Below are 144,179 nucleotides of genomic sequence, written 5' to 3'. Positions count from 1 at the left end.
GGCCCAGGGACCCCCCGGTCTCGAAACGCCGACAATGTCCATTGGGGATGTGTGTCCTAAGGAATCCGAAGAGCCTCCACATGCACAAGATCAACCATCTTCCTCCATACAAGCATCTCCACTAACTCAAGATGAGGGTGAGGCTCAAGATGATGAAGGAGACGATCAAGAAGATGAGCCACCTCAAGAGGAGGACAATGATCAAGGGGGAGATGCAAATGATCAAGACAAGGAAGATGATGAGGGTCCAAGACCGCCACACCCAAGAGTCCACCAAGCAATACAACGAGATCACCTCGTGAACTCCATCCTCAGCGATATTCATAAGGGGGTAACCACTCGATCTCGTGTTGCTCATTTCTGTGAACATTACTCTTTTGTGTCTTCTATTGAGACATACAGAGTGGAAGACGCATTAAGGGATTCGGATTGGGTGTTGGCAATGCAAGAGGAACTCAACAACTTCACGAGGAATGAGGTATGGCATCTTGTTCCACGTCCTAATCAAAATGTTGTAGGAACCAAATAGGTCTTCCGCAACAAGCAAGATGAGCATGGTGTGGTGACAAGGAACAAAGCTCGACTTGTGGCCAAGGGATACTCCCAAGTCGAAGGTTTGGACTTCGGTGAAACCTATGCACCCGTAGCTAGGCTTGAGTCAATTCGTATATTACTTGCCTATGCTACTTACCATGGCTTTAAGCTTTATCAAATGGACGTGAAAAATGCCTTCCTCAATGGACCAATCAAGGAGGAGGTCTATGTTGAGCAACCTCCTAGCTTTGAAGATAGTGAGTACCCTAACCATGTTTACAAACTCTCTAAGGCGCTTTATGGGCTCAAGCAAGCCCCAAGAGCATGGTATGAATGCCTAAGAGATTTTCTTATCACTAATGGCTTCAAAGTCGGCAAAGCCGATCCTACTCTATTCACTAAAACTATTACAAATGATTTGTTTGTATGCCAAATTTATGTTGATGATATCATATTTGGGTCTACTAACAAATCTACTTGTGAAGAATTTAGTAGGATCATGATTCAAAAATTCGAGATGTCTATGATGGGGGAGTTGAAATATTTCTTAGGATTTCAAGTCAAGCAACTCCAAGAGGGCACCTTTGAAAGGGAATTAGGCTTACACCTATTTCCTAATTGATTTTGGTGGTTCAATTGCCCAACACAAATAATTGGACTAACTAGTTTGCTCTAGTCTATAAGTTCTACAGGTGCCAAAGGTTCACAAAAAACCAATAAAAAGACCAAGAAAAGGGTTCAACAAAAAGAGCAAGGGATAACCGAAGTGTGCCCTGGTCTGGCGCACCGGACTGTCCGGTGCACCACCGGACAGTGTCCGGTGCACCATGGAACTCCAAGCTGAACTCAACACCTTCGGGAATTCTCAGAGGCGCTCCGCTATAATTCACCGGACAGTGTCCGGTGCCCCAAGGAAGAGCGACTCTGAACTCGCCAGCTTTGGGAATCCGCTCCGCTATAATTCACCGGACTGTCCGGTGCACACCGGACTATCTGGTGTGACAGCGGAGCAACGACTACTTCGCGTGCAACGGTCGACTGCAACACATTAAATGTGCGCCTGTGCGTGCAGAGGAGCAGAGCACGCGCGGGTGGCACACCGGACAGCCTACAGGGCCTGTCTGGTGCACCACCGGACAGCCAGGCGGGCCCACAAGTCAGAGCTCCAACGGTCGGAACCCAACGACCGGGTGACGTGGATGGCGCACCGGACTGTCCGGTGCGCCATGCGACAGCAGTCTCCACCAAACAGCTAGTTTGGTGGTTGGGGCTATAAATACCCCCACCCACCCACCATTCATGGCATCCAAGTTTTCCCACTTCTACACCTTACAAGAGCTATAGCATTCAATACAAGACACACCAAAGTGATCAAATCCTCTCCCAATTCCACACAAAGCTTTAGTGATTAATGAGAGATATTTGTTGTGTTCATTTGAGCTCTTGCGCTTGGATTGCTTCTTTTTCTCATTCTTTCTTGCGATCATCTCAATTGTAATCAAGACAAGAGACACTAATTGTGTGGTGGTCCTTGCGGGAAGTTTGGTTCCCATTTGATTGAGAAGAGAAGCTCACTCGGTCCGAGGGACCGTTTGAGAGAGGGAAAGGGTTGAAAGAGACCCGGTCTTTGTGACCACCTCAACGGGAGTAGGTTTGCGAGAACCGAACCTCGGTAAAACAAATCCTTGTGTCTCACTCTTTATTCGCTTGTGATTTGTTTTCACGCCCTCTCTCGGACTCGTTCTTATTTCTAACGCTAACCCGGCTTGTAGTTGTGATTAAGTTTGTAAATTTCAGATTCGCCCTATTCACCCCCCTCTAGGCGACTTTCAATTGGTATCAGAGCCCGGTGCTTCATTAGAGCTTAACCGCTTGAAGTGATGTCGGGAGATCACGTCAAGAAAGAGATGGTGACCGGCGAGAAGCTCGCTACAAGCCACGGGAAGGCTCCATCGGGAGAGTCCTACAACAAAGGGAAGGGGAAGGAAAAGGAATCCCCTTCACACAAGACGCGTCGGAGCGGTGATAAGAAGAAGAAGATGATGAAGGTGGTCTACTACGAGATCGACTCCTCGTCGCCATCCACCTCCAGCTCCGACATGCCATCCATAACTTCTAAGCGCCATGAGCGCAAGAAGTTTAGTAAGATCCCCCTACGTTATCCTCGCATTCCTAAACATACGCCTTTACTTTCCGTCCCATTAGGCAAACCACCAACGTTTGATGGTGAAGATTATGCTAGGTGGAGTGATTTGATGCGATATCACCTAACCTCACTCCACAAAAGTATATGGGATGTTATTGAGTTTGGTGTACAGGTACCATCCGTAGGGGATGAAGATTATGATGAGGACGAAGTGGCCCAAATCCAACACTTCAACTCCCAAGCCACAACTATACTCCTCGCCTCTCTAAGTCGAGAGGAGTATAATAAGGTGCAAGGGTTGAAAAGTGCTAAGGAGATTTGGGACACGCTAAAGACCGCGCACGAAGGAGACGAGGTGACCAAAATCACCAAGCGGGAAACGATCGAGGGGGAGCTCGGTCGCTTCCGTCTTCGCCAAGGGGAGGAGCCACAAGACATGTACAACCGGCTCAAAACCTTGGTGAACCAAGTGCGCAACCTCGGGAGCAAAAAATGGGATGACCACGAAATGGTTAAGGTTATTCTTAGATCACTTGTTTTCCTTAACCCTACTCAAGTTCAATTAATTCGTGGCAATCCTAGATATACACTAATGACTCCCGAGGAAGTAATTGGGAATTTTGTGAGCTTTGAATTAATGATCAAAGGCTCAAAGAAGATCAACGAGCTTGATGGCCCCTCCACGTCCGAAGCGCAACCGGTCGCATTCAAAGCGACGGAGGAGAAGAAGGAGGAGTCTACATCAAGTAGACAACCAATCGACGTCTCAAAGCTCGATAATGAGGAGATGACGCTCATCATCAAGAGCTTCCGTCAAATCCTCAAGCAAAGGAGGGGGAAGGATTACAAACCCCGCTCCAAGAAAGTTTGCTACAAGTGTGGTAAGCCCGATCATTTTATTGCAGAATGTCCTATTTCTAGTGACAGTGACAGGGGCGACGACAAGAAGGGGAGAATAAAGGAGAAGAAGAAGTATTACAAGAAGAAGGGCGGCGATGCCCATGTTTGCTGGGAGTGGGACTCCGATGAGAGCTCCACCGACTCCTCCTCCGACGAGAACGCCGCAAACATCGCCGTCACCAAGGGTCTTCTCTTCCCCAACGTCGGCCACAAGTGCCTCATGGCAAAGGACGGCAAAAAGAAGAAGGTTAAATCCAAATCCTCCACTAAATATGAGTCCTCTAGTGATGATAATGCTAGTGATGAGGAGGATAATTTACACACTCTTTTTGCCAACCTAAACATGCAACAAAAAGAAAAGTTAAATGAATTGATTAGTGCTATTCATGAGAAGGATGATCTCTTGGACACCCAAGAGGACTTCCTTATTAAAGAAAACAAGAAACATGTTAAGGTTAAAAATGCTTACGCTCTAGAAGTAGAAAAGTGTGAAAAACTATCTAGTGAGCTAAGCACTTGCCATGATGTTATTGCCAACCTTAGAAATGAGAATGCAAATTTAATTGCTAAGGTTGATTCAAATGCTTGTGATGTTTCAATTCCCAATCTTAGAAATGATAATGTTGATTTGCTTGCTAAGATTGAATAATTGAATATCTCTCTTGCTAGCCTTAGGAATGAAAATGAAAAATTGCTTGCTAAGGCTAAAGAATTAGATGTTTGCAATGCTTCCATTTCCGATCTTAGAGATAAAAATGACATTTTGCGTGCTAAGATTGTTGAACTTAATTCTTGCAAACCCTCTACATCTACCACTGAGCATGTCACTATTTGCACTAGATGTAGAGATATTAACATTGATGCTATTCATGATCACATGGCTTTAATTAAACAACAAAATGATCATATAGCAAAATTAGATGCTAAAATTGCCGAGCATGACTTAGAAAACGAAAAATTTAAATTTGCTAGAAGCATGCTCTATAGTGGGAGACGCCCTGGCATAAAGGATGGCATTGGCTTCCAAAAGGGGGACAATGTCAAACTTAATGCCCCTCCTAAAAGATTGTCTAATTTTGTTAAGGGCAAGGCTCCCATGCCTCAGGATAACGAGGGTTACATTTTATACCCTGTCGGTTATCCCGAGAGCAAAATTAGGAGAATTCACTCTAGGAAGTCTCACTCTGGCCCTAATCATGCTTTTATGTATAAGGGTGAGACATCTAGCTCTAGGCAATCAACCCGTGCTAAACTGCCTAAGAAGAAAACTCCTAAGGCATCAAATGATTCTAACATTTCATTTAAGACCTTTGATGCCTCTTATGTTTTAACTAACAAATCCGGCAAGGTAGTTGCCAAATATGTTGGGGGCAAACACAAGGGGTCAAAGACTTATGTTTGGGTACCCAAAGTTCTTATATCTAATGTCAAAGGACCCAAAACCATTTGGGTACCTAAAGTTAAGAACTAAAATTGTTTTGTAGGTTTATGCATCCGGGGGCTCAAGTTGGATCATCGATAGCGGGTGCACAAACCACATGACAGGGGAGAAGAAGATGTTCTCCTCCTACGAGAAAAACCAAGATTCCCAACGAGCTATCACATTCGGGGATGGAAATCAAGGTTTGGTCAAAGGATTGGGTAAAATTGCTATACCTCCTGACCATTCCATTTCCAATGTTTTTCTTGTAGATTCTTTAGATTACAATTTGCTTTCCGTTTCTCAATTATGCAAAATGGGCTACAACTGTCTATTTACTGATGTAGGTGTCACTGTCTTTAGAAGAAGTGATGATTCAGTAGCATTTAAGGGAGTGTTAGAGGGTCAGCTATACTTGGTAGATTTTGATAGAGCTGAACTCGACACTTGCTTAATTGCTAAGACTAACATGGGTTGGCTCTGGCACCGCTGACTAGCCCATGTTGGGATGAAGAATCTTCATAAGCTTCTAAAGGGAGAACACATTTTAGGATTAATAAATGTTCATTTTGAGAAACAGGATTTGTAGCGCATGCCAAGCAGGGAAGCAAGTTGGTGTTCATCATCCACACAAGAACATCATGACGACTGACAGGCCACTGGAGCTCCTACACATGGACCTATTCGGCCCGATAGCTTACATAAGCATCGGCGGGAGTAAGTACTGTCTAGTTATTGTGGATGACTATTCTCGCTTCACTTGGGTGTTCTTTTTGCAGGAAAAATCTCATACCCAAGAAATCTTAAAGGGATTCTTGAGACGGGCTCAAAACGAGTTCGGCTTAAGGATCAAGAAAATTAGAAGCGACAACGGGACAGAGTTCAAGAACTCACAAATCGAAGGCTTCCTTGAGGAGGAGGGCATCAAGCATGAGTTCTCTTCTCCCTACACCCCACAACAAAATGGTGTAGTGGAGAGGAAGAATAGAACTCTATTGGACATGGCAAGAACCATGCTTGATGAGTACAAGACTTCAGATCGGTTTTGGGCCGAGGTGGTCAACACCGCCTGCTACGCCATCAACCGGTTGTATCTACACCGAATCCTCAAGAAGACATCATACGAACTCCTAACCGGTAAAAAGCCCAATATTTCATATTTTAGAGTCTTTGGTAGCAAATGCTTTATTCTTGTTAAAAGAGGTAGAAAATCTAAATTTGCTCCTAAGACTGTAGAGGGCTTTTTACTAGGATATGATTCAAACACAAGGGCATATAAAGTCTTTAACAAGTCCTTTGGACAAGTTGAAGTTTCTTGTGACGTTGTGTTTGATGAGACTAACGGCTCTCAAGTAGAGCAAGTTGATCTTGATGAGATAGGTGATGAAGAGGCTCCGTGCATCGCGCTAAGGAACATGTCCATTGGGGATGTGTGTCCTAAGGAATCCGAAGAACCTCTAAATGCACAAGATCAACCATTCTCCTCCACGCAAGTATCTCCACCAACTCATAATGAGGATGAGGCTCAAGTTGATGAAGGAGAAGATCAAGAGGATGAGCCACCTCAAGATGACGTCAATGATCAAGGGGGAGATGCAAATGATCAAGACAAGGGGGATGAAGAACCAAGGCCGCCACACCCAAGAGTCCACCAAGCAATCCAATGAGATCACCCCGTCGACACCATCCTCGGCGACATTCATAAGGGGGTAACCACTAGATCTCGTGTTGCACATTTTTGTGAACATTACTCTTTTGTTTCCTCTATTGAGCCACACAGGGTAGAGGAAGCACTTCAAGATTTGTATTGGGTGGTGGCAATGCAAGAGGAGCTCAACAACTTCACTAGGAATGAGGTATGGCATTTGGTTCCACGTCCTAATCAAAATGTTGTAGGAACCAAGTGGGTGTTCCGCAACAAGCAAGACGAGCATGGTGTGGTGACAAGGAACAAAGCTCGACTTGTGGCCAAGGGATATTCACAAGTCGAAGGTTTGGATTTCGGTGAAACCTATGCACCCGTAGCTAGGCTTGAGTCAATTCGTATATTACTTGCCTATGCTACTTACCATGGCTTTAAGCTTTACCAAATGGACGTGAAAAGTGCTTTCCTCAATGGACCAATCAAGGAAGAGGTCTATGTTGAGCAACCTCCCGGCTTTGAAGATAGTGAGTACTGAAAGGGAATTAGGCTTACACCTAGTCCCTAATTAATTTTGGTGGTTGAATTGCTCAACACAAATATTTGGACTAACTAGTTTGATCTAGTGTATAAGTTATACAGGTGCCAAAGGTTCACACTTAGCCAATCAAAAGACCAAGTATTGGGTTCAAACAAAGGAGCAAGAGCCAACCGAAGGCACCTCTGGTCTGGCGCACCGGACTGTCCGGTGTGCCACCGGACATGTCCGGTGCACCAGAGGACTCCGACTTCAAACTCTTCGCCTTCGGGAATTCTCGGAAGCCGGCGCGCTATAATTCACCGGACTGTCCGGTGTACACCGGACATGTCCGGTGCTCCAAGGAAGAGCGGCCTCCGGAACTCGCCAGCCTCAGGATTTCGTTGAAGCAGCTCCGCTATAATTCATCGGACTGTCCGGTGTACACCGGACTGTCCGGTGTAACAGCGGGGTAACGGCTATTTCGGCGCCAACGGCTACCTGCGACGCATTAAATGCGCGCGCTGCGCGCGCAGAGGTCAGGCACGCCCATGCTGGCGCACCGGACAATCTACAGTGCATGTCCGGTGCGCCACCGGACATCCAGGCGGGCCCAGAAGTCAGAGCTCCAACGGTCGGAACCCAACGGCTTTGGTGACGTGGCTGTCGCACCGGACTGTCCGGTGCACCATCGAACAGACAGCCTCCACCAAACGGCTAGTTTGGTGGTTGGGGCTATAAATACCCCCAACCACCCCACATTCAAGTTATCCAAGTTTTCCACTTCCCAACTACTTACAAGAGCTCTAGCATTCAATTCTAGACACACCAAAGAGATCAAATCCTCTCCAAATTCCACACAAAGCTTTAGTGACTAGTGAGAGAGATTTGCTTGTGTTCTTTCGAGCTCTTGCGCTTGGATTGCTTTCTTCTTTCTCATTTGTTCTTGTGATCATAAACTCATTTGTAACCAAGGCAAGAGACACCAATTGTGTGGTGGTCCTTGCGGGGAAGTTTTATTCCTGGGTTGATTTGAGAAGAGAAGCTCACTCGGTCGAGGGACCGTTTGAGAGAGGGAAAGGGTTGAAAAAGACCGGCCTTTTGTGGCCTCCTCAACGGGGAGTAGGTTTGAGAGAACCGAACCTCGGTAAAACAAATCCGCGTGTCTCACTTCATTATTCGCTTGCGATTTGTTTTGCGCCCTCTCTCGCGGACTCGATTATATTTCTAACGCTAACCCGGCTTGTAGTTGTGATTATTTTTGAGAATTTCAGTTTCGCCCTATTCACCCCCCCTCTAGGCGACTTTCAATTGGTATCAAAGCCCGGTGCTTCATTAGAGCCTAACCGCTCGAAGTGATGTCGGGAGATCACACCAAGAGGGAGATGGAGACCGGCGACAAGCCCGCTACGAGCCAAGGGAGCACTTCATCGGAAGAGTCCCGCACCAAGAGGAAGGAGAAGAAGAAGGACTCCTCCAAACGGAAGGAGAAAAGATCTTCTTCCTCACACCACAAAGAGAAGAAGGAAAAATCTTCTTCCCACAAGTCGCATCGGAAAGGCGACAAGCATAAGTGAGAGCACCTAGAGGGGGGTGAATAGGTGATCCTGTGAAACTTAAACTTATAGCCACAAAAACTTGTTAAGTGTTAGCACAATAATCGCCAAGTGGCTAGAGAGGAGTCTCAACAAAACACAATACCACAAGAGATCAAACACAGAGATGACACAGTGGTTTATCCCGTGGTTCGGCCAAGACCAACGCTTGCCTACTCCACGTTGTGGCGTCCCAACGGACGAGGGTTGCAATCAACCCCTTTCAAGCGGTCCAAAGACCAACTTGAATACCACAGTGTTTTGCTTTGCCTTTCAATATCCCGTTTGCGAGGAATCTCCACAACTTGGAGCCTCTCGCCCTTACACTTGAGATTCACAAAGAAATACGGAGTAAGGGAGGGACTAGCAACGCACACAAGACTCAAAATCAGAGCAACAGCACGCACACAAGTCGCAACAAGAGCTCGCAACACAACTCAATGAGTTCACAACTCAACAAGAGCTCTAGATGCTATCACAATGAACCAAATGCGCGGAATCGATGTCTTGGTGCTTAGGAATGTTGTAGGAATGCTTGGTGTGTCCTCCATGCGCCTAGGGGTCCCTTTTATAGCCCCAAGGCAGCTAGGAGCCGTTGAGCGCAAATCTGGAAGGCCATCCTTGCCTTCTGTCGTCGGGTGCACCGGACAGTCCGGTGCCCGATTTCCTTCCTAAAATGGTGCAGCCGACCGTTGCAGATCTAGGAGCCGTTGGCGCACCGGACATGTCCGGTGCACACCGGACAGTCCGGTGCCCCCTTCCGACCGTTGGCCCGGCCACGTGTCGCGCGCAGATTCCGCGGCCGACCGTTGGCTCACCGGACAGTCCGGTGCACACCGGACAGTCCGGTGAATTTTAGCCATACGCCGTCGGCGAATTCCCGAGAGCGGCCACTTCACGCCGAGTCAGCCTGGCGCACCGGACACTGTCCGGTGCACCACCGGACAGTCCGGTGACCCACCGGACAGTCCGGTGCTCCCAGACTCAGCAGATTCTTGGCTGCTCGAGCCAAGACATTTCCAATTGGATTTTTCCTGTTTCCAGCACTTAGACACAATACATTAGTCCATAAAACAATGTACTAAGTCTGAGAAACATACCTTAATTCTTGATTTGTACTTTGTCCACCTTTTTACACTTAGGCACTTGTGTTGGACACTAAATCACCAAAACACTTAGAAATGGCCCAAAGGCACATTTCCCTTTCAATCTCCCCCTTTTTGGTGATTTATGCCAACACAACATAAAGCAAGTAGAACAAGTACAAAATCAAATCAAATAAGAACTCAAAATTGTTTTGATTCAATTTTGACATATATGGATCACTCTATGCCACCACTTGGTTTGTTTTTGCAAATCCAACTCAAATTTCTATCTCTAAGTCAAACACACATGTTAAGACATAAAGAGAGTCATTCCAAGAGAAATTGATTCAAGATTTCAAAAACTTCCCCTTTTTCCCATAATCAACACTTCTCCCCACAAGAAGCCAACTTTTGACAAGAGAGACAACAAAAGAGTTTTGACAAACCAAAAGCTCTATTCTACTGTTTTCAAAATCTCTCAAGTGGTAGCTGATCCATTTATCGCTTTGGCCTTTATTTTCTCCCCCTTTGGCATCAAGCACCAAAACGGGATCAATCTTGGCCCTTTAACCCCATTGCCTCACCAAAATCTTCAACTAAGAGCAAATAGGCAATAAGAGTATAAAGATGAACTTGGAAGAGTTACTCTTTTCATCGGAGTGCAGTGGAAGTCTTGCATGATCCAAGTCCACCTTTTTCCCTTTCAATTATCCTTGGAGACTAAAACAACCAAACTCAAGTACATGGTTAGTCTCAAAGGGTCAAGTTGTAGCACAGCTCCCCCTAAATATGTGCATCACTTGCAAACAGGACTTGTGAGGTCCAGGGAGTGTTTGTACAACTTGAGCACCATAAGTAAGCAACGAAATGCATAAGGAACATGATCAAGGGCATAAACACATGTATGCTATAAATCAATCCAAGTTCCGCGAATCTAAGACATTTAGCTCACTACGCAACCTGCAAAAGGTCTTCTCATCTAGAGGCTTGGTAAAGATATCGGCTAGCTGGTTCTCGGTGCTAACATGAAACACTTCGATATCTCCCTTTTGCTGGTGGTCTCTCAAAAAGTGATGCCGGATGTCTATGTGCTTTGTGCGGCTGTGTTCAACTGGATTTTCCGCCATGCGGATAGCACTCTCATTGTCACATAGGAGTGGGACTTTGCTCAGATTGTAGCCAAAGTCCCGAAGGGTTTGCCTCATCCAAAGTAGTTGCGCGCAACACTGTCCTGCGGCAACATACTCGGCCTCAGCGGTGGATAGGGCAACAGAGGTTTGTTTCTTAGAGTTCCACGACACTAGGGACCTTCCTAAGAATTGGCACGTCCCTGATGTACTCTTCCTATCGACCTTACATCCAGCATAGTCGGAATCTGAGTATCCAACCAAGTCAAAGGTAGACCCCTTTGGATACCAGAGCCCGAAGCAAGGCGTAGCAACCAAATATCTAAGAATTCGCTTCACCGCCACTAAGTGACACTCCTTAGGATCAGATTGAAATCTAGCACACATGCATACGCTAAGCATATCCGGTCTACTAGCACATAAATAAAGTAAAGACCCTATCATTGACCGGTATGCTTTTTGATCAACGGACTTACCTCCTTTGTTGAGGTCGGTGTGTCCGTCGGTTCCCATCGGAGTCTTTGCGGGCTTGGCGTCCTTCATCCCAAACCGCTTCAGCAAGTCTTGCGTGTACTTTGTTTGGGAGATGAAGGTGCCGTCCTTCAGTTGCTTCACTTGGAACCCAAGGAAGTAGTTCAACTCGCCCATCATCGACATCTCAAATTTCTGCGTCATCACCCTGCTAAACTCTTCACAAGACTTTTGATTAGTAGAACCAAATATTATGTCATCGACATAAATTTGGCACACAAAAAGATCACCATTGCAAGTCTTAGTAAAAAGAGTTGGATCGGCTTTCCCAACCTTGAAAGCATTGGCAATTAAAAAGTCTCTAAGGCATTCATACCATGCTCTTGGGGCTTGCTTAAGTCCATAGAGCGCCTTAGAGAGCTTACACACATGGTCGGGGTACCGTTCATCCTCGAAGCCAGGGGGTTGCTCTACGTACACCTCCTCCTTGATCGGCCCGTTGAGGAACGCGCTCTTCACATCCATTTGGTACAACCTGAAAGAATGGTGAGCGGCATATGCTAGCAAGATACGAATTGATTCTAGCCTAGCCACAGGAGCAAAAGTCTCCTCAAAGTCCAAACCTGCGACTTGGGCATAACCTTTTGCCACAAGTCGAGCCTTGTTCCTCGTTACCACCCCGTGCTCGTCCTGTTTGTTGCGGAACACCCACTTGGTTCCCACAACGTTTTGCTTGGGACGAGGCACCAGTGTCCAAACTTCATTGCGCTTGAAGTTGTTGAGTTCCTCCTGCATGGCCAATACCCAATCTGGATCTAGCAAGGCCTCCTCTACCCTGAAAGGCTCAATAGAAGAGACAAAGGAGTAATGCTCACAAAAATTAACTAATCGAGATCGAGTAGTTACTCCCTTACTAATGTCACCCAAAATTTGGTCGACGGGATGATCCCTTTGAATCACCGCTCGAACTTGGGTTGGAGGTGCCGGTCGCGCTTCTTCCTCCATCACGTGATCATCTTGTGCTCCCCCTTGATCACACGCCTCCTTTTGATGAACCTGTTCATCGTCTTGAGTTGGGGGATGCATCGTTGTTGAGGAAGAAGGTTGATCTCGTTCATCTTGTTCCTGTGGCCGCACTTCTCCAATCGCCATGGTTCGTATAGCGGCCGTCGGAACATCTTCTTCATCTACATCATCATAATCAACAACTTGCTCTCTTGGAAAGCCATTAGTCTCATCAAATACAACGTCGCTAGAGACTTCAACCAAACCCGATGATTTGTTGAAAACTCTATACGCCTTTGTATTTGAGTCATAACCTAACAAAAACCCTTCTACAGCTTTGGGAGCAAATTTTGAATTTCTACCCTTCTTTACTAGAATGTAGCACCTGCTCCCAAATACACGAAAGTAAGATACATTGGGTTTGTTACCGGTTAGTAGCTCATACGAAGTCTTCTTGAGGAGGCGATGAAGGTAGACCCTGTTGATGGCGTGGCAAGCCGTGTTCACGGCTTCCGACCAAAAACGCTCGGGGGTCTTGAATTCTCCAAGCATCGTCCTCGCCATATCGATTAGCGTCCTGTTCTTCCTCTCTACCACACCATTTTGCTGTGGTGTGTAGGGAGCGGAGAACTCGTGCTTGATCCCTTCCTCCTCAAGGAACTCCTCCACTTGAAGGTTCTTGAACTCGGACCCGTTGTCGCTCCTTATCTTCTTCACCTTGAGCTCAAACTCATTTTGAGCTCTCCTGAGGAAGCGTTTCAGGGTCCCTTGGGTTTCAGACTTATCCTGCAAAAAGAACACCCAAGTGAAGCGGGAAAAGTCATCAACAACAACTAAACCATACTTACTTCCTCCTATGCTTAGATAGGCGACGGGTCCGAAGAGGTCCATATGTAGCAGTTCCAGGGGTCTTGATGTGGTCATCACATTCTTGCTGTGATGCGCTCCTCCCACCTGTTTACCTGCCTGACAAGCTGCACAGAGTCTATCTTTTTCGAATTGTACGTTAGTCAAACCTATCACGTGTTCTCCCTTTAGAAGCTTGTGAAGGTTCTTCATCCCCACATGTGCTAAGCGGCGATGCCACAGCCAGCCCATGCTAGTCTTAGCAATTAAGCATGCATCTAGACCGGCCTCTTCTTTTGCAAAATCAACTAAGTAAAGCTTGCCGTCTAATACACCCTTAAAGGCTAGTGAACCATCACTCCTTCTAAAGATAGATACATCTACATTTGTAAAAAGACAATTATATCCCATATTGCATAGTTGACTAACAGATAGCAAATTGTAACCAAGAGACTCAACTAAAAACACATTGGAGATAGAGTGCTCATTAGAAATTGCAATTTTACCTAACCCTTTTACCTTGCCTTGATTCCCATCACCGAATATAATTGAATCTTGGGAATCCTTATTCTTGACGTAGGAGGTGAACATCTTCTTCTCCCCCGTCATATGGTTTGTGCATCCGCTGTCGATAATCCAGCTTGATCCCCCGGATGCATAAACCTGCAAGGCAAATTTAGGCTTGGGTCTTAGGTACCCAACTCATGTTGGGTCCTACAAGGTTAGTGCAAATATCCTTAGGGACCCAAATGCAAGTTTTGTCTCCCTTGCATCTTGCCCCTAATTTTCTAGCAACTGTCTTCCTATCCTTTCTACAAATAGCAAACGAAGCATTTAAAGCATGATATATTGTAGAAGGTTCATTAACTTTCCTAGGAGCATTAACAACATTTCTCCTAGGCATATTATGAACATCATTTCTCCTACCAACATTTCTATCATGCACATAAGAAGAACTTGAAGCAAACATGGCATGAGAATCAAAGGCATTATATGCATTACAACTCCTATAACCATTTCTAGATTGTCTCCTATCATAGTACATAAAGGCATGGTTCTTTTGCACACTACTAGCCATAGGGGCCTTCCCTTTCTCCTTGGCGGAGATGGGAGCCTTATGGCTTGTCAAGTTCTTGGCTTCCCTCTTGTAGCCAAGTCCATCCTTAATTGAGGGATGTCTTCCAATTGTGTAGGCATCCCTTGCAAATTTTAACTTATCAAATTCACTTTTGCTAGTCTTAAGTTGGGCATTAAGACTAGCCAATTCATCATTTAGTTTGGAAATTGAGACTAGGTGTTCACTACAAGCATCAATGTCAAAATCTTTACACCTAGTGCAAATCTCAACATGTTCTACACAAGATGTTAATTTACTAGATTTTTTTTGCTTAGCATTTAAATCATCATTAAAACTTTTTAACGTAGCAATAGTTTCATGACAAGAAGATAATTCACTAGAGAGCATTTCATTCCTCTAAATTTCTAGAGCAAGAGATTTTTGTGCTTCTACAAATTTATCATGTTCTCCATACAACAAATCCTCTTGTTTTTCTAAAAGCATATTCTTGTCATTCAAGGCATTAATTAATTCATTAATTTTGTCTACCTTGGTTCTATCTAATCCCTTGAATAAGCATGAGTAATCTATCTCATCATCATCACTAGACTCATCCTCACTTGAAGAAGCATAAGTACTAGTATGAGTGCTTACTTTCTTCTCTCTTGCCATGAGGCAAGTGTGACGCTCGTTGGGGAAGAGGGATGACTTGTTGAAGGCGGTGGCGGCGAGTCCTTCATTGTCAGAGTCGGAGGAGGAATAATCCGAATCCCACTCCTTTCCGATATGTGCCTCGCCCTTGGCCTTCTTGTAATGCTTCTTCTTCTCCCTCTTGTTCCCTTGGTCCTGATCACTATCATTGTCGGGACAGTTAGCGATAAAATGACCAAGCTTACCGCATTTGAAGCATGAGCGCTTCCCCTTGGCTTTGGTCTTGCTTGGCTGCCCCTTGCGACCTTTAAGCGCCGTCTTGAAGCGCTTAATGATGAGGGCCATCTCCTCATCATTGAGCCCAGCCGCCTCAACTTGCGCCACCTTGCTTGGTAGTGCCTCCTTGCTCCTTGTTGCCTTGAGAGCAATGGGTTGAGGCTCATGAATAGGACCGTTCAACGCGTCGTCCACGAATCTTGCCTCCTTGATCATCATTCGCCCGCTTACGAACTTCCCAAGAACTTCTTCGGGCGACATCTTGGTGTACCTGGGATTTTCACGTATATTGTTCACCAAATGAGGATCAAGAACGGTAAATGACCTTAGCATTAGGCGGACGACGTCGTGGTCCGTCCATCGCGTGCTCCCGTAGCTCCTTATTTTGTTGATAAGGGTCTTGAGCCGGTTGTATGTTTGGGTTGGCTCCTCGCCCCTTATCATCGCGAACCGTCCAAGCTCGCCCTCTACCAACTCCATTTTGGTGAGCAAGGTAACGTCATTTCCCTCATGAGAAATCTTGAGGGTGTCCCAGATCTGCTTGGCGTTATCCAAGCCGCTCACTTTGTTATATTCATCCCTGCACAATGAAGCTAGAAGAACAGTAGTAGCTTGTGCATTCTTATGGATTTGCTCATTAATGAATATAGGACTATCCGAACTATCAAAGTGCATTCCACTATCTACAATCTCCCATATACTAGGATGGAGAGAGAATAGGTGACTACGCATTTTGTGGCTCCAAAATCCGTAGTCCTCTCCATCAAAGTGTGGGGGCTTGCCGAGTGGAATGGAGAGCAAATGTGAATTTGAACTTTGCGGAATACGAGAGTAGTCAAAGCAAAAGTTCGAATTAACCGGTTTCCTTCTCTCGTAGTCGTTGTGGTCGTCGTCCTTTTGGGAAGAAGTAGACTCATCGCTGTCGTCGTAGTAGACAATCTCCTTGATGCGCCTTGTCTTCTTCTTCTTCCCTTCCTTTTGTCTATGACCAGAGCCGGAGTCGATAGGCTTGTCATCTTTGGGCTCGTTGACGAAGGACTCCTTCTCCTTATCGTTGATCACTATCCCCTTGCCCTTAGGATCCATCTCTTCGGGCGGTTAGTCCCTCTTCTTGAAGAGAATGGCTCTGATACCAATTGAGAGCACCTAGAGGGGGGGTGAATAGGTGATCCTGTGAAACTTAAACTTATAGCCACAAAAACTTGTTAAGTGTTAGCACAATAATCGCCAAGTGGCTAGAGAGGAGTCTCAACAAAACACAATACCACAAGAGATCAAACACAGAGATGACACAGTGGTTTATCCCGTGGTTCGGCCAAGACCAACGCTTGCCTACTCCACGTTGTGGCGTCCCAACGGACGAGGGTTGCAATCAACCCCTCTCAAGCGGTCCAAAGACCAACTTGAATACCACAGTGTTTTGCTTTGCCTTTCAATATCCTGTTTGCGAGGAATCTCCACAACTTGGAGCTTCTCGCCCTTACACTTGAGATTCACAAAGAAATACGGAGTAAGGGAGGGACTAGCAACGCACACAAGACTCAAAATCAGAGCAACAGCACGCACACAAGTCGCAACAAGAGCTCGCAACACAACTCAATGAGTTCACAACTCAACAAGAGCTCTAGATGCTATCACAATGAACCAAATGCGCGGAATCGATGTCTTGGTGCTTAGGAATGTTGTAGGAATGCTTGGTGTGTCCTCCATGCGCCTAGGGGTCCCTTTTATAGCCCCAAGGCAGCTAGGAGCCGTTGAGCGCAAATCTGGAAGGCCATCCTTGCCTTCTGTCGTCGGGTGCACCGGACAGTCCGGTGCACACCGGACACTGTCCGGTGCCCGATTTCCTTCCTAAAATGGTGCAGCCGACCGTTGCAGATCTGGGAGCCATTGGCGCACCGGACATGTCCGGTGCACACAGGACAGTCCGGTGCCCCCTTCCGACCGTTGGCCCGGCCACGTGTCGCGCGCAGATTCCGCGGCCGACCGTTGGCCCGGCCGACCGTTGGCTCACCGGACAGTCCGGTGCACACCGGACAGTCCGGTGAATTTTAGCCGTATGCCGTCGGCGAATTCCCGAGAGCGGCCACTTCACGCCGAGTCAGCCTGGTGCACAGGACACTATCCGGTGCACCACCGGACAGTCCGGTGACCCACCGGACAGTCCGGTGCTCCCAGACTCAGCAGATTCTTGGTTGCTCGAGCCAAGACATTTCCAATTGGATTTTTCCTGTTTCCAGCACTTAGACACAATACATTAGTCCATAAAACAATGTACTAAGTCTGAGAAACATACCTTAATTCTTGATTTGTACTTTGTCCACCTTTTTACACTTAGGCACTTGTGTTGGACACTAAATCACCAAAACACTTAGAAATGGCCCAAAGGCACATTTCCCTTTCAATAAGAGGATGAGGAAGGTGGTCTACTACGAGACCGACACTTCATCAACATCAACCTCCGACTCCGATGCGCCGTCCGTAACTTCTAAGCGCCAAGAGCGCAAGAAGTTTAGTAAGATCCCCTTACACTATTCTCGTACATCTAGACATACTCCATTACTTTCCGTTCCATTAGGCAAACCGCCAACTTTTGATGGCGAAGATTATGCTAGATGGAGTGATTTAATGAAATTTCATCTAACCTCACTCCACAAAAGTATATGGAATGTTGTTGAGTTTGGAGCACAGGTACCATCCGTAGGGGATGAAGACTACGATACGGACGAAGTGGCCCAAATCGAGCACTTCAACTCTCAAGCTACAACCATACTCCTCGCCTCTCTAAGCAAGGAGGAATACAACAAGGTGCAAGGGTTGAAGAATGCAAAGGAGATTTGGGACCTACTCAAGACCGCGCACGAGGGTGATGAACTCACCAAGATCACCAAGCGGGAAACGATCGAGGGGGAGCTCGGTCGGTTCCGGCTTCGCAAAGGGGAAGAGCCACAAAACATGTACAACCGGCTCAAGACCTTGGTGAATCAAGTGCGCAACCTCGGGAGCAAGAAATGGGATGACCACGAAATGGTTAAGGTTATTCTAAGATCTCTTATTTTTCTTAACCCCACTCAAGTACAATTAATTCGTGGCAACCCAAGATATACACTAATGACCCCCGAGGAAGTAATCGGGAATTTTGTAAGTTTTGAGTGCATGATCGAAGGCTCGAGGAAGATCAACGAGCTTGATGATCCCTCCACATCCGAAGTTCAACCCGTCGCATTCAAGGCGACGGAGGAAAAGAAGGAGGAATCTACACCAAGTCGACAACCAATCGACGCCTCCAAGCTCGACAATGAGGAAATGGCGCTCGTCATCAAGAGCTTCCGCCAAATCCTCAAACAAAGGAGGGGGAAAGTGTAATACTCAAAATTGTATAAAAGCATTATATGGAGATTTCCTTATTTTATGTGCCACATTGCATCATAAAAAGAGCATCCAAGTAATTAAGAGTGATTAAATTACAAAATAAATGATACCAAAATAAAATAAAATGCATCATGTTGGAGTTTTATTGTTTGTGCATTTAATAAAATGATAATGTTGATAATAATAATAAAATAATAATTCTAAAGGTTGAATTGGATCCCTAAATTAAAATCTAGGGTTTTTGAAAGTAAGAAGAGAAATGATATGAAAATATAAATAATATAAATATATTCCTAAAATTTGTATTTTACATTCCACAATATGATTTGATAACAAATTTACACAAGGTTTGAAACTAAATTCAAATTCAAATTTAAACCTAGAAGAGAAGAAGAAAGAAAACAGAAAAATAAAAAGAAAAAGAATAAAAAGCTTACCTGGGCCGGACTGCACCATTTCGACCCACTATTGCATTCAGCGCGCGCGCGACCCAACTTGCCCTCCTTCTGCGCGCGGCCGACTTACATACGGGACCCGCCCTGTCAGCCACGGATGCCGCGCGTATACCCTTGACCGCGGACACTGCCGTGTGGGACCCGGGGTCAGTCAGGGGTGCGCATTTCGCTTGAAGTCGGCTCCCTGCCCTCGCATGCTCGGCGTCTTCCTCGCGATATCTTCGCGCGCCGTGGCACTGGTGATCCACTAATCTAGGGATTCAGGTTACAATCTTCACACCCCCGCGACTATAAACGCCGCGCCGCGTCCTTGCTTCGGCCTTGCGCACGAATCGGAACCTAAGCCAGTAAGGAGGGAGATAGCCACGACCTCGCCTTGACTCCACTCCGCGCCGCCGCGGAATCCACCCCCTCGCCGTCGCCGGAACCCTGGGCTTGACTGGAGCCTTGCGCGGACCCTTGGGGAAACTGTCTGTGGCGCTGGCGTGCGGAAACGCTGACTGAGCGCCTGCCAATCGCTCACCGGAGTCTCGGGTCCGCCGTATGCCGCGGCCAGGGGATTCTTCACCGCGATTAGAGGTATGGCGGGTACCATTCAATCTACCGTGTGCTAGTCTCTGTTTTGCGCGGTTAGACTTTGGGATTGGCGGCCTGCGGTGCAGACGGGGGAAGTACGCCGGCGAAGTCGCCGCCTCGGCCGTGCCGCCGTAGCACTTGGGCTAGCCGGGGGTTGAGGACGGCGGTCAACCGTTCGATCTTCTTTGGGCGGTGGAGATTAGATCTAAACCATACCCGTTCGGTCGGATCATCCGGGCCGTCCGCCTGACTTGGGAACGGCTGCGATCGACGCTCGGATATTTAAATCTAGACCGCAGGATCGGGATCGGAGGGTTCCGGCTTCATACCGATTCATAATCGCGCTGCTCTAATCTTGGCCACTGATACTTGATCGTGTGGCCCGCGGTGGACGATACCCCTTCACCTTGGTAAATATACAAAAGAGACCTCCTATTTCTGCTGAAACAACCCGCCATCCAGTTTGACTGTTCTCCGAGTCTAAGAAATTTTGCGTAGAACCCCCTGCACTTCTCTGTAATAGTGCGCCCAGTCCAAGGAGTTAAGAAATCAGATAAATAGATTTAGAAAGTGATTTTTAGTGTTAAAATAATTCCAGAAACTTATTTAGTTCATAGAAAATCCATCCTAGCTCCAAATTAAATCATTCCAGTTCCTATAATTTTGTAAGATTATGGTTTATCATCTAGTACCACTGATTTGACATGAAAGCCACTTTAAAATTTATTTCTTAAGTAATCTTATATCAAATACATAAAATCTTCGGAAATTCATAACTCCTCCATTTTAATTCCGATTTGACTCGTTTCAGTTGCATTAGTTCCGTATAAATATGTTCTACGCAGTAAAAAAACATTTATTATACCATGTCTCATTATTTTATAATTAGATTTCTATTTAACCTATGTTGATTACTCTTGTTAATCTGTTTATCATTATAATCTACTAGAAGATGATCTATGGTCAATTCTTAACTTAGATTAAAATTGAGATAATGATTTAGATAATAACTGCTCATATGATTTATAACCAATTTATAATATAGTTTAACATTTTAATCACATAAATCCTCTATAAAATCATAACTCCTTACTAGTAACTCCGATCGTAGTAGTTCTCGAGCCCGCGATTCCGTAGCTTCGCGTAGGTCATTATTATTCAGTTTGTACTTATATTTGGTGTGATGTTAATTTTATCTATACCATGTCTGCTTGTATTGCTACGACTAGCAGTGAGGTTACGAGGATCTGAAGAATCACCCTGGTAACTGGAATCTCAAGTGCCAGGCAAGTTGTGCCCTTGATCACTTCTTTTTACCCAGCCATGTTCTGATTAATCATAATGATCTGCATAGGTTAATTTTGATGGGACCCAATAGGTTACCCTAGTTTGATTATCTTTGTACCTTGTTACCACTGAACTTTTTGGGTAGTACTTGCTAGTGCTTTATGTGGTTTTGGGTATGAAGATACATTACTCATGATTATACTTTTGTTATCCGTTGTTATTTATCGTTCATGATAAGATCATTATGTTAATTGGAACATGGAGCGACCACCCGAGAAAACAGTGCTACCACAAAGGTATAATGGGACGCCCTTGGCTGATTAATTAGGAAAGCTAGTGGAGGACTACCTTACCCGAAAGGGGCAAGGGCAGTAGGGGAGTGGTCAGTGTAGGGAGGCCCTCGGGAGGATTTTGCTGCGATGGCGGTCCTGCAAGGGATTCCTGCATTGGAGCTTCCTATAAACTGTAGCGGGTTTTCTGAAGCTAGTGGAACTTTGTAAAGGCCTCGTAGTGTTACCCTGCCTCGCCTCCTCGGTAGAGGTGTATGGGAAGTCGCGATCCCTTGGCAGATGGGTAACATGACTTGTGGGTAAAGATGTGCCACCTCTGCAGAGTGTAAAACTGGTATACTAGCCGTGCTCACGGTCATGAGCAGCTCGGACCCTCACATGATTAATTTATGGAACTAAATTCAATTTGTCATATGCATTGCATCGCAGGTGATGATGTTACTTTTGTTCTACTATTTAATTGGGTTGGTATTTACTTATACTTAGTAACTGCTAATAAAATTTTGACCAACTTTAAAAGCAATGCTCAGCTCTAACCATTCTCTTTGGTAAGCCTTACACTTCACATGAGCTCCCATCTTTGGCGAGTTCATGCACATTATTCCCCACAACTTGTTGAGCAATGAACGTATGTGAGCTCACTCTTGCTGTCTCACACCCCCCCACAGGTCAAGAACAGGTACCACAGGATGAGGCGCGTGGAGGATGCTGTGATGAGTTTGTGAGTGGTCTAGGCCGTCGTCTCCCAGTCAACTTTGGGTTGCTGGATCGTTTCCTCATATGATGTAATTATTTAATTATTTTGTATAGAACTCCTGTTATATAGTAAAGATGTGTCATTCGATCCTGTGCCACTATGCATCATATGTGTGAGACTTGGTCCCAGCACACCTGGTGTTTATGTTCGCGCCCGGGCTTTGGACCCCTAAAACCCGGGTGTGACAGAAGTGGTATCAGAGGAATGTTGACTGTAGGACGAAACCTAGATAGAACTGGACAACCAATACTTACTTACCTTTGCTACTCTGATCTTTTCTAAACTTTTCTTAACCTTTTCTCATCTATTTCCGCTTTACTCTGATTAATCTTACCTTTTCATTCTAAAGACAAATGTGGATTTCACACTTTGAAATCCTGTGCCTAAATTGACCTTTAGGACTAGGAGACCTAATCTTAGGAACAAAAACAAAACTACTTTTATCTATGCACTTGAATGCTTGTTCTTATGATATTGGTTTGATTTGGATCTTTGATTGAGTGTGATGAGTTGTGGAGTAATGTCCACAATTACATCTGCATGTACATATAAAAAAATGCTTATAAAAATAACTAGACAAACTAGATTATCCCTCATTAAAGTATCTAGCCTAACAAAATCCATCTCATCTTTTAAAAAAAAAAATCTATCCTACTCTCATAGATCCATCTTATCTTAAAAGATACTCATCTTACCTTGAAAAGATCTTATGTCACCCTAATAGATCTAACTGACCTTGAAAGATTCTACCTTATCCTTATGGATCCATCTTGCCCTAATCAGCATATTTATCCCGCTCTAGAATAAACAACCATAAGCTAATCCAAAATTTATTTAGATCTTAACTAGTCTAATCCAGTCATATCCAACCTAATCTAGATCTTATCTAATCTATTAAGATCTAATCTAGAATAAGTTACTTAATGCTGGTACAAAAGATAAGGCCATACCCCCATGCACTTAAAACTAAACTAGTGCCTTAAACCAACTCAGCCACATGTATGAGATCTCATCCAACCAATAGAACCATGATAGAGTGTATAATCTATCTGTCCCCACTTAACATCAAACAAGATCTTGATGTACCTCATGTAGTCTATCTCATCCATGTCTGTTTTACCCATATTCCCTGACCCCGATGATATACACTAACCTCGAATCAATAAGACCAAGACCGGAGAAGAAAAGATCAACATCGACAAGAAAGGATATAACAGTCAAAGCGAATCTCGAGATGATCAAGACTTAAACATTTCGAATGAATTCTTTCCTGGCCATAATCCTTCTTACCCCAACCTATCCATCCCTTATCCCTCATATTGCGTGGTTATATACCCATGCTCTCATAATCACTCACTAATGAAAATATATATGAGGCTCTCGATTTTTGAACTAATTATAAGACCAAAAGATGAATGACAAACCAATCCTTTTGTATCTCTTTTCTTACAAATCTCGAGGACGAGATTATTTTTTTAGGGGGTAGGATTTGTAATACTCAAAATTGTATAAAAGCATTATATGGAGATTTCCTTATTTTATGTGCCACATTGCATCATAAAAAGAGCATCCAAGTAATTAAGAGTGATTAAATTACAAAATAAATGATACCAAAATAAAATAAAATGCATCATGTTGGAGTTTTATTGTTTGTGCATTTAATAAAATGATAATGTTGATAATAATAATAAAATAATAATTCTAAAGGTTGAATTGGATCCCTAAATTAAAATCTAGGGTTTTTGAAAGTAAGAAGAGAAATGATATGAAAATATAAATAATATAAATATATTCCTAAAATTTGTATTTTACATTCCACAATATGATTTGATAACAAATTTACACAAGGTTTGAAACTAAATTCAAATTCAAATTTAAACCTAGAAGAGAAGAAGAAAGAAAACAGAAAAATAAAAAGAAAAAGAATAAAAAGCTTACTTGGGCCGGACTGCACCATTTCGGCCCACTATTGCATTCAGCGCGCGCGCGACCCAACTTGCCCTCCTTCTGCGCGCGGCCGACTTACATACGGGACCCGCCCTGTCAGCCACGGATGCCGCGCGTATACCCTTGACCGCGGACACTGCCGTGTGGGACCCGGGGTCAGTCAGGGGTGCACATTTCGCTTGAAGTCGGCTCCCTGCCCTCGCATGCTCGGCGTCTTCCTCGCGATATCTTCGCGCGCCGTGGCACTGGTGATCCACTAATCTAGGGATTCAGGTTACAATCTTCACACCCCCGCGACTATAAACGCCGCGCCGCGTCCTTGCTTCGGCCTTGCGCACGAATCGGAACCTAAGCCAGTAAGGAGGGAGATAGCCACGACCTCGCCTTGACTCCACTCCGCGCTGCCGCGGAATCCACCCCCTCGCCGTCGCCGGAACCCTGGGCTTGACTGGAGCCTTGCGCGGACCCTTGGGGAAACTGTCTGTGGCGCTGGCGTGCGGAAACGCTGACTGAGCGCCTGCCAATCGCTCACCGGAGTCTCGGGTCCGCCGTACGCCGCGGCCAGGGGATTCTTCACCGCGATTAGAGGTATGGCGGGTACCATTCAATCTACCGTGTGCTAGTCTCTGTTTTGCGCGGTTAGACTTTGGGATTGGCGGCCTGCGGTGCAGACGGGGGAAGTACGCCGGCGAAGTCGCCGCCTCGGCCATGCCGCCGTAGCGCTTGGGCTAGCCGGGGGTTGAGGACGGCGGTCAACCGTTCGATCTTCTTTGGGCGGTGGAGATTAGATCTAAACCATACCCGTTCGGTCGGATCATCCGGGTCGTCCGCCTGACTTGGGAACGGCTGCGATCGACGCTCGGATATTTAAATCTAGACCGCAGGATCGGGATCGGAGGGTTCCGGCTTCATACCGATTCATAATCGCGCTGCTCTAATCTTGGCCACTGATACTTGATCGTGTGGCCCGCGGTGGACGATACCCCTTCACCTTGGTAAATTTACAAAAGAGACCTCCTATTTCTGCTGAAACAACCCGCCATCCAGTTTGACTGTTCTCCAAGTCTAAGAAATTTTGCGCAGAACCCCCTGCACTTCTGTAATAGTGCGCCCAGTCCAAGGAGTTAAGAAATCAGATAAATAGATTTAGAAAGTGATTTTTAGTGTTAAAATAATTCCAGAAACTTATTTAGTTCATAGAAAATCCATCCTAGCTCCAAATTAAATCATTCCAGTTCCTATAATTTTGTAAGATTATGGTTTATCATCTAGTACCACTGATTTGACATGAAAGCCACTTTAAAATTTATTTCTTAAGTAATCTTATATCAAATACATAAAATCTTCGGAAATTCATAACTCCTCCATTTTAATTCCGATTTGACTCGTTTCAGTTGCATTAGTTCCGTATAAATATGTTCTACGCAGTAAAAAAACATTTATTATACCATGTCTCATTATTTTATAATTAGATTTCTATTTAACCTATGTTGATTACTCTTGTTAATCTGTTTATCATTATAATCTACTAGAAGATGATCTATGGTCAATTCTTAACTTAGATTAAAATTGAGATAATGATTTAGATAATAACTGCTCATATGATTTATATTAACCAATTTATAATATAGTTTAACATTTTAATCACATAAATCCTCTATAAAATCATAACTCCTTACTAGTAACTCCGATCGTAGTAGTTCTCGAGCCCGCGATTCCGTAGCTTCGCGTAGGTCATTATTATTCAGTTTGTACTTATATTTGGTGTGATGTTAATTTTATCTATACCATGTCTGCTTGTATTGCTACGACTAGCAGTGAGGTTACGAGGATCTGAAGAATCACCCTGGTAACTGGAATCTCAAGTGCCAGGCAAGTTGTGCCCTTGATCACTTCTTTTTACCCAGCCATGTTCTGATTAATCATAATGATCTGCATAGGTTAATTTTGATGGGACCCAATAGGTTACCCTAGTTTGATTATCTTTATACCTTGTTACCACTGAACTTTTTGGGTAGTACTTGCTAGTGCTTTATGTGGTTTTGGGTATGAAGATACATTACTCATGATTATACTTTTGTTATCCGTTGTTATTTATCGTTCATGATAAGATCATTATGTTAATTGGAACATGGAGCGACCACCCGGGAAAACAGTGCTACCACAAGGGTATAATGGGACGCCCTTGGCTGATTAATTAGGAAAGCTAGTGGAGGACTACCTTACCCGAAAGGGGCAAGGGCAGTAGGGGAGTGGTCAGTGTAGGGAGGCCCTCGGGAGGATTTTGCTGCGATGGCGGTCCTGCAAGGGATTCCTGCATTGGAGCTTCCTATAAACTGTAGCGGGTTTTCTGAAGCTAGTGGAACTTTGTAAAGGCCTCGTAGTGTTACCCTGCCTCGCCTCCTCGGTAGAGGTGTATGGGAAGTCGCGATCCCTTGGCAGATGGGTAACATGACTTGTGGGTAAAGATGTGCCACCTCTGCAGAGTGTAAAACTGGTATACTAGCCGTGCTCATGGTCATGAGCAGCTCGGACCCTCACATGATTAATTTATGGAACTAAATTCAATTTGTCATATGCATTGCATCGCAGGTGATGATGTTACTTTTGTTCTACTATTTAATTGGGTTGGTATTTACTTATACTTAGTAACTGCTAATAAAATTTTGACCAACTTTAAAAGCAATGCTCAGCTCTAACCATTCTCTTTGGTAAGCCTTACACTTCACATGAGCTCCCATCTTTGGCGAGTTCATGCACATTATTCCCCACGACTTGTTGAGCAATGAACGTATGTGAGCTCACTCTTGCTGTCTCACACCCCCCCCACACAGGTCAAGAACAGGTACCACAGGATGAGGCGCGTGGAGGATGCTATGATGAGTTCGTGAGTGGTCTAGGCCGTCGTCTCCCAGTCAACTTTGGGTTGCTGGATCGTTTCCTCATATGATGTAATTATTTAATTATTTTGTATAGAACTCCTGTTATATAGTAAAGATGTGACATTCGATCCTGTGCCACTATGCATCATATGTGTGAGACTTGGTCCCAGCACACCTGGTGTTTATGTTCGCGCCCGGGCTTTGGACCCCTAAAACCCGGGTGTGACAGAAAGACTACAAGTCCCGCACCAAGAAGGTTTGCTACAAGTGTGGTAAGCCCGGTCACTTTATAGCTAAATGTCCATTATCAAGTGATAGTGACAGGGGCGACGACAAGAAGGGGAGAAGAAAGGAGAAGAAGAGGTACTACAAGAAGAAGGGCGGCGATGCCCATGTTTGTCGGGAGTGGGACTCCGACGAAAGCTCTAGCGACTCCTCCGACGACGAGGACGCCGCCAACATCGCCGTCACCAAGGGACTTCTCTTCCCCAACGTCGGCCACAAGTGCCTCATGGCAAAGGACGGCAAAAAGAAGAAGGTTAAATCTAAATCCTCCACTAGATATGAATCCTCTAGTGATGAAAATGTTAGTGATGAGGAAGATAACTTGCGATCTCTTTTTGCCAACCTCAACATGCAACAAAAAGAGAAACTTAATGAATTGATTAGTGCCATTCATGAAAAGGATGATCTCTTGGACACCCAAGAGGACTTCCTTATTAAAGAAAATAAGAAGCATGTTAAGGTTAAAAATGCCTATGCTCTACAAGTTGAAAAATGTGAAAAATTGTCTAGTGAGCTAAGCACTTGCCATGAGACCATTGACAACCTTAGAAATGAAAATGATAAATTAATTGCTAAGGTTGATTCCCATGTTTGTATTGATTCAATTTCCAATCCTAGAGATGATAATGTTGATTTGCTTGCTAGGATTGATGAATTGAATATTTCTCTTGATAGCCTTAGAATTGAAAATGAAAAGTTAATTGCTAAGGTTAAAGATTTTGATGTTTGCAATACTACTATTTCCGACCTTAGAACTAAGAATGATATGTTGCATGCTAAGGTTGTAGAATTAAAATCTTGCAAAACCTCTACATCTATCGTTGAGCACACTTCTATTTGTACTAGATGTAGAGATGTTGATATCAATGCTATTCATGATCACATGGCTTTAATTAAACAACAAAATGATCATATAGCATTATTAGATGCTAAAATTGCCGAGCATAACTTAGAAAATGAAAAGTTTAAATTTGCTAGAAGTATGCTCTATAATGGGAGACGGCCTGGCATTAAGGATGGCATTGGCTTCCAAAGGGGAGACAATGTCAAACTTAATGCTCTCCCTAAGAACTTGTCTAACTTTGTTAAGGGCAAGGCTCCCATGCCTCAGGATAACGAGGGTTACATTTTGTACCCTGCCGGTTATCCCGAGAGCAAAATTAAGAAAATTCATTCTAGGAAGTCTCACTCTGGCCCTAATCATGCTTTTATGTATAAGGGTGAGACATCTAGCTCTAGGCAACCAACCCGTGCCAAGTTGCCTAAGAAGAAAACTTCTATTGCATCAAATGATCATAGTATTTCATTTAAAACTTTTGATGCATCTTATGTGCTTACTAACAAATCCGGCAAGGTAGTTGCCAAGTTTGTTGGGGGCAAACACAAGGGTTCCAAGACTTGTGTTTGGGTACCCAAAGTTCTTGTTTCTAATGCCAAATGACCAAAAACTGTTTGGGTACCTAAAATCAAGAACTAAAATTGTTTTGTAGGTTTATGCATCCGGGGGCTCAAGTTGGATACTCGACAGCGGGTGCACAAACCACATGACAGGGGAGAAGAAGATGTTCTCCTCTTATGAGAAAAACCAAGATCCCCAACGAGCTATCACATTCGGGGATGGAAATCAAGGTTTGGTCAAAGGATTGGGTAAAATTGCTATATCACCTGACCATACTATTTCAAATGTTTTTCTTGTAGATTCTTTAGATTACAATTTGCTTTCCGTATCCCAATTATGTCAAATGGGCTACAATTGTCTATTTACTGATGTAGGTGTCACTGTCTTTAGGAGAAGTGATGATTCAATAGCATTTAAGGGAGTGTTAGAGGGTCAGCTAAACTTGGTAGATTTTGATAGAGCTGAACTCGACACTTGCTTAATTGCTAAGACTAACTTGGGTTGGCTCTGGCACCGCCGACTAGCCCATGTTGGAATGAAGAATCTTCATAAGCTTCTAAAGGGAGAACACATTTTAGGACTAACAAATGTTCATTTTGAGAAAGACAGGATTTGTAGCGCATGCCAAGCTGGGAAGCAAGTTGGCACCCATCATCCACACAAGAACATCATGACAAGTGACAGGCCACTGGAGCTCCTACACATGGACCTATTCGGCCCGATCGCTTACATAAGCATCGGCGGGAGTAAGTACTGTCTAGTTATTGTGGATGACTATTCTCGCTTCACTTGGGTGTTCTTTTTGCAGGAAAAATCTCATACCCAAGAAACCTTAAAGGGATTCTTGAGACGGGCTCAAAATGAGTTCGGCTTAAGGATCAAGAAAATTAGAAGCGACAACGGGACGGAGTTCAAGAACTCACAAATAGAAGGCTTCCTTGAGGAGGAGGGCATCAAGCATGAGTTCTCTGCTCCCTACACTCCACAACAAAATTGTGTAGTGGAGAGGAAGAATCGAACTCTATTGGACATGGCAAGAACCATGCTTGATGAGTACAAGACACCGGATCAGTTTTGGGCCGAGGCAGTCAACACCGCCTGCTACGCCATCAACCGGTTATATCTACACCGAATCCTCAAGAAGACATCCTATGAACTCCTAACCGGTAAAAAGCCCAATATTTCATATTTTAGAGTTTTTGGTAGCAAATGTTTTATTCTTGTCAAAAGAGGTAGAAAATCTAAATTTGCTCCTAAAACTGTAGAAGGCTTTTTACTAGGATATGACTCAAACACAAGGGCATATAGGGTCTTTAACAAGTCCTCAGGACTTGTTGAAGTTTCTTGTGACGTTGTGTTTGATGAGACTAACGGCTCTCAAGTAGAGCAAGTTGATCTTGATGAGATAGGTGAAGAACAGGCTCCGTGCATCGCGCTAAGGAACATGTCCATTGGGGATGTGTGTCCTAAGGAATCCGAAGAGCCTCCACATGCACAAGATCAACCATCCTCCTCCACGCAAGCATCTCCACCAACCCAAAATGAGGACGAGGCTCAAGTTGATGAAGGAGAAGATCAAAGAGATGAGCCTTCTCAAGATGTCGGCAACGATCAAGGGGGAGATGCAAACGACAAAGACAAGGAGGATGAAGAACCAAAGCCGCCACACCCAAGAGTCCACCAAGCAATCCAATGAGATCACCCCGTCGACACCATCCTCGGCGACATTCATAAGGGGGTAACCACTCGATCTCGTGTTGCACATTTTTGTGAGCATTACTCTTTTGTTTCCTCTATTGAGCCACATAGGGTAGAGGAAGCACTCCAAGATGCGGATTGGGTGATGGCGATGCAAGAGGAGCTCAACAACTTCACGAGGAACGAGGTATGGCATTTAGTTCCACGTCCTAATCAAAATGTTGTAGGAACCAAGTGGGTCTTCCGCAACAAGCAAGACGAGCATGGTGTGGTGACTAGGAACAAAGCTCGACTTGTGGCCAAGGGATACTCCCAAGTCGAAGGTTTGGATTTCGGTGAAACCTATGCACCCGTAGCTAGGCTTGAGTCAATTCGCATATTATTAGCCTATGCTACTTGCCATGGCTTCAAGCTTTACCAAATGGACGTGAAGAGTGCCTTCCTCAACGGACCGATCAAGGAGGAGGTCTATGTTGAGCAACCTCCCGGCTTTGAAGATAGTGAGTACCCTAACCATGCTTATAGGCTCTCTAAGGCGCTTTATGGGCTCAAGCAAGCCCCAAGAGCGTGGTATGAATGCCTTAGAGATTTCCTTATTGCAAATGGCTTCAAAGTCGGCAAGGCCGATCCTACTTTATTCACTAAAACTCTTGACAATGATTTATTTGTATGCCAAATTTATGTTGATGATATCATATTTGGGTCTACTAACGAATCTACATGTGAAGAATTTAGTAGGATCATGACAAAGAAATTCGAGATGTCGATGATGGGGGAGTTGAAGTATTTTCTAGGATTCCAAGTCAAGCAACTCCAAGAGGGCACCTTCATTTGCCAAACGAAGTACACTCAAGACATTCTAACCAAGTTTGGAATGAAGGATGCCAAGCCCATCAAGACACCCATGGGAACAAATGGGCATCTCGACCTCGACACGGGAGGTAAGTCCGTGGATCAAAAGGTATACCGGCCGATGATAGGTTCATTACTCTATTTATGTGCATCTCGACCGGACATTATGCTTTCCGTTTGCATGTGTGCAAGATTCCAAGCCGACCCTAAGGAATCACACCTTACGGCCGTAAAACGAATCCTGAGATATTTGGCTTATACTCCTAAGTTTGGGCTTTGGTACCCTCGGGGATCCACTTTTGATTTGATTGGTTATTCGGATGCCGATTGGGCGGGGTGCAAAATCAATAGGAAGAGCACATCGGGGACTTGCCAGTTCTTGGGAAGATCCTTGGTGTCTTGGGCTTCAAAGAAGCAAAATTCGGTCGCTCTTTCTACCGCCGAAGCCGAGTACATTGCCGCAGGCCATTGTTGCGCGCAATTACTTTGGATGAGGCAAACCCTGCGGGACTATGGTTACAAATTAACCAAAGTTCCTCTTCTATGTGATAATGAGAGTGCAATCCGCATGGCGGATAATCCCGTTGAGCATAGCCGCACTAAACACATAGCCATTCGGTATCATTTTCTTAGGGATCACCAACAAAAGGGGGATATCGAGATTTCATATATTAATACTAAAGATCAATTAGCCGATATCTTTACCAAGCCACTTGACGAACAATCTTTTACCAAACTTAGGCATGAGCTCAATATTCTTGATTCTAGGAATTTCTTTTGCTAATTTGCACACATAGCACACAAGTATACCTTTGATCATGTCTCTTTTATATATGCTATGACTAATGTGTTTTCAAGTATATTTCAAACCAAGTCATAGGTATATTGAAAGGGAATTGGAGTCTTCGGTGAAGACAAAGGCTTCCACTCCACTCTACTACTCATCCTTCGCCGTCGCTCAACATCACTCTCCATCTTTGGTATAATCTTCACTCATTTATTTTATGACCAAAGGAGGAGAAAGTACTTCGACGGGCTCTAATGATTCCGTTTTTGGCGATTCATGCCAAAGGGGGAGAAAGTATGAGCCCAAAGCAAAAGGACCGCACCACCACCAATTTCAAAAACTTAGTTTTTCAAAGAGTATTTTCAATTGATATCTTATTGTGTTCAAAAGGGGGAGAAAGTAGTATTTTAAAATTGATATATCAAAACCCTCTTGAACACTAAGAGGAGGATCTCATTTAAGGGGAGTTTTGTTTAGTCAAAGGAAAAGCATTTGAAACAGGGGGAGAAAATTTCAAATCTTGAAAATGCTTTGCAAAATCTTATTCATTAACCTTTGACTATTTGCAAAAAGAACTTTGAAAAGGATTTACAAAAGAGTTTGCAAAAACAAAACATGTGGTGCAAGCGTGGTCCAAAATGTTAAAAACAAAGAAACAATCCATGCACATCATGTAAGTATTTAAATTGGCTCAATTCCAAGCAACCTTTGCACTTACATTATGCAAACTAGTTCAATCATGCACTTTTATATTTGCTTTGGTTTGTGTTGGCATCAATCACCAAAAAGGGGGAGATTGAAAGGGAATTAGGCTTACACCTAGTCCCTAATTAATTTTGGTGGTTGAATTGCTCAACACAAATATTTGGACTAACTAGTTTGATCTAGTGTATAAGTTATACAGGTGCCAAAGGTTCACACTTAGCCAATCAAAAGACCAAGTATTGGGTTCAAACAAAGGAGCAAGAGCCAACCGAAGGCACCTCTGGTCTGGCGCACCGGACTGTCCGGTGTGCCACCGGACATGTCCGGTGCACCAGAGGACTCCGACTTCAAACTCTTCGCCTTCGGGAATTCTCGGAAGCCGGCGCGCTATAATTCACCGGACTGTCCGGTGTACATCGGACATGTCCGGTGCTCCAAGGAAGAGCGGCCTCCGGAACTCGCCAGCCTCAGGATTTCGTTGAAGCAGCTCCGCTATAATTCATCGGACTGTCCGGTGTACACCGGACTGTCCGGTGTAACAGCGGGGTAACGGTATTTCGGCGCCAACGGCTACCTGCGACGCATTAAATGCGCGCGCTGCGCGCGCAGAGGTCAGGCACGCCCATGCTGGCGCACCGGACAATCTACAGTGCATGTCCGGTGCGCCACCGGACATCCAGGCGGGCCCAGAAGTCAGAGCTCCAACGGTCGGAACCCAACGGCTTTGGTGACGTGGCTGTCGCACCGGACTGTCCGGTGCACCATCGAACAGACAGCCTCCACCAAACGGCTAGTTTGGTGGTTGGGGCTATAAATACCCCCAACCACCCCACATTCAAGTTATCCAAGTTTTCCACTTCCTAACTACTTACAAGAGCTCTAGCATTCAATTCTAGACACACCAAAGAGATTAAATCCTCTCCAAATTCCACACAAAGCTTTAGTGACTAGTGAGAGAGATTTGCTTGTGTTCTTTCGAGCTCTTGCGCTTGGATTGCTTTCTTCTTTCTCATTTGTTCTTGTGATCATAAACTCATTTGTAACCAAGGCAAGAGACACCAACTGTGTGGTGGTCCTTGCGGGGAAGTTTTATTCCCGGGTTGATTTGAGAAGAGAAGCTCACTCGGTCGAGGGACCGTTTGAGAGAGGGAAAGGGTTGAAAAAGACCCGACCTTTTGTGGCCTCCTCAACGGGGAGTAGGTTTGAGAGAACCGAACCTCGGTAAAACAAATCCGCGTGTCTCACTTCATTATTCGCTTGCGATTTGTTTTGCGCCCTCTCTCGCGGACTCGATTATATTTCTAACGCTAACCCGGCTTGTAGTTGTGATTATTTTTGAGAATTTCAGTTTCGCCCTATTCACCCCCCCCTCTAGGCGACTTTCAAGTACCCTAATCACGTATATAAACTCTCTAAGGCGCTTTATGGGCTCAAGCAAGCCCCAAGAGCATGGTATGAATGCCTTAGAGATTTCCTTATCACTAATGGTTTCAAAGTCGGAAAGGCCGATCCTACTCTATTCACTAAAACTCTTGACAATGATTTGTTTGTATGCCAAATTTATGTTGATGATATTATATTTGGGTCTACTAACGAATCTACTTGTGAGGAATTTAGTAGGATCATGACACAAAAATTCGAGATGTCGATGATGGGGGAGTTGGAGTACTTCTTAGGATTTCAAGTGAAACAACTCCAAGAGGGCACCTTCATTAGCCAAACGAAGTATATTCAAGACATACTAAACAAGTTTGGAATGAAGGATGCCAAGCCCATCAAGACACCCATGGGAACCAATGGGCATCTCGACCTCGACACGGGAGGTAAATCCGTCGATCAAAAGGTATACCGGTCGATGATAGGCTCTCTACTCTATTTATGTGCATCTCGACCGAATATTATGCTTTCCGTATGCATGTGTGCAAGATTCCAAGCCGACCCTAAGGAAGATCACCTTACGGCCATAAAACGAATCTTGAGATGTTTAGTTTATACTCCTAAGTTTGGGCTTTGGTACCCTAGGGGATCCACTTTTGATTTAATTGGTTATTCGGATGCCGATTGGGCGGGGTGTAAGATTAATAGAAAGAGCACATCGGGGACTTGCCAGTTCTTGGGAAGATCCTTGGTGTCTTGGGCTTCAAAGAAGCAAAATTCCGTAGCTCTTTCTACCGCCGAAGCCGAGTATATTGCCGCAGGTCATTGTTGCGCGCAACTACTTTGGATGAGGCAAACCCTTAGGGACTATGGTTACAAATTAACCAAAGTTCCTCTTCTATGTGATAATGAGAGTGCAATCCGCATGGCGGATAATCCCGTTGAGCATAGCCGCACTAAACACATAGCCATTCGGTATCATTTTCTAAGGGATCACCAACAAAAGGGAGATATCAAGATTGCATATATTAACACTAAAGATCAATTAGCCGATATCTTTACCAAGCCACTAGATGAACAAACCTTTAACAAACTTAGGCATGAGCTAAATATTCTTGATTCTAGGAATTTCTTTTGATGTTTTGCACACATAGCTCATTATTATACCTTTGATCTTATCTCTTTTATATATGCTATGACTAATGTGTTGTCAAGTGGATTTCAAACCAAGTCATAGGTGTATTGAAAGGGAATTGGAGTCTTCGGCGAAGACAAAGGCTTCCACTCCAACTCCATAACTCATCCTTCGCCGTCGCTCCGAGCAACTCTCTAACTTTGGTATAATCTTCACTCATATGTATTTTACCAAAGGGGGAGAAAGTAGTTACAAGGGCTTCTATTTCACTCAAAGTATCCGTTTTTGGCGATTCATGCCAAAGGGGGAGAAAGTATTAGCCCAAAGCAAAAGGACCGCACCACCACCCTTATTTTAAAAAGAGTTTTTCAAATTGGTATCTTATTGTGTTCAAAAGGGGGAGATAGTAGCACCTTCAAAACTGATATCTTAAAACTCTCTTGAAGGAGGAATTTATTGAGGGGGAGTTTTGTTTAGTCAAAGGAAAAGCATTTGAAATAGGGAGAGAAAATTTCAAATCTTGAAAATGCTTCGCAAAATCTTATTCATTTACCTTTGACTATTTGCAAAAAAAACTTTGAAATGAATTTACAAAAGAATTTGCAAAAACAAAACATGTGGTGCAAGCGTGGTCCAAAATGTTAAAGTAAAGAAACAATCCATGCGTATCTTATGAGTATTTATATTGGCTCAATTATAAGTAACCTTTGCACTTACAATTATGCAAACTAGTTCAATTATGCACTTCTATACTTGCTTTGGTTTGTGTTGGCATCAATCACCAAAAAGGGGGAGATTGAAAGGGAATTAGGCTTACACCTATTTCCTAATTGATTTTGGTGGTTGAATTGCCCAACACAAATAATTGGACTAACTAGTTTGCTCTAGTCTATAAGTTCTACAGGTGCCAAAGGTTCACAAAAAGCCAATAAAAAGACCAAGAAAAGGGTTCAACAAAAAGAGCAAGGGATAACCGAAGTGTGCCCTGGTCTGGCGCACCGGACAGTGTCCGGTGCACCAGGGAACTCCAAGCTGAACTCAACACCTTCGGGAATTCTCAGAGGCACTCCGCTATAATTCACCGGACTGTCCGGTGTACCACCGGACAGTGCCCGGTGCCCCAAGGAAGAGCGACTCTGAACTTGCCAGCTTCGGGAATCCGCTCCGCTATAATTCACCGGACTGTCCGGTGCACACCGGACTATCCGGTGTGACAGCGGAGCAACGGTCGACTGCAACGCATTAAATGCGCGCCTGCGCGCGCAGAGGAGCAGAGCACGCGCGGGTGGCACACCGGACAGCCTACAGGGCCTGTCCGGTGCACCACCGGACAGCCAGGCGGGCCCACAAGTCAGAGCTCCAACGGTCGGAACCCAACGGCCGGGTGACGTGGCTGGCGCACCGGACAGTGTCCGGTGGCACACCGGACTGTCCGGTGCGCCATGCGACAGCAGTCTCCACCAAACGACTAGTTTGGTGGTTGGGGCTATAAATACCCCCAACCACCCACCATTCATGGCATCCAAGTTTTCCCACTTCTACACTTTACAATAGCTATAGCATTCAATACAAGACACACCAAAGTGATCAAATCCTCTCCCAATTCCACACAAAGCTTTAGTGATTAGTGAGAGAGATTTGTTGTGTTCATTTAAGCTCTTGCGCTTGGATTGCTTCTTTTTCTCATTCTTTCTTGCGATCATCTCAATTGTAATCAAGACAAGAGACACCAATTGTGTGGTGGTCCTTGTGGGAAGTTTGGTTCCCATTTGAGAAGAGAAGCTCACTCGGTCCGAGGGACCGTTTGAGAGAGGGAAAGGGTTGAAAGAGACCCGATCTTTGTGACCACCTCAACGGGGAGTAGGTTTGCGAGAACCGAACCTCGGTAAAACAAATCCTTGTGTCTCACTCTTTATTCGCTTGCGATTTGTTTTCACGCCCTCTCTCGGACTCGTTCTTATTTCTAACGCTAACCCGGCTTGTAGTTGTGATTAAGTTTGTAAATTTCAGATTCGCCCTATTCACCCCCCTCTAGGCGACTTTCAACCTTCATTAGTCAAACGAAGTACATTCAAGACATACTCACTAAGTTTGGGATGAAGGAGCCAAGCCCATCAAGACACCCATGGGAACAAATGGGCATCTCGACCTCGACACGGGAGGTAAATCCGTAGATCAAAAGGTATACCGGTCGATGATAGGTTCTTTACTCTATTTATGTGCTTCACGACCGGATATTATGCTTTCTGTATGCATGTGTGCAAGATTCCAAGCCGATCCTAAGGAAGTTCACCTTAGGGCCGTAAAACGAATCTTGAGATATTTTGCACACATAGCTCATTTATACCTTTGATCATCTCTCTTCCATGTGCTATGACTAATGTGGTTTCAAGTGCATTTCATGCTAAGTCATAGATTGAAAGGGAATTGGAGTCTTCGGCGAAGATAAGGCTTCCACTCCACTCCATCGAATTATTCATCATTCGCCGTCGCTCCGCAACGCTCTCCAATTTGGTATAATCTTCACTCTTATTTTATTTACCAAAGGGAGAGAAAGTAAAAAGGGCTTATATTTCACTCACAAGTATCCGTTTTTGGCGATTCATGCCAAAGGGGAGAAAGTATTAGCCCAAAGCAAAAGGACCGCACCACCACCAATTTCAAAAATTTAGTCTTTCAATTTGTATTTAAAGTAGTGTTTTCAAATTGGTATCTTATTGTTGATAGATTTTTCAAATTGGTATACCCTCTTCAAAATTAATATCTAAAACCCTTTTGAACACTAAGAGGAGCATTTCATTGAAGGGGAGTTTTGTTTAGTCAAAAGGAAAAACATTTGAAACAGGGGGAGAAAATTTCAAATCTTGAAAATGCTTCTCAAAATTTTATTCATTTACCTTTGACTACTTGCAAAAGACCTTGTAAAAGAATTTTCGAAACATTTGCAAAAACAAAACAAGTGGTGCAAGCGTGGTCCAAAATGTTTAATAAGAGGAAAGCCATCCATGCATATCTAGTAGAAATAATTATTGGTTTAATTCCAAGTAACCTTTGCACTTACCTTATGCAAACTAGTTCAATTATACACTTATATATTTGCTTTGGTTTGTGTTGGCATCAATCACCAAAAAGGGGGAGATTGAAAGGGAAATAGGTTTACACCTTTTCCTAATTGATTTTGGTGGTTGAATTGCCCAACACAAATAATTGGACTAACTAGTTTGCTCTAGATTATGAGTTCTATAGGTGCCAAAGGTTCACAACAAACCAATAAAAAGACCAAGAAAGGGTTCAAATAAAAAGAGCAAAAGACAACCGAAGTGTGCCCTGGTCTGGCGCACCGGACTGTCCGGTGCACCACCGGACAGTGTCCGGTGCACCAGGGAACCGAACTCCAAACTTGCCACCTTTGGGAATTCTAGGAGCCGCTCCGCTATAATTCACCGGACTGTCCGGTGTAGCACCGGACTGTCCGGTGCGCCAGCGGAGTATCGGCTACACAGCGCCAACGGTCGTCTGCAACGAGCAGTTAATGCGCTACAGTGCGCACAGAAGTCAGAGCAGCGCCAGAAGGCGCACCGGACAGTGAACAGGGACTGTCCGGTGCACCACCCGACTGTCCGGTGGCCTAGATGTCAGAAGCTCCAACGGTCAGAATCCAACGGCTGGGTGACGTGGCTGGCGCACCGGATAGTGTCCGGTGGCGCACCGGACTGTCTGGTGCGCCATGCGACAACAGCCTTCACCAACAGCTATTTTGGAGTTGGGGCTATAAATACCCCGAACCACCCACCATTCATTGCATCCAAGTTTTTCAGCCTTCAAACCTCATATAAGAGCTATAACATTCAATACAAGACACAAACAAAGAGATCAAATCATCTCCCAAGTCCGGAATCACTCCAACCAAATTAGTGACTAGAGAGAGACATTTGTGTTCATTTGAGCTCTTGCGCTTGGATTGCTTTTCTTCTTCCTCTATTCTTGTGTTTAACTCACTTGTAATCAAAACAAGAGACACCAAGTTGTGGTGGTCCTTGTAGTGGACTTAGTGTCCCATTTGATTGAAGAGAAAGGCTCACTCGGTCTAGGTGACCGTTTGAGAGAGGAAAATGGTTGAAAGAGACCCGGTCTTTGTGACCACCTCAACAGGGAGTAGGTTTGCAAGAACCGAACCTCGGTAAAACAAATCACCGTGTCATCCGCTCTTATTCGCTTGTGATTTGTTTTCGCCCTCTCTTTCGGACTCGCATTTAATTCTAACGCTAACCCGGCTTGTAGTGTGTGCTTAAGTTTGTAAATTTCAGATTTGCTTATTCACCCCACTCAGCGTTCCATGGTACCCGCGAAACATGGCAGTGGCTAGAAACCCAACCGGTTTTAATAGAAGAGATTGGGCATGCTGAAGACAAGTGCACTCAACCAAAAAGGGGCACCGTATATAAGCGCGAGTGCGCGACCTAGCCTTGGCATGACTGCGTGAGCCAGCCAACCAATCACCCCTTATAAGACTCTCTCTAGTCGAAGACCGTAAATCGTCCGTACCCCAAATTTAGCACTTCCCGGTCTCTTTTTTTTTGTCTCCAACAAGATCCGGTATGACCTCTAAATTTTAGAGTGTGTTTCCTGTTCGCCAAATGCGACGTTTGCGCCATCCTTTAGAGCATACCCAACAATGACTCAAACTGATGTCTAAAATTGAAATGTAGGGCTCTACATAACAAAAACTACTCTAACAGCGTCTCATTTTATAAAATATTGGTCTCAAGTGTCTAAAATATACTACACCGTAGTGGACTGTCCTATAATATATATTTGAGGCTTTATTGTTGGAGCATAATATTTTGTTGGTGCCCTAAATTTATTAAAATTTACTTATTTTTAAATTATAATGTATTTTTAGGTTACGCTGTTGAAGATGCTCTTACCGCACCATCATTGATTGTTTGTTGCCTTGCCTACGGTGATAGTACTATGTGATAGTACAAGCTACAATGTGCTGTAAAATATGTTTGAAATTTTTTATTAGTATGGTTGATGAAAAAATAGAGTATAAGTCTATAAGGTATAGAAGATAGAATTTAAAGGACCCTCTTAGAGATGAAGAAGATATAGATTTAGAATTTTTTTAGGGCTAATTTGGTAGATATAGATTATGATGAGATCAGGAATTCTCTTAGCACACATAATATTATTTCGATAAATTTAAAGGGCGCTGACCGCGGAACGCCAAAGGAGGCGGGAAGCGGCAAAACCCAGCAGGCCAGCACCAGCACCAGCACCAGCACCGTGCCGCCCCTGGGCCGGCCAGCCGCCAGCGCGACATCGAGCGAGCAATGGAGGTCGGCGGCGACCTGCAGTCCCTCCTAGAGGCGATCAAATCCTCCGAGGTGCGACATCGTATCCCTCGCATTGTCCGGGCGTCGATTTCGGGGTCCCGTTCCGTGCCCGTTCGTTATTCCCCTCTCCCTAGGGTTTGGTATGGTTCACGGCGCCATGTGTTCGCTGCTGTGCTCTTGCTGGGTACGCGCTCGTGAGATTCGGGGGTTAGTTGGATTGCCATTAGGTAGACGCTAGCAACGGGGTTTGTGTGTGTGGGGTTTACTGTTTGCTGAGCTTATTGGTAAGCTTCGGTTCCCACTTTGTATTAAAAGGTCTTACGTCCAATCGTTGTGGGGCTAATCAGCGATCATTTTGATGTTCATTTCCATTTGCTTTCAGAGTTCCCGCACATTGCATTTCTATTCTACTTCTGAAACGGCGATTGGATGTTGATATTATGCTCCTGCCATGAAGTCCAATGTATCGTGCTAACTGTACACTGATCTGTAACAGGTGCTTGAAGATAGAATTGGGCTCATCAACCGACTCGAGAGTTCCTTTGAGTATTCTGCGGATGATCTGAGACCAGTACTTGACAGTCTTAATGTATCCTTGTCCCCTCTTATTATTGTTTCATTTATTTCTTTAGTATTCACCCCTTTACTATCCTCTCCAAAAAAAAAAAAAGAATGTATCCAACTATCCATCCCTTTACTATTTCACACGAGATGGTAAGTCTCACCAGCTGGAAGCTGCTGCTGATTCAGTTTGCCCTACCTGATGCTCTGGATATTTGCTGTTATTGTGCTTAGGTGTATGACCTTAACGGCAATTTTAGGTATCTTGGGATGATTCTGGATGTTCAGGTCTGTCGCACTGCATGCTACACAAGTCAATTTTGCAGGTTGCTCTAAAATGTTCATATATAGAAACAACTGGTTGTCTAGGCCAATTTCTTGCACTTGGTGCAAAGGTAATTCTACTAGAATTTGTTAGGGACTTTGCCAACTGTAATGGTTGATGTTGTTCAACCAATGAAAGCAAATTTAATTACTGGTATATCTATCATAGGCGAGCTCATGGTGTCGAAAGCATATCGTATGTTCCATCGAATCTGTTGATGATTCTGAAGATGTCCAACAGGAAGAACACTCCAAAATACTCCCAGAGGTCATTGGAAATTATGAACTTTTTTCTCTACCTGAAATAGTTTGTGTTAATTTGGATGGACTATCACAAATACAAAATGATGTATTCTCTGCTTCCCTTTTCTCTTCCTGATTGTGTAACCTTATAGCCTAGAGCAGACCACAGATCCACACATGTTTCATGACATAAAGTAAAATCTTATATATATATGGATATCCTGTATTGTTTGTGATTGTTTATCCCTGACTCCCTGAGTATCGTGGAAAAATCATTATATGGACAGCAGATGGGAGACCCTTGCAATTAGTAAATCTCATGTCCTGTACTATGGGTTGAACAGTACGAATTGCATAATTTACAACAACGACGGCAAAGCCTTTTAGTCCCAAGTTAGTTGGGGTAGGCTAGAGTTGGGACCCAACAAAAACCACAAGTTAAGGTTTAGGCACATTGTTAGCTATTTTTCATGCACTCTTATTCAAGGCAAATCTTTAGTTATATTCTATCTTTTCAAATCTCTTTTTACTGTTTTCCCATGTCAATTTCGGCCTTCTACCTCTTTTCCCATTGCTATTGCACCTTAGGATTTTACTATGCACTGGTGCCTCTGGAGGTCTCTGTTGGACAAACTTTTCTTTAATTGGTGCTACCCTAGCCTATCACATGTATCATCGGTCCGGACTCGATCCCTTCTTATATGGCCATGAACCCAACACAATAAAAAAACATGAGTTATGGCATGGATTTAGTTAAAACAGAATATGTGGAATGTACAGGATCTTTTTAAGGTAAAATTAGTGTTTATATGCAAAACAATGGAAGTTAATAGTATATTAGAGCAATAATTTGGCAAATTTTCCACAAACTTGTTTATTTTGATTTAGTACTTCTTGTTACAACATTCGGGATTCCATTACACCCTTTATACATTTTTCTGGTAGAGTGATAGTGATTATCTGAAGAGAAATCTAATAGAAATGCAGTTCTTTGGTTCTAGATAATTTTGATGGCCTTAAATATATCAATCAAGATTCTTCCTTCTGCGGCAAAATGTGTTACTGTAGATATGGTGCATAATATTGGTGATTTTATCTCAGAGTTGCTAAGTCTTATGGAAAGCTCAATAGTTGACAATGACAAGGTAAATTTTTATCCTGTACAGTGTTAGAATTAGCTTGTTCATCTGACAAAGCCAGTGCTAATATATCTGTATAAGTCAAAGATAAATTTACTGAGAAATAATTCATTTTAATTCTTTTTATTAACCAGTTCCTTAGCTGCATATATGTGTATATAAATTTCAGTCAGACTTTGCTTAACCATATTATTAGGTAATTATGTGTTACCTTTTCATATCTGTTCTTGCATTCCTGAAAGTAGTTTAATTTTTAAATATTAAATGAAACAGAAAGTTATAGTAATTGACACACTGATAATTAAATTAAATTTGTTGCCTCTCATATTATGCTCAGATTACTTACATATCTTTTAGCAATTTCAAATGGGATGCTGTACGGAATATTGGAAATCCATCATTGAAACGAGCTTCCTACTATTGTATCTTCATATATTTTTTCAGCATATTCTTATCATATCAGTATGAGGTAGTGGTGTTCGTTTTAAACTCTTGCAACCTTAGTCCTGCAGAAATGATGTCACTGACTCACTGTATAATTTCTCTGATGGATATATGATTACAGAAAATTCATGGAGCTGCTCTGGATATCACTAAGGCTGCACCTGTTTTTCTAGATGAAACAACTAAGCTGTGCCGGGCATACTCTGAGGCCACAAAAGTAGACAACTGCACAATGAGTATAACTGATGAAGATGCTACTGTGAAACACAACAAACAAGGTCTTGCTAGTGATGTCATCAGGATTACATCATCCACTATTCAGACTATGTGTAGATTGGGAACCTATGCAGCATCCAGTGGTGGAAGCCAGGTGATTTTACTGAATGTATCATGGAAGGGTGTAGTCTCATTACTCCAAAGCGGTAAAGGGATGATTGAAGGAAAAGTAAATGTCAGAGAAATAATTGTAACCCTTCTATCTCTGTCCATAGAATCTCTAAGAGTTGCTGCTGAAACATGGTGTGCACCGTTACTAGAAACCCTTGGTGCTACTGAAGCCAGAAGGGCGTTCCTACCAATCAAGTTTTTCTTAATAAATGCTGTAAGGATTTGTTCAACATATCCATCTGAAGCAATGATTATATACAAGAACATAATCAATTGTGCAGTAGTGATCACATCCTCAAGCATTCTATTTAGCAAGAAGCCACAGTTGAAGGCAGCAAATGAGACCCTTGTTGAATTGTTGGAGCCTACTTTATTTGTTTTACTAGATACACTTATGAAATCATCTGACTTAACACCAGAATCCAAATGCCAGCTTGCACATCATTTTTTTGAAAACGAAGAAGATAAGAGTCCAGATCTTATGGGACAAGCTAATCAGAGAGAGATAAATTTGGCCTCACTGGATTGCATTTTCTCTATGGATTCAGATGTGGATCATAGAAATAGAGCACTTTTACCTGCTGAGTTGCTTGTGTTTTTGCACTTTCTCAATGCTTCATCATGGTTGACAGAAATGGTGGTCATCACATTATCTAAAAAGCTACAGACTCTTCTTAATATATTGACATCAGAAGACATCTACTCCTATGTCCTTGGCTTCCAAATCCCTGCCTTAAATGGCGCAGACCAGTCTCCTGCAGTTGTTTGGCAACCTGTGTATACTTCTATCATACAAGCATTGAAGGCTTTTATGATTTCTACTGTTGCTTCAAGTGCTGCTTGGAACGAGTTAGAGGCTTTCTTACTTGAAAATATTTTCCATCCCCATTTCCTTTGCTTGGAAATTATTACAGAGCTGTGGTGTTTCTTCATTCGTTATGCTGAAACTGAGACTTCAATTAATCTAGTTAATCAAGTCTCCCTTCTACTAAAGACTGTTGCATCACCAGAGGATGTTCTTTCACCTCTCAGTGCTTTGCGGAAAGTTGCACGATCATTGTGCATCATCTTGAGCTATGCATCTTCTGCAACTGTTGATCAAATATATACTTGTGTGCTGAATGGTGAAAACTCTTCCAAGTCTTCAATCTTACACTTAGCATTGCTGATGGAAGGATTTCCTTTGGATTCATTGTCTGATGGTACAAAGGAACTTGCTATGAAGAAAATGTTTACCTCTTTTGCTGGCTATCTGGAGAGCTACTCCAAGAACCACCGAGTAATCAATGTGCCAACTTGTAAATTGGGTGTTGTAGGACTTCCTATACATGCTCTAGCCTCTGCATTGCAGCATAGGTAAGTCTGTTCTCTAATTACCAGTATTGTTCACTCTGATGATGATGATGGCTGTCTTATACACAGTACTTTTTTTGGCAGTGTAATAAATGTTGATAGTATTGTAGATGAGAATAGCATCACTGCTATGTTTAAGTTCACCATCTCTCTCATAAAGATGTTTAGAATTGCGCCAGATAGTAGTAAGGATAACCTTGCCAAGCACATTAGTTCCATGTTGGTTATTATCTCAAACACGAGGCATCTTTGTGCATTCAGTGAGATGGAGAAGTTGACTCTGCAGTTGCGCACGCTGTTCGTTTCCACTTCTGATAAATCAAATGCTGTGCTGTCTCAGTGCAAACCGTCAATGGCTTCCTTTATGTCAACTCTCGGTCACTTGAACGTTACCGAAGACGATGCTAACGAACTTTGTTCTGCAATATGGGATCTGTATCATCTCCTGCTGAAGGAACGGCACTGGGCGCTCATTCACCTCGCAATGGATTCCTTTGGCTACTTCGCCGCCCGCACATCCTTTACGCAGCTCTGGAGATTTGTTCCCAGAGATGCTGCCCTTTCGTACAATGCAAGCACAGGGACGAGCATAGATGAAAACGGATTCATGCTGGAGTTGAGGGCTTATCTTCAGAAAGAGGTCGCCTTGCACACCGATAAATGGTCTGAAGAGCAGATTCGGCTCCTGGTTTCTGAGGGGAGAGCGCTGAAGAAGCTGGTTGAAGCTTGTTGTGAAATTCCGGTTGTTGCTGAGCCTGAGAAGGCGCCGGTTGCGAAGGATGCCAGCACGAAGAAGAGGAAGATGCCAGATGGGATCTGTGAAGGCATGGCGATGCTGCAGAACGGTCTCAAGGTCATGCGAGGCGCCTTTGGTGAAGGGGACTTCGCTGATCTGAAGGATAGGTTTGCTGCACACTTGTCTCGCCTCGAGGATGCAGTTTCCCAGTTTGCTAGTTTATCCGACGAAATTTGATATAGTGCACTGTATGTCGCGCTGTTACCTTTAACTGCAAAAGAGCATTCATTCTAGTACAGTTCACGATCATAGCACAGCTGATCTCTCTCGTGGCAAGCAAGCTCCAGAGTCATCGGGTTGACAGATCGTTCAACATGGCCAGCACAACTTCAAGGTTTGCAGGTCATCTCCGCGCCGGCGCTTGCGTGGCGACGGCCCTTGTGGCTTGTTGGCTTGTGGGGCGAAAATGCAAGAAAATGGATGTGAATTATCTTTTGTATAATAACCACACGACATCATGTACTGCTTTAATTTAACAATTGGTAGTACACCCTGCAGACGAGGCGAATACAATTTTTGACCCATGCAAACACTACATTGCAATTGCATGCATGCATGCATCCACCGACGAGGCGACGACCTCGACACGTCCGAAACAACACAGCCCAGGCTTCACTGCAGCCACGACAGCCGACAAGCGCTGGCTTACTTTACGGTCACAACTTAAGCAAGATGGACGGTGATCCTCAGCAGCGTCTCTGCGCCATCGGTGACGTGCTGGCCGGAAGCGATGAGCGGGCGTACCTCGGCGAACCCGCAGGCACCCTTGAACTTGCCGGTGCCTCCGGTGATGGACAGCCGGCACAGCGGGGTGCCCACCTTGTACACCCCGAAGAAGTTGATCGTGTCGCCGTACTCGCCGCCCTCCATCATGGCCGTGAACGCCATCATCTGCGACGACCCATCGGCGGAGCTCGCCACGTACACGCCCTGCGCGCGCCCGAGCGGCTGCGCGCCGAGGTCGGGCCCGCTCGTCAGCACGTCGTCGATGACCGTGATGGTGCCGAACCCGAGGCTGAGGCCGTCGGGGCCCAGCTGCACCTGCGCCGGTGCCGCCGCCGCCGCGCCGCCGCCGTTCCCAGTCCCTGGCTGCAAGAACCCGGCGCCGGACAAGCCGGTGTCCAGCGGGATGCCGGTGTTGCCGTTGTACGTGGGCACCTGCCCGTTGGCGTTGGGGATCGCCACGCCGTTCCTGGGCGCGCTGAAGCCGATGGGCCGCGCGAAGGGGACCTGCCCGTTGTAGATGTTGCCCAGCAAACCGGTGATGGGCCGCGCCGTCGGGCTCGACCCGCCCAGGATGTCGTGCATGTAGAGTTCCAGAGGCGCGTCCGGCCCGCCCGCGCCCACTACGCCGCCGCCAGTGCCACTGCCTCCTGGCTGCGGGTTTGTGGCGGCCACCGCGGCGCCGGTCGTTGCCGAGGCAGGTATCTGCGCATGGATGGCGGAGGCGTGGAGCGTGACGATGAGAAGAACGGCGAGAGGGGCGGACGGAAATGGGAAGAAGCTCGACATCTTGGGTTTTGGTTGGTTGGACGTGCAGGTTTCTGCTGCTCGATCGATCAGCTGTGTATATTTTTCTTTGTGTTTCTGGGTAAGTTAAACGATTGGCGAGACAATGGTTTTATATATGCATCCCAAGGCATTAATGAATGAGTGCAGTAGTTGTGTCATATGTGTTCCTGATTTGTGACCAAGGACGTCCGGAGGAAGAGTGAAGCAGTTGAGCTGTGAGGAACTGAAGTGGGTCTACCTGAACCAACGAGCCTGAAATATGAAGTGAAATGTTAGCTGGTCTCATCTCAACGAAAGGAACACTTGAAAACAAAAGCTGAAACAAATGCTGATCCCAGTGTCTTGATTTAACGCTGAATGCTGAAGCTTGACTTGGCCCAGAGCTAACTTGTCGGTGACCGTTCTCGAGACGATTTCATTCCCCGGACGACTGGAAGTCTGGAACTGAAATGCAGGGCAAGATTGCGGATGCAACCGGAGTACGTGTCTGATCTTTTAGCCTGAATCCAGTTAACTGTTTAATACTTCTCTCAATAAATAATTTATTCTTAGAGCTAGTTTGGTAAACCCATTTTCCTAACGTGGCGTTTGGATCCCTTCATTTTAGAAGAATTGGAATTCACTCAATAAAGTAACTTATTTAGTTTGGAATTTGACATTCCACCACTTTCCCAAGTTCAGATATAAGCCTATCTCAAATTCATGGGGTGGAGGGTGAGAAATGATTTTATGCATTACTAGAATTGGTTTCTAATCTATAACTTACATGACACTCTTCGTCTCACTCCCCTATAGTAAAAATGTAGCACATAAATATCTCCGACATCTTACTAATAATAATATACAAATATATTTTGCATAAAGCCGAATTAGCTTAATTGATATATTCCTAAATTACTATTATTAGAATGGAATTCAATTCCAATGATCCAAACGGGGCGTAAGAGATTTCTATTTTCCTAACGCCTCGTTTGGATCATTGGAATTGAATTTCATTCTAATAATAGTAATTTAGATATATATCAATTAAGATAATTTGGTTTTATACAAAATATATTTGTATACTATTATTAACAAGATGTCAGAGATATTTATGTGCTACATTTTTACTATAGAGGAGTGAGACAAAGAGTGTCATGTAAGTTACAGAGTAGAAATAAATTCTACTAATGCATAAAATCATTTCCCATCCTCCACCCAATGAATTTGAGATAGACTTATATATGAACGTTGGAAAGTGGTGGAATATCAAATTCCAAACTAAATAACTTATTTTATCGAGTGAATTCCAATTTCTTTAAAATAAAGGGATCCAAACGTCCCGTAAGAGAAATTAGTTCATTTTCTGTTAGAAGCAGCGGTGGAATAGTGGTAGAAGAAGTCTCAAGGAGGAAGAAGAAGGGAGGACGACAGAATCTGCAGGATTTTTTTGTGTTCGTATTGTTCAAGTCTGCATCCATACAATGGCAGCCGCCATTTAACTCTCTCTCTCACAGCTCTCCTCTAGGCTACACAAAACCCTGTAGACGAGAACTGGGCCTGCGGACACGGCTTCCCCTTCTTGGGCCTGCTTCTGCGACTTGGGCTTCATTCTCGGAAGAGCAGCACGCCGGCTCAGGAGTAGTGGACGTAACACTCCCTCCCCCTTGGAGACCTGCTTGCCCCCAAGCAGGTGCAGCAGGGAATTCTTGGCGAAGTCGAGCGACATCTTCCCAAGTGGCCAGTTCGCGAGGAAGATGTGACCAGACGATCAGTGCTTCCTGAACCATGCCGTCGTTGCGACGGACGTGGCGTTCCTGAAGAACCTGCATTGGAACCTGCAAGTCATGTGAAATATCTGGCAGAGCTAGACTGACCCGCTCAGGGCGCTTGTTTGCCGGCTTGAGCTGCGAAACATGAAACACCGGGTGAATGGAGGATGATTCTGGCAAAAGCAACTTGTAAGCAACAGTACCGATTCTGGAGACAATAGTAAACGGCCCAAAATATCTGAATGACAGCTTCTGGGAAGAACGCCGAGACAGTGAACTTTGAACATAAGGCTGAAGCTTGACAAACACTGAATCGCCTACTGAAAAAATACGTTCAGACCTGTTTTTGTCAGCTTGTTTCTTCATGCGGAGTTGAGCACGGTGCAAATGCTGGTTAACCAATTCAGTCATAACAGCCCTCTCGGATAGCCAGCTAGTAACATCCGGACTGGTGCAAGCATCAAGTGCAGTAAGCCCAAAGTGATGAGGAGAATGTCCATAGAGAACTTCAAAAGGGGAGCGGCCAAGTGAAGTGTGCCAGCTGGTATTATACCAGTACTCTGCCAAGGGTAACCACTTAAGCCATTTCGAAGGACAAGCGTTGACAAAACAGCGAAGAAACGTTTCCATACACTGATTGACCCGCTCTGTCTGACCGTCAGATTGCGGGTGATAAGCAGAACTCATCCGTAACTGAACTCCAGCTAAAGAAAACAGCTCCTTCCAAAACCTTGCTGTAAAGACAGGATCACGATCCGAAACAATCGCCACTGGTAAGCCGTGAAGCTTGTAAATGTGGTCAAGAAATAAACGAGCTACCGAAACAGCAGTGTATGGGTGATGCAATGGTAAGAAATGGCCGTATTTTGAGAACTTGTCGACGACCACAAGAACACAGTCGGCGTGGCCAGATTTAGGCAGGCCTGTGACGAAATCCATAGTGATGGTGTGCCAAGCTGCTGGTGGAATTTCAAGGGGCTGCAACAGGCCTGGGTAGCGAGAGCGGTCTGGTTTGACTTGTTGACAAGTGGTACAAGTTTTGACAAAAGAAGCAACACTGGATTTCATACCAGGCCAGAAGAATAACTGTCGGATACGGCGAAGAGTTACTGGTATACCACTATGGCCCCCAACAGCCGTGTCATGGAAAGCTGACACAATCTGCGTATGAAGGGAGGGAACTGCCCCAACATAGATCTTATCCTTGTAACGCAGTAACCCTTGCCGCAGGGAAAAATGTGGTATTGAATCTGGTTTAACCGACAGAGCTGTCAACAGGTCTTGCGCTCTTGGGTCATTTGCATAGCTGGAAGACACATCAGACAACCATGCTGGAGTTGCAGATGAAATAGCTGACAATTCAGGATGGGGTCGTCGCGAGAGAGCATCAGCTACACAGTTTTCAGTACCTTTCTTATACACAACCTTGTATTGGAGACCAAGAAGTTTAGTAAAAACTTTTTGCTGCCAAGTGGTGTGTAGGCGTTGGTCAGATAAATGGGACAGACTGCGATGGTCAGTCCGAATGATGAATTCCCCATATTGTAAATAGGGGCGCCACTGCTCGACAGCGAGCAATATAGCATGATACTCTTTTTCATAAGTGGAGAGTCCCAAGTTTCGAGGGCTGAGAGCTTTACTCACAAAAGCAATTGGATGTTCATGTTGCAGCAAGACAGCACCTACTCCTTTGCCACTAGCATCAGTTTCCACACAAAATGGTTGGGAAAAATCTGGCAACGATAATACCGGAGCTGACTGCAAAGCTGATTTGAGAGCTTGAAAGGCCTCTTCATGTTCGCTGGTCCACACATAGAGAGTGTGTTTCCGAAGCAAATTAGTCAAGGGCTTGCTTATAACGCCAAAGTGGCGAACAAATTTTCGGTAGTAACCAGCGAGGCCGAGGAAACTACGGAGCTCCTTCACATTGGTGGGAGGTGGCCAAGACATGATGGCATCAACCTTACTAGGGTCAGTAGAAATACCAGCAGCACTAATAATGTGACCCAGGTAAGATAACTGCTGTTGGGCAAAAGAACACTTAGACAGCTTGATTTTCCAATCATCTTGTTGTAACAAATCCAATACCCGACGAATATCAACAGTGTGCTGAGTATAAGATGGGCTGTATATCAAAATATCATCAAAAAAAACCATAACGCACCGACGCAACAAGGGTTTAAGAGTGGCATTCATAGCCCCTTGAAATGTTGCTGGAGCACCTGTCAAGCCGAACGCAAGAACCCTGAACTCAAAGTGACCCTCATGGGTAGAGAATGCTGTCTTATGTTCTTCCCCAGGCTGTAATAAAATTTGGTGGAAGCCGGCCCTAAGATCCAGTTTAGTAAACCAAGTGGCGGCAGATAACTCATGGAAAATATCATCCATTACTGGTATGGGAAACTGGCGTTTAACTGTTAGTGCATTGAGGTGTCGAAAATCAACACAGAATCGCCAGGTTTGGTCCTTCTTTTTAACCAAAAGCACAGGAGAACTGAAAGGACTTTGGCTATGTTGAATAATACCAGTGTCAAGCATCTCTTGGACCTGACGTTCAATCTCAGTTTTGAGACTAGGAGGGTACCGATAAGGCCTTATATGGAAGGGTTTAGCACCAGCAATCAAGGGAATGGAATGATCACATGCTCTACTAGGTGGTAGACCAGTAGGGACCTCGAACAGATGTCCATAATCTTGAATAATCTGCTGAATATCTGATGGTAATGCAGTGACATCTACTGCAAAACATTCAGGGGAAGCACACAAAATCTGTATAACAGTAGCAGGTGGCAATCGAGGTAACACTCCTTGTAAAATGACTTGATTAGACCCTTGAAAGAATGACAACCATTTTTGCTCCCAATGCACATGCATCGGACTGCAGGACTCGAGCCAATCCATGCCAAGTATAAGATCATAACAATGAAGTGGAAGGATCTTGAAAGTAGAGGTAAAACTGTAGCTGTCGACTGACCACTGAATATTCTGAATCTCAGCAGTACAACTCAACTTGTCACCGTTGGCCACCGCAACATTCAGTGGTGAAGTCAACAGAGAAACACCAGGTAGCTTGCTAGCAACTGCAGCATTGATGAAGGAGTGAGAACTACCGCTATCAACAAGGATCAATATCTGACATCCTGCGACATAGCCCCAAAACTTAAGTGTCTTGGAATATTCAGTGCCAGACACAGCAGCTTGAGATAAAGTAACAAAAAGTTGTGATGATGTGTCTGTACAATCTGCAGGTGACTCACAATTGGGAGGGCCCAACATATCCCAAATTTCTTGAACCACGTGGAGTTGCACTGATGGAGAACACTTATGCCCCTTAAACCACTTTTCAGCACAGATTTTACACAATCCTTTAGCCATTCGGTAAGCTCTCAAGGCCTCCAACTTGCCAGATTGATCAGAATTGATGACTGGATCAGCTCCTTTACGCATTTCAGCAGTAGGTGGAGAAGGGAGAGGATGAGCTTGTTTGTATAATTGCTTGTAATCTGGCTTGGATGTAGTGCTATAATCAGCAAGCCTTCGATACTCTTTGCGCTGACCAGTGTCGGCTGCTTCTTCCTGCAGAGAGGCAAGGACACAAGCAGTATCGAGGTCCGGTGGACGTTGCAGCAAAATTGATGAACGAATGCTGTGATGTAAACCATCGATAAAACGAGTTGTATAGTATAAAGGGTCGGTCATAGGTTCATAAGCTCGTAACTGATCGACTAATTGAGAAAAATCAGAGATATATTCGGCTACGGATCCTGACTGTCGAATGTGAAAAAGTTTTCTAATCAAAACCTCATGCTCATCTCTCCCAAAACGTTCCATGAACAAGGAACAGAAGCCGTCCCACGGAATATAAGCAAGTTTGTGCTCGATGGACTGAAACCAACGAGCGGCTGGTCCTTCCAAATACATGGAGGCCACCTGAACCCAAACATCACGATCTACGGAGTGCATGTTGAAATAAGTCTCACAGCGAGAACGCCACAGGCGTGGGTTCGCGCCCTCAAACTTAGGAAAAGGCATCTGAGGGATGTGGCCACGAGAACCAACGCCTCCCTGGCAATTCTGACCAGTTCTATTGAATTCATGGCGAGGAGCAAAAAGGGGAGTGTCATGCATACCCTTGACCGGGTGATGGGTCTGGGTGTTGTGGAACCCAGGACCATCATCCCGGTAATGAGGTTCGGCGCGGTGGCCACGAGGCCCGTCGACGCGGAATCCGGCAGATGGGCGCGCGGACGTCGACTCAGTACCCAGAACACCCAGTTGAAACCCGGAGTGTTCACGAGCGTCGCGATCGAAGAATTTGTTGAGCTTGGAGATTTCGAGCCTGATGTCGGCGACGGAGGCCTCGATCTCTGGCTGCCAGTTGGAGAAGGTGTGATCGAACTTGGATGCGGCCTCTTCCAGAGATGTGACGCGGGCGTTGTTGTGTTCTGCAGCCGCCGCGAAATCAGCGAAGCGTTGGTTGACAACCGCATCGTGGTCGGCGAAGCACTTGGAGATTTCCTTCGTGATCTCGACTCGCATCATCTTCATCGCTTCTTCGAAGATCGGTTTGAAATTGGGATCCATGGCGCCTAAATTCTTCTGACGCCGAGTGTAGTATTGGTGGTAGGGCTCCAGGACGCGAGCGCTGTCTTTGATACCAAATGTTAGAAGCAGCGGTGGAATAGTGGTAGAAGAAGTCTCAAGGAGGAAGAAGGGAGGACGACAGAATCTGCAGGATTTTTTTGTGTTCGTATTGTTCAAGTCTGCATCCATACAATGGCAGCCGCCATTTAACTCTCTCTCTCACAGCTCTCCTCTAGGCTACACAAAACCCTGTAGACGAGAACTGGGCCTGCGGACACGGCTTCCCCTTCTTGGGCCTGCTTCTGCGACTTGGGCTTCATTCTCGGAAGAGCAGCACGCCGGCTCAGGAGTAGTGGACGTAACATTTTCACTTGAGAAAATAGGAATATTCCAAAATATGAAGTTCCCAAACTAACGCTCATAGTAATTCTTATTTCCCTCCAGGAAAAAGTTTTTGCTTGGTAGAGAGCCTCATGTTCTTAGAGAAACAATCTGGAGGTCCCTACCAATCGCAACTTAAAATGCCGTTGCGACTAATATCTGTCAATCCAGATGAAGATGCATAGCTTCGTCAGCAAGGGAAATCTTGACATGACATGACATGACCTACATTAGTCAAATGCACCCAAGAAGACAGTAAGCCACCATTCTGGCCTTATCCATCGTGTGTGCAGAAGATATTGGCATTATATTCTGCTAACCTTTTGGCAGTCAGCAACCCTTATGTGCTTGATCATCTGATTTATTAAAAGCATGATGCGACGAGATACTGAGCAAGATAGGGGAGTGGTTACATGCACGCCGAAATGAGTTCTCGGATAACACAACTTTTTAAGCTAATCTGAATCGTCATACATTAAATATACTTTGAGAGCAGTCTGAGAAATACAGACACGAGAAGAACAGCTAACTAGCACGTGTCCTCTGGCTCAACTCTCCAGCTGGTTTACATATTTGGTTCAGCGAGATAGTCTCAAAGTTGAAAGCTAAACTTGCGAACTCAGGGTCAACTTCAACATACCCACCTAATTTTCATATATAGCAAGCAAACACATTCTCCTGTTCAGGTCCAGGATCCACGGTTGATGGTTGTGACTTGTGACTACATAATATACATTTACCTTACAACATAACATATAACCCCGCATACAAGAGTACATTCTGCACATTGCCTGGAAGCTGGTTAGGTGACTCTTTGTGGCAATGTCTCGAATGCAGAAACGGTGTTCATAAACTTCATCCGGTGAAGCGGTGCCCCACTTGGCTTGATAGCACATGCAACCTTGTCCTCAAGGGGACATCGTGCCCTCAACATGGAGAAAACATGGTTATTGAGCCTCCTAGCCTTCCTCATCGCTTCCAGGATGCCCTCGTAGCCCTTTCCAAAGACATCATACATGGAACAATGAATTTCCAAATCAAAATGAAATGGAGCATCTAATAATATTTCCTATTTCAAACCAGACATAAACAAGTGGATGGGGTTGTTTGTTTGAGATTATAATATGCTATTATATAATCTAACTTATTTTGAACTATTAGTTCAAAATAAGTTAGATTATATGATGTAGGCAGATTATAATCCTAAACAAACAGACCCAAAGTAGTATCGTGATAAGACAACTTATTACCTACTCCATCTGATCCCGTTTATAAGTCAAAGTTTGACATGACTTGGTCTCTTGAATTACACTTTAACCATTCATTTATTTAATATATATTATTTGTGATCATAAACTTATGGCTATTGGATAGTACATTTCTGCATTTGATCACAAATCAAATTTGTATATAGTAGTTAAAAATTAAATTATTCATCAAAGATTGTAAAATGTTAGACAACCTATTTCCTTCCATGTTTAGGAGGTTTCCTTCCCTATTAGGGCTGATTTGGTGGACAGGGATCACGAGGGGGCGGTCCCTTAGATGTTGACTGATTGCCCCTAATTAGGTGACACCCTTCCGTATCAGACGTTGGCTGATTGCCCCTAATTAGGTGACACCCTTCCCTATCAAGCGTTGGCTGATTGCCCCTGATTAGATGCTAATGGGTGATTCTTTCCTATATGGTTGTTTCCTATTTAGTGTGAGATCTCCCTGATTGACTCTCTAATCATTGTTTCTATAAATGAGGTGGAGCACAATCTAGAAGAGGTCTATATATTGTAATCCTGCTACTCAGTGCAATACAACACACAATATTCCACGCTATCGCCCTCTTCGTCTCTTACCCTACCTATGACGACCTTCACGTTTTCGGTTGTGCGTGTTACCCCAACATGTCCGCCACCGCTCCTCACAAGCTTGCCCCTCGCTCTAGCCTTTGCATCTTTCTTGGCTATTCTAGCAATCACAAAGGCTATCGCTCTTTGAACCTTTCCACCAACAGAAGTCTCACCTCGCGCCATGTGGTTTTTGAGGAGGCCTCGTTTCCCCTTGCCGGCTCTCGAGCCTCGATCACTAACCTTGATTTTTTTGTCTGAGCTTGAGGAGTCGATCTTCCCGATCGAGCCCTCCCCTACAGGTACTCACCTCGCCTCGCCGGTGACCTCACCAGTCGCGGTTGATGCGCCCAGTGCACCTGTCGCTGAACAGGGCCCCATGTTGTTGCCCCTGCCATCATTCGCAGCTACACCACGTCCGACTCCCACTCGACACCAGACATCCGTGTCTTCTCCCCTGCCACGCGCGGCCACGCCCGACGCATCGACGCCCGCGCCACGCGTGGCGACGCCGCCTGCACCAGCGGCCCTACCCGCTGCACCCTTGATGGTGTACCATCGACGACCACACGTTGTCTCAGAGACGCCTGTGGTTCCTACGCCCACCGGACTACCACTGGTGCTGTTCCCATCACACCGGGTGGTCAACCAGCACGGGATCGCCACCCGTGAGAAGGCTAGTTTTCGGGTGCCTGCTGCGTTCTGTGCCACGACTCCCTCGCCCGTCCCGAAGACCTATCACAGCGCCCTTGCCGATCCCAATTGGCGCCAGCGATGCAAGAAGAGTACGACGCTCTGCTCTCCAACAACACCTGGGATCTCGTTCCTCGGCCCCTGGCACCAACATCGTCACCGACAAGTGGATTTTCCATCATAAATTCAATGTTGATGGTTCTTTCGACAGATACAAGGCTCGTTGGGTCCTACGTGGTTTCACTCAACGTCCCGCCGTGGATTATGATGAGACCTTTAGCCCAGTGGTCAAGCCGGCCACAATCGGCACTGTTTTGTCCTTGGTACTCTCTCAGCACTGGTCAGTTCATCAACTTGATGTCAAGAATGCATCCTTACATGGCACTCTCACTAAGACGGTCTACTGCCCTCAACCCACAAGTTTTGTTGATCCCACTCAGCCTCATGCTATCTGTCGGCTCAATAAGTCCCTTTATGGTCTGAAGCAGGTGCCTCGTGCTTGGTATAACTGCTTTGCTACTCACTTACTCTATGGTTTGTCGAAGCCAAGTCAGATACTTCGCTGTTTATATATCATCATGGGACTGGCATGGCTTACTTGCTGCTTTATGTCAGATATTGTTCTCACTTCTTCCAGCCAGGATCTTCTGCGTCGCATTATCACTGCTCTTCAGAAGGCATTCTCCATGAGGGATCTCGGTACCCTCCATTTCTTAGGTGTGGCTGTTCAACAACATTCAGAGGGCCTCTTCCTTTCACAGCAGCAATATGCTCTTGATATTCTTGAGCGTGCTGGTATGTCCGATTGCAAGCCGTGCAGTACTCCTGTCAACACTCATGCTAAGGTCTCTGCCATGACCAGTACCACTGTCAGCGACCCCACTCAGTATCACAGCCTAGTTGGTGCTCTACAGAACTTGACTTTCACCTGGCCTGACATCTCCTATGTTATTCAGCAAGTGCGTCTTCATATGCATGATCCTCGGGAAGTTCACCTCTCGACAATCAAGTGTATCCTGCCCTACCTTCGTGGGACACTTAGTCATGGTATCCTCCTTTGCCCATCCACGACATCTGCTCTACTCGTCTACACGGATGCTGATTGGGCCGGATGCCCGGATACTCGTAGGTCTACAACCTCGTCTCCTAGTCCTCCAAGCGACAGCCTACGGTGTCTTGCTCCAGTGCAGAGGCCAAATACATGGCAGTTGCTAACGGTGTCGCTGAAGCTTCCCGGCTGTGTCAGTTACTACAAGAGCTTCACAGTCCCTTGACCAAGAGCTCCTTAGTTTATTGTGACAATGTTAGTGTTGTGTACTTGTCCACTAACCGGGTTCAACATCAGCGCACGAAGCATATCGAGATTGATCTCCACTTCGTCCGCAAGCGCGACATACTTAGTGATATTCGTGTTCTTCATGTCCCAACAACGTCTCAGTTTACGGACATCTTCACCAAGGGGTTGCCCACTTCTGTATTCTCCGAGTTTCGCTCTAGTCTTAACGTCTGCACCATCGATGTTTCGACTGCGGGGGGGGGGGGGGGGTGTTAGACAACCTATTTCCTTCCATGTTTAGGAGGTTTCCTTCCCTATTAGGCCCTGTTCGTTTTGTGCTGATCCATAGGGATTGAGGGGGATCAAATCCCCTACAAGTCAAAATCCTCTCCAATCCCCCTCAATCCCTATGGTTTTGGGATCAAACGAACATGGCCTTAGGCGTTGCCTGATTGCCCCTAATTAGGTGATACCCTTCCCTATCAGGCGTTGGCTGATTGCCCCTGATTAGGTGCTGGACCGTTACAAAGTGGGCAGTTGATCAGTCCGTTAGTGATGGGGGGCTAGGGTTCATGTGTTTTCTCTGTTGGGACCATGTTCAGTCTCTTAATATAATACCGGAAGGGCAGTCTTTCCCTCTCCGACCGAGTTTATGAAAAGACTATAAAATTAAGTTGTCTTTTCAATACCTTACAAACAAAGATAAATCCACTTACATCAAATTCTTTTGAGAAACTTTTAGGACTACACCTAGTTTTGCCAAAGGATGTGTCCCTAATTCAATATAATGATCTCGTGGAAGAACAAAAACGTTAAAAATGAAGTTTAAAAGCTACAGAAAAATAGCAGGTCTAAATCATCGGTAATAACAATACAGAAGCTCCCAACATAAGTACAATGAAAAAATATCTTACTTGCAAGAAATTTGAACTTTTAGTCCTCTCTGAAGATTGATAGTGTGATACTGTCGCACTTTCTACTTCTGCCACATTGAGAAATTGATAGGAGAAATCAAAAAGCTCGAAGTGCTGCTGCTGTCCCAGTAAGTACATTATCGTACAGCCAGCCCAGGCTACAGAATCACCCAGCATTTCTTGTTTCTTCGAAGGATTGTTAATGCTATCTTCTAAGTAACTCTGGAGGGGAGAGAGAGAGATCTGTTAATTCGAGGACAAGGAAGAACCGAAGTACTAAAACATTCACTAGCTGGAAAATATAAAGCACAAATAGTGCTGAAGCTACATCATATGCTGGAAAAAAAAACACAATGGAAGAAGACAGTGTGTAAATAAAAAAAATATTCAGTTTCCTAAAAAAAACTCTGGTCCAAAAACACCCACCAGCAGCCAGCTCCCTAACTGTTTGGTTTCAGTTAGAAAGTATTGGCCAATCCTTGATGTGAGAGAAAACAACTCAAATAGCATGTTTTCATCATGCCAACCAATCAATTTATATTCAAATGAATAACAATGAACGTGAAATTCTAACAAAAGGTTTTTAATGGGACACAGTACGTAGCTGAAAAGACATAATAGATAAAATCTTATGGAGTTACTTACATACTGAAGACCGCTAAAAATGCGATAGAAATCCTTTGAAGTAGTAATGTCGATAAAGCCTGTTTTTGGAGTTGCGCTCCATTTGCTATAGTGTCTATCCAGGGCAGCACTTGTGAATGCAAGAGCATACTCCAGCACACTACCAGAGTTGAGGTTTGATTTGTACAGCAGACCTGTCAAAGCATTAGTGTTATACAAACTGATAATAGCGTAAATAAAAACTTAAAAAAGAACAAAAGGAATCACACACCCTCTTGGATGGGCCAGGATGGTGGTGTTCCAATCCAGTTAGTTTGGATTTTTAGTTTTGTTAGATTATTGCACTCTCTCAGTGTTATGGGTCTTGGCCCAACCAATGTAACTCTATTTTCTAATATATCCAATACTCACCCATCTCTTAGGGTTAGGGTTTTATTCTTCCAACATGGTATCCAGCCAGGGTTTTTCCCTTCCTCCCCACCCCTAGCTATCGCGGTGTGCCAGCTCCCCGAGCCGCCATGGTTGGCCCTCCACCTCCCTCCAGTCCCCCCTCCTCTCCTCCATTGTCCCTTCCTCGCCACTAGGCCTCCATAGTCGTCGTCCCTCCTCCCCCTCCACTACAGCCGCCACCGTTGGGCCTACCCCTTGGCAGGTGTCGTGCCCGTCGTCGCCCCTATCTAGCGTGGGGCCTAGGCCCATAACCCAACAGCGCCTCCATCTCCCACCGTCGGCCCGCCCGCCACTCCTCTTGTGGGTGGCGGCTCCCAGGCTGTGCTGGTCACTATTGCGTTGGCCGCCGCGGGCCTTGACGCATCAACAAGGCCCCGGACCGTCTGGTCACTGGCCCTACCCTCAGCGCCGCTTCATCCATCCCCAGGCTGCTACCGGAAGCGCGAGCGCGTCGCTTGCTCTCGCCTGGGAGCACGAACGCATCACAGCTGATACCCTCGCCGGGCAACTTGCCAAGGCCGAACGACATCTACTTGGCGCCCCCTGCCTCAAGCCTCTCCCAGACCCCCCTGCGGTCGCGCCTCCTCAGGCGTACAAGGCCGCCGTCATCGCCAGCCTCTACGCCCAGGCATCAGATGTCTAGAATATCCGCTCTCTAGTTCCCATCATCCTCGACCTGGCTTCCTCCTAGGGATGGATCCTAAACATCTAAATTATAGAACAAATTTAACATTTTAAAATACACATGCATAGAATTTTGTAGTAATCTTTAGTTATATTGTTAAACACATTATGAAAAACAATAATATTTTTTTATAATTTTTTGTACATTATTTTCTCCTTGCAATGAAAAAGGTGAAAAATCATGAATTTGTATCCTTATCCGAATTTTATATCTATCATTTGAGAAGATATAGGACAAATTTGAGGTTTACTTTTTGTGAATCTTTTTTTTTCTCGAAAACGCAGGAGAGCTGCGTGTCACTGTATTAAGAAGAAATATAGAGAGGTCCTACCGGACCAGTACATCCAAAAGAGGCCTCCTTACGGTGGCCACCAACAAGCGTACAAGAATTCATCCATGACTAACTACAAAAACAAAGAAACGACCAAACAAAGCGCAAAACAAACCAGCCAAAAGCTAGAGAATATGCAGACCAAGGATAGGGTTAGTTAACAAAGATAACTTCCTTGCTCCAGCCATGACCCACAAATCTTTTTCCTGGTCTGCGGATTCAAGAACAACCTCCATGCTAGGCCTATTTTTGTCAAAGACACATCCATTATGGTGCTTCCATAAGGTTCAAACCCCAAGGATGATCAATGAATTCAATCCTTCTTGTGCCATACCGTGGACCTGACTACAAATCTTATGCCACCACTACATGAAAGCTCCACTCGCTGTGATAGCTTCAGGACTTGTACACCCTACGACTGCCTACATCCACTTCTTCACATCCTTCTTCCGCTACATCCTCACCTTTGTCCTCGCCGCAACCGCACATACCGACTATTTCCAACTACATCTAGTACTTGGCATCGTTGACTCGGTCCTCCTAGCCCCGTCGTGTTGTCCAAGATGTGTAGTAGTCCAGTCTTTCCTTGTACCCCCGGAGCATCACTGCCACGCCTGTCAGCTACGTCGTCATGTTCGACTTCTTTCTCTGGTTGTGCACAATTTTGATCTTATACAATGTTATTTGTGGACCTCTCCTGTTACCAGTTTTCAGATTATAAATATTATCTAGTAGTTTATGATGATTTCTGTCATTATTCGTGGACTTCTCCCTTGTGTCCGATTTCTGATACTTTTGACTCTTCTACACTTCTTCACTTAGGTTTCCACTCAGTTTGGTCGCACCATTAAGGCCATCCAGTGTGACAATGGTCGTGAATTTGATAACTCCTCTCGATCTCTCTCATGGAGTTCAGTTCTAGATGTCATGCTCCTATACTTCTTGGAATGGCAAGGCTGAGTGCATGATTTGCACTAACAACGTCATGCGCTTCTTACTATTTCGGGCATTTGTTCCTGCTCGCTACTACGTTGAGTTGCGTGCTATGGCTCTTGCAACAACAGAGATGACTTTGCTACGATCGTTGCTTGCTGATTTTGGTATATTTGTATCTATACCGACTCCTCTTTTGTCTTACAGTATTAGTGCTATTAGTATTGCTCGTGACCCGGTAAAGCATGAGCTTACAAAGTATATTGGTGTTGATGCTTCTTATACACGAACATAGATTCAGGATGATGTCATCGATCTTCGCTAGGTGTCTCCAGACTCCAGAGCTTCAATTGGCTGATTTCTTCACCAAGTCATAGACCAGAGCTCAACATCACTCCTATCTCACCAAACTCAGTGGTTGATCCACCTTGAGTTTGAGGGGATGTATAGATGCATATTTACCCTCATGTAATAGTGTATATATACTGCCCTTATGGCATCATATTGAATATGACTATTCATAACACTATCGACTATGGGCTCCATCTTCGGTGCTCCTCCACCCATGAGCTGATCTTCTACACCAATGTTGATTGGACAGGGTGCCTAGACACTCGTCGGTCTACCTCCGGCTATGTGGTGTTTCTTGAGGCCAACGTTATCTCTTGGTCCTCCAAGCCTCAACCTGTGGTCTCACGCTTCACTACTAAGGCTGAGTACCGAGTTGTTGCTAATTGGGGGACTGGGGCGAGCTGGCTACGCCAGCTTCTCCAAGAACTTCACAGCTCCCTCACTAGGAGCACTTTGATCTATTGCGACAACGTCAGCGTCGTCTACCTCTCCATCAACCCCATCCAGCATCCGTGCACGAAGCATGTTGAGATCGACCTTCACTTCGTCTTTGAGCGTGTTGATGTCGAGGACGTCCGCGTCCATCACGTCCCGACGAGCTTGCAGTTTACTGACATCTTCACAGTAGGAAGATGAAGTGTTCAATGTTGATAGGAGATGGTGTACACATATTTATAGGGACTCAACCCTAACCCTAACCCTAATGGGCCGGCAGCCCAACTGTGGTGCCGGCCCACACACTCTCACACACACACTGTCTAACATCCCCCCGCAGTCGCAACGGGGGCACCACACACGATGAGACTGGAGTAGAGGCCGAAGGTAGGAGCCGACGGGTTGAAATCCCCCCGCAGTCGCAGCGTCGTGATGGTGCGAATGTTGCGGCTGGAGCAGAGACCGTTGTGTGCTTCAAGAAGACGATAGCCCATGCCGGCCCAACTCAACGCATTGCGAGAACAGGCCCGCCGCCACGCCGCCCAGGTAGGTTTTGTTTGGGATCTCACCATTTCTTCCTTGTCTCTGTCTCAACACGGCGCCGCCGCCGCTGCCGCCGGGAGCCGAGCCCAAGCCTAAGCGAAAGCCATGGCGATTGGTTCTCTCATCGCCTCTACTTTCGCCAGATCTAGCCATGCCCTCCCCGCTGCCGCCGCTTCGGCCATCTCTCAGGCTCCCAGATCCCAGCACACCGCATCTCCTCTGCTCTCCGGCCTTGGAGCAGCGGCTCGTGCTTTCAGCTCAAGGGCTCTATGGAAGGGAGCATTCGTTGACGCTTTCCTGTCTAGAATTAAGAAGAACAGAGAAAATATGAATGGCAAGAAGATTTGGTCTCGTAGATCCTCTATTTTGCCGGAATTTGTTGGTTCCTCTGTGCTCATTTACAATGGGAAAACTCATGTCCGGTGCAAGATCACTGAAGGGAAGGTTGGCCATAAATTTGGAGAGTTTGCTTTTACACGGAGACGAAGGCCCCATCGAACAATGACAGGAAAGGGAAATCAAGGAAAGGCAAGAAAGTAAAAGGAGAAATGTGCATGAAAGGTGGTTTTAAGGATAGCATGATGAGGCAGTAGTTGACGAACAAGAACATGAATAACCAGAAATTATGATCTGGACTGCTTTACTGCTTTTTCTTAGACCAATAATTGCAGGAGAATGTTAGTTCATCTTACTTAAAGATTCGTCCGTGTACTTTGTTCCTATCTTACTTCCTGCTTACTCTTGGTATCAGAGGATTAGGTTTAGGGTTTTTTTTTCTCCCACCTCCCACTGCAGCCGCCGTCGGCTTCCTCCCACCCCACAGCCGCCACCTGCCATCGCTGCCCCCGGGAGGCCCTGCCTTCCCTCCCGGGGGCGGCCTCCCACCTCCATCCAGCCACCGTACACCATCTCTCCCATGGCACCTCCCCTGCGAGCAGCTCCTCCAGGGAGCACGGTCTCCCTCCAGCCGCTCCTCTCCTCCCCTCGACGCAGCAGGCAGAGCAGCTCCTCCGTTCGTCCCAGCCATGGTCGTCGGTCTCCCTCAAGCTCCCTTGGCCGACTACCTGGAGGCCCCGGCCCCGTCGGCGGCGGCGGCGGGGGCGCAGGACGAGGCGTCGCGGAGGCCGTTCGTGGGGATGATGACGGAGGAGAAGGCTCGGGAGCTGCGGGCGTGGCTGCCCAGCCTCGGCGCGGCAGCCCCCGGCTCCGACGGCGCGCGGCGCGGGTGCGCGTGTCCCTTGCGCGGGCGCGCCCACCCTAACCAGTTCAACCCAAAAGCTTAAGCTGATGGGAGAAGGTAGCCAATCCACTTATACACTTCAACACCCCCACTCACGTGCAGCCAGAGAGAAAGGCGCAAACGTGGAAATAAATGGGTGGAGGCACAAATAAAGCCTCTGCCAGGATTCGAACTCGAGACCTTTGGCTCTGATACCAAGTAGGAAGATGAAGTGTTCAATGTTGATAGGAGATGGTGTACACATATTTATAGGGACTCAACCCTAACCCTAACCCTAATGGGCCGGCAGCCCAACGTGGTGCCGGCCCACACACTCTCACACACACACTGTCTAACATTCACCAAGGGTCTTCCCTCCTCGCTATTCTTGGAGTTTCGGCCCATTCTTAATACTTTTCGTGGCTAGGGTTTAGACTATTGTATTCTGTCTAAGTGTTATGGGCCTTGGCCCAGCCCATGTAACTCTATTTCTAGTATATGCAATACTAAGCCCATTACTAGGGCTAGGCTTTTCTTTCTTCCAACAAGTTTTATCACAAGGTTAGGCTGGGACCTCTCTATTTACAGGTAAGGCCTAACTTACTCCCTCTGTCCCAACGAGTTTGTCTTTTTGGGTTTGTCCTAAGTCAATCACTATCAACGAGTTTGTCTTATGGGCCTTGGTCAAAGTTTAAATCGTTTGACTTAGGACAAACCTAGAAAGACAAACTCGTGTGGACGGAGGGAGTAAGGCAATAGCATAATTGGATTTCAAAGGTAACACTATTTTCCCTCACATTACATGCAGTATTCGGTGCCCAGTCTACGATGTGGAAGGCAAGAGCCCACAAATAATTATCAAATTTTCTTGAAAAAATCAATTTGCATGCAAATATCACTAGAGAACATGGCCCAATAAGTTTTGTATGGACTTACTCGCAGCTTCAGCTTGCTTTGACATGACAAGAAACGTAGATGGATTTGGGCATGTAGGGCTTGATGTCACAGCATTAGAGGCAGCACTTAAAAGTGTGGTAAATGGAGTATTATCAGAGTAGGCATGCTTCACTTGCCCATCATTTCCTGGAACCAATCCTAGCCACGGAGCTGACTGCATGAACTGTGTAGTGTCGATTTGTCTCTGTTGGAGAAAAAACATACATGTCAATAAGATAAATAAAGATCCAACATCACAATAGATTGTAATAGTACAATATGAGAAAGGCGGAAAAATGTGACAGTCAAGGGGGAAATCCATGACAGAAAGTATGAAGCTCAAGTATACACGAAGTATACAAACCAAGGCCAACAATACATATGTTATTGGCCCGGTCCAAATTACTATCCCTAATTTTTTTTCTCGAAAAGCATAGGAGAACTGCGCCCCTTAATATATTAAGAGAGAACAAAGGTCCGAAGAAAGACCCAGCTACAAGTCCCTCCTTACGGAGGCCACACACAAGCATACACAAAAGGATCCATAAACACACACAGTGCTATATCAGCCTACCGATTGGCAGCCAAAAAGGATAGACCTTTGGCTCCAGCAATCTCCCATCTTCTTTCCTCATCGGCCTGCTCAAGGAGAAGAGGAAGGTTTGGAGCTCCTCCATCGAAAACCGCTCTATTTCGGTGTTTCCAGATCATTCAGGCCCCCAGGATGAGAAGGGAGTCCAGACCTTTCCTAATTATTCCATTTACTCCAGCTGAAATCCTCTCCCACCATTCCAAAAAGGAAACACAACCTGGTTGTGGAGCTAAGCTATGCAACCGAAACTTCCTTAACAGATTATACCAGAAAACTCTCGCAAAAACGCAGGACACAAGCAGTTGATTCAAAAATTTTAGGTTCCTGATCACACAAGAGACAACTAGTTGGATGATTCAAACCCCTTTTTGCTAATCTATCCACAGTCAAACATTTGTTCTGGGCCTCCAACCATATGAAGAAGCGGCACTTGGATGGAGCCCAGGATTTCCAAACCCTTTGATAGTGTGCAAAGGAGCAAGATCCCAGGAAGAGGCCTTTGTAACCTGACTTTGCAGAGTAAATGCCATCAGGTGCTAGACTAAAACTGTGTTTGTCTTCTGAATTTATCTGCAGCTCAAAATCAGCAAGGGAGTCCCAAATGTGTAGACAATCTATTAAGACTAACATTAAGTGCCCCTGTAATGTCTGCAACCCACTCATGTTCAGTAATGCTTCTTGCACAGTCCTACTAGTTATTCTCTTTGGGATTATATTAAACAATCTTGGAGCAATGTCTGTGTTATGACCGGCATCCCCTACACCAGGCGCAGGGACATTAGTGGCTAGGAGGGCTAAGGCCCACGGCCAGGCCACAGGCCACATGCGGCCAGGAGCGATTAGATAAGGATTAGCTAATAAAAAGGAGAGATTATCTCTAGTTAGTTGGATAAGATTAGATAAGGATTAGCTAATAAAAAGGAGAGATTATCTCTAGTTAGTTGGATAAGGATTAGAAGAGATCTCATAGCTCTTATCCTTAGATCAGATAAGCATCAGCTGGGATATAAATACTTGTAAGAGGTCATCTATGGAATTAAGCAGAATCAGATTATTCTGGCTTCCTGAGGGAGCCAGGAGTTGGAATCAATCTCTCTTGCCCGTGCAGCCTAGGTCAGCCACAGCACTGGGGCGCCGCCCCCATCTCCCTCGCGTAGATGTTCCTCCTTATAGGCTAAGGGAGATCCCTGGTAGGATCCGCAATCCTACCAATTTGGTACCAGAGACCTTCGATCCTCCGGCCACCATGAGTTCTTCGTCGCAATCCCCACCGGCCTCCATGGCTACCGTGCCTCCAGCCACCACGCCGCACACCGTGCCACCCTCCACCGCCGCCACGCTCGACCTGACCTCCACGCTGGGCCTTCCCACCGCCGGATCGTCATACAATCTGCCCACGATGACGAAATCACAGCGGCCATCCTCCACTTCTCCACGAACTTGGCAGCGCTGCAAGCTGATCTATCCGAGATCAAGCTCCACCTGGCGGGCACCCAGCCGCAACCCACACTATCGTCGCCGTCTGTGGCCAGCGCGACAATGGCGGCTTCACCGCAGAACGGCGCCATCCGTACCGCTCCATCAGCTGCAGTTCCCGCGCTCGCCGTCGGAGATCCCAGCATGGGCGTGGGGACCTGAACCGGTCTTTTCGACGCCGCCGCCGATCACCACCGTCGCGCCACTAGGCGTCCTGTACGGGGGGGGGGGGGGGGTGGATGGGACTCTCTTTTCTCCCCCCACCACGACGCCTCATCCAAGCAACCCCGGGCGCACGACAGGCCTGTCACGGATCCAATCCCACCAAAATTCTACAAGCTGGAGTTCACCACGTATGACGGCACCAAGGACCCCTTGAATTGGCTCAATCACTGTGAGCAGTTCTTCGGTGGACAGAGGACGTCGGCCATAGATCGCACGTGGCTTGCGTTCTATCATCTTCGGGGCGCGGCTCGGACATGGTACTACACCATGGAGCAGGATACCGGGATGCCGACATGGGAGCGCTTCAAAGAGCTATGCCACCTACAGTTTGGGCCTCCCGTCCGGGATTCGCGCCTCGCGGAGCTCGGTCGACTACAGTTCCGCACGACGGTACAGGAGTTCACGGAGTGGTTCAACGCCGCCCTCTGCCACGCGCGCAACCTCGACGCAATTCAGAAGGCGGAGCTGTTCGTGGGGGGCTTACCAGAACACATCCACGTCGATGTGGCGTTGCGCGCACCCCATGATCTTCATACGATGGTCTACTTGGCCCGCGCCTTCGAGCTACGCGCCAACAACCTCATGGTGCAGTTTCCGACAGGCCCCCAGCGCGTGGCGCGGCAGCAGCAGCGGGTCACCCAGGCCCCGACCGCGTCGAGCGGCGCTCCACGGTCGGCCGCGACTGCGCTGCCGCCGATCCGACAATTTTGTCGCCTCACGCCGGCGGAGCAGCAGGAACATCGTCACCAAGGCCCGTGCTTCAACTGCGATGAGCCCTACGTTAGAGGCCACCAGTGCAAACGACTCTTCTACTTGGAGTCGAGTGACTTCGACATGGAGGAGGACGGCGCGGTGGACGCTGCACCGAACGATAAGCTAGATGACGACTTGCCGCCACAGGACGTCACTGTGGCCACTGCGTGCGTGGTCTCTCTCCATGCATTCGCGGGCATCCGTACGAAGAACACGATGATCATGCCTGTGGTGCTCAAGGGCGCGCGCATCCTGGCTCTCGACACCGGCTCCACTCATAATTTTCTACAGGGTGTCGCGATGACCCGACTCGGCCTCACCCCGCTCGACGGCGATCAGCTACGGGTCACCGTGGCCAATGGTGATCACCTTCGGTGCGCTGGGATTGCACGCCACGTGCCCATCTCCATCGCAGGCGACGAGTGCACCATCACCTGCGTCGGCATCGACTTGGGCTGCTTCGACTTCATCCTCGGCGTCGACTTCCTTCGCACCCTCGGCGACATCACGTGGAACCTGGAGACTATGACGCTAGCCTTCCAGCGCGATGCTCGCCGCATCGTGTGGAACGGGGTCCAGGGCAAGGAGGCGACGTGTACGACGCCACCACGGCGGCCGTGGCAGTGGCCGAGCCGCATCAGCCACTGCTAGACCGACTACTTCAGCAACACAACGCAATCTTCGAGGAACCACACGGTCTTCCACCCGCGCGACCGTACGACCACCGCATCCACCTACTGCCCGGCACGACACCTGTAGTCGTGCGCCCGTGCCGCTACTCCCAGCTCCAGAAGGACGAACTGGAGCGCTAGTGCACGTCGATGCTGGCACAGGGCATCATCCACCCTAGCATGTCCCCGTTCTCCGCACCGGTGCTACTGGTTCGCAAGGCGGACAAGACGTGGTGCTTCTGCATCGACTACAGGTCCCTGAACGCTAAGACGTCGAAGGACAAATTCCCGATCCCGGTGGTTGACGAGCTCCTCGACGAGCTACATGGTGCCCACTTCTTCACCAAGCTCGACCTCGACTCAGGGTACAACCAGGTGCGTATGTGGCCCGACGACATCGCCAAGACGGCGTTCCGCACCCACCATGGCCACTACGAGTTTTTGGTCATGCCCTTCGGCCTCTCCAATGCGCCGACAACGTTTCAGGCGCTTATGAATGACGTGTTGCGCCCCTACCTGAGGCTGTTTGTCCTGGTATTTTTGGATGATATACTGATCTATAGCTCGTCGTGGGCGGCGCACCTCCAGCACATCACCGTCGTCCTCATCGCACTGCGGGCGCACCGCCTCCACCTAAAGCGCTCGAAGTGCTCCTTCGGGGCACCCTTGTGGCCTACTTGGGCCACATCATCTCCGCAGAGGGAGTGGCCATGGATGACGCCAAGATTACGACGGTGCGCAAGTGGCCGACACCTACTCGGCCCACGACCTTTGGGGCTTCCTCGGCCTCGCCGGCTACTACAGGAAGTTCATCAAGGACTTCGGCGTCATAGCCGCCCCACTCACACGCCTCCTACGGCGTGACACGTTTGTGTGGGACGACGAAGCGACCACGGCGTTCCACGCGCTGAAGGAGGCCCTCACCACGGGACCGGTCCTTCGGCGCTATGCTCCACCAGGGGGCGGTGCCCCTGGCGTACTTCAGTCGACCCTTCGCAGCCCGTCATCTCAAGCTCGCGGCCTACGAGCGTGAGCTAATCGGGCTGGTTCAGGCCGTTCGACACTGGCGCCCGTATTTATGGGGGTGCGCCTTCTTGGCGCGTATCGATCACTATAGTCTGAAGTTTTTGCTTGAACAACGTTTGTCGACTGTTCCTCAGCACCAGTGGATCAGCAAACTCTTTGACTACGACTTCGAGGTGGAGTACAGACCGGGGCGTCTCAATGTCGCGGCGGACGCTCTATCCCGCCACGATTACGCGGGCGATGATGCGCCCCGGGCCACAAGCGCAATATTGGCCATATCCGGGCCATCATTCGCCTTCCTGGAGGACGTGCGCAGGGCCACGACAGCCGCAACCGACGCTCAACAGCTGCTGGGCCGCCTCCGCGCCGGTGACCTGGGCGCGCCACGGCGCGAGGACGCAGGATGTTTCAAAAAAGTTATGATGTCCGTCCACTTCACAAATTTGAAATTAAGACTCAAACTTGTATGTTTTAATTTAGGGGAGTAAATCAAATCAAATGTTAATTTAGGTAAATTGTATTGACTAAAATAGCTGAAGGGAGTCAATCGAACCAAATGTTAATTTAGGAATTATCCAAACTGGGGGGGGGGATAATTTGGCTGTTATCCTATGTTATTTACACAGAACATCGTAAAAGTGCATAATGGAGAAAGAGCATCAGTATGTGCAACAGTTCGAGCACAGAAGGGAGCAACAAATGAACTCGTCCCTGAGAAATGTTTATATTAAGTTGCACGCACCAACCAGTGCAACCCAAAAGTTTAAGCTGATAGAAAAAGGTGATCAATCCACTCATTATTTTTCTCCTCTTAATTTAATGATGCACAACTCTCCTGCGCGTTCGAGAAAAAAATCCACTTATATTATATTCCAACACTCGCACTCATGTCGAGGCTCACTTTGCTCTCAGACGTGGAATATGAGCGAGCAACAATTGTTTTATTTAATTGCGCTAACCAGGATTTAAACTCGGGGCCTCTATCTTTGATACCATATTAACTTGCATGCACAAACCAGTTCAACCCAAAAGCTTAAGCTGATACGAAGAGGTGGTCAATTCACTTATATTATATCCCAACAATTTATTCTCCATCTCACGGAGCAAGCCAACCCCCTCCAAAAAAATATGGAATAAAACTAAGTATTATTGACCTTTTTACCTTTTTCTCAATGTAGCATCTCTTGCTTTAGAAGATGAGATTTTGGAGTTTGGCCGGGGCTCGAGGTGTTTCTTATCTCCTCGCCCTTGCGCCCCCGGGAGCTTAGTTTTTTGGTCAAGTCAGTTTGTTCTACATGTCTGTTTTGAGTTCTCATAGGAGTAGTTTTGTATAGGGTTTCAAACCCCTGTTTCTTCTTCTTAATGCAATGATACACATATCTTTTTTTTCTTATCCAACGAATAATGAACCCCTTACCCAAACCAGGTAAAAGTGGAATATAAATATAGGATATATTATTAAGAAATAAAGGAAAATGTGTTATGGCAAGTAGAGTGCCAGACATATTAGATTAGATTAGTTCAGTTTGTTAGTAAAGAGAGATTAGATTGGTTCGGTTTGTTTCGAAAGAGATAATTTAAATTGACTTGGTTAGCATAAGGAAAGAGATAAGTTAGATTGGTTTGATTAATAGGGATAAGGAAAGAGAGAAGTTAGATCGATTTGGTTAGGATAATTCCTTTAGGTCAACTAAGCCCCTCTATATAAGGATAGGAGATTGGTTTGTACTGTGTTAGATAGAAAGGGCCTTATTTTTATTTTTCACTTTTGATAAGAGGTTTTATGTATATCTGTAATTGTTTATATATTTGAGCCAGTTGCCACATAATGCATAAGTCCTAATCATAACATGGTATCAAAACTATAGGTTTCGAGTTCGAATACTGATGGAGGCTTCATTTGTACCTCTGCCCCTTTATTTCCACATTTGCGCCTTCCTCTCTAGAAGCATGTGAGTGGGAACTAGAAGCATGTGAGTGGGAATGTTGAAGTGTATAGGTGAATTGTCTACCTTCTTCCAGCAACTTAATCTTTTGGGTTCAACTTTTTGTTGGAAGTGAAACCCTGACCCTGGATAGGGTAGGGTCGTAGGGAGCTGTATTAATAATAAAGTGGGCCTAAACCCATTACAGTGAACCATTACATACAGAACATCAGTACGCCACACAATACATCTAACACTTTTGATTGCTCTCAGTAGGGTTACTGAGGTACCAAAAAAACTCCTAAGACCACAAAAACAGAGTATCGAAACAATTTGAGAAATTAACAAAGTTAATATGCTTACCAACACAATGTCCAGAATGCTCATCCAATACAAAGCACTTCCAATTTCCTTAAGGTCATGAAGAACTTCAGTTTTAACTTCAGATTTTGCTTCCCATGTCAAAATTTCATGAACTATCTTTTGGCAACCTACAATAAAGGCAGGATTTCACTGTTCTTAGAACTTAGAGAAGATGCCTTTTGGCATGGAACTATTGCAAAGAGATTTTACAACACAACAATGCTGACTAAGCACATGCTGTATAGGATGGCTAAGAGATTGACTTACCAAAACTAGAAATTGCAGCTAGTCCATACTCTAAAATGGATTTACCAGATGTACACCAAAGTTTAAATTAGAACCTAACACCATAGCTAATAGCCTAAAAAATGTGCACCAAATTGCCTACAATAAAAGAAAACAAGTTGCAAAGATACCTCTGTTCTGGGGAGATGATCATGCCTAATGCATGTTCAAAACTGTACTTTAAACACATATCTTACCCTTGTAGTACAATGAACAGAAGTACATAGGATTGATTGCACAATAAACAAAGGATAGTGTAGTAGTAACAAGGTATTAGTCCCACATTTGGGGGAGCAAGAAAGAAACAACTCATTCACAACGGGGTTTAGAAATCAGAACCATGATTGCCATCAGTTAATATGTTACCTGCTATACCACCATCAAATGAAAGAAGCCCAATAGATTTTGGTAATGCTTCTTGCAGTGCATTTATTTTCGGTAGCAAACCTGTAATCTAAAAAGGAAGAAAAGAACATTAGCTTCATAGTAATTTGATTGTTTTCTAGGTGTCTCCAACTTTTCTGTCGGATGAAAAGATGTCAAGCTTGTTCATCCACTGAATTGTGTTGTTTGAATTTTGTGCCTTCTGGTGTATAACACAATACAATGTTCCTTACTACTCACCTTACTTGATATATGATCCAGTAAAGCACGGATGATTGCAGGTAATGATCTGGAACCAAGAAGTTTAACAACTGCAAACATATGAGGGACTCCAAAAAAGTCACGGTACAGCCCAGCAAGACCCTGGTATGCCATGGTCAAATCCTACAAAGAAGATGAGCATGGAATAGCACAAATTGAAGTATAGCGTTGTTGGTATGTACAAATTGTAAAGCACAGCAAATGGAAGGTATAGTTTAGTCCAAGATGCATGCTATAATACTTTGTGAATTCCCATTGACAGAAAGGCTATCAATGTAATTGTAAGAGAGATGATGCTACATATATATAGGCACGGATAACCGAGGGTTTATAGAAACAGAACCAATTTTTTTAACGTAACGGCGGGAGCTCTACCTCTCAATTAAGAAGAAAGGAATTGATCCAGTTTTAAGGAAAATCGGGCCCAAAACCTACACAGGGTGCACAAGCAACCCAAACAACAACGATCCCACACACAATATCCATCCTGAGTCATCGTTGTCGAGCTCAACACAAGAGACGAGCAGCTCCAACTGTTAGAGTACCCGTTAGGGTTTTGGTTATACTTGTGTATTTACCCTCTCGCCCCTACTGCAATGGGCCTGGTCCAACTACCGAGTCTATTAATACAACTTCCAACCCCACTCAGGGGGGTTAGGGTTTCCCAATCTTACACCAACTCCCTTAGACGGGCAGCACAAGGCCAAAGGAAACTCGATGACGACTATAAACACTGGCACAAAAGGAGGAAGACCGCGGTGCGTCGTCGTTGCCAAGCCTCAAGACAGCTCCGATTTTTCACCACCAACAACAACAACAACAAAGCCTTTTTGTCCCAAGCACGTTGGGGTAGGCTAGAGATGAAACCCCATATGAAAACCTCAGAGCTCAACGCCCAAAGAAAAGAAAAGGGAGACAAAGGCAAAGGAGAACCGAAAAACGACGAAACGGGGAAACACATAAAAAGAGATAAAACCCACAAGAACCAGCAAGGTCTAAAGGGGCACACAAAAAGGTCAAACGATTAAGGAGGAAAAGCGAAACTACAAATCAGGGTTCTGGCACGTGAATTGCACACTTCCACCCCTTCCTATCCACGGCGAGCTCTTTATCAATATTCCACTCCTTCAGGTCCCTCTTCACAGCCTCTGTCCACATCAAGGTTGGTCGACCTCTACCTCTCTTCACATTCTCGGGACACCTAATTATTCCGATATGCACTGATGCCTCTTCAGGTCTTCGTTGGATATGTCCAAACCATCTCAAACGATGTTGCATAAGCTTCTCCTCAATTGGCACCACTCCTACTCTCTCTCGTATATCATCATTCCGGACTCGATCTCTCCTTGTGTGGCCACATATCCAACGCAACATACGCATCTCTGCCACACTTAGTTGTTGGACATTCGTCTTTTAGTGGGCCAACATTCTGCTCCATACAACATAGCCGACCGGACTGTTGTCCTGTAGAATTTGCCTTTTAGTTTGTGTGGCACCCGGGGGTCGCATAAGACACCCGCAGCTTGCCGCCACTTCAACCATCCAGCTTTAATTCTATGACTGACATCCTCATCGATGTCTCCCTCCTTCTGAAGCATTGATCCTAAGTAACAAAAAGTGTCTTTCTTGAGTACCACTTGCCCATCAAGACTAACATCGCCATCCTCATACCCCATGGCACTGAAATCACACTTCATATACTCTGTTTTAGACCTACTAAGCCTAAAACCTTTTGCTTCCAGCGTCTGCCTCCACAATTCCAACTTTTGCGAAACACCACTCCTACTCTCCTCAATAAGTACCACATCATCGGCAAAAAGCATACACCACGGTATATCTCCTTGTATGTCCCTTGTGACCTCATCTATCACCAAAGCGAAAAGATAAAGGCTCAAAGCTGACCCTTGATGTAGTCCTATGTTAATTGGAAAGTCATTGGTGTCTCCATCACTTGTTCGGACACTTGTCACAACATTAGTGTACATATCTTTAATAAGATTAATGTACTTTGTTGATACTTTGTGTTTTTCCAAGGCCCACCACATTACACTGCTAGGTACTTTGTCATAAGCCTTCTCCAAGTCTATGAAGACCATATGCAGGTCTTTCTTTTGTTCTCTGAATCTCTCCATAAGTTGTCTTAGTAAGAAAAATGGCCTCCATAGTTGATCTCCCAGGCATGAAACCAAACTGATTTTGGGTCACGCTCGTCATCTTCCGCAGGCGGTGTTCAATGACTCTCTCCCATAGCTTCATTGTCTGGCTCATGAGCTTAATTCCACGGTAATTAGTACAATTTTGAACATCTCCTTTGTTCTTGAAGATTGGTACTAACGTACTCCGCCGCCACTCGTCGGTCATTCTGTTTGTCCGAAAGATGGTGTTGAAAAGCTTAGTCAGCCATACTATCGCTATGTCTCCAAGGCATCTCCATACCTCGATAGGGATACCATCAGGGCCCATCGCCTTTCCTACCTTCATCCTTTTTAGCGCCTCCTTAACTTCATATTCTTGTATCCTTCGTACAAAACCCCTGTTGTTGTCATCGAATGGTTCGTCCAATTCTATTGTAGAACTCTCATTCCCTCCATTGAACAATTTGTTGAAGTACTCCTTCCATCTGTTCTTGATCTCTTCATTCTTCACTAATAGTTGGTTTGCTTCATCCTTGATGCATTTGACTTGGTAAACATCTCTTGTCTTCCTTTCACGAATCTTGGTCATCCTATAGATATCCTTTTCTCCCTGCTTTGTGTCCAACCGTTGATAAAGGTCGTCATAGGCTTGACCCCGGGCTCTACTAACCGCTCGCTTTGCAGACTTCTTCGCTATTCTGTACTTCTCTATGTTGTCTGTACACTTGTCATGATGTAAGCGTTTGTAGCAATCTTTCTTCTCCTTGATAGCCTTTTGGACATCTTCGTTCCACCACCAAGTGTCTTTAACTTCCCTTATGTTTCCTTGACTCAACCCAAACTCTTCTGAAGCTATCTTTCGGATGCATGTCGCCATCTTCCTCCACATGATGTTTGCGTCTCCCTCTTCTGCCCAAGGGCCCTCCTCGATAACTCTCTCCTTGAAAGTTTGGGCCACATCCCCTTTAAGCTTCCACCACTTTGTTCTAGTGACCTTGTTATGCTTATTCCGTTGTAAACGAATCTTAAAACGGAAGTCAGCTACGACAAGCTTATGTTGGGTTACCACACACTCTCCAGGTATAACCTTACAATCTAAGCAGGCATGCCTGTCCTCTTTTCTCAAGAGGACGAAATCAATCTGGCTAGTGTGTTGGCCACTACTGAAGGTCACCAGGTGGGATTTCCTCTTCCTAAAGAAAGTGTTTGCTATAAACATGTCATAGGCCAGGGCAAAGTTCAGGATTTCCTCTCCTTGATTCCTAGTCCCAAAGCCGAAGCCTCCATGCACACCCTCGAAATTGGTGCTAGATGTACCCACATGGCCATTGAGATCTCCTATGAAGAGCTTCTCGCCAACTGGCACACTACTAACCATGTCCTCCAGGCCTTCCCAGAACTCCCTCTTTGAGTTCTCATTAAGGCCTACTTGAGGAGCATACGCGCTGATAACATTGAGAACCAAGTCCGCAATGACCAGTTTGACCAGGATGATTCTATCTCCTAGCCTCTTAACATCTACTACCCCATCTTTAAGGCTCTTGTCGATCAAGATGCCTACTCCATTCTTGTTTGCTGCAGTCCCCGTGTACCACAACTTGAAGCCTGTACCTTCCGCTTCCTTCGCCTTCTATCCTTTCCACTTGGTCTCTTGAACGCATAAAATATTTACCCGTCTCCTCACCGCAACGTCGATTATTTCTCGTAACTTACCTGTTAAGGAACCTACGTTCCAACTACCTACACGGACCCTAGTTGGCTCGACTAGCTTCCTTACCCTTCGCACCCGCCGAGGAAGATGCAAAGACCCTTGCTCATTTTCCACTACATCCGGGCGCCGATGTAGCGCGCCACTAAGGATGCGACGACCCGATCCTTGCTCACTTATCACCGGCTCCATATCAAGAGACGGCGCGTCACTTTCCACTTTTTCACCAACGAGACAAACAAATCCTGATCCTCCGCCCCGCCCTCGACATTCGCCAAAACTTCGAAGCAAACCAGTCCACAAAGAAGGGGGTTCGCCCCACGTCATCGTTGTCGAGCCACATCCCCTGACATAGCAGCTTCGACTTCACGATGCAAGCCCCCACCACACGCAAACCGGTCACCGAAAAACGAAAGCAACCACCGAAGGCAACGACGTGGCCGAGACGAACTTCAATAGCAACGCCTTCAGGGAGTGCCATCGGGGAATACAGTGCTGGGGAATACGACGCCCTCAACTGAGGAAGCGGCCCACAAGCGTCGTCGTCGCCGAGGCTTTCGCCCAAGAAATCCACCAGCACATGGTGATGTGGTCGATCCATGGGTTGTAGATTGACGGCCAAGGTGCGCCTCTTTGGCTACCACCGCCATTGCCACCATTGCAGTTGTTGTCGACAACTGGTGGAGTTGGAGTAGCCGCCAGGTTGTTATTGTTGCTATTTCGAGACAGCAGGGGCGAAGGTGGCGTTGGACTGCTGCGTCGGTATAAAGGTGGCAAGGAAGGCATCAGAAGCCAAGCTAGAGGCCTCTTAACCATGGTTAGCTCCTCGAGTAGAAGGTCGTTGTGAACGGTTTGAAACGACGGGAACGTGTGTGATGCACCTGATGAAGGTCTTGCTTGTCCATGCACTGCCATACAGGGGTGGAGGCATCGGCAGTGTCGAAGAGGACATGATTGTCGAGGGTGAGGACAAAATCGCGCCAGAGGGGGTAGTTGGTGGAGAGGGGGTCTAGAATGACTGGGACGAACCATCGGATGTTCTAGATGTTGGCAGCTTGCGAGTGGAGGTTGGCGATGATGGAGGCCCCATGAATCGCAATGGCCTCGACGCCGAAGGAGGCGATGGGGGTGTTGCGCCGGCTTAAGAGCGACGACGGTCGCACACTCTAGGGCACCGGCGGATGCTTCTTCATTCTTCAGGGCTTCGTCTGCAGCAAGGACACAGGCACGGGGTCGGCAGTAGCCTTGGCAGTGGCGACAGCTTTGGCAAGCAGGTCAACCCTGTTCTTAGTGGCAGCACCGTCCTCCTTGCCATGTTGCGCAGCCTTCTCTTGGACACGAGCAGTGGCGAGCTTAGCCTCACTAGGGGTTGATGGCGTCGACAACATGGTGGAAATGAGGCAGTGGTGGGAGAGGAGGGTGAAGCGCGGCGGCTAGGGTAGTGTTGGGCAGAAGGGAGGGCCACGAGATAGTGATCGTCTTTTGATACCATGATAGAAAGGCTATCAATGTTATTGCAGGTGATATGGTGTTACACATATATAGGCAAGGATAGCTGAGGGTATATAGAAACATAATCAATCAACAAAAATCCTTACCTAATAGAGATCTATCAATGGAGATCCTTACCTAATAGAGATCAATTATTCTATCCTAGCCATATAGGCACACTATACATGAATCCTAACAGCCATAAGTAAAACTTATCAGTTTCTAAATCAGAGTAGAGATGTCTCTGCTCATTAGTCCATAACAATATTTCTTACCAGAATTCATGTCATACAACTCACAAAGTTTCATGCATGAGTTTCAAATCTCTACTACCTATTAAGACGGTAAGGGGTAGGCTGCCCCATTCCGTGTTCTGCCATTCCCATTCCGTCCTCACTGCAAAGACCATTCCCATTCCCAGCTGTCTGTCTTTCTCATTCCCCCTCCCTGCAAAGCCCATTCACATTTCCATTCCCGGCTATCACGTGTCTTTCTCATTCTCCCTCCCACAAAGCCTATTCCCATTCCCACGTGCATCCCACGCCTAGCTAAAATTAAATTAAAAAAACAGGCTCCAAGGGGATTCGAACCCGCGACCTCTCAAATAAATGTGTTTGTAGCTACCACTACACCACATGTGTGTTTATGTCTACATCTATTATATTAAAAACATATAATATATCTCTCCCGAAGCCCACCTGCTACCCTTGCACAATGTGTAGTAGTAGATAAGTATCACTGAGATTATTAAATTATATTTTTGGATTGAGGGAGTAGTATTTAAAGAAGAGCCTTGCATGCAATCAGTGATTTCAAGTCGTCCGACTAATCGCGATTAGTCGGGCTGGTCGGTATTTAGTGCACGATTTGGCGGACGACTCGACTAGACAACCTGGTCGTCCGACTAATCGTCGACTAGGGCGACTAGTCGTCCGATTTGTGTGAACTGGTCGTCCTGGCTAGGGTTCAGTTATTGGGCCTTTTTTAGCCCATCTATAGTGACTGCAAGTCTCCTCTCCTCCCCTATTCTACCCTAGCCGCCAACACTGGCTCTCTGCACGTCTCCTCTGTCCTCTCCTCTCCTCTCTTGCATCGCCCCTGCCTCTCCCTTCTCTTGCACTGCGCCACTGCCCCTGCAGTCCTGGACACCGGCGGGCGGCGGCTACACCGGTGGGCAGCGGCACAACACCCTGCGTCCCTGCCCCTCCTCCTGGAGTCCTGCAGCGGCTGTGGCTACAAACCAGTGGCGAGATGAGCACATCATCTGAAGGTCTCTCCTGCTCCCTCCACTTCCCTTCCTTCTTTGTACTGCATGTAGTGGATGGTTGCTGACTTGCTGTTGTCCCTCCTGCTCCCCCAATTCAACCAATGCTGTGTTGCTGGCCTGCTGCCCTATACAGAGTTTGTTGCTGGCCGTGCACAAGTGGAAGTTATTATGAATAATGTAGAATCATCGGCCGCATCAGGTATATAATGTATACAGGTATATTTATATAATGTATACAGGTATATTTATATAATGTATACAGGTATATTTATATATATACCTATATAAGTATAGCTAATAGTCTAGGACGACCAGGGACCGACTAGGACCGACTAGGGGTCAACTAGTCGCCCTAGTCGTCGCCTAATCGCGACTAGTCGCCTGGTCGGTCCCAGTGTTCGACCAGGCGACTAGGCGACTTGAAATCATTGCATGCAATTTCTTTTGTTTGAATAATGTTTTCAACTTAAATACTTTTTTTTGCATGTGTAACATTTATTCTCCGTAATATTTTTCCATGGATCTAACTTATAAATCATTTTCATAAACCAATGCCAAAGGTGAATCCATGTTTCTTACTTGGAAACCCCGAACAAACACACTAGCACGAGGCGCTCGCGTTGGCGTCGCTCACCGACGACGAGAAGAAACTTGGCGACTGCCAGTTCGACCTCTGGAAGCAGTCCTACATGGCCCATGCGCCGCTGTGTACGGCAAGCTCCGGCGCAGCCGTCGCTTGGACGTGGTCCAGAGCGGCTGCACCGCGCTGTCCATCGTCAAACATGGGGACCTCATGGTCGTCGCCAATGTCGACGACTCTCGGGTTGTTCTGGGCATCACAACCTACGACGACACCATCACGCCGTCTAGCTCATCATCCACCTGAAGCCTAACCTGCCACGTAAGTCGCTACTGACCGGCCATGAATTCTTGTGCGCTGGAATGACGACCATTGTTTTTGTTGTGTGAGTGTCCTCGAACAACATGTATGTAGAGGAGTAGCACATCCGGTGGTGCAACGACCAGGTGTACTACCTCGCTGATGAGCCCGGGGTGCACTTCATTTGGCAGCCCAGCCAAGAGTGATCGGTACTCACCATACCGCGCGCGTTCGACGACTATTATATCAAGGATTGTGGCGTCATCTCGACACCGGAGGTGAGCAGAGGTGGACCGACAACAATGACCACTCGCCATCGTCGGGTACCTTTTGTGCCGGCCTGCCTTTAATTCTCTTCGCAAACACACACTTGTATTTTTTGTTTAAGCAAGCGGTATGGTGGTGCGTGCCTGATGACTAACGATGTACGACGGAACTTCTACCGGCAGGTGTGGCACGTGCTCTCCAATAATGAGACCATGCAAATCATGACATATATCGAAGTCTGCATGATACTGATGGTTGCAATGTAGTAGTGAATCAACTAAATTAAAATAACAAAATTTATGTATGGCTAGGATCACAAATGGATTATGAAATATTTTCTTATAACAATATAAGACACATTTTGTATATAAGTTATCATGGTATTATATGTTCCCGTTGCAACGCACGGGTACTGACCTAGTTTATATTATGTGTGATCAAATGTATCTGTGCAGTGAGCATCATAGAAAAACTTCTGGAGCACCATTAGTACAATGGCTTGATCCAAGAAATAAGTTGTGCTGATTGTTACATTACCAAGACTACGGTTTCACATGTTGATAACTGTCATGGTAACCTGCAGATTAAATAAATATATTAAATAATGCTTACATGTGATCCACAATAGAAGTAAGGTTTCCCAGTAGAAGCGCTTGATCTATGCGAAGAGTGGTGAGTTCCTTTTGCGGACCGGACAAACCGCTGTGTGGTATTACATAAGATGAAATTCGGCAAGAAATCTGTCTGCATCTCACTCCATATCTGGATAGATCAGAAAATAGCATCGTTTTGATTAGATAAAACAGCAAATTTTGTGGGATAAGCATAAAAATGCATTCCATAATGCAATGCAATCTTTAGGGCTTGTTCAGTTAATAACCTCACCAAGGGGTTTGGAGGAGATGAGGGCAATTTTGACTTAAGGGATCCCTTTCAATCGCCCTCCAATCCCCACCAAAACAAACAAGTCCTTATTGTGATTTTTAAGCAAGATTTTGCTATCAAATTGTTTCTTTCTTAAGTAATTCCCAACAAACAATACATCATTCATTGGTTGCGCAATCCAGGATTTGAAAAACTACCAATGACTGGTAATGATTACTGAAGGTTCTTTGTGTGTATTGTGTTCTTGTGTGTGTGTGTGTGTGTGTGTGTGTGGTAGGCAGGTGTGGTAGTTTAGCCAGGTCATCTTTGTCATGACAGTGGCACATCTGTTGTAAATTGTATATGCAGCTAGGGCCTGTAACCTAAAAAAAATCCTTCTATTAATGCAATGAATTGAAACTCTCCTACATTTTCAGAAAAAAAAACAATGATTGTTAATTTTTGCCACCAACCAAGAAAGAACACTGCTTTTCAGAAACTGCCAACTAAGGCGTTGTTCGGTTATTCACATCCTATGTGGATTAGACGGGTTTGGAAGGAATCAGGAGAGATTTTGACTTGTTGCGGATTTAAACCCACTCAATTCCGTCCAATCCACATGGATTGAGACTAAAACGAACAGCCCCTAAAGTGGTCACCAGGGAATTGTGGTATACTGTTTTTCAGAAATTTTAACTGCAAGCCCTATCTCCACAACCACAGATGCTGTTTTCCTTCTCCAGCTAGTGGAACAGGACAATCAAGAGATTGTACAAGGAGCACCAAGGACTCAAACTTTGATCATACTATGAGCTCGGGGTATTTGGAAACACCGAATGACCAAAATGACTGTATTTTGATCATACTATTGTGTATTATGTGTGCATTGCATATTTAGCACACTCTTCTTAATGAAATGACACTCATCTTTCCTGCGTCGTTCAAGAAAAAAAAATAAGAACAAGCTCACACAGGCACATGGTAACATGTATTTTGAGATTAAATCATTATTACATGTATTGTGCATTAATCGAACTCTTGAGTGTAACATGGTAAGGTCTCAAACCTGAGAAGAGATGCGACTTGAATAAGAAACCAACGAAAGATTTTCTTGCATCTCGCTAAGCATAAGAGAGTAAGAATCCAATTCAAGAAATCTTGATATTGATTGGTGTGTAAGCTCCAAAATATCCAGCAGTTGTTGCAGTTCCTAATTTGAGAAGACAAAAAAAGTGGTCCCAAAACAATAAAGTAGCAGCACCAGCAATTATATTGTTAAACAAAAGTAAAACATTCTTACCACAACACCACAAAGATCTCCATTTTCAAAGCGCTCAAGTAGAAAGTCAATATTTTCCCTGAATATTTTGTTCATTCTCTGAGTAATTATGCTTCTTAGATCAATTGTCCTCCCTAAAACCTGGGATGCAAAATGAAATCCTTCAGTAATAATGCAATAAACTAGATGACATGTTATGAATCTTCCTAGAAGGTTGATTTTATAGAATTAGAAGAAAAAAACTGAGTTTATAATCAGACAAATCTCTTTCCTTGATTCAAAGAATAAACAAAAGGACCAAATGCTCGCTACTGGTTCAGATTTCAGAGGCTGCAGCAAAGCTATAAGAGTAAATAAAAGGCCAAACTTAGGCTGAAGCTAGATGCGAAAGTCCGAATTCAAGAATACACAATACAATCTTGATTTAAAATTCAAGGGGACAGCTAGAGCCCTTCAAGGTTGGAGCAGCAATAAGGTGGGGCACATTGAGTCTCAGCTGCATCTTGCTAGAGAAATGATCCATCAGCTTGAGATTGCGCAGGATGGTCGTTGTTAGGATTGCGGATCCTACCAGGGATCTCCCTTAGCCTATAAGGATGAACAGATGCGCGAGGGAGATGGGGGCGGCGGCGCTGGGGCTTCGTGGCTGACCTAGGCTGCGCGGGCAAGAGAGATTGATTCCAACTCCTGGCTCCCTCAGGGAAGCCAGAATAATCTGATTCTGCTTAAATCCATAGATGACCTCTTACAAGTATTTATATCCCAGCTGATGTTTATCTGATCTAAGGATAATAGCTATGAGATCTCTTCTAATCCTTATCCAACTAACTAGAGATAATCTCTCCTTTTTATTAGCTAATCCTTATCTAATCTTATCCAACTAACTAGAGATAATCTCTCTTTTTTATTACATGTTACACTCTTGAGTGTACATAAAAGAGGGCTGCGACAAGGGACCCTCTTTCTCCGATGTTGTTTGTTCTTGTCATGGATGTGCTTGGTCAGCTTTTCTTTAAAGCAGATGAAGAAGGTTTGTTGCAACCTCTTTCTTCTAGGAGCTACAACATCGGGTTTCTCTTTATGCTGACAATGCGGTTCTCTTCATCAATCCTGTGGCGGAGGACATTAATATGGTTTCGGACATCCTTCACCTTTTTGGAGAGGCTTCTGGTTTATATAATAATAACCAGAAATCTAATGTCTATCCCATCAGGTGTCATGAGGACAATTTAGATGTGATTCGGCAGTTTTGGCCTTGTGAGATATCTAGCTTTCCTTGCAAATCTTGGCCTGCCCCTTTCTTTGCATAAATTAAAAAGGGAGCAAGTGCAGCCCATTGTGGACAAAATAGCTAATCAACTCCCTGGATGGAAAGCCGATATGTTGACTAAAGCAGGAAGAAGTGTTATGGTGCAATCTGTTTTGACAGGGATGCTGATTGATAGTGCCATGGCTGTGGACCTGCCTTCTGCAGCGATGAAGGACATTGATAAAATTAGAAGAGGGTTCCTTTGGCGTGGTCGTAAAAATGTCATGGGTGGACATTGTATTGTGGCCTGGGGATGAGTGTGAAGACCTCGCGAGCTTGGTGGGCTGGGTATTTTCAGCATCACTGAGCTGGGTTGGGCTTTAAAAATGCGTTGGGCTTGGCTGCAAAAAACCGAGCCATGTCGGCCCTGGTCATCCCTGCCCCTTCATATCCCAAGGAAAATCCGAGAGTTTTTAAAAATGGCCATGTATTCTGAGATCGGAAATGGGGCCTCTACCCTCTTCTGGAGTGATCAATGGCTGGGAGGGCAACGGGTAGTGGATATTGCTCCTCGTCTTTTAGAGACCATTCCTAAGAAGTTGATTAACAAAAGGACAGTTCAGGAGGTGATCGGAGATAATTTATGGATTAATGATATTAATGGGAGTTTATCTGTTGGAGCTCTTGCAGACTTTCTGCGCCTTTGGGAAATGGTGGCCCAAGTTGATCTTTGCCTTGATAAAGAGGACAAGCATATTTTTCGGTTGGCTGCTAATGGCAAATATTCGGCTAAAGCTGCTTATGAGGGACCCTTTCTTGGTTCAGTGGAGTTCGAGCCTTATGAGAAGATTTGGAAAACTTGGGCTCCGCCCAAATGTCGTTTCTTCTTGTGGTTGGTGGATCATAAGAAATGTTGGACGGCAGATAGACTTGAAAAGCGAGGCCTGGATCATCCAGAAAGATGTCCTCTTTGTGATCAGGAAAGGGAGACAATAGACCATCTGCTTGTGACTTGTGTCTTCTCTAGAGAATGTTGGTTCCTCCAGCTTAGGCAATTCGGGCTGCATGTTTTGGCACCGCAACCATCTAATATAAACTTCATGGAGTGGTGGCACGAAGCAAATGAAGCTATTCAGGACCCCTCAGAGATGGCCTAAACTCTGTTATTATGCTAGGTGCTTGGGTCTTATAGAATCATAGAAACAAATGCATCTTCGATGGCCTTTCCCCTAATATTGCTAATTTCTTAATTCAAGTTGGGGACGAACGCCGTCTGTGGGAGTCTGCTGGGGCCAAGGGGTTGTCCTCCCTTGTTGCCTCCCTCTCAGATGTGGATTAGAGCTTTATAGATGGATCAGTTTATGTTTGTTACGTTTAGACCGCCGTAAGGCATCACTTGTACTCCGGTCTATTTTGGACCTTATTTATTTCTCCTTTTAATATAATGATATGCAGCTCTCCTGCGTGTTCAAGAGAAAAAAAATCATGATACAAGAAATCAAATTAAAAAACCCAACAAGAGTTCCCCCGGTGCTAATGTTGTTACAGTATATGCGATCAAATTATAAAACCCAACAAGAATACCCTCAGTGCTAGTGTTGTTATGGTATATGCATATCAATCGCATGGATTGCCAGTATTGAAAGTTGAAAAACACATTTGGTAGCAGAGGTGTTACTGTTGCACTCAAATTATTGAAGAGTATGTTCAAGAAAAAAATATAGAAGAGTAATGTAACTAGGCAGTTTAATATATATTGAGAAGCATATCAGGTGAATAGGTTTACAAATTAGTGAACTATTGAGAAAACTACATATTATTCTTTCAAATGAAAGAACAAATTTGTTCTTCATTAAAAAAATACTAAGAAACCATCAGCATCAATGTCAGGATAATTTTGTTTTTGCAACAAAGGGTCCCTTGATTTTTCTTCCGCCATCAACTTTTTATCAACTTCACCTTTTCCACTCACTTCCCACGTGTTTATTTGCTTGTGCCAACTTTTGGCATTTTTTGGTCCAACACTGTTTATGGCAGTTTCAACTTACAGAATACAAGTTAAATGGGTGTGAACAGAAATGAGATAATCTTAGAGTGATCCTCTGCAATTGAGTTCAACTGATAACGATGGCATAGGGTTGGTTTATTAGCAAAAACAAAACTATGTCCTGAACCAGATCATATGAGCAGAGACCTTACCATTACTCTCCTTAACTTGAAAATCGCGTCGAATCGCAAAGGTTTGACAAAATACTTGTCACCATCATCGCATGCATATGTAAATGAACTATCAAGAAGAGTACTGCATATGAATGCAAAGATCAGTACAAGAGACATTTAGAATAAATAGATATTTTATTCAAAATTATTGGCCCAATTTTTATAATGTTGAAGTACAGCTCCTTTCTGCATATACAATTGGATGAAACAGACGAAAAGGTTAATACCTTGCTGCACAGCTCTTATAATATGTAAAGATGATCTCATTAAGCTTCTGAGCAAGAAGATCGAAGCAAAGATCAGCCTACAGGGCAGTGCACAAGTAATACAGGTAAGAAGTTTGCAAATGCATGACGATAGAATTTTGACTCTATGACTGTGGGTAATCCCAAGCCACACCACCGCCTTGCTTTCTTCCTAGATGGTGATTCATATGCAACTAGACAACCATGCAGCACTTAAAACACCACTGCCAACCTAAACATTAACCAAAATAGGTTTTGATCCTGCTCCTTCGTTCCAAATTTTAAGTCATTCAAACTTTCTTGGAGAGTCAAAGCAACTCAAGTTTGACCAAAATTACAGATAAAATTACAAAGATTTATGGCATCAAATAGGTATTACTATGAAAACATAATTAATAAATAATCTAACAGTACTTAGTTAATATAGTAAATGTTGTCAGCATCCAGGATTCCAGGGAAGGGCATACCCTCAGAGCTATCAAGACGCATTTAAGGATCCAGGTAGGCAGGTATAGGAAGTTACCATGGGGCCTAGCTACCGGGACCACTGCTCCCGAGGCCCCATGCCCCATAGACCTGCCCTAGCTCCGGCCAAGACAGTGGCTTAACCCTCCGGGCAACTTGACCTCGGGACACTCTGAAACTCTGAAGGAATGAAATCCAAACCACCATGTCGTGTTAAGAGCGACCAAGGGTCCTAGGGCACTCCAAAGTTTGGAGCACTACTGCACTTACAGGGCCAATCCGTAAGGATGGTTTAAGACTCAGGGGCCCGAAGGCAGTCCACAAGAATGGTCTAAGTCAACGCCCCCTCCCCCCTGTCCCAGGACATTCATGACAGATTTAAGTGCTCGGGCCCCCTGCCCTAGGGCACTTAGTCGCATGGGGCCCTATACAGGCCCCTGAATCCTTAAGGTCCCCGAACCCCTAGTGCCTGGGGCCTCCCGTGGGATCAAGAAATTCTTGCAACGACTAAGTATAAACCTATCAGCAAGACGAAAGGTTGTGGCTGATCCCCAAAGGCCTACTGACGTGCAACCCCCGAAACTGGGACGCCACGTTTAAGGCCGACTGATAGGTCCATAACGCTACCATTTGAATAAGCCTTCCATATAACACATTAAATGTGTGACGTGCGACGTTATAGCTTGACAATGTTAAGGCCCATGTGGCTCATACTACTCCTATGGCCTACTACCTATATATACTTCTATAATCCTCTATGAATAGTTACCATCTGTCAATCCCAAGGTTAGTAACATGGTAACAGAGCATGTTAGGATTAGGATCTATAATCTCATCCCCTAATTCCAGCCAAATTTCTCGGCCGCCATTACGGCATGTTTGCTACAGCAGACGGTCGTGGAAGTGACGTAATATAGCTGCCCTTGCAGTAGGCATGGCAGCCACTAAAGAACATCCTCACACTGCCAAGACCGAAGGCATGGCTCTGCGTGCGGTTTCACGACCAGGATAAGATCGAGGTTGTTGGGACTTGGCTGCCCCAGACCATCGTCCGGCTAACATGTACACTCTCTCCCCCTTGCTCTATAAATGGGGGGAGCAGAGTAACGATTAGAGGGACCCGCCCACATAAGGAGGCTCTCACATAGAGGATACATGTTCATAGATCGATGCTAGAGGATCCCATATTTAAAGAAAAGCTCATGGATAGGAACAAGATTCACTCAACACCTAAGGGCGGCACAAAAGTGAATTAAGGATTGTTAGTGTGTCCTATTTTAGGCAGTTTAAGTGGCATGGCCGCACGGCTGCACAAGCTTGTTGCCTTGTGCGCCTGCCCCTTATTTGGTTAATTGGTCTCAATAGGCAAGGATCTCCCTGATAGGATTGTGCATGATTGTTTCCTATTCAAGTGATTGTGTAGGATTGTTTCCTTTTCTGTAGACATCCTTGCCTATATGTACTTGAACCTTTGCTCCCATTAATCAATCATCATATTTTCTGCCAATTCATTGTCTCTCAAGGACCAATAGGCTAGAACTCCAACTGAGCTAGGAGCATTGTTGTCACGACATCGCCTAGGCATAGCTGCTGAAGTGGGCAATGGTAGGCCATATGTGTATGTTGTGTGCCCTATGCACCTAGGTACCTATTTCCTCTTCTTTTTTTCCCTTGTTGCCGCCACCGCTAGCGCTGCCAGCCGCAACTCCAACCACCCTAACTCTAGCTCCTTGCTCCCCAAGCCACCCACCCACATCACGCCCCTTTGATCTTAAAAGAGTTCCAACGAGACAATGAATGGGGTCAAATGGCAACTAACAATGAAGAAGTTCATCCTGGAGATCGTGATCTTTTCTGGTCCCATATTGATGAAGCCACTGGTGCAACATCACTACATGGCTACAATTTTCCTAGGATGACTAGGACCTATACTCATCAAAATGGTGTTGCAGCTGTTGTTTCAACATCCCCGGATCCATCATCCACCACAACCACAATTTCAGAACAAGAACAAGGATTAGGAGAAGAGGAAGAAGCTGAAATTGACTTTGTTGCTCATGTTAAGGATAACTATGGCCAAGCTCTTACTACAGATGATGAAGTTGTTGCGATTGCAAGTGATGAAGATGTGGGCACCATAAATGCAATGGACTTAGACTTACAAGCTTAGAGTAGTACGCCATATTTATCAGTTATCCAGTTTATCATGTATCTGTTGGACATATAGTTGCTTGTTACTTGTTGGACCTATATACTTTATTTGCTAGTATTTGATATATCATATATTTTGCATGCTTATTGTTGGAACTAGGGTTACGGAGGTAGTATGAGTGGTGGTGGGAGGTCGAGGACCATGACCCTGGCGCTTGGGTGCTGTCGTCATAGGGTTAGGGCTGCTGGTTGGGAGAGGTGTGGTGAACAGTACCTGTGGAGAACAGTAGGCGCAGAGGAAAAGCACGAGCAAGAATACTTGCCTGCTAGTGAAAGGGCCTCTAGCCGAGTTGGTTAGGTGGTCTGAGTAGCACTCCTTAGGTCCTGAGTTTGAATCCCAGTGGGAGCGAATTTCTGGCTGAGGTTAAAAAAAGCTCACTGACTGGTTCCCCTGGTCGTGTGCACACGAAATGGATTGATCTATGGGGGCAGATCCTCGTGTAGGGGCTGGGAGGGCTCAAAGCACGAGTAAAGATCTGGCCTATAGGGGGCGGACCCTCATGTTGCACAGTGGACCAGCTTTCGTGACCTTTCTTAATCGGGGCTCCGATTGAGCTTCTTATTAATATAATACCGTGGGGGCGGTCTTTCCCCTACCGACCGAGTTTTTTTACTTGCCTGCTTGCCTTTCTCATTAATTGAAGGGGAACATTTATATAGCTTAGATAGCAACCTTCTAGCTAACTAACCTTATCTAAGATCTAACAAACCAATTTTTATCCAGTTAAACACCATCTCAGACGACCAACCCTATCTAACAAACCAATACTTATCCATCTAAACTCAATCTCAGACTAACAACTGATGTTTATCCTGTTAAGGCCCATATGGCCCATATTAGTTGTGTCTATATATATTCTACCAAGTCCTAAGGACTAATCTCTCTCTCTCTAATCCAAGGTTAGTAACATGGTACCAAAGCAGGTTAGGGTTAGGGCCTAATCGCATTTTTTCCTAGTCGTCATTGTCGTTGGTTGCCTCCACATCGTCGTGCGCCCGTCCAGTGCTCGCACAAGTCCTATCTGCGCGCGCAGCTGTCGGTCATCTACGGCCATCCGCGACCGCCTCGATCTGTCGGCCACCGATCCGCTCAGCCACCGGATCTATGGGTCTTCTCTGTGCCGTCGTCGGACAAATGCACAGTCGTCAGGTCCGCCAACCGTCTGTGGTCGGGATCCGCCTAGCTGCCGGATCCACGGGTCTTCTGCGCAGTCGCTGGATCCGCCCAGCCGTCCCTGGTCGGGATCCACCCAGTCAACCGCTGGATCTACCCAGCCAAGCCCTTGTCAGGATCTGCACTATAATATTCGCCCAGCCTACGCCTGTCCTGAGATCGGCCAGCGCCGTCAGGACTCATCCGCACCTTCAGCCTACCTGGTTGGGATCTGCGTCTGGGATCTGCCTTCGCCCTGCCATCGTCACTTGTTCACTGCACCATGGTGTTGCAGTGTTGCTGCTTCTTTGGAACAGTGATTTGGGTTTCGGACATAGGATCGAGTCCTCTCTTCACTCTGTTGTGTGGTTTATATTTTGGCATGTCATCATGTCAGTCAATGCCATCGTGGTCAACATTATTCTAGACGGTCAGAACTATCCAGAGTGGGCTTTTGTGTTCATACTGCTCTACGTGGCCACGTTTTGCTTTTTCACTTAACTGAAGATCCTCCTGTTTTACGTGAGGATCATAGCAATGCTGCCGACGTTAAAACTTTGAAGATCAATGGTGGCAAGATGATAGCTGCCATGGTTAATAGCACTAAACCATCCATGATTATGAGTTTATCCAAGTTCACCACTGCTAAAGCTATTTGGTCTCATTTGAAGAGTCGTTTTGTTCAAGACAGCGGTGCTCTCGTACACACTCTTATGCAGCAAACACATGTTATTGGCAGAATGATATGACTATTGACGAGTACTATTCTGCTTTTGATCGTTTCATGAGTTCTTTGCTATCTATGGTGCTAGCCTGTGCAACTAATCCATGTCCGGCTCATCAGTTTCTTGAAAAGTTCTTTACATACATATTTGTTATGGGGGTTTGGGTTGAATATGATTCTCTTCATGCACAACTGCTCCACAGTTTTGATACTCTCACAATGACAGGAATTGTCTGATCTACTTGTTGAAGGGACTCGCCTCAAATCCATGTCTTCTGCTACTGGTTCTGACTCTCACAGTGTGTTGGCTGCTGCTCAGAAGTCCTATGTAGCAAGGAATTCTTCCTCGGTACCTTGTGAGCATTCCAAGAAGGGCACTCATCGGTATGAAAATTGCTTTGTTAAATTTCCAGAGAAGTTGGTTGATTTTTTTTCGAACACGCAAGAGAGTTGCGTATCATTGAATTAAGAAGAAGGGTCTAAGATTAGACCAAATACAAACACAACAGAAAAAAAAGAAATAAAGAAGAAAAAGAAGAATGAAAATAAACAAGGCCTACTGGACTCTCTGCTAGAGCCCTATATGACACCTGGAATGGGAGCTGTAATAAGGGCAAGATGCTTGGCCCCCGCAAAATTCCAAATAATAATTTCTTCTTCAGCTCTTCTAATAGCACCCTCCAGGCTAGGTGTAACTCTATCAAAAACACATCCATTTCTATGGTTCCAGAGAGTCCAAAGCCCAAGGGTAATCAAGGAATTGAGCCCTTTTTTAGCAATTCCCTGCAACTGCTCACTGCTTCTGCTCCACCATTCCATCGCTTTAGTTTCTCCCACCACAGGAGCAAAGGCAGATAAGTTGACCCGTCCCAACAGCTTAAACCAAAAACTCTTAGCAAAAACATACCCCACCAAAATGTGATCTATGGTTTCTTGCTCTTGGTCACACAGGACATATTTGTCAGGATGGCTAAGTCCTCTCTTCTGCAGACGATCTGCTGTCCAGCATCTTCCAAGATCAGCAAGCCATAAAAAGAATTTACATTTGGGAGGGGACCAGGTTTTCCAAATTAGATCCCAATACTTAGCCATGGTCGACCTGATGAAGAGGCCATTATACGCTGCTTTCGCTAAATAAATTCCATCATTAGCGAACCTGAAAATATGCTTATCCTCCCTGTCTGGATGAAGCTGGACATTTTGAAGTTCATCCCAGAGATCAAGTAGGTCGGCAAAGACACCTACTGTCAAGGCCCCTTTAATATCAGCTAACCATTTTCTGTCTGTCAAGGCCTCAAGCACAGTTCTGTTGTTCCTAATCCTTTTTGGCATCGCTGCAAGCAGTCGAGGAGCAATGTCTTCAATATTCTTTCCATGGACCCAACAATCTTGCCAAAATAAGGTTGAAGACCCATTCCCAATGTCAGTGAGCAGGGCAGTGTAGAAAAAGGCCTTTATTTTGTTGGATATTTGCATGGGCAATGAGGCCCAAGGCCTATCCGGATCTGTTTTGCGCAGCCACAGCCATCTCATTCTTAAGGCCCATCCTAGTTCTTTAAGACTAGAAATCCCAAGTCCACCAATTTCAAGAGGTCTACAGACTCTTCCCCAAGCCACTAAACAATGTCCTCCTCTGACCTCTTTCCTTCCACGCCAGAGAAATCCTTTTCTGATCTTGTCAATAGCTTTGAGCAAGCCTGTGGGTATGTCAACTGCCATGACTAGATATATAAGCATGCCGGCCATCACATACTGAACCTGCACTCTTCTGCCTGCCCTTGTCATGAGATCCGCTTTCCACCCAGAAAGTTGATCAGCCACTTTGTCAATAATGGGCTGCATCTGATTTTTGGACAACATTTTTAGAGACAAAGGCAGACCAAGGTATTTGCAGGGGAAAGACGAGAGTTCGCAAGGAAGCCAATCATTGAGGGTGACCAGCTCTTCCTGACCACATCGAATTGGATACACACTGCTTTTCTGAATATTAGTTTTTAATCCCGAAGCTTCTCCAAACAGATTCATAATACCTAGAACAGTATGGATTTCACTCTCCCTTGGGTGGAAAAAAAGAACCGCGTCATCAGCATAAAGCGAAATTCTGTGGTGTAGTGGTTTGGGGGAGAGAGGCTGAAGCTGCCCCTCCTCATCAGCTTTAGCCACAATACATCCAAGGATGTCCATTACTAAAATAAAAAACATAGGGGAGAGGGGATCCCCTTGCCGCAGTCCTCTCATGTGGTGGATGATGTTCCCCGGAACTCCATTGAGTAGAACCTGTGTGGAGGCAGTTGCTAAAAGGCCACACAAGATATCCCTCCAAATCCTTGGTTTCGTGCACGACGTGCAGCTCGTGGTCGTGGCACTGGTTCTGCACCTAGAGGTTTAGTTGCTATTGCTTCTACTTCACCTGCTACAACCTCTTCATCGTCTTGGGCTCTTGACTCAGAGGCCTCCTTGCATGTGACATATGATCAGTCGCAGTTAATCTCTTCTACACATGTCACAAAAGATGCCTCTGTTCAGACCGTTGATGGTACTTTATGCCATATAACCCATAAGGGTTCTCTTTGCACTCCACATTTTATTGTTCCTAATATTTTTTGTCCCTGAGTTGTCCATGAATCTTCTCTCAGTTGGACAAATTACAGATCACAACTGCTTTGTCGGATTTGATGACTCATCTTGTTTTGTACAGGATCGTCGCACAGGGGTTGTGATTGGGACTGGTCGTTGTTGTAGAACGCTAGAATTGCTCGTTATTGTTAGCGTGGTGTATAGGGAAATGGGCCCAGGTGGCTCGGCTGCAACCCTACAGGGTGCGGCGGCTGCCTCCCCCCCCCCCCCTCTATATTTGGTTAGTTGGCTGTGTTTGGCAAGGATCCCCTAGATTAGACCTTTCCTATTGATAGATTAGATCTTTCCTTTATTAGGGATATCCTTGCCTATATGTACTGAGCCTGGGGCTCCTCCAATTAATCAATCTACTATTCCCAGCCATACTATTCTTTCATGGTATCACGAGACCGGGATCTTCCCAACCCCTCTCACCCTTCTGCTGCCCCTACGCGCTGAAACCGCGCCGCAGTATGGTCGGGACCCCTGCCCCCTCCGTCGACGACCCTGCTGAGCAGGCTCGCCGCGACTCTGACGCCTTGAAGCAGCAGCTCGCCGAGACTCGTCGCGCCGCCCTCGCTGAAGCCGAGGCGGCCGAGCAGGAGGCCGCTGCTGCATCCACGGCACGCGACGCAGTCGTCGAGCGCGTCCGCGCCGCACTGGCCAAGGCGGCCAAAGCCCGGGCCAACGCCGCTGCTGCGGCTGATCCCGCCGACCCGGCCGGCGACGACCACGAGGAAGACACTGACATCTCCCGCGCCATGATCCTCCACGAGGCTGCCGCCGTTCTCAACCTCCATGCCCAGGCTGTCTCCGTGCAGAACGCCCGCAGTCTGGTGCCCCTCGTCCTCGACACCTCCGGCAACTACCCACGATGGCGCGAACAGTTCCTCCTCGTCGTCACGGAGTATTCGTTGCAGGACCACGTCCGCAGCTCCGCCACCTCGGCACTTCCTGATTGGGCTCGGATGAACGTCGTCGTCAAATCTTGGTTGTACAGCACGATCACTGCCGACCTTGCTGACGCTGTGATCGACCACCGCGCCACCGCCTACGAAGCCTGGATCACCATCGAGGACCACTTCATCGGCAATCAGGAGACCCGTGCTCTCCATCTCGACGCCAAGTTTCGCACGTTTGCCCAAGGTGACCTTTCCGTCAATGACTATTGCAAACACTTCAAGAAAATGGCCGCCGACCTCGCTGACCTCGGCGAACACGTGACTGACCGCACTCTAGTCCTCAACGTGATTCGCGGGCTCAACGAGCGGTATAGGGACATCGGGGTCCACCTCCACCGTGGTCGCCCCTTCCCTTCCTTCGCCGCTGTCCGCAATGAACTCCTTCTTGAGGACATCAACATGGTGCAGACCCCCTCTGCTCCTCCGACTCCCTCGTCGCCACTGGCTCTCACTCGCCTCGCCAGTCTGCGCCGACCAGCAGCGGTACTTCTCGTCCGGCCACCCCCAAGCAGAAGAAGAGGACGTCGAACCACCGCACCTCCTCAAGGTGGCACTGCTGCGCCTGGCAGCGGCGCTCCCTTCTCCGACTCCTCTATGCCTGGCACGACTGCTGGCCCTGGCGGCGGCTGGTCGTCGCTCTTCAACCCATGGACCGGCTCCATCCAAATGTGGCCTGGTCCTCGTGCGCCTCCTCTGGCCCAGCTTCCCCAGGGGCGTGTCGGCCCACAACAGCAGCATGCCCAACAACAGGCGCTTCTGGCCCAGCAGCTCTACTCCCACCAGCAGATGCCCCCACTCCAACAGCATGCCTTCCAGACGACGTCGTACCAACAGCAGCAGCAGCCGGCGCAGTACCAGCCCATGGTGGGATCTCCGCTCTGGGACTAGAATTCTCTGGCCTCCACTTTCAGCACCGTCACCCTCACTCCGCCGGCGAACAACGACTGGTACCTTGATACAGGTGCCTCTTCCCACATGACCTCACATGAATACATGATGGTACCCTCTCTTACTCCTCAGTCCCTCGGTATCCCTCTCCCACCTCTATTGTTGTCGGTAATGGTTCACTCCTGCCTGTCACCGCCACCGGCTCAACACACCTTGGCTCCCTTACCCTAAATAATGTTCTTGTTTCGCCTCAGCTTGTCAAGAATCTTATTTCTGTTCGCCAATTCACTATTGATAACATGTTCTATGGAGGTTGACCCGTATGGTTGTTCTGTGAAGGATCTTCTCTCGCGGAGCGTGATCATCAGGTGCAATAGCTCCGGGCCGCTCTACCCGCTGAAGCTGCCCGTGGCTCACTCCCTTGTTGCCAGCTCCACATTTGCCTCCCTGTGGCATCGTCGCCTCGGCCACCCTGGTCGCGAGGCCCTCTCCAAACTCACTTCGACTATCCCTGGTTGTAATAAAAGCTTGGAGTCTTTGTGCCATGCGTGTCAGCTAGGACGACATGTTCGTCTTCCTTTTAATCCTTCAGTGTCTCGAGCGTCAAACAACTTTGATCTTATTCATTGTGACTTATGGACCTCTCCTATTGTTAGTGTCTCTGGTTACAAATATTACTTAGTTGTTCTTGATGACTGCTCACATCACCTATGGATGTTTCCCTTACGGCTTAAATCTGACACGTTTTCCACCCTGTCTAACTTTTTCGCCTATGTGTCTACCTAGTTCAGCGCACGCATCAAGGTCGTCCAGAGTGATAACGGTCGGGAGTTCGACAACTCCAGCATGCGCACCTTCTTCCTCACACATGGCATTCTCTTTCGCATGTCATGTCCCTACACGTCCCCGCAGAACGGTCGCACCGAGCGGATTATTCGTACCACTAACGATATTATTCGCTCTCTTCTATTTCAGGCAAGCATGCCTCCTTCGTATTGGCCTGAAGCGTTGCACACTGCAACTCTCCTCCTCAACATCTTGCTAACCAAGACACTGAATTTTTTGACTCCGCACTTTGCTCTATTCGGCAGTGCCCCGTCGTACGATAATCTGTGTGTCTTTGGTTGTAAGTGTTACCCCAATCTGTCGACCACCGCTCCCCACAAACTTGCCCCGCGCTCTGCCCTCTGCATCTTCCTTGGTTATTCTGCTCACCACAAGGGATACCGATGTCTTGATCCTACCTCCAATAGAATCATCATCTCTCGTCATGTTCTTTTTGACGTGAACGCTTTTCCCTTTGCTGAGCATACCTCTCCTCCCACTGCTGCGGACTTCAACCTCCTAGATGAATTCCCTAACCCGGCACCTCTTCCCATAGGGCTGCCAACTATGTCTCTTGCAGGTCCTCCGGGAGCCACCATTGTTGCTGCACACCCCCATGCCGACGTGCAGCCACGTCCCGCACCGCCAGTACCACCAGGATTTCCCGCACTCCCACGTGCGGGTGGTTCACCGTCCTCGCCAACCGGCACTCCGTCCTCCGCGCCACGCGCGGCACCGATGGCTTCTCCCGCACTCCCACATGCGGGTACTGTGCCACGCGTGGCACCGGCTTCTCCACCTGGCTTCCCGACACCGCCATGCGCGGCTCCTGCCTAGCGTGTCTACTCCAGGCGCCCAAAGCCGGTTGTGGTCCCTCCGGCGGCACCAGTCGCCACCACGGCGCCGGCCTCGGTGCCCCGGGGTGCCGTTGTTGTTCCCCCGACAGTGAATCAGCACAGCATGACAACTCGGGCCAAGGACGGTTTTCGCATACCGTCCTTATACCACGCTGCGCCAATGTCCCCGATTCCGAAGACTTTCCGTGGCGCCCTTGCCGATCCCAATTAGCGGGCTGCTATGGAGGAAGAACATGTTGCCCTTCTCCAGAACCAGACTTGGGAGTTGGTTCCTCGCCCGCGACATGCCAACATTGTCACGGGCAATGGATTTTCAAACACAAGTTCCACGCAGACGGTTCTCTGGAACGCTACAAGGCGCGTTGGGTCCTTCGCGGTTTCACACAGCGTTCGGTCATCGACTTTGCCGAAACCTTCAGTCCGGTCGTCAAGCCCGCCACGGTTCGCACAGTGCTCTCTCTGGCTCTCTCTCGCCAGTGGCCAGTTCACCAGCTCGATGTCAAGAATGCCTTCATGGCACCTTGACGGAGACCGTTTTTGCTGCTCAGCCCTCCGGATTCGAGGACTCCGCCAGGCCCGACTTTGTCTGTTGTCTGAACAAGTCGCTATACGGTCTCAAGCAGGCTCCTCGTGCTTGGTACAGCCGCTTCGCCACCCATCTGGTCTCTCTTGGTTTTGTGGAAGCCAAGTCAGACACTTCGTTGTTTGTCTACCGCCATGGGACTGACACAGCCTACCTGCTCCTTTACGTTGATGACATCGTCCTCACCGCCTCCTCGACACATCTCCTACGACAGGTCATCTTAGCTCTCCAGCAGGAGTTTGCCATGAAGGATTTGGGCGAACTCCATCACTTCCTCGGGATGCAGGTTCAGCGTAGTGCCGACGGTATGGTACTCTCTCAGCGCCAGTACATGGTTGACATCTTGGATCGTGCTGGCATGGCCGAGTGCAAACCTTGCACAACTCCCGTGGATACCAGTCCCAAGGTCTCTGCCACCTCGGGCGCTCCAGTTCCTGACCCGTCTGACTACAGGAGTCTCGCCGGCGCCTTGCAGTATCTGACCTTCACACGGCCCGACATTGCCTACGTCGTACAGCAGGTTTGCCTTCACATGCATGACCCTCGAGAGCCCCACCTGGCTGCTCTCAAGCGCATCCTTCGCTACATTAGGGGTACTCTACACATGGGTCTTCATCTTCGACCGTCTACCCAAGATGACTTGGTGGTTTATTCTGATGCTGACTGGGCTGGCTGTCCCGATACACGCAAGTCCACCTCGGGCTATGTTGTGTTTCTTGGTGACAACCTGGTCTCCTGGTCCTCCAAGCGTCAGAACACCGTGTCCCGTTCCAGCACGGAGGCCGAGTACCACGCCGTCGCCAATGGCGTTGCTGAGGCTTCTTGGCTCCGACAGCTTCATGAGCTCCACATTCCGCTCCGCTGTGCTACCCTTGTCTACTACGACAACGTCAGCACGTGTACATGTCATCCAACCCGGTTCAGCATCAACGGACGAAGCATATCGAGATCGATCTTCACTTCGTTCGTGAGAAGGTAGCCATGGGTGTCGTGCGGGTTCTTCACGTTCCTACGACATCCCAGTTCGCCGACGTCTTCACAAAGGGGCTGCCTTCTACAGTGTTCTCTGAGTTTCGGTCCAGCCTGAATGTCCGTGGCTAACCACCGGCGATCAGACTGCGGGGGCGTGTTAGCGTGGTGTATAGGGAAATGGGCCCAGGTGGCTCGGCTGCAACCCTACAGGGTGCGGCGGCTGCCTCCCCCCCCCCCCCTCCCCCTCTGTATTTGGTTAGTTGGCTGTGTTTGGCAAGGATCCCCTAGATTAGACCTTTCCTATTGATAGATTAGATCTTTCCTTTATTAGGGATATCCTTGCCTATATGTATTGAGCCTTGGGCTCCTCCAATTAATCAATCTACTATTCCCAGCCATACTATTCTTTCAGTTATGACCATCTTAGAGTTTTTGGATGTACATGCTACGTCTTGTTAGCCTCTCATGAACGAACTAAATTAACTGCTCAATCTGTTGAGTGTGTTTCTCTTGGATACAGTTCAGCACAAACTAGCTGATTTTATTATTAGTGTTGTTGGGCTGCTGATCATAACACTTATATGTTGTATACTTGCTGCTTGACAAATGGAAGTCAATGTGGTCGCCTAGGCGTCAAGGCGCCGGACCGGCGACTCGCCTCACCGTGACGTCGTGATAACCATGGCTATGAGGTCATGGTGCTCAGTTAATTCGTAAGCTTGTAATCTTATTTACCTTTGTGTTCATCAATTGATGAGTAACAAGAGAACACAGGGTACTACGCACATTGTGGCCCGAATCTCTAAACTGTCCGCGTGTTGGTTCCCGGTTGTGTCCAGATTCAACATACCGCTTGCACCCCCACTCTCTCCAATAATTATTTTCTTTTTGGTACTTTATGTACCTAGGTGTCTGCCCACGACGACAAATGTTATTAGTTTATTAGATAAATTTTGGTCAAACTTGAGAAGGTTTGACTCTCCAATAAAGTTGGAATGAGTTGTAATTTGGGATGGAGAGAGTACAGAGTAGGTTAATATCATTTAATTTGATTGAATATATTCAGCAAGAAAGCTACAACAACGAAGAACACAGTCAAGAGGGAGAACATGTTTGGCACCTACCAAAATATGGAAGTGCATGAATGAATAGTCAAGGGTGACAAGGGTAACCTGCCTACCTCAGCTTCAATTTCATCATAAAGAAATCTCTGCTTGAGAGAAGTTAGTGCATGTTGAGCAGAGTCATTGTACAGGTCAAATGGAATCAAAATGCTTTCGAGAAGACCAGCATCTTCTGATTCAATGACATGGCCCACCAGCATCCACGGGAGCGAGCATTCAATTGGAAACTGTCACCAAGGCATAAATTAGTATTAGCCTGCACTATTACTCTGTTAGTATTTACAACAAGCTGCTTAAAAAATTCTACATCCGAATTCTCACTACTAGTTCCTCCCATCTACAATTTCATTATACTCAATAGAGGAAAACAAAAATGCTCACCTGAATGACACGAGAAGATTCAAGGTAAAATTCTCTGAACCAAAGAAATCCAAGATCAGTTAGAGTACCAATAGTCGCTGCATATATACCAAAAAAGGGTAGCAGTTAATTGTAGTCTCCAAAGCAACAGGATAAACAAACAGTAAATATGAATTTCTGAAATTCAGAGTAGTGAAATGAAGGATAGTTGAATATATCCCCTGAATTTAAATATGAAACATATGAAATGTTACCACAGAACTCTTAAGTGCATGCGAATTGCTACCTTTAAGACTGACTCAGATCAAGTACGCACCTGTATAATCCAAAATATGCAAGAAAAAACTAAGCTTGTAGAAAAATGTCTCTAGTTGTTTAAGATCTTCCACAGGTATGCCAGAGCCACTATTCCCAAATAGTCCTCCAACTTTTCTCAGATTACCACCAGATACAAGTTCACATATAAGAAATTGCAAACAATGAATCTGTAAAAATATTGGTAAAAGTACAACAATAATAGTTACGTCAGCAGTGCAGTAAACAAAAGACATTCTAAGTAGAATACAACAAATGTTCCAGCATAAATAAATAAATAAAGTGACAACTTAACAGTTTGTTAAGACCAGTTAATTGTTAAAATGAGATACTTTCTGACACATACACACACAAAAACGCCCTGCCAAAAATACAAATGTTCCAAAGAATAAAAGTTGTAGACAAACCCTTTTATTTACTTTTCAAGAGAGTGCAATAATGATGTTCATTATTGAATTCAACAGTGAAGATAGTTTTCCAAAACTGAAGTCAATAATCAGAAAAGATGAGTCAAGTCTAGATGATTTCCTTGTGTACTTTTCCCATTTTATACTACTGATATCAACAAAGTAACAATGCAGTTTGTCCTAAAAGCTAAAACATTGTCACCTAGCCTTCTACAGTCTTGAAGATGATTGTATGAGCACCAGAGGGAAATGTTCGAACGCAAACTGTCAGGCAATGCAGGGGCTAAGAACTTAAATTGATAGATCATTGCATACTCAAAATTCAAAAACATGAATGAAACCTGTGCAGCTGTTGGTGCAACTGGTCTTGGGTAAAATGTGTTTTGTCTCATTTCCTCAGTTTCTTGGTGTAGCGAGTGCTGCTCTGGGTCTGCTTTACTAGTGCTGGCCATCCAATCTGCTGAGAGGGTCCGCATATCAGAGAGAATCCTGAAAGAATGCAAAGGAAAATGAGCAAAACTTTTTAGTTTTCCAAATCCATTCCCAAAATAGGAGTACATTGTCACACAAGAACCAGTTCAACGATTACCATTCACAAAATCAATAAAACAGAGAATCAGAAATGTCTGAACCCATTGGAACTTTGGATAGCACATATACAATGTCCACTGTGAAGTAAATAACAGGATGGTTGCAAGAGACAGAATTATTTACCGGGAAAGGTCCTTCTTCTTTCTAAATGTTGTACGAAGCATAGTATCAAGTTTATCCTGTACAAAATCTTGGACCTCCATGTGTATCGTTTCCCACAAAGCTTCAGACACTAAAGTATCACAATGCTGCATCATCAATCCAATACTCTTTATGTAACCAATTAATTCAAGCAGAGCCCTTCGTTCTTCAGCAGTATAGTTATAGCGTACTACCTGCAATGCAAATAAGCAATAAACATCGAGTCATGAACACAAAAAAAGGTGAAAATGTATAGTCATTATGAGTTTTGAAGTTATAAAGGAATGATTTATCACAAGACCAAAAACAAATCAAGGAAAACAAAAGAGAATTTCACAATGCTAACGGATTACTAACATAACTTTTCCAATTTCCACCATGATGCATGCTTAAATAACAAAGCTTACATTGTAATAAAGAGAACTATAAGCAGCAGAGTGACAGAACATCTAAAATGTTATGAGGCGGCATTTACTGAAGATAAAATCATTCATATACATATAGGGGTGACAATGGGCTCTAAATTTTACACTATAAGATTTAAGGATCGGATTGGATTAGGATCAGCTCTATTTCTATTCATTTTTGAACTAAAATTTATTTACGGTCCTACCATTTTGTGAAGAAGCATTTGGATCGCGATCCATTACCACCCCTATGTACATAACCCCCAAGGTTCATAAAATATTGAAATTTGCCGAGGCCTCAAGACTCAAGAGGCACATATTCAGATAAAAGAACTAAGAGATTGAAAGATAACAAATAAAAGAGAAGGAATTCTTTCTCAATACCAGTGGAATGTTACCCATTCATAGACCTAACTTAAAAGATTTACATAAAATACATGTAATATATTTACAGCGAAACAAACCTGATAGATTAGGAAACTAAACACTAAGAATCTAATTACCAATTAGCACCGCCTGGTCGGTCCAAAATGAACAGTAGGGTGCCATAATCTAATTCACAGCAGCATTGACTACAAGGAAACCGAATGGTTATACTGCTATAGTACAGTAGTACACCGTTATTTTCTTTACAAAAGATCTCCACTTAAACAAGCAGCAACAAAAGGAAATGGAATGATGTAACTAATAAAAGCCTCCAATAGTCAAGAAGGAATCAGAAGTTGTAGAAAAGTGAGAACTGCTTTAAGTGAAGCAGATAAGACCTTTTCATAGTCAAAACATGTCATGGAGTTTTGTTGAGAATCTGAAATAGGGCGAGAGAATTTCCATGCACATTGTTCCCAAATCCTGCCAGTCCAACGACTAAGAAGCTGGAAGCCTTCAACAACAATATCATACATGTTCCCTTTGATATCGCGGGACCAGTCATTATACACACCATCTGATGACTTCAACCTTATCATCTGAAAGAACAAATCAATATCAATGGATGAAAGAGCACACCAAAGACAAAGAAGTGTTACTATCTCAGTGTCAAATGAAATACTTTTTTGAGTTCTTTTCCTTTTGATGACTCAAGGAATATGGTATATTGCAAATATATGTTTCATCAAACCAAAGGTAGAGACTTCAGTTGGGAGCAATGGTGGAAACAATGTTCAGTCAGCGATTATCATCCATAAGGACCGATAGTGATGGTTCATGACATGCAATATCATTTTTGCAGTTATTTTGGAAAAAATATTAATATACTGATGCAATGAAAAAAAATTGTAAGTTTTACCTGATCCATAGCAGAGGCAAAACGTATAGAGAAGTCGTCATGATCAGCTCTGATAGTTCCCATGTGATTCAAAATCAAGTAATGCCTCTGATAAGTGGTTTAGTTAAGGAATTTCAAGCATACTATGACCTACTATTAATCTGTATAGCCTAGAGATGTGTATGTACTTTAGTTGTACTCCAAATTGTATCTTGACTATATGAAAGTCACCCCTCCCTTAATGGGGTGTGAGATGTTCCCTAATTCTCTACATGGTATCAGACGCCCAGGTTGAAAGTCACCCCTCCATTAACGGGTATGAGTTCCCTAATTCTCTATGACTCTCACCTACCATATGCAAATTTAGTTCATTCTGGCCGCGCTGTCTGCTCTAACGAAATTGCATTTGCCTTTATGTGGAGTAAATCATGGGGATCTGTTTTTGGTACATAATAGGGATTCTGTCCAGGTAAGAAACCAACGTTTGTTTGAACCCATTTGTGAAAATTATTTAGAAAACTCAGCAGAAAGGATATTCTTGTAGCTCACGACCCTGAATTTCATGAGGCGCTTGAAGAGCAAGGAGACGAGTTTGACTGGAAAAATTTTGAAAATATGATGACAATTCCTTCAAAATTGCAGCAGGAGAAAGATGCAGATCTGGAAATGCCGGGATCACTGGATCATTCTGTAAAATAAATAGGTAAGAGCAACAAGAAGTTTAAAAATATGAAGTAGCATAATCAGGTAAACATCAACTCCTCCAAAAATTCTAATTATAAGTAAACTTAAGTGGATATTTACAAGGAGATGACCAGACCTTAAAAACATTGAGAAGACGATTTATCTTCACCCTTTTATAAAGTGACTCACTCTCCTTCTCTGATGAGGTTGCTAGGACAACCAAAACTGGGAGGACACGAAGTAGGGTATGGCGCTCAGGAAAAAGAAGAGCAAAGTCCAATTCCAATGACTCCACACAAAATACTATAAGAACCTGTAGAATATCCTCAACGCTGTTGTTTTAAGATAAGGACATCAACAAGAGATTGACAAATAAAATGAAGCAACCACAGCTGTGAAAATTAATCTGTTTTAGCATAACAGGTGCATAGCAGCAAGCCGATTTTATAGCCATCTGAAACCTTACATGAACTAACAATCAGCTACTTAGAAAACTCAGGTAAAAGCACACAATCTACGATACTGGTGTGCAGATTCATATTATGAACAGCAAGAGAACTTACAAGAAACAGGATTTTTGTTGTAAATGTATCAAAACTTATCAATTTTGGAAGTGCATATTTTTCCTATAACTAGCAACAGAATCATCTGAAAGAGCTCATATAGAATGCTTATAAAAAGCAAACAATTGTGATGTTCAAACACAGAAAGTGGGATACGTATTTGTCCGAAACATCTCAGCATGCAAATTTAACAAGATGGCCCATCTGGTGCTCAGAAAAATCTGCAAATACAAGCGAGAAATCAAATTAAAATGCATATATATTAGCTATCATGATAATACTTTCATGTGTCAAACAATTCAGTGAGGAAGTTATTTAGTCCACTTCCATCCCTTTGAAAATCGGAATTTTTTGGATGTGTCCTTATTTTAAACTATTTTACATAAGTGTTTATTCTACTCAAGAATCAAGATACTTCACAAGCATGCAATCCATTAGGTGCTGGTAAACAATAGCATCAACTACACTGTCAAGACAAAAAAAAATGTAACTGATGTAATTGATGTCTGTAGATCAAGTTCTTATAAATTCTACCATTTTTTATTTTAAACAGGGAGTAATTGATGTGCTTAACACAATGGAACCCAACTCTGAAGAACTAAAATGGCAAGGAGAATAGTGCAGATTCTTTTGTCCTGTTATCATAATTAGCATGGTAGTGTGGACGCTAGAGGGGGAGGGGGGAAGCTATGGCGTACAGCCAGGGCTTCTGCCCTGTGTCAGTGTTCTTGCACTTTGGCCATATCCTTTGTTCAAGTGTGGTGTGGTGCACATTAGAGATTGGATATATCTTTTACATCTGTAATTGCCTTGTACTCCAAGCCATATTGGTCCTATATATATGGTCACCCCGCATCTAAGCGTGTGGTGTTTCCCATCTATCTTTCTGCATGGTATCACGAGTCTATGTTTTCATCTTGTTGCCCTAGCCAGCTAGCCCACCAGCTGCCGACCCCGCCCTCTGGCGCCACCTCCCTCCCTCAGGCGCCTCCTCCTCTGTGCCCCTCCCCCCAACACACACACATGTCGTCACCCCTCTCCAACTCTGATCACTGAACTGCTCAACTACATCATGTCGTCCATCACCTCGGCAACCAGTCCGTTGTAGACCAGCAGCAACCTTCATGCTCTCCAGCCCTATACCACTATATGTGTCAAATCTCATGTTCCTATCGTCCTAGAACTGTAGAACCCTAACTACACTCGCTAGTCCAACTTTTTCACAGCCATGGGGCAAATCGATGGCACCAAGGCTGCCTAGCCTACAGATCCATTTTGGCTGCAGGCGGACTGCTGCATCTGCAGCTGGCTCTACGGATCCGTCTCCAACAAGGTCATTGATCGTGCCACAGCCGACAATCAGACTGCGCGCCAACTTTGGTTGGCCATCTACAACCTCTCCACTATCAACAAAGCTCAACGAGCGATCTTCCTAAGTCATGAGTTTCACTCCATGGCCTAGGGCAATTTGTCCATCAACAAGTATTGCAAACAGATTGTCCATCATCCACGCCCTCCACGATGTCGTCGTCGTCATCGTCGATCCCCGGCTTGTCCTGAACCTCCTATGCGGCCTCAACTCCTGCTACACCAACACCGACGACGACATCAACAACAACAACAAAGTCTTTTAGTCCCAAGCAAGTTGGGGTAGGCTAGAGTTAAAATCCAACAAAACCCACAAGTCATGGTTCGAGCATGGATAGTTGTTTTCCATGCACTCCCATTCAAGGCTAAATCTTTGGATATACTTCATCCTTTCAAGTCTCCTTTTATTGTTGTGACTAACCTTGGATTAGGCAAGATAATCACCCCCACGGGTACTGTAGCATATATATAGGCATATAGGCAATATGGGCCTTATGGGCCTTAACACCCCCTGTCAAACTCAAGGCGGAAGTGGAGGATTTGAAGCATTGAGTTTGATTAGATGAAACTGATGTTGTGCCCTAGTTTGTGCTTTTGTGAAGAAATCCGCAAGCTGTAATTCTGAGGGCACATATTGAAGATCAATGGTCTTCTGATGACAATGAGATCTAGTGAATGAGACATCAACACCAATGTGTTTTGTGAGTTCACGCTTCACTGGATCATGACAAATTTGTATAGCTCCAGTGTTGTCACAGCGAAGAAGTGTAGGCGAGTCACAAGAAACGCCTAGATCAGCCAAGAGCCAACGAATCCAGATAATCTCAGCAGTAGTAGTAGCCAGGGCTCGAAGTTCTGCTTCAGTACTAGATCTAGATACAGCAGCTTGCTTCTTGGATTTCCAAGCAATAGGGGATGATCCAAGAAGAATACAGTAACCAGTGATGGAGCGACGATCTGTAGGATCACTGGCCCAGGTAGCATCAGAGTAAGCGTGAAGCTGAAGTGGGGAATTTGAGTCATAAAATAAACATTGTGTTTTTGTCCCCCGTAAATATCTAAGCACACGAAGTAAGTGCCCATAATGAACTGATGTAGGAGCAGAGACAAACTGACTCAAGATCTGAACCGCATGAGCAATATCTGGCCTGGTGACAGTAAGATAAACTAAGCTGCCAACAAGATGTCTGTATCGAGATGGATCCTCCAAAGGTGTCCCATCAGTCGGACGAAGAGATAAGTGTAGATCCATAGGCGTGGCAACAGTGCGAGTATCACTAAGACCAGAACGATCAAGAAGATCTTGTATGTACTTGGCCTGAGAAAGATAAATACCATTTTGAGTCTGCAAAACCTCAATGCCCAAGAAATAACTGAGTGCCCCCAAGTCAGACATTTGAAATTCCTTACTCAGAGACGCCTTCACATGAGCAATATGGTCTGGATCATCGCCTGTAATCAACATGTCATCAACATATAGTAATAACAACGTGCGTCCTCGTGAAGAAACATGAATGAACAATGCAGGATCATGATCACTAGAATAGAAACCACAAGCCTTGATGACAGAAACAAATCTCTCAAACCAAGCACGAGGAGCTTGTTTGAGACCATACAAGGCTCGACGGAGACGACATACATGCCCTGATGGAACCTCTATCCCAGGAGGTGGATGCATATAGACTTCCTCATGTAAATCACCATGAAGAAAAGCATTTTTGACATCCATCTGAGAGATAGTCCAAGAAGATGAGGCTGCAACAGCAAGTAAAGCTCGGACAGTAGTCAGATGGGCCACAGGTGCAAAAGTCTCATCATAGTCAATACCCTGTGTCTGTTGAAAACCTCTGGCCACAAGACGAGCTTTATATCGCTCAATAGACCCATCAGATTTGGTTTTAACCTTGAATACCCATTTGCACGTGATAGGTACAACACCAGCAGGTAACGGAACAACATCCCATGTACATGTGCGATGAAGGGCATTTAATTCATCAGTCATAGCAAGCTGCCACTCAGGTATACCAGACGCCTCTTTATAAGATGATGGTTCAGCAATGACTGCACCAGCACGGGAAAACCCATAACGTTCTGGAGCTGCAATAGTGCCACGGTCACGAAGATGATACCCCTGATTAAAAACAACATGAGAGTCATCATTGTTAGTACAAGTATCAGCAACAGGATCATCATCAGGACTGGCCGTGGGAGTAGAGCGAGGACGACGAATGTAAGTCTGAGTGACAGGTGGTTTGGAAGAGTAAGACGGAGATGTTGTGGAAGTGGAAGGTGGTGTGATGGGAATAAGGACATCTGGAGTAGAAACAGTAGGTGGTGATACTGATGAAGTTTCAGAAATGGGAGGAAGGCTCATGAAGGAGGTAGACTCTGTGGAATAAAAAGAAGAATGAGTGGAAGAGTTGTAAAAGAAGGGACGATTTTCATTGAAGCTCACATCTCGAGAAATACGCATGCGACGAGAAGATGAATCATAACATCGATAGCCTTTATGTTCAGGGCTATATCCAAGAAAAACACACTCAACAGATTGAGCAGTCAATTTAGTACGTTCACGAGGTGATAATAGTACATAACACGTACATCCAAAAACTCGAAGGTGGTCATATCGTGGAGGAGTTCCGAAAAGAACTTCACCAGGTGTTTTGCCAGAGAGTTTGGATGACGGTTGTCTATTGATGAGGTAAACCGCAGTAGAAACTGCTTCACCCCAAAAATGTGACGGGACAAAAGAAGATATCAACAAAGTGCGAGCAGTTTCTATAATGTGACGATGTTTGCGTTCAGCCACACCGTTCTGTGCATGAGCACCAGGGCAAGAAAGCTGAGCAAGAGTACCCTCTGAAGTCAAAAACTGGCGGAAATTATCAGATAAATATTCACCACCAGAATCAGAACGAAAGGTTTTAATGTGAGTGGAAAATTGAGTGTGAATCATACGAGCAAAGGTTTTATAAATAGAAATCAGCTCAGAGCGGCGTTTCATGAAATAAATCCAAGTGTAGCGAGAATGATCATCAATAAAAATAACATAGTATTTATATCCACCTTTTGACACAAAAGGTGCAGGACCCCAAATATCAGAGTGAACCAAATCAAAGGGTTGAACAGAATGAGAATGACTAGTAAAATATGGAAGTTGTATTTGTTTTCCAAGATGACAACCCTTACAATGAAAATCAGACTCAACCGAAGTATGACCTAAGCAACCTGACTTTATTAGAGTAGACAATCTAGATCCACACAAATGACCTAGACGATGATGCCACTGGGCAAAAGACGCAACAGAAGCAAGGGTAGCTGAAAGCACATGCGCTGGAGATGTAGCCAAGGAAGGAAGCCGCAAAGAGTCCAAGATGTAGAGGCGAGGAGCAGCTCTACGGCGACGGCCAGTCCCAATCACTTCCCCTGTACGAAGGTCCTGTACAAAACAAGATGAGTCATCAAATCCGACAAAGCAATTATGATCCGTAATTTGGCCTACTGAAAGAAGGTCCATAGATAGCTCAGGAACAAAGAAAATATTAGGTACTGTAAAGTGTGGATCTGAAAGATAACCCTTATGAGTAATGTGGCATACAGTACCATCAGCTGTCTGCACTGAAGCACCATCTGTGACAGGTGTAGTAGAAGCCAACTTTGACTGATCAGATGTGACATGAAAGGAAGCTCCTGAATCAAGTACCCAGGCCGACTCTGAAGTACAAGCGGACGAAGTGGCAGCAACAGCAACTGAGCCTCTATTAGATGGTCCTGGACCACGACCACGAGCAGCACGTCGTGCACGGAAATCAGTCAACTTCTCAGGAAACTTGACAAAGCAAAGCTCAGATCGATGATTGGTCTTGCCACAATGATCACAAGGCTTAAAAATATTCTTAGGTTTCTGGGCAGCAGCCAACACACTGTGAGGATTACCACCATTAGAGGAAAGAGAGTTAAGACGAGTCTCTTCAGCAAGTAAATCAGACAGCGCCTTAGCCATTGTGAGAGTGTCAGAACCCTGAAGTAAACGAGCACGAAGAGAATCAAACTCGGCCCGAACACCCATAACAAATCTGTAAGTGAAGAACTTCTCAATAAACTTATGAGCCGGACATGGATCAGCAGTACAAGCAGGCACCATTGATGTCAAAGCACTCATCAGGCGATCAAAGGCTGAGTAGTACTCATCAATACTCATATCATTTTGCTCAATAACATGTGTCTGCTGCATAAGGGTGTGTAATAGAGCACCACTATCCTGAACAAAACGCTCCTTCAAATGAGACCAGATGGATTTAGCAGTTTTGAATTTAGACAAACTCATAATCATAGACGGTTTGACGCTGTTCACCATAGCAGCCATCACTTTACCATCATTAAGCTGTCATGTTTTGATATCAGCAGCATTGCGACGATCATCAGCAAGAACAGGTGCCGCATCAGTCAAATGGAAGAGTAATCCATGTCCCCGGAGTGCAGTCTCAACACAGAAAGCCCACTCCGGATAATTTTGACCATCGAGAGTGATATTAACCACAATAGCATTTGTCGTCATATTGAATTCAATGGAAATAAGTGAAACCAAACAAACCAGAGGAGCCGCAACTGACAGCAGCCCGACTTGGACGACTTGACGAAGATCCTGGGCAGCGGAAACCGAGATGGACAGCAGCTGTCACCCTGCTGCAGATAATCAAGGCCACCTCAACTCTGCCCGCAATGGCAGCCACCTGCGCAGAGACAGCAACGGCGCAGATCTGCAGCCCTGCCCACAAGACGAGGTGACTGCGATGGTGACGAGGGACAGCGGGACGGCAGATGTGGCAGGATTTGACAGCAGCCGGATCTGCGCACTCCCTGGACGTCGGATCTTGCGCAGAGCAGGCCGTGCGCAGAAACGGCGGGCGGATCTGCGCAAATCTGCGATTGGCGCAGGGACAGCAGGTGGACCGGGCGCGGCAGACAGACGGCGGATCCGGCGGACGGCAGCAGGTCGACGGGGAGCGGCAGAGGACGGATCCGGCGGACGGCGGGATGGCAGAGGGCGGATCCGGCGGACGGCGGGATGGCAGAGGGCGGATCCGGCGGACGGCGGATGCGCAGGGACGGTGAATCCTCGACGAAGCGGCGGCCAGCAGGCCGCGACGGCGGCCAGGAAAAGGGACCCGCGGCCGCGACGGCGGGCGGGAGTGGAAGGACTGCGACAGCAGCCGGAGAAGAGGAAGGAGCTGGCCGCGAGGACAGCACAGCGACGGCGCGACGGCGACGAAAAATTGGATCAGGGTGGGCTTAGACGTAAACCCTAACCCTAACCTCCTCTGATACCATGTGACTAACCTTGGATTAGGCAAGATAATCACCCCCACGGGTACTGTAGCATATATATAGGCATATAGGCAATATGGGCCTTAACAATTGTATCTTCCTATGTCAATTTCGGTATTCCTCTTCCTTTCTTCCCATTGCTATCGCGTCATAGCATCCCACTACACATTGGTGCCTCTGAAGGTCTCCGTTGGACATGTTTAAACCATCTCAACTAATGTTGGATAAGCCCTTCTTCAATTGGCGCTACCCCTAGCCTATCATATATATCATCGTTCTGGACTCGATCCCTTCTTGTATGGCCACAGATCCAACGCAACATGTGCATTTCCACAACACTTATCTGTTGAATATGTCGTATTTTTAGGCTAACATTCTACACCATACAACATAGCAGGTCGAATCACCATCCTGTAAAACTTGCATTTTAGCTTTTGCGGTACTCTCTTGTCATATAGAATGCCATATGTATGACACCACTTCATTCACCCTGCGAAATCACATCTCATATCTTAGGTTTTAGTTCTACTGAATCTAAAACCTTTGGACTCTAAAGTCTTCTGCCACAACTCAAATTTCCTATTTACTATTGTCTGACCTTCATCGACTAGAACTACACCGTTCGCAAAAAACATACACCAAGGGGTATCCCCTCGTATGTCCCTTATCCATTACCAAGGCAAAAAGGTAAAGTCTCAAAGCTGATCCTTATGTAGTCATATTATAATCTCAAAGTCATGTGTCCCCATCACTTGTTCAAACACTAGTTATATCATTGTTGTACATGTCCTTAATGAGTCCAATGTACTTCGTTGGAACTTTATGTTGTTCAAAGCCTACCACATAACATTCATTGGTATTTTGTCATAAGCCTTCTCAAAATCGATGGAAACCATGTGTAGATCCTTCTGTTCCTCCCTATAGCTCCATGTGATGTACGGAAATAAGTACACACGGCGTCACAGGGCACGCGACGTGCGGCGCGCGGCTGAGCGCGCAGGACGCCTGATCCAGCAGGCAGCGCCTGATTCAGCAGGCAGCCAGGCCTAGCGGCTAGATCGGGAAAGAATAAAAGTGATTGATGGCCTTCCTATTAGTCCGGGCTAGATTTAGAAGGAATAGGAGTGATTAGTGATTGATGGCTTTCCTTTATTAGTCCGGGCTAGATTTAGAAGGGAATAAGAGTGATTAGTGATTGATGGCTTTCCTTTAATAATCCGGGCTAGATTTAGAAGGGAATAAGAGTGATTAGTGGCTTCCTTTAGTAGCCCTGGCCTATGGCCTTATATACCCCCTGTAAGCACCCATGATGAGGACAAGAAAGTTTTATCTCAGTCTCCTACCTCTCTCTAATCGGCAACAGGGGGCATAACCCGTTGACGAAGACTGCCGTTCCTGGGGGCATAACCCGGTCGGCAACACGGACGGCGGCTACGACCTTCGGAGCCGCGGTCCTCCTACCCTCGGGCCCGATGCCCTTGACAACCTGGTATCAGGAAGTCGGCGATCCCCAACCACCACCCCCAGCCCTTCAGCCACTGCAGCCGCACCACCACCACCAGCCCCCACCTCCCCGTCCACCGCTACGTCCAGGTTCATCACCATGGGTGACGGCGCTCAACCCTCCATGGCCGACGTCATGCAGATGCTCCAGACCCTGTCCACCAACATGTCCAAGATGCAGTCCGACATGGTGATCATGCAGGAGAAGGTCGCCTCCGCGACCGACTACGGCGGCCACCAAGATGGGCAGCCCCGCACGGATCACCCGCCGAAGTTCCAGAGGATGGAGTTCCCGCGCTATGACGGCAAGTCCGACCCGCTGATCTTCATCAACAAGTGCGAGTCGTACTTTCGACATCAACGCACCATGCCGGAGGAAAAGGTATGGATGGCATCTTACAACATGGACGACGTGGCCCAGCTGTGGTTCCTCCAACTCCAGGAGGATGAGGGCACGCCGCCCTGGGGTCGCTTCAAGGAACTCCTCAACCTCCGGTTCGAACCAGCGCTGAGATCGGCGCCGCTGTTCGAGCTGACGGAGTGTCGACGTACGGGATCGGTGGAAGAATATTCCAACCGCTTCCAGGCCCTTCTTTCGCGTGCTGGCCGGCTGCAGGAAAGCCAGCGCGTACAGCTGTACACAGGGGGGCTGCTGCCGCCACTGAGCCATCAGGTCCGCGTTCACGCGCCGGAGTCCCTGGCCGCAGCCATGAGCCTGGCCAGGATGCTGGAACTGGTGGAGCTAGACCGGCTCAGCCCCCTACTCGGTCGGGCGGCCCCTCGCGCGGCCCTGCCCGCTCTACCTACGCGGCCAGCGCTGCCAGCGGCCGGCGCGCCTCCGGTGCTTCCCGTACCGGTTCCCCTAGCACAGCAGCTGGCCCTCCTGGCGTCTCCTCCACGCGGCGCGGCTGGGGCTGCCAAGCGCCTTACGACGGAGGAGCAGGCGGAACGTCGTCGTCTTGGCTTGTGTTACAACTGTAATGAGCCGTACTCCCGCGGGCACAATCGGGTGTGTCGCCGCGTCTTCTACATTGACGGCTTCGAGCTGGAGGACGCTGCCCAGGAGGCTGACGCCGTCGACACCTCCGCACCATTGTTCTCCCTTCGCGCTGTGGCTGGTATGCCCATTTGTGACTCCATGCAGGTGTGCGTGCAAGTGGGCGCCGTGACGCTGACCGCCCTTCTGGACACTGGCTCCACGCATAACTTCATCGCCGAGGCCGCAGCGTCACGCACGGGGCTTGCTGTCCAGACCAGCCCACGCCTCACGGCCACCGTGGCGAATGGCGAGCGCATCGCCTGCTCGGGTGTTTTCCGTCAGGCCCCGATCACCATCGCAGGCGAGGACTTTTGCGTCGACCTCTATGTGATGCCACTGGCCGGCTACGACGTCGTCCTCGGCACCCAGTGGATGGTCACGCTAGGCAAGATGGTGTGGGACTTCACCACGCGCATCGTGGCCTTCACACGCCATGGCCGCCCCGTCTGCTGGGAGGACGTGGCCGCCCGGCGCACACCGCGCCTCGACAGCATCACGGCGCCCGAAGCCTTGCTGGAGGAGCTGTTGACCACGTTCGATGGCCTCTTCGCCGAGCCCTCGGGACTGCCACCGCCGCGGGCGCGTGACCACAGCATCGTACTCAAATCGGGCACACTGCCGGTAGCGGTCCGGCCGTACCGTTACCCGGCGGCCCACAAAGATGAGTTGGAGCGACAATGTGCAGCAATGATCGCACAAGGCATCGTGCGTCGCAGCGACTCCGCGTTCTCGTCCCCGGTCCTCCTCGTCAAGAAGCCGGACGGATCGTGGCGTTTCTGCGTCGACTATCGGGCGCTTAACGCGCTCACGATCAAGGACGCATTCCCTATTCCAGTCGTCGACGAGCTGCTGGACGAGCTCCACGGGGCATGCTTCTTCACCAAGCTCGACTTGCGCTCCGGATACCACCAGGTCCGCATGCGGCCGACTGACGTGCACAAGACGGCGTTCCGCACACATGACGGCCTCTACGAGTTCCTAGTCATGGCGTTCGGGCTGTGCAACGCTCCCGCCACGTTCCAGGCCATGATGAACGATGTCCTGCGCCCCTTCCTCCGCCGCTTCGTGCTGGTATTTTTTGACGACATTTTGATTTACAGCTGCACATGGGCGGACCACCTTCGTCACCTGCGTGCTGTCTTCGGCGCGCTTCAGCAGCACCAGCTCTTCGTCAAGCGCTCTAAGTGTGCTTCCGCGACCTCCTCCGTCGCGTACCTGGGACATGTCGTCTCGACGGCCGGAGTCGCCATGGACCCCGCCAAGGTGCAGGCGGTGCGCGACTGGCAGCAGCCGCGATCGGCCCGCGCGGTTCGCGGTTTCCTCGGTCTTGCCGGGTACTACCGGAAATTCGTGCACAACTATGGCACAATCGCCGCGCCGCTGACCGCCTTGCTCAAGAAGGACGGGTTCCTGTGGTCGGACGAGACGGCGGCTGCCTTCGCCGCTCTGAAGGAGGCGGTCACGTCGGCCCCGGTACTCGCCATGCCGGACTTCTACAAGACGTTCGTCGTCGAATGCGACGCTTCGTCCCACGGCTTCGGGGCAGTGCTGGTCCAGGACAGCCACCCCGTGGCCTTCTTCAGTCGGCCCGTGGCGCCTCGTCACCGCGCCCTAGCCGCCTATGAGCGGGAGCTGATCGACCTAGTCCAGGCAATCCGCCATTGGAGGCCCTACCTTTGGGGGCGCCGTTTCGAAGTCAAGACCGATCACTACAGCCTCAAGTACTTGCTGGATCAGAGGCTGTCCACCATACCACAACACCACTGGGTGGGCAAACTTCTCGGCTTCGACTTCTCCGTCGAGTACAAGCCGGGACATACCAATGTCGTCGCGGACGCGCTCTCACGCCGCGACACACCGGAGGAGGGCTTGGTGCTGGCCTTGTCCGGACCACGCTTCGACTTCATAGATCGGCTCCGTCAGGCACACACCGTCGACCCCACGCTCGCGGCCCTCCAGCACGACATCAGCAGCGGCGCCAGGTCACGGCCCTGGGCGCTAACCGACAGCCTCGTCCACTATGCGGGCCGGCTGTACATTCCGCCCGCCTCCTCACTGCTCCAGGAGATCTTGGTGGCGGTCCACGAGGAAGGCCATGAAGGCATACAGCGCACCCTGCACCGACTCCGGCGCGACTTCCATTTTTCTCACATGAAACGTGTGGTGCAGGATCTGATTCGTGGCTGTGCAGTCTGCCAACGCAACAAGCCCGACCATCAGCACCCGGCCGGCTTGCTGTTGCCCCTGCCGGTGCCGCAAGGGGTATGGACGGACATCGCCATGGATTTCGTCGAAGCGCTGCCTCGCGTCCGCGGCAAGACCGTCATCTTCACGGTGATAGACCGCTTCAGCAAGTATGCACATTTCGTTCCCCTGGCGCACCCGTACACGGCCGAGTCTGTGGCGCAGGCATTCTTCACCGACATCGTCCGTCTCCACGGCATTCCCCAGTCGATCGTCTCTGACCGGGACTCGGTGTTCACCTCCAACTTCTGGAGCGAGCTGATGCGCTTGAGCGGTACCAAGCTACAGATGACCACGGCATTTCATCCCCAGTCAGACGGTCAGTCCGAATCGGCGAACAAGGTCATCATCATGTATCTCAGGTGCTTGACGGGAGATCGACCCCGCGACTGGTTGCGCTGGCTCCCATGGGCGGAATATATCTTCAACACCGCTTTCCAGTCGTCCCTGCGCGACATGCCGTTCTGCGTCGTCTATGGCCGCGACCCTCCCTCACTTCGCTCCTACGAGCAGGGGGCAACGCGGGTGCCTGCGGTGGCCAGGACTTTGGAGGAGCGCGCGGAGTTCCTGGCAGATATCCGTCACCGGCTAGAGCAGGCCCAGGCTGTCCAGAAACATCATTATGATCGTCTACATCGTGACATCGACATGCAGGTCGGCGAGTGGGTGCTGCTTCGTCTACGCCAGCGCCCGACGGCCTCCATGCCCGACTCATCGGCTGGCAAGCTGAAGCCGCGGTTCTACGGCCCTTACCGCGTCGTCGAGCGCATCAACGCCGTGGCTGTCCGCCTGGCCCTGCCTCCTCAAGCTCGCCTCCACGACGTCTTCCATGTGGGGCTTCTCAAGAAGTTCCACGGCGCGCCTCCGCAAGAGCCTCCAGCTCTACCTCCGATTCGCCACGGCGCAGTTATTCCAGAGCCAGAGCAAGCAGTCAAGATGCGGCTGCTCAGGGGAGTTCGGCAGGTCCTCATTCGCTGGCGGGGAGCCTCTCCGGCATCGGCTACCTGGGAGGATGTGGACACGTTCCACGCTTCATACCCACTCTTTCAGCTCGAGGACGAGCTGCCTCTCGAGGAGGGAGAGATGTGATGTACGGAAATACGTACACACGGCGTCACAGGGCACGCGACGTGCGGCGCGCGGCTGAGCGCGCAGGACGCCTGATCCAGTAGGCAGCGCCTGATTCAGCAGGCAGCCAGGCCTAGCGGCTAGATCGGGAAAGGATAAAAGTGATTGATGGCCTTCATATTAGTCCGGGCTAGATTTAGAAGGAATAGGAGTGATTAGTGATTGATGGCTTTCCTTTATTAGTCCGGGCTAGATTTAGAAGGGAATAAGAGTGATTAGTGATTGATGGCTTTCCTTTAATAATCCGGGCTAGATTTAGAAGGGAATAAGAGTGATTAGTGGCTTCCTTTAGTAGCCCTGGCCTATGGCCTTATATACCCCCTATAAGCACCCATGATGAGGACAAGAAAGTTTTATCTCAGTCTCCTACCTCTCTCTAATCGGCAACAGGGGGCATAACCCGTTGACGAAGACCGCCGTTCCTGGGGGCATAACCCGGTCGGCAACACGGACGGCGGCTACGACCTTCGGAGCCGCGGTCCTCCTACCCTCGGGCCCGACGCCCTTGACACTCCATCACTTGTCTTATTAAGAAAATGGCTTTTATGGTTGACCTTTTGGGCATGAAACCAAATTGGTTCAAAGAAATCCCCGTTATTCCTCTCAGACGATGCTCGATAACTCTCTCCCATAGCTTCATAATATGGCTCATCAACTTAATTCTCCGGTAATCAGTATAATTTTGAATCTCCCTTATTCTTGTAGATCAGTACCAATATACTTCTTCAGTCATCAGGCATCTTGTTCTACTGGAAGATATGGTCGAACAACTTGGTTAGCCATATTATAGCTATGTCTCTGAGGCATCTCCATAACTCAATTGGGATACCATCAGGGCCCATCGCCTTACCTCTTTCATCCTTTTCAATGCCTCTCTAACCTCAGGTTCTTGTATCATATGCACAAAGCGTCTGTTGGTGTCATCAAAAGAGTAAACCAACTAAAAGGTTGTGTTCTCATTCTCCCCATTGATTGAAAAATTTGTCAAAATGCTATCGTCATCTATGTTTGATCTCATCCTTCTTCACTAAGAGGTGATCTGTTACATCCTTAATGCACTTGTTGAAGTTTCTTGTCTTCCTCTCGCAAACCCTAGCCATCCTATATATATCCTTCTCTCCTTCCTCCGTACTCAAATGTTCGTAAAGATCCTCGTACACCACATCATTTGCCACACTAACAGCTAGCTTTGCAGTCTTCTTTGCTATCTTGTACTTCTCTATGTTGTCCATACTCCTATCATGGTACAAACGCTTGTACCATTCTTTCTTCTCCTTAATAGCTCTTTGGACTTACTCATTCCACCACCAAGTATCTTTATCTTCGCCTCCACTACCTTTACTTGCTCTACACACCTCTAAGGCCACCTTCTAAATGTGGGTTGCCATCTTCTCCCACGTGTTGTTTGTGTCATCCTCTTCCTTCCAAGTGCCCTCTTTAATGACCCTTTCCTTGAAGACTTCTGCCTTCTCCCCTTTCAGTTTCTACCACTTTGTTCTCGCGATCTTGGCTTGTTTATCCCTACACGTGTCGTCTTGGGCCAAGTTCGGGAGCTCCACGTGTCGTCCTCTCACCAGTTTGCCAACATCATGACTAAGGGCTTGTCTATTCAGTTGTTTACTGATTTTTTGTCCAGTCTTTGCATACATGATTCTCTCGATGCGATTGTGGTAGTTGTTAGAGATTGTATAGGATTGTATATAGGAAAATCTTTTATATCTGTAATTGCATTGTACTCCAAGTCATATTAGCCCTATATATATGAAGGTTACCCCCCCCCCCCAACTAAGGGAGTGTGGTGTTTCTCATCTATCTTTCTACACACATGCTTTAGTTATTCTATAGTATTTGGGTCTTGAATGTTGCGTGTGTGGCAACATACATTTACTCATTTAGTACTCTCTTTAATGAAATGACACACATCTCTCCTTCGTCGTTCGAGAAAAAATATTGTATTTGATTGGTATAGTGGTGCCAGAGTGAGGAAATTGGTAAATTAAAAGGAGTAAATGGTGCACAAATAAGTAAATAACCAAAAAGGGTTTAAGAGTTCCAACATAACAAGAAGTTGTAATGAAGAGCAATGATAAAACAGCAACCTGAAGATCATCCAGCTCTTCTCTCATGGTGTCAGTATCCTGCCACTGGGTGCTTACTTGAGTGAACGTTCTGCATGAAAACATAACCAAAAATCAATTGCTGAATCTAAGACATGTGCTAGCAATCAAACATGGGAATACCCTAAAATTCATAAATCAAAAGAAACTAAATTTTACCATAGAAAGCATCTGGATGTTGATATATTATCCTGGACTAATAGGTAAGTTGCCTAGTTATGATATTCATTAAATGGTAAAAGTGACATGGCATGTATTACTAGATGCTTAACATTCTAGGTTTTACTGGAAAGTACAGAGTATCCAAATTGTATTGCAAGTGAATTCGTAACTTTATAGTATCTATCAAAAATTAGTCCATTCAAGGTTGCAAATGTTGCACTCCACCTAACTAGTTATTCAGACAGCAAATATTTTTACACATGCAAAGACTATTGTCATAGAAACTTGATGCAGTACATTCAATACAGTTGCATACAAACATCAGATGGCACTATGGGCATAAAAACACGGATATATGAGCATGTCATTTTTATGGTAGCTTATTGTAGGAAGGAGAGATTGCGTATAATGTGTTGAATGTATTGCATTGAGCCTCTAGGGAGTATATATAGGAGTACATGACTTGGAGGACAAGAAGGCTATCCTAGAAATAAGGAAGGTTATCACGGGATTACAATCAATCCTAAACCAACTATATCAGGAGTTACCTAATATACTCTAACATCCTCCCGCAGTCGTAGCGTTAACAACACAAACGGACAGACTGGAGAACAATGGAGATATCCCCCCCACACAATTGAAACGCCAGTGCGAATGCTGCGACTGGAGTAGCCCATGTAGATGATCGCCCTTTATGTCGATAATGTCGAGATAGCCGAGTGCAAGGGCGTCGAGCCGTTGTCGATGTGTCGTGTGTCGGGTAGCTATGGTCGATGTAGATATCGAGGACGCCGAAGATGACAAGCCGCACAAGTCGCGGGCGCAGCACATGGGAAGGCCCGCGTCGCACCAGGAGGCGCCAGGGTGACGATGGCGCAGAAGGAGCGCGCCATAGATGAAGACGATGACCAGTCGAGGCAGTCGTAGAGGAAGTAGTCGATGCCGAGGACGATGTTGTCAAACTGTTGTGGGCAAGGCGTGCTCCAGGTTTGCCACACTTAGAAACGTGTCGTAGATGAATGCACGTGTCGGTGTTGCCAGTACCGCACGTACTAGGTAGAAGGCCCCCAACCAAGTGTCAGCGTCTGAAGGGACGAGCAGAGAAGACCTCCACGACAGTTGTGGTGTGTTAAGGCCCATTAGGCCCAGGTCTACTGCCTATATATATATTATATAGTCCTTAGGGACTAATCATCATTTGTCAATCCTAAGGTTAGTAACATGGTATCAAGCAGGTTACGATTAGGGTTTTTCCTAATTTTTTAGCCGCCGTCGCGGCCTTCCCATCCTCAGCCGCCGGCCGCCGTCGCGGCCTTCCCATCCTCAGCCGCCGGTCGCCGTCGCGGCCTCCCTATCCTCAGCCGCCGTCCCTGCGCGGATCTCCGTCCCGCGCTGCGGCCCGCGCGGATCTCCGCCCTGCGCTGCGCCGTCGGCTGCGGATCCGTCGCGGCCACCCATCCTCCGCTGCAGTCGCGGCGCCGCCGTCTCTGCGCGGATCTCCGTCCCGCGTTGCGGCCCGCGCGGATCTTCGCCCTGCGTTGCGCCGTCGGCTGCTGCGGCCTGCTGTCGCGGCCACCCGGTGCCGCCCCTCCTGCGCGAACTCCGCCCCGCGCTGCGCCGTCGGCTTCTGCGGCGGCTCCTGCGCGGACTCCGCCCCGCGCTGCGCCGTTGGCTTCTGCGGCGCCATCTCCTGCACGGATCTCCGCCCCGCTGCTCTGCGTCATCCATCTGCGCTGGTCGCCTGCACCGTTGTGGATCTGCCCCGCAACTCTGCGCGGATCTCTGCCCCTGCGCGGATCCTTCTTTCTGCGCGGATCTCTGCCCGTCTGCTGCGCCGTTGCTGTCGCTGCAGTCTCCTGCGCGCTGTCCCCGCAGGCTCCTGCACGGATCCGTCCGGACTCCTGCGTGCCATCAGCCGCACACAGGCCTGTGCACTGTCTGCAGCGCCGGTCAGATCTGCTGCTGCAGCCCCGGCCAGATCTGCTGCAGCAGCCCCCGTCAGATCTGCTGTTGTCCTGTGACTTCGCACAGTCTCGGACTCTCGGTACCATCAAGCCAGTTTTTTTTTCAGATCTGCTAATCTTCAGCATTTTATTGCTATTCACTATGTCGACCAACGCTATTATTGTCAATATTGTGCTTGATGGGCAGAATTATCCAGAATGGGCTTTTTGTGTCCAGACTGCATTAAGAGGTCACGGATTACTATTTCATTTGACTGAAGATTCTCCTGTTTTAGCAGCTGATAGAAGCAATGCTGCTGCAATCAAGACTTGGCAGATAAATGATGGCAAGGTAATGGCTGCAATGGTCAACAACACTAAACCAACTATGATTATGAGTCTGTCCAAATTTACCACTGCTAAGGCTATCTGGTCACATCTGAAGGATCGATTTGTTCAGGATAGTGGTGCTCTTCTACATACCCTTATGCAACAGACTCATGTGATTGAGCAACATGATATGTCCATTGATGAATATTATTCAGCTTTTGATCGGATTATGAGTGCATTGACCTCCATGGTGCCCGCTTGTACCGCTGTGCCTTGTCCAGCCCACAAGTTCATTGACAAGTTCTTTACCTACAGATTTGTTATGGGAGTTCGACCTGAATTTGATTCCCTTCGTGCAAGGCTCCTTCACAGTTCAGATACTCTCACCATGGCTCAGGCTTTGTCCGAATTGCTTGCTGAAGAGACTCGTCTGAAGTCTATGTCCTCTATTACTGGTGTGAGTTCTCATAGTGTGTTGGCTGCTACTCAGAGGTCTAGGAACACTTCCTTTCCGCCTTGTGAACACTGCCAAAAGACCACTCATCGGTCTGAGAACTGTTTTGCTAAGTTTCCAGAGAAGCTGGCTGATTTTCGTGTCCGTCGTGCTACTCGTGGTCGTGGTACAGGACCATCTTCTAGAGGCTCAGTTGCGGTTGCTGCTACTTCATCTGCTGGTGCTTTGTCATCATCTTGGGTTCTTGATTCTGGAGCTTCCTTTCATGTGACATCTGATAAGTCACGGCTGACGTCTACTACACCTGTCACCGAGGGTACTTCTGTTCAGACTGCTGATGGTACTTTATGTCATGTCACCCACAAGGGTTCTCTTTCTGATTCAACTTATACTGTCCCAAATATATTTTTTGTACCTCAATTATCCATGGATCTACTATCAGTTGGTCAAATTACCGATCACAATTGTTTTGTTGGATTTGATGACTCATCTTGTTTTGTACAGGATCGCAAAACAGGGGATGTGATTGGGACTGGCCGTCGCCGTAAATCTTCGCCTCGCCTTTACATCTTGGACACCTTGCGCCTTCCTTCATTCCCTACAACTACACCTCATGTGCTCGCTGCTTCGGGCCCCACGACGTCATTCGCCCAGTGGCATCATCGTCTAGGTCACTTATGTGGATCCCGTCTGTCTACTCTAATAAAGTCAGGATGTTTAGGCTCTACTCATGTTGAGTCTAGTTTTCATTGTAAAGGTTGTCATCTTGGAAAACAAATACAACTTCCATATTTTACTAGTAATTCCCATTCTGCTAAACCTTTTGATCTAATTCACTCTGATGTTTGGGGTCCAGCTCCGTTTGTTTCTAAAGGTGGTCATAAATATTATGTCATTTTTATTGATGATCATTCTCGTTATACTTGGCTTTACTTCATGAAACGTCGCTCGGAATTGCCTTCTATTTACAAGTCCTTCACTCGCATGGTTCACACCCAGTTTTCTGCTACTATTAAAGTTTTTCGTTCAGATTCTGGTGGTGAATTCCTATCTGATCATTTTCGCCAGATATTGACCATAGAGGGTACTCTAGCTCAACTTTCTTGTCCTGGTGCTCATGCCCAAAATGGTGTTGTTGAACGCAAACACCGTCATATTATTGAGAGTGCTCGTACTCTTTTGATATCTTCTTTTGTGCCTTCACACTTTTGGAGTGAAGCTGTTTCCACTGCCGTGTATCTCATTAATAGACAACCTTCATCAAAACTTTCTGGTAAATCACCGGGTGAAGTTCTTTTTGGGACTTCTCCACGATATGATCATCTTCGAGTGTTTGGATGTATATGCTATGTCTTGTTACCACCACGTGAGCGGACTAAATTGACTGCTCAATCTGTAGAGTGTGTATTCCTTGGATACAGTCCTGAACACAAAGGCTATCGTTGTTATGATCCATCTACTCGTCGTATTCGGATTTCTAGAGATGTGAGTTTCAATGAAAATCGCCCCTTCTTTCACAACCAGTCTACTCACTCCACCTATTATCCCACAGAATCTACTTCTTTCATGTGTCTTCCTTCCATTCCTCCATCTGAACCATCATCTTCTACATCCACATCTGATATTCTCATTCCCATAACACCACCTTCCACCTCCACGTCATCCACCTCTTTCTCTTCCAAACCACCTATCATCCAAACCTACATTCGTCGTTCCCGCTCTATCCCTACGGCTGGTCCTGATACTGATCCTGTACCTGAGTCTTGTACTAACAACTCTGAGTCTAATGATGTTTTTAATCAGGGATATCGTCTTCGTGATCGTGGTACTATTGAACCTCCAGATCGTTATGGTTTCCCTCGGACTGCTGTGGCAATTGTTGAACCCACTACTTATCAGGAAGCTTCTGGGATTCTTGAGTGGCAGCTAGCAATGATTGATGAATTGGCTGCTCTTGAACGCACTGGTACATGGGATATTGTTCCTTTACCCTCACATGTTGTTCCTATCACATGTAAATGGGTCTTCAAAGTTAAAACAAAATCTGATGGTTCCATTGAGAGGTATAAAGCTCGTCTTGTGGCTCGTGGTTTCCAACAGACTCAAGGACTTGATTATGATGAGACTTTTGCACCTGTTGCACATATGACTACTGTTCGAACCTTGATTGCAGTTGCAGCCTCATCTTCTTGGACTATCTCCCAGATGGATGTTAAGAATGCTTTTCTCAATGGTGATCTACATGAAGAAGTTTATATGCATCCTCCTCCGGGGGTTGATACTCCATCAGGGCACGTTTGTCGTCTCCGTCGTGCATTGTATGGGCTGAAACAAGCTCCTCGTGCTTGGTTTGAGAGATTCATCTCTGCCATCACAGCTGCTGGTTTTTCTTCTAGTGAACATGATCCTGCATTGTTCGTTCATGTCTCTCCAAAAGGCCGCACTTTACTTCTATTATATGTGGATGATATGCTGATTACAGGCGATAACTCAGAACATATTTCTCATGTCAAGCAGCATCTTAGTAAGGAATTTCAGATGTCTGATTTGGGTCCACTTAGCTATTTCTTGGGCATTGAAGTTCAGCAGACTCCAAAAGGTTTTTACCTGTCGCAGTCCAAGTATATACAAGACCTTCTTGATCGCTCTGGAATTACTGATACTCGCACAGCTGCAACACCAATGGATATTCATTTAAAACTTCGTCCGAAGGATGGGACACCTCTAGCAGACCCCACTCGATATCGTCATATTGTGGGTAGTCTTGTTTATCTCACCATCACCAGACCTGATATTGCTCATGCTGTTCATATGTTGAGTCAATTTGTATCTACACCAACTTCAGTTCATTATGGTCATTTGCTTCGGGTGCTTCGATATTTACGTGGGACACGATCCAGATGTTTACTCTATGCTTCTGATAGCCCCCTTCGGCTACATGCGTATTCTGATGCCACTTGGGCAAGTGATCCTGTTGATCGTTGTTCTACTACTGGTTACTGTATTCTTCTTGGATCCTCTCCTATTGCTTGGAAATCCAAGAAGCAAGCGGCCATATCTCGTTCCAGTGCGGAAGCCGAACTTCGTGCCCTTGCTACTACCACTGCTGAAATTATTTGGCTCCGCTGGCTATTGGCTGATCTTGGTGTCTCTTGTGACACTCCTACACCTCTGTTATGTGATAACTTGAGTGCTATACAGATTTCTCATGATCCAGTGAAGCATGAACTTACTAAACACATTGGTGTTGATGCATCATTTACTCGGTCTCATTGTCAGCAGAAGACTATTGATCTTCAATATGTACCCTCAGAATCTCAATTAGCAGATTTCTTCACCAAAGCACAAACAAGAGCACAACATCAGTTCCACTTGATCAAACTCAATGCTTCAGATCCTCCATTTCCACATTGAGTTTGAGGAGGGGTGTTAAGGCCCATTAGGCCCAGGTCTACTGCCTATATATATATATTATATAGTCCTTAGGGACTAATCATCATTTGTCAATCCTAAGGTTAGTAACATGGTGCAGTATGGCGAGAGTGCCGTCACAGCTCACGGTTGTCAGAGCGAAGCAGATGAAGTAATCGATGATGAGATGGCGACGCTGGCAACAAGGTTGTGCTAGAAGAAGGCAAAGAGGTAGGCGTGGTGACACTTCGAGGATCCTGGAGTCGCGACGGCGAGAGTCACGAAACATAGGATGAAGAGACTCGACAGCGCCAGTAGGGCGCGCCGACAAAAGAACTTGATGACGAACGTGGTGCCATCTTTTTTGCTTTTTGGCCCAGTGACGGAGCGTGTCGACACAGCATGCAGGTGCAGAGCAGATCGGCGGGTGTGCTGACACAGCTCGCAGGTGTCGAATAGCTTGCAGATCGTGCGCAGGAGACACACACCGACAGTCGACGGCGATGTAGATGCGACGGCGGGGGTCGATGACGAACGGCGACGTTGCTGCCTGAAGAGGCGACACAGTGGCAACCCTTGGACAAACGTCACGGGAGGGTGAGGTCACGCGCACGATCGGTTGGCCACACCGACGATGTGCGAGGCAAGGACGACGATGGTGATGTCGATGGCAAAACCTCCCAATCAGTAGTGGCGATGATGAACAGGCGGAGATCGATGTACCGGTGAAGAGGCGCAGAAACAGCATGCAGGCGTCCCCTGGCACGCCGCTAGCCACGCCATGTGAAGGAGCCAGTGTTGTCGAAGCTGATGTCGATGACGCACGAGCCGACGAGTGATGGGTGATGGAGACGCAAACCCGATCTCTAACCGGGAAAAAACAAAAAAAAACACAGCAGCACCAGATTTGGTACATCACCGGGGTACCCTAGTGGAGGGGTGGCCACCAGCGCGAAGAGAAAACGAGGGGCGGCGTGGCGCCAAGGCTGCCCCAAGCGGAGCACAACGTGTAACCGAGGCGGAGCGAGACCCGACTCGTCCTCCCCACGACGTGACGGTCCCAAAGATTGCCCATCCACGGTCCGGTCGACGGTGAAGGTCGCATCAGCCTCCATGGTGGCGTGCGATGTTGTCGGTGGCGGGGATACAACCCCATCACAGCCGCCACGACGACGACGTGCAATGGGCCAGATCCGGTTAGGGTAGTCTATGGGAAGGTGGACAGAGGTCGTCGACGGGGCCTTGATGGTGAGTTCCGATCTAGTGTTGTGCTTGACGACGCGACGACGAACGCAGAGAGACATATGGATCTGTGGCGCATCCTACGAGGGCGCTGCCCCCGACGGAAAGCGATCTCCCGGGGGGGCAGCGGCAACGACAGCGGAAGACGAAGACCAAGTGTTTGAACCTAGACTCGTGATACCACGTAGGAAGGAGAGATTGTGTATAATGTGTTTGATGTATTGCATGAGCCTAGGGAGTATATATAGGAGTACATGACTTGGAGGACAAGAAGGCTATCCTAGATACAAGGTTATCACGGGATTACAATCAATCCTAAACCAACCATATCAGGAGTTGCCTAATATACTCTTAACACTTATGAAACCCACTAAAGCATATGTGGACTCCAGTTGTACTAACTGACACAAAATAAATCATACCAACAATGAAAATAAATAGCATATCGAGGAATGAAAAAATGAAAATCAGCTTCAACTATCAAATAACAAGGTGATTAGCTGGTAGTCAATAATTTTTGGAGCAGCTACAGTTGTACACTCATTTCTGTCACTACCATAGGTGCTCCAAAGTCAAGGCATGACCATGTACCTCTTGTACCATGAAAAATCATTTGGTATGCTTGCTTTTGCATTCTTGAGATGATCAAGCTGCAGTAGGACGTCAAGCAACTTAAGCATAGACCTGCATGAGCGACACAAAAAGAAGAAGAAAAGCCTTTATTCCCAAGAAAGTTAGAGAGGAAACCCGATACGAGCAGCAACACCACCTCAAGAACACAAAAGGCAAAAAAGATGTATCTCTTATGGAGATGAATCATATGAGTGATATCAAGATAAAACCATACATATCATTCTCAACTTGAAAAGAAAAGAACAAACAATTACTTAGTTAAAACATGGAGGAATTAGGTTAGCTTTGAAGCTATGTTCCTATGCAAACTGAGAGGATGCCTCAAAAAAATGCTAAGCAATAGTGACCAGGAGAAAGAACAAACCAAAAATGAGTGATTGTGGGTCCATTAACCAGTCTCTCTGGCCTAGAGAATCTCTGCATGTCAGCCGCTAACTGCACCAGATGATACAATGGTGTGAAACTCAACAAGAGGTGCTCCAACAACTGCCTTTTGAAGGAAATACCCTATAGAAGAGATAGGTATCTCGAAGAAATAAAACATTCTGTAGCTACTACCTTAGAAGCAGCAGAAGCTTGCCATCTCTGAATTTCACGTAAATGGCTCATTTCCATGTCAAGAACTTGATAGGTTTCAAGATACAAGTCTGCTTGATTATGCTTCATTGAATCAGGCAGCTGCATTCAGGGTTCTATAATATGTCATTTCACGAACATACCAAGCGCCTTCAGAGAATGTGATTCAATCAACAAATTTAAATTGATCAACGGTCACGCAGATTTTGAATGATTGGCATGGAAGCTGGGAAAAGAGAGTAGTTGTATGCAAGTAGAATAACTTCACATATCTAATGACAGAAAGCTGGCATTGTAAGGTATAATAGACTAGCGGCAACAGAAAAAGGTAGAAAAATGTGTTTACTTAATTACATTCTTACAAGAACTAACATGTAAGAAGTTTATTTACATAACAGTATAATGGCATAATGCAACAATCAGTAGACAGAGAAAGTTGATTAAGGCTAACCTGAGGTAGAGCTTTTACACAGCTACGGTATGTGTACAGCAAAGATGTCATTTCTTTTCCTTCTTTGATCAGTGTATTCTGCAATTTATTTTTTTCCATCCATGAGACAGTGGGGAAAAAAAGTAATCATATCTCATTTGGTGACGCATGAAATAGTGTGATTATATAAAACGGACAAGACAATGATTTAGAGAGAGAGAGAGAGACATGCATATACCTTAAAATAAGATCATGAAATGAGAAAATCAGAAAAGCACTGTGTGGTGACAGATCAAAACCTTCAAATCCTTTCCAGGCTTACCTTTGTTCCTTCAAATGGTCCCCACAAAGTTTTTCTGACAAAATAGGGACCATTTGGAACTCAAAACTTCCAAAGGAGAGTTACATTCCCGTAGGAACATGAAATAACTCCCATCCTATATTTCATGAAAGGCAGTAAGGCACTTGCCAACTATATTTGCAGCAATTAAGGCTACCTTCGAGACCCAGATGAACGTCAAATTCTTTACCATAAAATACAAAAAAAAAAGGTACAGACAGTGTTCACAAGTGGCAATAAACCTACGGAACATACATGTGTGTATATCCCAGGTTCTGCCAGACACGCTGGACATCTCCAAGGCCTTCGATTCGGTGTCTTGGTCTTTCTTACTTGAAGTATTGGAAAAGGTTGGATTCGGCCCTATATGGAGAGATGTGATCAGTGGGCTGCTTATGACCTCCTCTACCCAAATTTTGCTTAATGGAGTGCCTGGAGAATACATCCAACACAAGAGGGGCCTGCGGCAAGGTGACTCACTATCCCCTCTTCTTTTCATCATTGTTATGGATGTTCTCAATGGTCTAATTGTTAAAGCTGCTGATGAGGGACTGCTCCAACCCCTTTCAACTCGTTCCATTCAGCACCGAATATCGCTTTATGTTGATGATGTGGTGATGTTCTTGAGGCCGGCTGCCAGTGATCTGCACATGGTAACCATGATATTGGATTTGTTTGGGGACGCCTCGGGGCTAAAAAACAACGTACAGAAAAGCAGTGTGGCTCCCATTCACTGCTTTCCGGTGGACATGGAAATGGTGACCCACATTTTTCCTTGCAAAGTTGAAACACTTCCTCTCAAATATCTCGGGCTACCTCTCTCTCTCTCTCAGGAAGTTAAACAAGGAGCAGCTGCAGCCACTAATTGATAGGCTTGCGGACCTCTTACCTAATTGGAAGGCCGACTTGATGACTAGGGCTGGAAGAGCTATCCAAGTGCAATATGTACTCACGGCAACAGTTATATACCACGCCATGGCTTTGGATTTACCTAAATGGGCTATCAAAGCCATTGACAAAATTAGACGTGGGTTTCTTTGGAAAGGACGAATGGATGTGCTCGGTGGTCACTGCTTAGTTGCTTGGGGCAAAGTGACACGATCAAAGGAGCTTGGTGGTCTTGGCATCTCTGATTTACAAAAACTGAATTGGGCCCTACGGGTAAGATGGTTGTGGTTGGAAAAAACAGACCCCTCGAAGTCTTGGGCTGATATACCTCTCCAGAGTTCCAGCATACTGAAATCTATCCTCTCTACAGCTATGATTACAGAGGTGGGTGATGGTCGTAACACCTTATTTTGGAGGGACAGATGGTTGATGGGACAGAGGATTGAGGACCTAACCCCTCATGTTTTTGCCCTTGTCCCGACTAGGATTGCCAACAGGAGAACGGTGGCAGAAGAAATTGTGGAGATGGCTTGGATCCGGGACCTGAGAGGCACCATCACTTGGGCTGTCATCTCTGATTTTTTGACTCTTAGTGAAGTTATTGCAGATTTCTCCCTTAGTGATGGAGTGCCAGACAAGCATATCTGGAGGTTTTCCTCGTCCGGCCAATACTCTTCAAAGTCGGCTTATGATATATGCTATTCCTAGGATCCACTTCTTTTGGAGTCTTTGAGCGCGTTTGGGAGTCTTGAGCACCTTCAAAGTGTAGTTTCTTCCTTTGGCTTGCCATGCACAATAGATGTTGGACCGCAGATCGTCTTGCTAAAAGAGGACTACCCCACCCCAGTGTGTGTCCACTTTGCGACCAAGAAGAGGAAACAATACAACATCTTCTCATCTCTTGCGTCTTTGCAAGACAGTTCTGGTACCTCTTGCTGCGCAGGTCCGGGTTGCCTAATCTTTCACCAGACAATGCTCTTTGCAGCTTAGAAGACTGGTGGAGCAGGGTTGTGGAGAAGATTCCCCGAGATCTCCAATCAGGCTTCAATTCTCTAGTTATTCTTGGCGCTTGGAGCCTTTGGCGTCATCGCAACGACTGTGTGTTCAATGGGAGGTCGCCGAGCCTAGCAAGTGCTCTCACCCTCGCTGGTGATGAGCTTAGGATGTGGTGTCGTGCCGGAGCTAAAGGGTTGAACTTGCTTTCAACTCTAGTGTTTATGCTTGACCCAGGGTGATAACCTTGCGCCTTGTTCAGAGTGGTGTGTGGTGGTTGTGTTGTGTCTTGTTGTGTCGTGTGGGTTGAGTTGTGTGTGTTGTGTTGTGTTGTACCTTCTTCTATCTATTAATGGAAAGATACGCAGATCTCCTGCGTGTTCGAGAAAAATAAACCAACGGAGGATATTAGGTAACACACATGAGCCCATATACACAAAGAATTGATTACCAAATAGAAGGAAGTTCATGTCTGTGTGCTTGGGTGCAATTTAATTAATTTGTATGTGTTACATGCTCTGGCAGGGGAAGGAGGCAATCCAGAATGGAGACAGGAAAGGGCCCGTCAGTATGTCCTTTCCGCTCCCGCCCCTGACCTTCCACCTCCGGCCGACGCCTCAGCCCCTCCACCCCACAGCCTCACGCCGGTCCTCCTCCCAAAGGCCAGCGGCCACCCCACTTGCTACCCCGGCGTCGGTCTCCTCTCCTTCTCTCACCGCCCAGTCTTTAACGGTTCTTCCTGGTGGCCGTTCAAAGGCACAGCGATGGTGTGAACATGAGTTTCCATCTGCTGCTTCCCTGAGTCAGTGTGATTCGCGTCGTTCCTATAAGGAGGTGCTAGTGGATGGAAGGTCCAGTGCATGCGGAGCTGACGTTGGTAATGGTGGCTGGGTGAGGGTTGTGGGACGCCGGTTTCACCATCGGAGTCCCCGTACCCCTCTCCCCTCGCAACCCCCTAGACCCGTTCCCGCTGATTTACGTGGGAGGTGCTTCAACTGCTTCTCACCTTCCCACCGTGCGGCCGAGTGTGGCAGTTTGGTGCGGTGTTTTCACTGTCGTCTGCCTGGGCATCGGGTGCGCGCGTGTCCACGTCGGAAGAAGACTCCACATCACCCAGCGAGGGTGTTGGTGTGGCGTCCCGTTTCCAGGAAGGTCATCCCGGAGGAGGTTCCTCTCTGCGCTATGGACGGTGGTTCGCGGGTCGGCGGTGATGGTGATGGAGAGAAGACGATGAAGCGCACTCGCTGTGGTCAAAGGCGCCGGAAAATGGACCTGGAGGTTTTGGGCGCATCTGGTCGGGTTTCATCTTTGGCATCATCACCATTGCCTTCGGTGGTGCCCCCCCCCCTCGTTCGCATAACCTTAGGCGTTCAAGGTTGCTCGACCAGGCGGAGGAGGACTTTCATCGTGCATTGATCGTCAATGTGCTTGGCCAGGGGGATTCTGACTGCGCCGCTGTGATTCTAGATGTGCTTGCCTTGAAGTATGGCCTTGAGGCTGATGCGCTCCAAATCCGACGTGTTGCGTCCAACTCGTACCTGGTCCTCTTCCCCTCTATGGAACACGTTGTTCGTGCCTTGGCTTGTGGACAATCCATCTGCATCCCCCCCCTCCGGTTGCATCTTAGGAGGTGGTCACGCCAGGCGTCGGCCACTGGTGGAGGTGCCCTGCCGGTACTTCTAGATGTTGAACTTGGCGGGATTCCGGCACACCTCTGGGGGATTGATATGGCAGAGCATCTACTCGGTGGACACTGCATCGTTCAAGGATTGCATCCGGATTCTGTTGATGGGATGGACATGTCGATTCTGACGCTGAAGGCATGGGGTTTCTCTATGGATTGTCTGCCTTCTCGCTGTGATCTCCATGTTGAAGAGCTGACGTCTATTGGAGAAGATGGATCTTGTTTCCCTCGCACTTTGATTTACTCTGTTTCTGTGAAGGTTGGTATTTCGGGTGCCTTGTCGGTTGAGGAACAGCCTCCGCCTTCCTCCCCGGATGATGATGAAGATCGTGATAACAAGCATCAGCGTCAGAGGCAGCACCTTCCGGAACATCAGTTCTCTTCGGTCCGGACCTCAGTACATACATATGATCGTGGAGGAAGTTTTAAAGAGTAGAGATAGTGTTGCATACATACATATACTATATGCTATTTATATTTTGCAAAACAGCGCTGGAGGGGGGCTCTACAGACTACAGTCGCCGCGTGATGGACGGGGCGCAGCTGACGCTCGAGCAGAGGGCTTCCAGAGCACAGCAGGATGGTAAGAGAGGAGGGCAGCGGCGTTGGAGAAGGTGCGGCGGCGCTGGAGAAGGGTGCACGCGCGAGCGCGACTGTGCGCTGCGTAATGTGTGTACCGTATTGATACAAGTAGGGCAAAACATTGTTTGTGATGTACAGATGGTGGGTCGGCCCATGTAACAGAGAACGGATTAGTGGCCCAAAACAGGCAAAACTAGTCGACCACTATACCTAGTCGGACGACTAATCGCGATTAGTCGGCGACTAGGACGACTAATCGCTTCCTAGTCGCTCTAGTCGAGTCGGAGACCCTAATCGAGCTCCCTCTAGCAATAAGGCCGACTAATCGCGCCTAATCGCGATTAGTCGGACGACTTTAAAACCTTGAGCAAGCTTTGAGATGCCTCTTTGTTAGTGATGATTGGACTAGGTCCAAGCTATCAAGCACAGAAGCAGGAAAGGTCACAGAGATACTTCTTTCTACAAACTTTTGGAACTCAGTACAAGATTGTATTCGTGCATCACAACCACTCCTCATTGTGTTGCGAATTGTTGATGGTGATGAAAAGCCAGCCATGCCAGAGGTTGCCGCTGCCATGGATATGGCAAAAGCAAAGATCACTTCGGGTTTTGAAGGTAGAGAGGCAATGAAGAGGAAGTTGCTTGCCATTATTAATCGGAGGTGGCAAGATCAAATGGAGGTGAAGTTGTATGGGGCTGCATTGTTTTAAATCCAAATAAGTTCTTTGAACTTCAAAAAAATGATCCAACAAAAAGGGAGATTGGTAGGCTGAGGGCAGCATTCAATGAGGTGCTATGGAAGATGGTTGACGACTATGACCTTCAAGCTATAATCAGTAAACAAGCTGATGAGTATATGAGTATGGCTGGCCCTGCCTTCTCATCGCCATTAGCAATTAGAGAACAACAACAAAAAGAGCCCCAGTAAGTTCTATTACCTCATTAATCATTTAAGTTTTGTATGGCTGGCAACACTAATTCAACTTCTCTTCTCTTTTTTTAGTTCGTTGGTGGGATGCATATGGTGGCCTTGCATTTGAGATTCAATCCTTTGCAAAGCGCATTGTTAGCCTTTGTTGTTCTGCTTCCGGATGTGAGCGCAATTGGAGCACTTTTGAATTTGTAAGTAAAAAATTGTCATTTCAGTTTCTATCTTGTTTTAATTGATTCTAGGACAGCAGCACTGATTCATTATTTAACACATAGATTCATACCAAAAAAAGGAACAGATTGGAGCACCAAAGGTTAAACAATTTGGTTTATATCCAATACAATAGAAAGATGGCAGCTAGGTTCCAAAGATTGCGTGGGGAGGGAAATATTGGTAACCCTTTAATTTTAGAGGATTTCCAATGGGACAATGAGTGGGTGGACAGTCAAAATGAAACAGTTAGAGAAGGGGATGATCTTGCATGGGCTCATGTGGATGATGCAATCGGTGCTTCTAGTTCACTTCAAGGTCGCAACTTCCCAAGAAGAGCCCGATATGAGTCTGTTTATTCAAGGCGTTGTCAAGCTGCTGCTACACAGGAGGAGAGAGTTATGGAAGAGGAAGAGCAAGGCAACGAGGGCAATGAACAAGATGATGAAGAGTACATGCCTAATGATGATGAAGAAGTGGATGACTTTGGTGAATCCCCACATAACAGTCCAACTCAAGCTGGTGCTGGTGGTGAAGAAAATGCAATGGATGATCTTGATTTGGGAGATATTTAGGGTATCTAGTATCTATCTAGCTGCTGCAGCAGCTTAGCTATCTAATGGAGTTTATTTCCTTTCAAGTTTAAACTATATTTTCTTGCTATTTGTTTTCCAATTTGAACTATATGGCTGTTATGACTTATGAGTTTATGACTTATCACTTATGTGGCTGATTTGGTTCAGTTTGAGGCTTCAAATGAGGTAAGACTTGCTGTTTATTTCAGTTTCGTTCAATTTCAGACTTCAAAAAGGTAAAACATCCTCTTTCTTCATATATAATTGATATTGATATATTGTCTATATGAAGCCATTATATAGGCAAAACAGCCACTATATTGGCAAGTCGACGACTAGTCGACTGACTTATCGACTAGTCACCAAGTCGGTACCTTGTCGACTCGACTTACCGACTTGAAAACACTGGTTCACATGGACATCTCTTAAAGACATCAATTCTCAAACAGGGATCAAAATGTTTATGGGTATTGAAGCAGAGAGGACGTGCAATGCAATCAACCAATCACAGAGAAAAAGAGGAACTACATACCAGCTGGTTGATTGCTTTTGTATCTTCTCCTAGTGATAGACGATAAGCAGCAACATCGCTGTACTCTGAACACGAAATTACAAATTTCAATCGACAATGGAGCAGTAAGAAACTGTGGCAACACTTAATATTAATTCAAGTATCAAAGTTTTTCTTGGATAGTATAATAAGGAAGAAATATATGTGCAGTATAGGCATCAGCCTATAGCATCACCATCACAGCCATGTAGAATAATCACTAATGTACTTAAAACTAACAGTATAAAAGGCAATGTTATGTTTGTCGCATACCAATAGGACTGTTAGTCGCATATCTTTCACTAGACAGGAGCACAGCTAACCCCTGCACATCCGGTTGCTCATCCTGAAATTTGGAATATAGCTAAATAATTTGAAAAGTGACAACAGCAAACACAACACATGCATTCTGATACAAAGAAGAATGAATGGCACATACTACAGGATACCAATCACAGAACCAAACAGACTACAAGTGGGAATGTCAACATCTCTCAATCAGTCCAGAGAACCATCAAATCAAAACTTCACTATAATACAATTTGAACCACTGGAGTGCACCTAATATACTAGAGTTGGCAGGTATTGCAAATTTCTATGACATCCTTCTACATTTCACCTATCAGTGCATTTAAAGCACACCGTACATGCCTGGCATTTTGAGTATGGTTGGGTATTAGCAAAGGGAACGTATCCTGTGCTCATAGAGCTCTTGTTTTAGTTTTCGGAATATCACAAGAAAACATCCGGTGGATACCCTCTATTTTATTCTCACGCCACAACACTTCCATAGCGTTCCAGGTGGATTTTGCGCTAAGCCAATTTTTGGTACCGAAATCCCTAAATTCCCACTTCACCTAGCATTCCAGCTTTGAGCACGAGCAAGCAAATGAACTCGTAAGCTACCCGGACCAAAACGCGCAATGCTGCATTTCGCCTATGGATTGCGAGGACGCGCAGATCAGGTGCGAAATTGAGGCTAGGGCGGCTGGGCGGGAACGGGGACCGCGAGGAGGGGCCGGGCGTGCGTACCTCGAGCGAGAAGGTGGAGAGGGCGGCGATGGCCTCCTCAACGGGGATGGCCATGTCGCCGGTGCGGCCGGGGCCGCAGGGAGGAGGCGCGGACGCAGGCGCAGGAGAGCGGTGGTGGCGGAGTGGTTGGGAGTGGGAGCGAGATGGTGCTACCGTTGGTAGAGACTAGAGAGAGACGGAGCCGAGATCGTGCTGAGCAAGGAGGCCGTCAAGGAGAGACAAGGAACTCGTACTGCCCCGGGTGACCTGTGGCAACGGTGGGCCAGACACCCAGTGGGGCGAAGAAGACGAGACGTGAAGTGTACTCGAAGTGAAATGGGAAAGGAAAAGGTAAGTTACCGGATGATTGCGGTCTTGCGGACCTTCGGAGCCGGTGTACTACCGGGCCTGTTTGTTAGAGCCGTGCGAGAATCGTCCCAAATTGGGCCTCATGCCCTCATCAGAACACATTCTAGGCGAGAGAACAACCAAATCAGATTTGACCTTATTTTAGTTTTCGGAATATCATAAGAAAACATCCGGTATCGTCTGATGCGAAATCGAGAGGTAGTTTGTCCAAATCTGAATACTCAAGGAAATGGTAAACATGTGGAGATCATAATTTGTACGAACTACCCCGATATTAACTAGCAGTATGACTTGTATCTGAACTAAGATTAAAACCATCAAGTATCTAATTGATATGATCTAACAAAAACTGTTATACAATCAAGTTTTCTGTATAATCACCGTTCAATCAAACTATCAAACGTTATAAAAAATATAAAATTAAGAGATATAAAAAAAGTATTATATCTAATATAAAGGATTAAAAACGATACAATTTCCTATTTTTATCTCTACTATATTAAAACATCAGTTTCAACGGTCTTTCTGCGTCATCTATTTACAAATAATCACTCACATCTATTTCAAATTAACTCGTTGCAGGCCTATCCCCTCCGTGCAACCAACCTCCACGCCTCAAAACACACCTCCGCATATAAATGGCTAAATAGGCGGCCCGACGCACGCGGGTCGTAGCTCCGGCCTAGGCACGGCACATCGGTCTGTTGACCGTGTCGAGGCCGGCCCGTTAGCACGTCGATCCATTTGGTTAAATCAGCGTAAACTATAAAAAAGTGATCCAAGAGATGGGGTTTAAACTCACGCCCTAATGGGATGAGTGGGAGACACTAGCCACCTGATTGGTTAACTACACCATTCCATCCTGAATCATCGCGTGCGTTCACTTTGGTTAAGCATCTGTTTGGTTACCTGTACGCGAGAAACGGTGATTGCACAAGTGCATGCAAAAAAAGTCATTCTGAGTCCATTTACCTGCATCTGCACATACGCCAGAAATGGTCGTACCTGGCCGACCAGGCTAGTGTGGGACTGGTTATGTGGACGCAGTTGTCGGCGTTTCGAGACCGGGGGGTCTCTAGGCCGACGAGTGAAATGTCGTCGCGTGCCCCAGCCCAGATGGGTCGACGCGAGGCCGAGCGCGAAGGGGGGAGAAAGGTGGCCGGAGACAGGCGTGAGAGAGGTGGAAATCTCGCGGCCTTCGTGTTCGTCCCGTGCCCAGGTCGGGTGCGCTTGCAGTAGGGGGTTACAAGCGTCCACGCGGGAGAGGGAGCGAGCGGCCTCACGCGAGCGCCTGTCTCGTCCTCGTCCCCGCGCGGCCAACCCTCTGTAAGAGGGCCCTGGTCCTTCCTTTTATAGGCGTAAGGAGAGGATCCAGGTGTACAATGGGAGGTGCAGCAGAGTGCTACGTGTCTAGCGGAGGAGAGCTAGTGCCCTAAGTACACGCCGTCGTGGCAGCCGGAGAGGTTTTGGCACCCAGTTGGTGTGATGTCGTGGCCGTCGGAGGAGCGCTGGAGCCTGGCGGAGGGACAGCTGTCGGGGCTATCGAGTCCTTGCTGACGTCCTCTTGCTTCCGTAAGGGGGCGGAGAGCTGCCGTCGTCAGGGAGCGTGCGGGGCGCCATCATTGCCTATCTGGCGGAGCGAGCCAGATGGGACGTCGGTCTTGTTCCCCGTAGCCTGAGTCAGCTTGGGGCAGGGTAATGATGGCGCCTCCCATTGACGTGGTCGGCTCGCGCCCTAGGTTGGGCGATGTGGAGGCTCCTCCGAGGTCGAGGTCGAGTCTGTCTTCCGTGGCCGTGGTCGAGTCCGAGCCCCTGGGTCGGGCGAGGCGGAGACCGTCGGCTGAGGCCAGGGCTGAGTCCGAGCCCTAGGGACGGGCGAAGCGGAGTTCGTCGTCTTCTAGGGCTGAGCCCGAGTCCGAGCCCTGGGTCGGGCGGAGCGGAGTTCGCCGTCTTCAGGGGCTGAGCCCAAGTCCGAGCCCTGGGTCGGGCGGAGCGGAGTTCGCCGTCTTCAGGGGCTGAGCCCAAGTCCGAGCCCTGGGTCGGGCGGAGCGGAGTTCGCCGTCTTCTGGGGCTTAGCCCGAGTCCGAGCCCTGGGTCGGGCGGAGCGGAGTTCGTCGTCTTCCGGGGCTTAGCCCGAGTCCGAGCCCTGGGTCGGGCGGAGCGGAGCTTCCTATGGCGCCTGAGGTCGGGCCTGACTGCCTGTCAGCCTCGCTCTGTCAGGTGGCACTGCAGTCGGTGCGGCGCAGGCGTCGCTGTCCTTCTGTCAGATCGGTCAGTGGAGCGGCGAAGTGACGGCGGTCACTTCGGCTTTGTCGACTGAAGGGCGCGCGTCAAGATAATGGTGTCAGGCCACCTTTGCATTAAATGCTCCTGCGATTTGGTCAGTAGGCGCGGCGATTTGGTCAGGGTTGCTTCTTAGCGAAGACAGGGCCTCGGGCGAGCCGGAAATGTGTTCGTCGCTGGAGGGGGTGCCTCGGGCGAGACGAAGATCCTCCGGGGTCGGCTGCCCTTGTCCGAGGCTAGGCTCGGGCGAGGCGTGATCGAGTCCCTCGAATGGACCGATCCCTGACTTAATCGCACCCATCAGGCCTTTGCAGCTTTATGCTGATGGGGGTTACCAGCTGAGAATTAGGAGCCTTGAGGGTATCCCTAATTATGGTCCCCGACATTAGCCCCCGAGCCTCGAAGGGAGTGTTAACACTCGCTTGGAGGCTTTCGTCGCACTTTTTTGCAAGGGGACCAGCCTTTCTTGGTTGCGTTTTGTTCCGGTGGGTGCGCGCGAGCGCACCCGCCGGGTGTAGCCCCCGAGGCCTCGGAGGAGTGGTTTGACTCCTCCGAGGCCTTAATGCCTCGCGTAATGCTTCGGCTGGTCTGGTCGTTCCCTCATGCGAGCTGGTCGTAGCCCGGGTGCACGGTCGGGTCCCAAGTTCTCGGGCTGGTATGTTGACGCTGTCAACGGTTTGGCCGGAGCCGGGTTTGCGAGAGCAGCCCCCGAGCCTCTGCACAGGGCGAGAGGACGATCAGGGACGGACTCGACTTTTTTACATACGCCCCTGCGTCGCCTTTCCGCAAGGAGGGGGGAAAGCGCCATGTTGCCTTCGGTGGGCGCCGAACATGGTGTCTCCGGTGAGCTGCTGGCGGGTAATCCGAGCAGACGTCCGTGCCCCATTTGCTAGGGGTCGGCTAGAGGCCCAGAGGCGCGCCCAAAAGTACCTGCGGGTGATCTGCCGGACCCGGTCCCCTGTCGACGGGGTCCGAGGGCTCGATGCCTCCCTCTGATGGGATTCCGTTACAAGATCGTCCCCACTGGTCTCGGAAATGTCCTAGGGTACCTCGGGAGCGCAGCCCGAGCCTTGGTTATGTATCGAACGTACCCATGGTCATCCCTCGCTCTGTGTCTGAGGCGGCTGTGAACCCTTCGGGGGCCAGCCTTTGAACCCCTGATCAGTAGGGGGCGCGGAGCCCGAGTAGCCTGAGGCGGTCGTTGAACCCTTCCGAGGGGCCGGCCTTCGAACCTCTGACCAGTATTGGGTGTGGAGCCCACGCGCTCTGAGGCGGCTGTTGAACCCCTCTGAGGGGCCAGCCTTCGAACCTCTTATCAGTAGGGAGGCTCGGAGCCTGGTTCCTTCACGGGGAAGGATCCTTTTCGGGGTATCCCCCTTTCCTGGTCCCTGTTGCAAGAGAGAGAAAGAGGAAAAGGAAAAGGATACGAAATCGAATGACATGGCGTACCTTTTTTGACGCGTTCATTATGGCGAAGGCGAAGCGTCGCTCGCTTCTCCTTCCAGAGGCGTCGCCTGTCCCGCCGCGGAGTTAATGCGATGGGGCGAGTGGTTCGCGGGGCGGACGTTGCGCGTGCGCGGGCCGTTCGAGGAACGGAACACAGGCGCGTCGTCTTCACGCCGTGAGAGAGGGTTCTCTCGCTGCCCCCGGATGGGACGTGAAAGTTGCCTAGAGGGGGGGTGAATAGGCAAGTTAAAACTTTTTCAACAAAAACTAGAAACAAACTGGGTAAAACTGAATTGATCTCGAAATTCACCCAGTTAACTTTGGAAATGAGATGTTCTAAATGATCCACAGGGTTCAAAGTAGTAGATCAGAGAAGGGCACTTCTCAAAATCCACACACCAAAAAGATATAAACAATCTTCCACGGAATGGTGAGAGAACGAAGAACATGAACAAACACAATGAGCAAGAACGCAAGAGACACAAGATTTATCCCGAGGTTCGGTCACACCACAAAAGGTGCCCTACTTCCTCGTTGAGGCGCCCACAAAGAGCCGGGTCTCTTTCAACCCTAATCACCCCAATTAGACCTTTATTTCATAATCAACAACTGATGTATATCCTCAAGTGCTTCTTTTTCCTTAGTGGCTACATAAGTCACAAAAAAAGATAAGATTTGAAAATAATATGCACTTGAGATTCAGTTGTTACCACCCTTGCTACTATCTCCAAATATGATTTATACATTCATTATCGAGCACCCAACTTGATCCATTGAAGGCGTGATCCTGCAAAACAAGTTTAAGCTGCATATCTTGGTACCCAATTTGAATTGGGTCCTTTGAGATTAGTAGGAAGAGCCTTGAGTACCCACACATTCCTTATTGTGGCATTTCTCTTTGTGTAGGCATCCACATATACTTGACAATCATCTTACATGGTTTCAAGTCAATATTTAATCACATATATAAAAGCTAGAGTTAAGAATAGGAGCCTTTTCTCCTTTTCTTGATACATCATTGTGTTGCCTTCTTGATGATGAACCTAGCTTGACCTTGAGTGCACCTAGCTTATCAAGGTTAGTCGCACAAGCATTCATATCATAAAGACAAGTTATGCATATAATTTACAACTTAGTGATCCAATTCAATGTGAAGCATATGGATACCGATTGAAGTATATTTCTAAGATATCAAAATATGGGTTTCCAAACTTTAGAGAGTATGGATCACTAATTGTACCTTTTATAGTTAAAAATCATATCCATATTAGTGCATATGTATGTGATGAATATCAACAAAAAGATTCTTATACACTTTTAGAATTAATGAAAAGGGAATTTTAAACTGCATCAAGAGTAGCTATTTAGAAAACAAAGATTACAATCCATATGAATGAAATACAAATTTACCATTTTGGATTGTCTTAGTATAGCTTACTCAAGTGAAACTTATTCTCTATGACACAAGATATATAATGTTCTCCCACTCGATATGTGCATCAAGTATTTGAATGACTTGACACATGCACTTTCAATTCATTTAAGAGTCTCATGAGGAGTATATTACATATCATGGTCAAGGCATGACAAATTTGCAATGAATTAACTTATGCCTAAGAATACTTACCACCATATAGAATGTACCATTTGTTATACCAATTGAAAGGTCTTGCTATATGAGATGGTGTGATCTAAGTATTCTTCTTGTCTTCATTCGTGGAGACTTCCTTCTTTGTTATCTTTTTTCCTTTTAAAACTAGTTGATAAAACACTTTGAAAAGAGGCATTAGTAGTACAAGGAAGTATTTAATGAATGATGATATTTATATATGAATGGCAAACAAATCATCATTTATGAGGCATAAAGGCATAAAATAATTCCTTTTAAATTAATGCATATGGATGAGTGAATTAATAATATGCACCAATTTACAAATTTAAGCCAAAAGGAATTTAACCTTCATATTGACATTTTTTTATAAAATAGATTATTACCAATTGAAAGAATGCCACTTGAAAGGAACTATTATTGGTCACATACCAAATGAAACAGTAAAAATCTGCAAAAATAGAGCTGAAAAGGTTGCAACCGAGTGTCTGCGCAGATGAGACCGGACGACAAAAGAAAAAGAACTGCGCAAAAGAAAAGTTCTATGCGCCCTGTATCCCTCACACTGCTGCACGGAAGTGACAAAAAAAAAATTGTTTCCTTGCTGCGCGGGTGACACAGCGACTGGTCACAAGGCAGTAGTGTGGGGCTGGAAAAAAAATGTGCGCGCAGCTGCTGGAAGCGACTGGACAGAAAAATTGGCGCCCCTGACACGCATGCATGGCGCGCGGGCTGAGCAGGAGCGTCCAAAAAAACTGCGCGCGCCCAGCAGAGAAGAGGTGACCAGACAGAACAAATAAAAAAAATTCCTGCATGCGCACCCCTGCTGTTGACCGGACATCACAAATAAAAAAAATTCCTGCATGCGCACCCCTGCTGTTGACCGGACAGCACAAATAAAAAAAATCTGTGCGCGCAGACAAGAAGCGACCGGACTCTGCATGCACACCCAGAAAAAAGATTCTGCATGCACACCCGACCGGACTCCACAAAAAAAAGATTCTGGCGCGCATAGGCCCTGCTGAGCGGCAGCAAGCAAAAAAAAGTACACTGCGCGCGCCGCAGGGGAAGTGACCGGACGCAGATGAAATGACCGGTCATGCAGGATGCGACCGAATAAAAAAAAGTGGCGCGCTGAGCGGCAGCAAAAAAAAATTATCTGCGCGCCAGGGGAAGTGACCGGACGCAGAGGAAATGACCGGTCAAAATAAAGTGTTGTACGCCCCAGCAGGATGTGACCGAAAAAAAATCCTGCGCGTCTGACACTGCTGCAGCTGACAGACTTGCGTGAACAGGCCTGCACGGTCAGACCGGGCAGAGACCGGTTCAACCGGTCCACCAAGCCGGTTCAACCGGTTTTAACCGGGATGGTCCTGGTAAAAACTGGTTAAAAACAGCTGAGCTGAAGTTCAGCTCCGAAGTTCAGCTGGCCTCCTCCAGCTGAACTAGAAAGTTCAGCTGGTGAAGCCAGTTGAGCTTGGAATGAATTTTAAAATAAATTTTCCACAATAAACCTCATTTCAAATTTTAAAATGTACGCATAGATTGAATGACACACTTCATTTGAGAAACACATTCTCATGTTGAGAGACTACATAAACACTCAGATAGAAACATTAGTCTCACAACTCTAGTCATATAGAGAATTCCCCATTTGGTAAGTGCTATAAGAATTTGAATTTCTTACTTAGCACTCTATTCATTTAAGAACATGGGATAATACTCTTTATGTCTAGGTCATGGCAATAATATGATGATCAACTTGAAATATGCCACAAGATACATACAAGCAATTTAAAACATGTAGATTGTCACAATATAAAAATATGAACTTGCAATCTACCATATAATTAGATCATTTCCAAAGCAAGGTAAAATCTTTTAAGTTCATTCTTAAGTGCTTCATTTTTCCTATATGGCTACAAAAGACACAAAGGAATATACCAATTAAAAGCAATGTGCACTTAAGAATTAATTGTTACCATCCTTTGGATATCACTT

General features: G+C 46.5%; 4 protein-coding genes across 6 annotated transcripts; 1 reads left to right on the top strand and 3 right to left on the bottom strand.

Moving 5' to 3' along the window:
• Nucleotides 1-40,254: 40,254 nt before the first annotated feature.
• Nucleotides 40,255-46,133, top strand: LOC103631706 (uncharacterized). Of its 2 annotated transcripts, none has more exons than XM_008652738.3 (7): nt 40,255-40,466; nt 40,912-41,004; nt 41,237-41,371; nt 41,470-41,568; nt 42,545-42,688; nt 43,248-44,869; nt 44,951-46,133. In XM_008652738.3, exons 1-7 carry the CDS (start codon nt 40,413-40,415, stop codon nt 45,837-45,839), a joined length of 3,036 nt encoding a protein of 1,011 aa, XP_008650960.1. In that variant the 5' UTR covers nt 40,255-40,412; the 3' UTR covers nt 45,840-46,133. The 2 variants fall into 2 exon arrangements, with proteins under 2 accessions (XP_008650960.1, XP_008650964.1); XM_008652742.3 differs by having other exon boundaries at nt 40,294-40,466; nt 42,531-42,688.
• On the bottom strand, nt 46,066-47,254 carry LOC118471899 (dirigent protein 16). The gene has a single exon (XM_035962598.1). It carries the CDS (start codon nt 47,172-47,174, stop codon nt 46,326-46,328), a length of 849 nt encoding a protein of 282 aa, XP_035818491.1. The 5' UTR covers nt 47,175-47,254; the 3' UTR covers nt 46,066-46,325.
• A 29-nt stretch (nt 47,255-47,283) lies between these two features.
• LOC103644420 (uncharacterized) lies at nt 47,284-54,135 on the bottom strand. The gene is made up of 2 exons (XM_008667626.4): nt 53,056-54,135; nt 47,284-47,426 (listed from the first exon to the last, which is right to left on the bottom strand). Exons 1-2 carry the CDS (start codon nt 53,696-53,698, stop codon nt 47,305-47,307), a joined length of 765 nt encoding a protein of 254 aa, XP_008665848.3. The 5' UTR covers nt 53,699-54,135; the 3' UTR covers nt 47,284-47,304.
• Nucleotides 54,136-54,320: 185 nt separating this feature from the next.
• LOC100502300 (uncharacterized) lies at nt 54,321-136,783 on the bottom strand. 2 transcript variants are annotated; one of them, NM_001363261.1, is made up of 30 exons: nt 136,493-136,658; nt 135,734-135,806; nt 135,443-135,507; nt 128,729-128,806; nt 128,260-128,379; nt 128,066-128,136; nt 127,660-127,752; nt 119,509-119,578; nt 104,956-105,020; nt 104,373-104,568; nt 104,089-104,240; nt 103,574-103,667; nt 103,053-103,253; nt 101,864-102,075; nt 101,491-101,638; nt 100,744-100,912; nt 100,449-100,525; nt 100,124-100,294; nt 86,670-86,746; nt 86,422-86,524; nt 82,995-83,114; nt 82,761-82,904; nt 81,443-81,592; nt 73,062-73,205; nt 72,804-72,891; nt 72,153-72,280; nt 65,122-65,326; nt 59,260-59,432; nt 58,615-58,836; nt 54,321-54,887 (listed from the first exon to the last, which is right to left on the bottom strand). In NM_001363261.1, exons 1-30 carry the CDS (start codon nt 136,544-136,546, stop codon nt 54,693-54,695), a joined length of 3,858 nt encoding a protein of 1,285 aa, NP_001350190.1. In that variant the 5' UTR covers nt 136,547-136,658; the 3' UTR covers nt 54,321-54,692. The 2 variants fall into 2 exon arrangements, with proteins under 2 accessions (NP_001350190.1, XP_008647645.1); XM_008649423.4 differs by lacking the exons at nt 54,321-54,887; nt 58,615-58,836; nt 59,260-59,432; ... (17 more) ...; nt 104,373-104,568; nt 104,956-105,020 and adding an exon at nt 106,584-109,606 and having other exon boundaries at nt 136,493-136,783.
• Nucleotides 136,784-144,179: the final 7,396 nt, after the last annotated feature.

This window comes from Zea mays, chromosome 1, assembly GCF_902167145.1.
Source record: "Zea mays cultivar B73 chromosome 1, Zm-B73-REFERENCE-NAM-5.0, whole genome shotgun sequence".
NCBI classification, from domain to species: Eukaryota; Viridiplantae; Streptophyta; class Magnoliopsida; order Poales; family Poaceae; genus Zea; species Zea mays.
The sequence above is the reverse complement of the archived record's forward strand: the minus strand, read 5'-3'. Positions and strand labels throughout refer to the sequence as shown.

What these genes read in the sequence shown, in the direction of transcription:
- LOC118471899 (XM_035962598.1), bottom strand. Translation starts at nt 47,174, where the DNA reads ATGTCGAGCTTCTTCCCATTTCCGTCCGCCCCTCTCGCCGTTCTTCTC.
- LOC103631706 (XM_008652738.3), top strand. Translation starts at nt 40,413, where the DNA reads ATGGAGGTCGGCGGCGACCTGCAGTCCCTCCTAGAGGCGATCAAATCC. An exon ending in AGGCGATCAAATCCTCCGAG is followed by an intron (nt 40,467 to 40,911) that starts GTGCGACATCGT and finishes GATCTGTAACAG; the next exon opens with GTGCTTGAAGATAGAATTGG. An exon ending in CAATAGTTGACAATGACAAG is followed by an intron (nt 42,689 to 43,247) that starts GTAAATTTTTAT and finishes ATATGATTACAG; the next exon opens with AAAATTCATGGAGCTGCTCT.
- LOC103644420 (XM_008667626.4), bottom strand. Translation starts at nt 53,698, where the DNA reads ATGGATGCAGACTTGAACAATACGAACACAAAAAAATCCTGCAGATTC. An exon ending in GACCCATCACCCGGTCAAGG is followed by an intron (nt 47,427 to 53,055) that starts GTATGCATGACA and finishes TTCATATTTCAG; the next exon opens with GCTCGTTGGTTCAGGTAGAC.
- LOC100502300 (NM_001363261.1), bottom strand. Translation starts at nt 136,546, where the DNA reads ATGGCCATCCCCGTTGAGGAGGCCATCGCCGCCCTCTCCACCTTCTCG. An exon ending in GATTTTTCATGGTACAAGAG is followed by an intron (nt 119,579 to 127,659) that starts GTACATGGTCAT and finishes GTTTTCATGCAG; the next exon opens with AACGTTCACTCAAGTAAGCA. An exon ending in AAAGTTCAAATTTCTTGCAA is followed by an intron (nt 54,888 to 58,614) that starts GTAAGATATTTT and finishes GTCTTTGGAAAG; the next exon opens with GGCTACGAGGGCATCCTGGA.